This window comes from Hylobates moloch, unplaced genomic scaffold (genome assembly GCF_009828535.3).
Source record: "Hylobates moloch isolate HMO894 unplaced genomic scaffold, HMol_V3 SCAFFOLD_15, whole genome shotgun sequence".
Classification (NCBI taxonomy): Eukaryota; Metazoa; Chordata; class Mammalia; order Primates; family Hylobatidae; genus Hylobates; species Hylobates moloch.
The window spans coordinates 56,445,370-56,589,548 of NW_026652290.1; the positions used below are offsets into that span (position 1 = coordinate 56,445,370).

The following is a 144,179-nucleotide window of genomic DNA, read 5'->3' on the forward strand; positions in this document are numbered from 1 at the left end:
GCTCAGAGCACAGAAGTTTTCTGCTGTCTTTGGAATCTCGTCTGCAAACGGCTCGATGGAGATGCGGCCCAAGGGCTCACTGTCGATGGCGATTTTTAAGAACACGGTGGAGTTGACCACGCTGGTAGTACAGGGCTTCCGGTGGCGTCGGCATCTGCTAGCTATGTTTTTTAAAAGGCGGGTTGGTTACGCTTACCCAGGAAACCTCTATCTCTGAATGTCTGGCCACTCTCACTGTGTTGTGGAGCCCCACCTCCCTGCTTTGGATGAGACTAGGCTGCCAGGCGCCATTCTCAGGGCCATACCCAGCAGTCCCAATAAAACGGGGCTTAATGCTGCTCTGAGAGCTTGGGGGCACTGGGCCCATGCTGCACTCAGACTTATCAGGACCTGCTGACAGAAGTTCTGTCCCTTGTCCAACCAGCTGAGGACTCAGGGCTGCTAGGACAATGTCCTCTATTATTCCACCCTAAGTACCTGCATATTGCCTGGAGTGGTGAGAAATTCTTTACTCATCCATTTTCCCTACTGGGTCTAGGATGAACGAATGGCAGTATGAAAACTTTGTGAATCCTTGTCACTGTGTAGGGATCTAGAGGCTAAACCCTTGTCCTTAACCCCAGAACCAGGAAAATGGTTATTAATCAGAACAGCACAGTGAAAGCAGATGCAGATTATCCTCACAGTGCCATGGCCATTAATGCAGTTGTCCATAGGTTTTGTATATTTTACATCAAACATCAAGCTTGAATGAAGGAACAGGATTTTAACTTTGTGTTTTTAACTTAAAGCATAAGAGGCGATTCTAGGTAAAAGGGCTGTGACCAAATACAGCTGCATTTATATAGTCATGGGGGAGCAATTTTATGAAGGATTCTTTAACAACTGAACTTTGCTTATGGTGTTCTGATCCAACTCTATCCCTAAGCCAATTTAAAACCAGATCACTCCTTTATACAACACTTTTTTATTTTAATTGAGACTGAGTCTTGCTCTGTCACCCAGGAAGAGTGCAGTGGTGTGATCTTGGCTCACCGCAACCTCTGCCTCCTGGCTTCAAGCACTTCTCCCACCTCAGCCTCCCAAGTAGCTGGGATTACAGGCGTGTGCCACCATGCGCAGCTAATTTTTTTATTTTTAGTAGGGATGGGGTTTTGCCATGTTGGCCAGGCTGGTCTTGAACTCCTCACCTCAAGTGATCTACCTGCCTCGGCCTCCCAAAGTGCTGGGATTATAGGCATGAGCCACTGCCCCTGGTCCCTTAATACAACATTTAATAAATGTTGGGCCAGGTACAGTGGCTTACGACCCTGTCTCAAAAATAAATAAATAAATAAATAAATAAATAAATAAATAAATAAATAAAAGCAAATGTTGGTTGGTGATTAAAATGATAAAATAATGATAAAACAAGTAATCAGAAAAAAACGTCCATCTTACCTCTGGCCTATTTTTTGAAGGCATTGTTGTTGATTAGGGTTAGGTTCAGCTGCAGGTAACTGAAAACCCAAAATAAAGATTACGCATCATCCAGTGTGCCTGTTCCGGTTGAACCATCACATCCACATTCCAGACATCAGAAAAGTAGGAAAAGTAAGAAAAACAACATCTTGCCACTTTGAAGAGCACTTTTGCTTGTATCCATTGGTCATGATTTGGTCCTGTGTTCACACCTATCACAGTGAGACCAAGAAGGATAAACCTGATTGTGTGCAGTGTTATACCCGGCTACCATTTGGGAGTTCTGGTCCTGAGGAAGCAGGGAAATGGATGTTGGGAGGTGTAACTGGATTCTGCCGCCCTGACAGAGCCATCAAGCACGGCCTCCCTGGCTGCATCCTCCCATGAGGTGAAAACTAGGGCGCGACCAATGCATCCTTCCTTAGGCCAGATCTGGGTCTTGGCACCCAGTACTCCCTTTTGGCAATTGTATCTTCTCCATCAGCTGTTGTAAACCAGACACCATGGAAAACTTGGTTTTTTAAGTTACTTTTATTATCCTTTATGTGCACCAATGCAAGCCCAGCCCAGTACAAAAATAGGAAAGGAAAACTCCCCCTACACACTCAAATTGATCTTCATACTACATTTCTTTTATTGGGAATTTATTTTTGCTTAACAATAACTTCTTTAGAATCCCAAATACCTTTTCCACTCAGGGGCAGTACAAAGTCACGCGCAGTAGAACACGAACGGCACAGCTTACCTCATACGTGTCCATAAACTCACCAAAGGAGATTGAAGTCTCCGAGAACAGTGTCTTTATGATCCGGCGTGTCTTGGTACCTGCTTAAAATCACTTTTGCTTGTGATTTAGCTGGATACACTTTGTATATATACGTGAAAAATAATTTTTTTTTCTGGGAATGTCTAAGGACTATCCAACACACAAAATGATTTCATCCTTTTCTGAATGAGAACAGCCCGAAAGTTTCTGGCAAATACGCAGGGTTCGTGAGATATGAAATTCAATTATGTCGTGGTGCATAAGGTTTGCCTCTTCACGACTTTCAGTGGATTTTCTTCCCCTGGAAAGGAGGCCCCTCAGCCGCGCGTTGCGAATCCCAGGCCGTGCTTGTTAACTGAAGACCCAGTGGTGCGCTGCCCTCTTGTGGGAGATGTGGGCATTGCAGACCTTCAACACAAGGAAACGGAATTTGTCTTTCAAATGCAGCTGGAAAAAAATCTAGCCTGTTTAATTCCCAGGAGGCACGCAAGCCAAATTGGACCTTGAGAAAGACATTATCTTACAGAAATGTCTTCCAAAAATGTGATTGTGTTTATGAAAAAAACCCACTTCGTATTTAACAACACTGCATAGCATGCCTGTGCTTGTTTTTACAGAATGGGTTTTTTAACCAAAAGTTGGATCGTTAGCTTTACTATAGATTCAGTCTTACTGGTAGCATCACAAGGCTGACTTCCAAGAGAAAATATTTGGCTTTTTATAAAGTGAGAAATTATTTTGTAAAGTAAACAGTACATGCCTACATCTCCTACCAACCGTTTATTCTGTAAGTTCTGATTTTAATGAAGTATTTCTCAGAGTAAGGACTTCTTTATACCATCACTTAACTTCCTGCAGGAATTCTAGAATTTCTCTCCATCTTTTTTTGCGCTAGATCCACTGTTGTGTTTTGTTTTGTTTTGTTTTGTTATGTTTTGTTTTGTTTTGTTTTGTTGAGACGGACTTTTGCGCTTGTTGCCCAGCTGGAGTGCAATGGCAAGATCTCAGCTCACTGCAACCTCCGCCTCCTGGGTTCAAGCGATTCTCCTGACTCAGCCTACCAAGTAGCTGAGATTACAGGCACCCGCCACCATGCCTGGCTAATTTTTGTATTTTTAGTAGAAATGGGGTTTCTCCATGTTGGTCAGGCTGGTCTCGAACTCCCGACATCAGGTGATCCGCCCGCCTTGGCCTCCCAAAGTGCTAGGATTACAGGCATGAACCACCGTGCCCAGCCATATAGCCACTGTTTTTAAAAGTCATTTCTGCACTACCAAGTTAGTGAGTAGCAGCCCTTCACCTGCCCACCTTTGGCGTATGGACCATGCAGCTAAAAGAAGCAACACAAAATAAACTGTGGTCAAAAGAGACTCACAATTCTCCCTCACAGAGGAGGCTGAAGACACTCACACTTCCTCCTTTTAAGTCTTCAAATTTTCTTCTTTATGACACCCAAGTTTCATAGCCAGTCAGAACGTCAGTGCCCGAAGAGGCCTTCAAGAACTCTGCACTCAATTTCTGCATTTGAAGACAGACCCAGGCCCTCCTCTCCTGCCCCTTCATTCAGTGCTGTTCTCCTGCACCTCCCTGAGGGTTGCGCAACACTCTAATCCCTCCAAGAAGCCGGGGTACCTCTAAATTTAACATGCCAGAAACTGAGAACTGTATGCAAACAACACCACTGCTCAGAGGTGATAAGGGTAAGCAAATAAACCACCAGGGAGAAACAGAATTAGAGTTCTGGCTCTCACCACCCTGTAGATAAACAAGTGTTTGATCTGGACTGGGCACATCCCTTATCTGGTAAGAGATAACATTCACACTCAGAGGGAGTCTGTGCTTGCAGCCAACAGGTTTGGAACCCTATTGAGCGCTGACCTGGCCGCACATGGACCGAACTAGGGCTCAGGAACGATGGACCAGGGTAAATTTTGTTACCACCCAGGGGGAAAGAGAGGGTCTTCCTGCACTCCTAAGAACTCACAGGCTAAAGGGCCCTATGAAAACAGACACAGAAGCCTCAGCTAGGGGGAGTCCTGATGGCCACAGTCCCCACTAATCCACTATGGGCCACTTAGGGCTTTTTATGAATTTTCCAATCTGCTCCATAAAGCTTCCTAGGAAGAATGTCAGTAGCCGTATTCTCTTGTTCACCGTTGAGGCTATGGAAGCTAAAGAAAGCAGTATATGCCAGGCATGGTGGCTCACACCTGTAATCCCATCACTTTGGGAGGCCGAGGCAGGTGGATCACTTGAGGCCAGGAGTTTGAGACCAGCCTAGCCAACACGGTGAAACCCCATCTCTATTAAAATACAAAAAATTAGCTGCATGTGATGGCATGCACCTGTAGTCCCAGCTACTCAGGAGGCTGAGGCAGGAGAATCGCTTGAACCTGGGAGGCAGAGGTTGCAGTGAGCGGAGATCACGCCACTGCATTCCAGCCTGGGTGACAGAGTGAGACTCCATCTCCAAAAAAAAAAAAAAGAAAAAAACACAGTGAAGAGTAAACTCGGAGGGAAACCAGTGGCGTGTCTCTAGAGTCTTGATCAGGATCACGTTTGTAAAGATGATAATGTGGACAGTAATAATAATAATAGCTGCTAGTATTTGTGGAGCGCTTACTATATTGTTTCTCACATGTTGTATTTTTAAGTCCCCACCACAAAACTCTGGGGTAAATACTATTGTTTGTTGTTGTTGTTGTTGTTTTGAGATGGAGTCACTCTGTCGCCCAGGCTGGAGTGCAGTGGCGCGATCTCAGCTCACTGCAACCTCCACCACCCAGGTTCAAGCGATTCTCCTGCCTCAGCCTCCCGAGTAGCTGGGATTACAGGCGTGAGCCGCCATGTCCGGCTAATTTTTGTATTTTTAGTAGAGATGGGGTTTCACCATGTTGGCCAGGCTGGTCTTTAACTCCTGACCTCAGGTGATCCACCCGCTTTGGCCTCCCAAAGTGCTGGGATTACAGGCGTGATAATAAACTCTTAACCTCACCATTTTTGTATATAAGTGGAGGTTGTCAGAGCACTTTTTTCATCCATTTGCTACTTGGACTTAAGGATGAAAGTCCTATTACAAACTGTTGTCACAGTGAATGTTGGCGTTGGGAAGGGTGCTGGGGAGAACAGGGAGAGAGCACAGGAGCCTGAAAGGGGAGGAGGGGGGAGGGATTTCCACACACTCTCACCACAGCTTGTTACCATCTCCGTGGCAGCAGAGCAGCAGGTTGCCTCCCCATGCCCACTCTCCCATCCCGCCTCAACAACAGGAGCCCATTTTAATCACAGCACATAATAAAGACTATAGTTCCCAGTCTCCCTCTAAGCAAGGTGTGGACACTGTGGAGCATGAGGATGTGCCTGTCGTCCAGAGGGGGTAAAAACAAAAGCATAAGGAGTCTGGCCCTGGTGATTTGGGAGCCACCATACCTGCCCTAGGCTGTTTACCTTGATGACTTTGACAATGGACAAAAATACTTGTTTCTTGTTTAAGCCAATGAGAGGTTAGGGCTTTCCCTTGTATGCATGAATGAATGTCTTGGTACATTTTGTGATGCTATAAAAGAATACCTGAGGCTGGGTAATTTATAAAAGAAAGATGTTTATTTAGCTCACAGTGCTGCAGGCTGAGAAGTTTGAGGGCACAGCCCGGGCTTCTGGTGAGGGCCCTCACTCATGCTGCCTCACAGGATGGTGGAGAAGGTCAAATGGGAAGCAGACATGTGAGAAGAGAGGGAAAGCCGAAGGGCTGCTGACTTTATAACAACCCACTCTCAGGGGAATGAATCCATCCCCACGAGAACTAATTCAGTCTCACAAGAGACAGAGCTCACTACTGGGAGAACAGCACCAAGCCATTTATGAGGGATCCACCACTATCACCAAACACTTCCCACTAGACCCCATGCCCCAACAGCACCGCATCAGGGCTCAAATTGCAACATGAGCTTTTGTGGTGACAAACCAACCATATCTAAACCATAGCAGAGATCTAATCCTAACTACTAGCTACTAACTTGTAAAAATTTTTACAGAGGGGAAACAGGCTCAGTAAAAGTAAGTAACTTTGTCCAAAGACATACAAATATTACCTGGCAGAATTTGGTTTTGAATCTGTCTGTCTGATTCAAGACTTCATCTTTCCAGCATAGTCTATACTAACAAATGCAATTGGACATGGGTGTATGTGGTGCTTTATAATTTGGAAATATTTTCTTATATATTATGCAATGTGTACAGTTTGGAATTTTTTGGCTGCCAGCAACAGAAATAGACTCTGAATAACTTACATGAAAGAGGACTCTTAGGAAGATTTAGGGTAGTAAATTAGACAGAGATCAATTAGAGAAGCAAAACACTAGGGATTTCTTTCTTTCGTTTTTCTTTTTTTTTTTTTTCTTTTGGACAGAGTCTCCCTTCTTCCCCCAGGCTGGAATGCAATGGCGCCATCTTGGCTCACTGCAACCTCTGCCTCCCAGGTTCAAGCAATTTTCCTGCCTCAGCCTCCCAAGTAGCTGTGATTACAGGCATGTGCCAGCACCCCTGGCTAATTTTTGTATTTTTAGTAGAGACAGGGTTTGACCATGTTGGCCAGGCTGGTCTCAAACTCCTGACCTCAAGTGATCTGCTCACCTCGGCCTCCCAAAGTGCTGGGATTACAGATGTCAGCCGCTGCATCTGGCCTCTTTCTTTCTTTATTTTTTTTGGAAAAATAATGGGTTTATATTTACTATAGTACTTCTCATCAGGAGGATGTCACTCAGTTAATATAAAGTTGTTTTCTTAACATTAAATCTCTTTTCTATGTCAATGTCTGTATTGTTTTTTCTTTTTTTTTTAATTTATTTTTATTTATTTATTTATTTATTTTGAGATGGAGTCTTGCTCTGTAGCCCAGGCTGGAGTGGTGCAGTGGCACAATCTCAGCTCACTGCAACCTCCTCCTCCCGGGTCTGGGTCCCAGTTCAAGCAATTCTCCTGCCTCAGCCTCCTGAGTAGCTGGGATTACAGCCGCGTGCCACCATGCCCAGCTAATTTTTGTATTTTTAGTAGAGACGGGGTTTCACCATGTTGGCCAGGCTGGTCTTGAACTCCTGACCTCAGGTGATGTGCCCTCTTCGGCCTCCCAAAGTGCTGGGATTACAGGCATGAGCCACCGGTGCCCAGCCTATAGTGTTTTTTTAATATTAAATCTTTTCTGCATTTCATTTCAATATTAGATACACTGAATACATTTTTCTAAACGTTTTTCCCCCAGAGATAAAAGTTTCCCTTTTTGGCTGACTATCTGATATCTAAATGCAATATTACTTTGAAAGGCAACAAAACAAAAATCTAATGAAAATATGGAGAAAAGACTCCTCAATGATTCAGGAGGCAGCGATTATAACTGAACAGTGATGGTTTCCTAAGATTCTAGGCAAGAACTTCCTTCTTCCTATTTCACATGCTTTGAGAATTCTAAAACTATGAAATATTACTTGTGTCAATTTCAGCCATCTTACCTCTTTGACTTCCTTTCTAAACAGCAAATACAAATTATAGGCTGCATTTTTCAGTGCATTATTTGTTGTAAAGAAAACTTAAAAAAAATTTTTATATATGTATCTGTTTGTTCCCATTTCATGGAAACAATGAAGAATGTTAAACTCCCTTATTTACTGATTCTTGGAAACTGTCAGATACCAAAGCTCAGGTTTAGCCTCAATAGCACAAAGGTTTTCAGGGTGAGGTTTGATTCAATAAGCCCTTCAAAGTCACATCTGTCCCTATCTCTTTCTGCATATACCTTCAAGCAAGCACAAATGCCTGTGATGCTGAGAACCACACCTAACAAGAGAATGATTGCATCACCGGCTTCCACTGCTTCAACAACAGGCAGCATCAAAGGCGTGACATGAAGACTAAGGACAATTGTGTTGAAACTGAAGTCATGATGTTGGAATCTTGAGGGCTGAAGGTTCCAAAGACATGGTATATAGAATTCTTTTTGACTTGAAATTTTCCCTTCCTGGAGCTCTGAATGCTGCAATTTAGAGGTTCCACGTGACACTGCCTTCCAGGAAGCAGCCATAACAGGAATCAGCACTAGGGATTTCTTACCAGGATTTGATCTTACCCATCCGTGGGAGCTGCTGACGCAGTCTCTGTAAGGCTGGTGCCCTCAGATCTGATGCTGAAGCTTGCAGTCCGCAGGGCAGGCAGCTGGGCCAGGGAGATGGGTGTAAGGTGGGGGTGAACAAGAAAAGCTGGAAACCACCCGCTGGAGACCATGAGGAGGGATGGAAACCGTGCCTCTGATTTGGGTGGTATGGGTCTCCTGCAGAAGTCAGGATCCTTCATCACAGAGCTAAGCAGACCTGTCTGGCTCAGAGGTCGGGAAAGCTGAAGGAGGATCCTGGGAAGGGTAGAGCAGCTACAGGCCCAGTCGCTGCCTCCTGCTGACGGGGTGAGCCAGCGGAAAGTGACAATGTGTGCAAGCTACAAAAACTGCTGCTGCTTCACTTCCACCCTGCAAATCTCACACCAGGAACTTCTACATGGCCCGCCCTAACTGGAAACATACAGCAAAGTGAACTCTGGGAAATGTAATTCAGCCTCGCCAGGTTGGCATTTATAAAGCCACCTCAGGTAGCATGTGGAACTGAGGGGAAAGCTCAAGAATCAGGTTTTGGACAGGAAAGAAAGCAAAGGAGCTCAGGGGTTTGGTGTGGCAGATGGGCACTCATGCTCTAAGTCTTTGAATTGCCTCCAACTGAATTTCCTCCTTGTATTGCTCAAATTCCCAGGGCAGAGTCCAGCTGGCTCTTGTGGGTCATGTATTTACTCCTTGGCCAGAGGAGGATGGACAGTTGGTTGACTGTCCAATATCATTGCATGCAATGGGGGAGTGGTGGTCCCCCAAAGGGAAATCAAAGTGCTGTCATGAGAGTGAGGGAAGTGGATGCTGGGCAGGCAGACATGGTGAATGCTCGTTGCCCCGTGAATGCTACAGAATAAGGAGGCAGGAGGCATTGAAAACAAATTTCTTTGCTGCTCATGTCAACTTCTAGCCTTACTCTGAGGTCAAACTTCTGGAGAGTGGAGACAACATCTTTCTCATACTCTTCCCAATACCTAATCGTAACAAAGGACTGAAGTTTAGGGTGAAGATAGCAAAGCAGCCCCAGAATCAGGGCTTCTGGTTACCACTCTTCTTTCTGTCAGGGGTGCGTGTGGTGTGTGTGTGTGTGTGTGTGTGTGTATGCACATGCATTTTCTAGAAGGGTACAAAACCTTTCAGATGATCAGAGTGACTCCCTAGAGGTTACCACCTACTGCTTTAGGTTTGGTGTAACTCTGCAATTCTTTATGTTGAATCAATTGATATTTGTCAAAGATGCATTAAGAAGCTGTGTAGTGTAGTAATTAAGTCTGGGCTCTGGAGCCCAGAATGCCTGAGTTAAAATCCTAATTCTACCACTTCCTAGCCAATTGAGGAAGTTCCTTAACCTTTTTATGCCTTGCTTTCCTCATCTATAAAATAGGGGTAATGATCATAGTTACCTCACAGGTTTGTTGTGAGGATTTAATGATTAGTGCATGTAATGATCTTAGGGCTGTGTCTGGCGTACAGTATGTGCTCAACACAAATTTAGTTACTATTTCCCAACAGTGCTTCAGGATCTGTGGAAGGGTGGGACACAATCTCTGATTTTAAAGAACTTAAAATTTAATCGAAGAGACAAGAGCAACATATGGAAACAAGAGCCAACAACTGTGGCATTAAGTGTTAAATTCTGTGGTACCAACATGTACAGAAATCGAGAAGGGGGCAGAGCAGTGAAGGACGCGGAAGCTAAGGAAGGCTGGAGAGAGGGGAAGAAGCCATGGCCTGGGGTGGAGGGATGGTGGGACACACCTGGGGAGATCACTTGGAGTGAAGATGTTGATGATGGGAATGCATGTGGCATGTTGGGAGAAAGAGAGACACTGATCACAGAGAAAGAGGCTGTGGTTGTGTTAGTAATGACTTTTTGGCTTCAAGACGCAGGAACCCAACTCACACGGAGTTAATACAAAAAGAGGAGGTGTGAAACCATGAAGTGCAGGGATAAATTACCTTCTGGCATGGCTGAGTGAAATGTGCAAAGCTCAAATCATGCTGCCGGGGCAGTGTCTATTAGAGTTTTGGATCTCTTTCCTCTGGGTTGACTGTATTCTCAGGCAGGCTTTCCCTCCGTGGTGGCAAAAGTGACTGGGTGTATATCATCCCGGCTGAGCAACCCCAGTGGGCAGAGAACAATTTCCCCTCTACCAGTTCCTGCAAAAGCCTTGGGATTGAGGCTTATTGGCCTGGCTGCGTTACCGGCCCATCCTTGAGCTAATTGTGACAGTCAGGGAGAATGGGTGCTTTCATTATTCAGGCCCAATCATGAGCCCACAAATTTCAAACAACAGAGAGGGTATTGGGGTAGTTCCCACAGCAGTCAGGCTGCCAGCGTGAGAAGGGGAACTGACACTGGGCAGGCAACAACAGCAGATGCCTTTAGAGGGCTCAGTTCCAGCCTGGCTCTTCATGAGCTCTAGATCTTTGGCCAAGTCATTCAACCTTTGCAGGCCTCTACCTGTAACCCGAAAAACGGGTGGTAGAGAGTCTGCCAGTGAAACAGGATAAGGTCTGCATAGGCTCTCTGAAGAGATAGAGCCGCCTGCAAATCTTAAGAGCCATTGCTAAGAGGAAACCAGCCTTATCAGGCAAGAAAGAACACTTAGAGCAAGTATATGTGTGTGTGTTTATTTTGTTTTGCTTTTTGAGATGGAGTCTTGCTCTGTCACCCAGGCTGGAGTGCAGTGACTCAATCTCCACTCGCTGCAACCTCCGCCTCCCGGCTTCAAGCAATTCTCCTGCCTCAGCCTCCTGAGTAGCTGGGACTACAGGCGCATGCCACCACGTGCAGCTATTTTTTTTTTTATTTGTATTTTTAGTAGAGATGGGGTTTCACTATGTTGGCCAGCCTGGTCTTGAACTCCTGACCTCAAGTGATCCGCCTGCCTCAGCCTCCCAAAGTGTTGGGATTACAGGCGTGAGCCGCTGCACCTGGCCTTGTTTTGTTTTTAGAGACAGGGTCTCACTCTGTCACCCAGGCTGGAGTGCAGTGATGCAATCATGGCTCACTGCAGCTCCTCTTAGGCTCAAGCAATCCTTCCAACTCAGCCTCCTGAGTAGCTGGGTCTACAGACATGTGCCACCATGCACAGCTAATTTTTTATTTTTTGTATAGACAGGGTATCCCTATGTTGCCCAGGCTGCTGTTGAACTCCTGGACTCAAGCAGTCCTCCTGCCTTGGCCTCCCAAAGTGTTGGGGTTACAGTCCTGAGCCATGGCACCCAGCCAGAGCAAGTATGTGAGAAATAAAGTGCCTAGGATGGGTGTCACAGAACCCTGAAGAGGACATAGGAACAAAGACAAGGGACTCCTCAAGGGCAGGGGAATATGCCCCATGGTGCCATGCTGGGCAGCTAGTGTGGGTGCTGAGTAACTATTTGATGTTAAATATGAGGGTATAGGCCAGGTGCGGTGGCTCATACTTATAATCCCAGCACTGTGGGAGGCCGAGGCGGGCGGATCATGAGGTCAGGCGATCAAGACCAGTCTGGCTAACATGGTGAAATCCTGTCTCTACTAAAAATACAAAAAGTTAGCTGGGTGAGGTGACACGTGCCTGTAGTCCCAGCTACTTGGGAGGCTGAGGCAGGAAAATTGCTAGAACCTGAGAGGTGGATGTTGTAGTGAGCTGAGATCACGCCACTGCACTCCAGCCTGGGAGACAGAGTGAGACTACACCTTAAAAAAAAAAATTGTGTGTGTGTGTGTGTGTGTGTGTGTGTGTATATGAGGGCATATGTTACCAAAGGATAAATAGCTCACAAAAGAGTCAACACAGTAACAAATGCAGGCCTCAGCCCTTGGAGACTCTCATTAGTTACCAGCAGGGGAGACCAGGCTTCAGTTTGGGGCCCCAGGACCTCCCTCTCCATATGGTTCTGTTACGAGCAACCTGGGAAAGTGAGGGGAAAATGGGGGTTGTTAAGTGGTGCAGTTCACGTCTAACAGCCAATCTGCCATGAGGAAAGGGCACACTGAGAAGGGCTGCTCCCTCAGGCTGGGTTTTTATTTACAAGGCCTAGCGAGACCAGAGGCGGTGACCCTGGTGCTAGTCCTTAGGGAGGAGTCTCTGAAGTCAAGATGGAAGCCAGCAGAAACCCAGAGGGTCAGGCACTGACTCACGAGGCCTGCTCCACACCCAATAGGCAAAGACCCCCAAAAGAAGCCGTTCAGATCCACATGCCCATGGTGCCCCCCACCTTAGGTGACCATCTGTCTTGGGATGCTGCTGGCCTTTTAGTGTGAAAAGCAGAAATTCCCAGGAAAAGCAAGATGAGTTGGTTGCCCTACCCCACCTTTATGAGCTGAATTGAATTGTCCTCTGTGGAGTCTCCCAGGAGAGGCCCAGAAGTGTGTCGGGGAGAGTGGGTAGGGAGGGCAAACAGAGACAACTCAGACCTTGCCTGCCCGTGCTTTGGGGGCATAAAACAAGGAAAGAAGCCAAGTTGTCTGCCTTCTGGTGCTTTGTCATTCACTTAAATGCAGGTGACCCTGTTTTGGCATTGAACATGGAAGACTGGGAAGCTAAGAGCCTACAGCAAAGTCAGGGAAGAAGCAAAAATGCTGCCCACTGATATTCATGGGCCCCAAAGCAGGTACTTGTAATAAGGATGAGGAGGAAAGCAATAACACAATGTTGCCATGGAGAAGTGGAGGTTCTTGCCCCTTCCTCGAGGAATAGGGCTTGCTGTATCCATATGTTTGATAGATTCAAAGTCAACTAGCCTTTTCTGAGTATCTGCTATGTGTCAGAGGAATGTACACACACTTATAATGTATTATTACAACTCTAGAAAGTAGAGATTATTATCCTCATTCTGCTGATAAGGAAACCAGGCTCTGGGTTTTTTTGGTTTGTTTTGTTTTTCTTTTTGAGACAGAGCCTCACTCTGTCACCCAGGCTGTACCAGGAGTACAATGGCGCCATCTTGGTTCACTGCGACCTCTGCCTCCCAGGTTCAAGCGATTCTCCTGCCTCAGCCTCCCAAGTAGCTGGGACTACAGACACACATCACCACACCTGGCTAATTTTTGTATTTTTAGTAGAGACAGGGTTTTGCCATGTTAGCCAGGCTAGTCTTGAACCCCTGACCTCAGGTGATCCACCCGCCTCGGCCTCCCAAAGTGCTGGGATTACAGACGTGAGCCACTGCGCCCGGCCCAGGCTCTGTTACTCCTGGCCTCAAACGATCCTCCTGCCTTGACCTCCCAAAGTGCTGGGAAAAAGAGCCAATGTGCCTCACCTCATGTGCTGTTTTTATTTACCAGGAAAAGTGGGATTTGGTGTGGAACTTGGAACTTAATTGTCAGGCACTATCTAGAATACCCATCACCAGCAGGGTAGGTGTTCCTGGTGGAGAGGGCACTGTGAAGGGAGGCGACGTGCCATTACAATGGTCAGCCAGAAGGATCCCATGAAGGAATATGATGAGAGTCATTGCTGCCCAGTCCTCGCCAGGGACAGGTGCAGCTGCCAATAGAGGCCCATTCATCTTTAGGGGGATATAGTCGTCACATTTATTCAGTAGCAAATATGGATTGTTAGGCTAAACAGACCATAATTTAGAACGGCAGTCTCTCAATTGTGCCATTGGTATTCATCACTGTAATAAAATTGTCTAATTGAAAAAGCTATATTGACAAACCAACAAGCAGTACATTGATTTAGTAGCAGTTTTGAATTGTTAAGTCTGCAATGTTTTATTCCATAGAACGGTTACATTTTTCATTAGATAGGCCTTCTCTTAAAAGGGGCTGAAGGGTTATTTTGGAAAACTCTTCAGACTGAAGTAAGGATTGCTTCAAGTATGGGAAGATTCGTGGATTCTGAAAAGCCATTTGGTTTTCTGTATGTACTGGATGTGCGTGTGTGTGTGTGTGTGTGTGTGCGCGTGCGTGTGTGTGTATTTGGGAAGACTAATTTCCCTAGATGATCTGAGCCAAAAATGAAAATTTAAAATTTGTTCTACTAGTCTTGTGGACTGAGGTCACCAATTGGGAAAGAAAGGATGAGGAGTCAATGTACAAGCCCACCTACCTGGTTGCACTGACCCATGCAGAAAGGACAGCCACTGTAGTAGTGAGCAAGGGCTCTGCGGTGACAGTCTACAGCATGTTATGGGGACCACAGCAAGTACTCAATGGGACTGGTGTATTGTTTACATGATTGAAAGGGGCGCTGTGTTATTTAGAAATAGCATTTACCTGCACGTAGCAAAGACCTGGAAAATAATGGGTTAATTCTCCCATATAATGAAAGTCAAGCTGTAGGTAGTCTAAAGTTGCATAGTGGCTCTCCATGATTCAGGCTCCATTCTTTCTTCTCCACTACCCCTATCCTCAAGATGATTTCATGGTTCATGATGATTGCAAGGACCTTGCCATCGAACCACTGAGAAGGGTTGAAGAAGGAATAAAGGCAGAGGGGCCGAAAGTGGCACATCTTCCAGTAAGTGGCACTCCAGCACGCCCCACACATACTTTCATTCATAGTTCAGTGGACAGAAGTTAGTCCTGTGACCACACTTAGCTCAGAGTGAGACTATGAAACGTTGCCTTTGGCTAGGCATACCACCACTCTGAAATAAAATAGGGATTCTTTCAGTACAGGATTCGGGAAAAGTAATATTAAGTTGGCATTAGTAGTCTCTGCCACAAACACATTACATTAGCATGGCTTTTGGGGAAGACAACTTGGCAACATCCATTAAAATGTTAAATATTCATACCCCTTAAACCAGTAAGTTTATCTTTACAGAGGCTTTCTATAAATTTACTCACAAATATGTACACATATACAAGTATATATATGCTTATTATAGCACAGCAGTATTCTTTCTTTTTTTTTTTTTTTTTTTTTTTGAGACGGAGTCTCGCTCTGTCGCCCAGGCTGTAGTGCAGTGTGGCGCAATCTCGGCTCACTGAAAGCTCCGCCTCCCGGGTTCACCCCAGTCTCCTGCCTCAGCCTCTCCGAGTAGCTGGGACTACAGGCACCCGCCACCGCGCCCGGCTAATTTTTTGTATTTTTAGTAGAGACGGGGTTTCACCGTGGTCTCGATCTCCTGACCTCGTGATCCGCCCGCCTTGGCCTCCCAAAGTGCTGGGATTACAAGCGTGAACCACCGCGCCCGGCCCACAGCAGTATTAATAATATTAAAATAATGGAAACAAACTAAAGGTCTATCAATGGTAAAATTGTTTAATAAACTGTGGTACGTACCACGGAATATTATTCAGCTATGAAGGAAGAATGAGGTGACTATAAGTACTGAAAGGCAAAATGACATATTATTAATTAAAAAAGCAAGTTGCAGAGTAATAGTGTATTTCCCTTAGTAGAATTTTATTATACACATCCCTGGGGATGGGTCAGAATCTATTCAGGCAGAGGAATGAACTCGTGTAATTTGAAAGAGGTCCTAGAAACTCTAAAAGAAAATAATAGTAATGAGTGCAAACCGAATCCCCAATACAAATAAATGAGTGAACTGTTACCACATAGAAAGTGGTAACAATCTTGTTTTCAGAAGAGCTCTGCTTGTACCAAGCTTGCATCAAAGTATTGGATGGGTCAATCTGACATAAAGCCTTCGTAGCACATCTAATGGTGAAACTGGCATGGGAAGGGTGTCAGTGCCGCCTCTGGGTGAATGGTGAACAGGCCTCTGAAGTAATATTCCACTACAATGGCAACACAATCAGATTATGACATTTTTTTAATACATTGAGCTCTTACAAGAAACAAAGGGAACTTTCCAATGTCAACAAAACAAAATAAACAACATGCAAACATGCATAGTAAGCTAAAGCTAGCATTGAGTGGTAAGCAAACTGCAAAACTTGGAGGAGAAGTGCCAATGTCAGTCACAAATGAGGGATTGAAAGCTAAGCTCTGAGGCTGCTGCCAGGCCCTGTGCCCTAATTAAGGAGGCTAAAGCTGTCCCCTGTTGTTAGCATATGTAATTCCAGAAATATATAAATTCAAATCCCTTTTGGAAGAAGGTGTCATTAATTCAGGATTTCAGGATTCCTGTAGACTATGTGAAACCAAATGGATAATTACAATGAGAAAATCCCCAAATATACAAAGAAACAAAAGACATAATGATGATATGAGTTAGGACTAAGTTTAGCCTCACACAGCAGAACAAACAAACAATAGTGCCTTAGACACACACAGTTTTATTTGTTTTCATCTAAAAGACGTCACGAGGTAGCTGTCCAGGACAGATTCATCAGGGACCTGTTTCTTTACAGTTCATGAATCATCCCAGATCTATGTTATGCTCCTTGTTCTTTTTTTTTTTTTTTTGAGACGGAGTCTCGCTCTGTCGCCCAGGCTGGAGTGCAGTGGCGCAATCTCGGCTCACTGCAAGCTCCGCCTCCGGGGTTCACGTCATTCTCCTGCCTCAGCCTCTCCGAGTAGCTGGGACTACAGGCGCCCGCCACCACGCCCGGCTAATTTTTTGTATTTTTAGTAGGTACGGGGTTTCACTGTGGTCTCGATCTCCTGACCTCGTGATCCGCCCGCCTCGGCCTCCCAAAGTGCTGGGATTACAAGCGTGAGCCACCGCGCCCGGCAATGCTCCTTGTTCTTGTGACCCAAGATGGCAGCTAGAGCTCCAGATGCTCACATTCCAGGCCAATTGTGGAAGGAAAGGGATGAAGGTCAGTCTATTTAAAAAAAAAATACATTCTGAAGTTTGCACACAGTACTGCCACTTAAAATTTATTGTCAAAAATTTAACCGCAACGATCACATCTTGATGTGAACAAAAACTAGGGAGTTTTAACTGGCCAACAATAAGCTTGACTAAAAATTAGTATTTTCATTACTAGCAAGGGAGTCGGGGAATGGATGCTTGTTGTCAACTGAGTCTCTGACACAGTAAGTGTGTAATGAGCTACATAATGGCACCCCTGAATATCTTGGTCCTAAGCCCTAGATCCTGGGTGTTACAAGAAAAACTTGAGACTGTAACATCCCCTTCCCTCCCAAGTTGGGAAGGTGCCAGAAGACCAAAGAATGATTTAGATAAGTCCCGCTTGGCAAGTAGATGAGTTTATTGAGACATACAGGGCAGGGCACTCCTGAGTGGCAGCAGCACAGCTGGAGAGATCTGTGCCACCTCCCTTCTCTAAGCTGCTTTTAAGCTAATTTTTGGGCTCTTTGCCTACTGTATTTGTGTGATGATACTGTTTTCTTTGGTAGGTTCTCACATACTCCCTGGGATGTTTAGGCTCTCAGGGACACCTGCTCCTCAGCTGGGTACCATGGCTGTGGCTTACTATCTGGCCTTCAGGTTTCAGGCAGTGGGCGTATACTTTTAAGTAACCTGGTAGGGCAACCTGTCACACTGCACTGTTAGTTAGTATCACCTTACATGGCAAAAAGGACTTTGCAGATGTGATTAAGTTAAGGATCTTGAATGAAGAGATTATTCTGTATTATCCAAATGGGTCCTAGATGTAATCACAAGTGTTCTTATAAGAGGGAGGCAGAGGAAAGTGTGACTACAGAAGTAGAGGATGTTGGCTAAGCACGGTGGCTCATGCATGTAGTCCCAGCACTTTGGGAGGCTGAGGTGGGAGGATTGCATGAGCTCAGGAGTTCAAGACCAGCCTAGGCAACATAGCAAGACCTCATCTCATTTTACAAAAATAAATAAATAAATAAATAAAGTAGAAGATGCAAGAGGTTGGAGTATGGAATGATGCAAGGAAGGGGTCATGGGCCATGGAATGATGGAAGCCCCTAGAAGCTAGAAAAGGCAAGGGAACATCATTCCTACAGCCTCCAGAAGAATCAGCCTTGACTTTAGCTTAGTGCTTTTGGACTTCTGACCCCAAACTGTATGAGAAAAAGTTTGTGTTGTCTTAAGTCACCAATTTGGTTGTAATTTGTTATAGAACTCACTAGGAAATGAATACTATTGAGTGTCAACTGAAACTAAAAACAGATATAGACCCACGCCCCACAGATTTCAGACATTGTAATTGTTAGACACCTAGCATTTTAAAGAAAATTTAAAGATAAAAAAAATTTACTTAGAAAATGTGCATGGAAGAGACTATCAAGTGACCTGGAAAATCAGAAATGGCATTCATTTTCTTATTTGAAATAAAATGAAGAAATGAAAAATTATAACCTCTCTCTCCCTCTCTCTCTCTATATATATATATAGCATTGAGTGGTAAGTAGATATATATATAAGTAGATATATATATAAATTAGATATATATATATAATTTTTATAATTAAAAAAATAGAGACGAGGTCTCACTTGGTCACCCAGGCTGGAGTGCAGTGGTGTGATCACAGCTCTCTGCTGCCTTGAACTCTTGGGCTCAAGGGATCCTCCCATCCTAGCCTTCCTAGTTGGGACTACAGGCACACACTACCACACCTGGCTAATTTTTAATTTTTTGTAGAGATGAGGTTTTGCCATCTTTCCCATGCTAGGTTCAAACTCCTGGGCTCAAGTGATCCTCCTGCCTTGGCCTCCCAAAGTGCTGGGATTACAGGTATGAGCCACCACACCCAGCCATAACCTAGATATTAATAACACAACGACTGGTTAAAATTGGTGAGCTATCAAAAAAAGTAGAGGAAATTATTGTTAGTGCTAGATAAGGGCATAGGGAGATAAAAAGTATGACAGAGAAGTTAAGCAATACAAAAGATAGAATGAACAAATAGAGGAGAGACAACATTTGACATATCATGGATTATAATTTTCCAAATATGATGACAACCATGAATCCACAGCTATAGGAAGACCAACATATACTAAGCAGACTAAAATTCCACACCTAGACACATTTTTGTATAATAGAACAAAATACTAAAGGCCAAAAGATCTTAAAAAAAAGCCAGAGAAAAGGATCACCTACAAAATAAAAACAAGTTGGCTGACAGGAGACTCCTTGACAAGGGAAACTAGACAACAATAGAATAATATCTTCAAACTGATTAACTTACTGTGTTCCAGGAAAGGTACTTTCCTAGGAAAAGGGGCTAAATAAAGACATCTTCAGAGTAACAAAGAATGAGATAATTTACAACCAATGGTTCTTAATTAAATGAAGTTCTAAAGGATGTAATTCAGGAAGAAGAAAAATTATTCCAGTAGGGAGTTCAGAAATATAAGCAAAAATGAGGAACAGAAATGTTACTGAAATGCTAGGGGTTCAATCTGGGTCCTGTTGCTCGCTGCACGGAAAGCCAATCACTAAGACAACAAGCACTGCCAGGGAAGAAAGTTTCATCAAGGTGCTGCAGCCAAGGAGAAGTGGAGGTAAGTCTTAAATCTGTCTTCTCAACTGACTAAAATTAGGGATTTATATAGCAGGGAAGAAATGTAACAATGTTTGGGAAAACAGGAATTAGGGAGCAGTAAGGAAGCAATCATGACAGATGAGGGGTCTGGTGTCTTATTGTCTGGATGTGGTGATCTGGTAAGTTTCATTTCCTTGATACTATCCAGGAGGCCTGAGGATCAGTTTCCTGAGAAAGGAACTCAGATAAGACAAATGTAAATTTCAAGCTTTAAGACTAAGAGGGTCAATTTCTATGTCTATCCAAAGACCATAAGCATCAGTTATATGGGGATATTGGGCCAGTTTCAGAAATACCCAGTAAACATGAGGGTTAAACTGAGGTAAATGCAAACAAATACTGTCTGGATATGACTATAGTAACAATAATAACAACAATAATAATGTACAAATACAAACTGAAACCAAATGAGATATCATTTTACTCCCACTAACTTAGCAAACACTAGGAAGTCTGACAATATCTGTTTTTGGTGAGTATGTGGAGCAACAAGGACTCTTAGAACATGAATGAGGAGTGTAAATGGGTATAAAAACTTTGGAAAATAATTTGACATTATCTCATAAAATTAAGCATGCTTTACCACCATGCAATACCCCTGGGAAATTCTTGCACATGTGCACCCATTAGCAAGTTCAAGAATGTTTATACCATCGTTGCTTGTAACAGCAAAAACTGGAAATAACCCAAATGCTCCTCAATGGAGAGTGTATAAATAAATTGTGGTCTATTTATACAAATGGACTCTGTGAAAATGATTAAAGTACAGCTAATTGATACAACATTGACAAATTTAAGGTAAATAACATTGAGTTAAAAAAAAAAGGTAAGTGACAGAAATTGTGTATAGAAGATTGACCCCATTTTATGGAATCTCAAAAAACAAACTAAAACTAAAATTTTAAGGATATTTACCCATGTGGTAAAGCTATTTTATAAAACCAAGGGAATAATAAACACAAAATTCAAAATGATGGATCCTGCTAGGGGTAGAGAGGAGAGGGGATGAGTAGAGGCACATAGGTGACTTCAAAGGTATCAGACAAAGAGGGACAGTTCTTAAGTTGCATGATAGGTTCACAGGTGTTTATGTTATTACTATGCTTTATAACTGCTATGGTTTAGATGTGGTTTGTTTGTTCCCACCAAACCTCATGCCCAGTGTGGTACTGTTGAGAGGTGGGGCCTAATAAGAAGTGTTTGGGTCATAGGAGTGGATCTCTCGTGAAAAGGTTAATGCCCTCCCTTGAGAGTGAGTGAGCTCTCGCTCCATTAGTTTCCAAGAGAGCCTATTGTTAAAAAGAGCCTGGCACCTCTCCTCCCTGCCACTCCCTTCGGCCTGCCACTGCTTCCTCCTGTTTTTCTGTGTGATCTCTGCACATGCTGGATCCCTTTCACCTTTGGCCATAAGTGGAAGCAGTCCAAGGCTTTCACCAGAAGCCAAGAAGGTGCCAGTGCCATGCTTCTTGTAGTCAGCCTTAGGTATTCTTTTATAGCAACACAAAATAGACTAAGATAATAACATATGTGTCTTATGTATACATTGTATATATCAAGTATTACATAAAAAATAATAAATAGTGGGAGTTGTGAGGCTGGCTTCCAAGTCGGAGTGTCTGGTTTTCAGTCTGGGCACTACTACTTTTAAGTGGTTGTGCAACCTTGGGTAAATCACTTAATCTTTTTAAATCTCAGTATTCTCATCCTTAAAATGGAAGCAATAATAGTTCCCACTTCATAGTTATTATGAGGCTTATATAAAATAATACTCAGAGCACTTAGTAAATGTTCACTAAATGTAAGGAGAAATTATTAATATTATTTTTACTTCTGAATTTACCCTCACAGTGGTCATTGTGTGTAATCAAGGCCCTTGATTACCATCTGTCAGGGTGTCAATCCACTCATCTCCACCTTCACCTCCCCAGTGCGTGCATCTCACCTTTTTTGCCTTCATCTTTACCTTCTTCCTTCCACTCCCACCTCACAAGTAATCTCACAAAATAAACATGAACAGCATCAAGGGCTTGTCTGACAGACCATTTAAAGATGCTCTGTCTTTAAAGATGGTTGCCAAGAAGAGAATCCTAAGCATGAAAGGCCAGAATTTTCCTTGCTTTAGGGCTCAGCAGATCTGGCTATTGCTTCAGAATGTGTTTGGATGGCTTTCTTTGGTCCTTAATGAAACTCTGAGTGAGTAATATCTAAGCAATGCATACTTAAGGGCTCCAACCAGGATACTCAATTGGATGAAATAAAATCAACAAATATCCCTCTAGGAAGATTTGGATGCGGATGGGATCTGAATGGGTTGTGAAGATGCCTCCTTTGGAACTTGGATTTCCAATAAATAATGAATGTATAGTTGGCTAGGGCATTGTGACAAATCCGGCTGGAATCCTGGCAGCAAAATCTTGAGCTGAAAGTGTCTGTTTTCATTACACCCTTGGGACTGGAGAAAAATAAGTATAAAGTTGCATTTTCCCCTACTTTTTCTTTTCATTTTAGTTTCAGTATAGCACAGGCCAACTGCATTGGCCTTAGGGAATAGGTATTTTGCAGCATGTTTTGGGTGCTTCCCTTTGTGTTCTTCAGAATTGCAGTTGTTTTCCTTGGCTAGAAACAAAGATGAAAGGAGATGCCCATATCTAGCTGCCTCCATTCCCCGCCAAACCCTAACTCTCTAATGAAATGCAATCTACAGCATGATGACTAATGTAGTTCTTCTGTCTGTGGCTGCTGGCTCCCAACCCTTTCTCAGGTTTTTGTCTTCCCTGGATGCTGTCATTGGATCATGTAATAGATTGATTTGTGTCCCCCTAAATAGATGTTGAAGTTCAAACCCACAGTTACCTCACAATGTGGTAACTGCTTGGAAATAGGGTCGTGCAACTTAATAGGAAAAGGGCAGTCCATTTAAAATGAGGGCATTAGGCTAGGCCCTATTCAACATGACTGATGTCCTTATAAAAAAGGGAAATTCAGACCTAGAGATAGACATGCACAGAAGGAAGATAACGTGAAGACACACAGGGAGAAAATACCCACGTAAAGATGGAAGATTGGAGCGATGAATGTACAAATCAAGTAATGCCTGAGGTTACAAGAAGCTAGCCTTAACCACAGAACCACTTATTGAACACTTGTTAATACCACTGTGTGATGGGCTTTTGTATGAACTACCTATATTAGTCAGGGTTCCCTAGAAAAATAGAATCAATAGCTAAATGTGTGTGTATGTGTATACATTTATTATAAGAATTTATAAGAAATTGTAAGAAATTGGCTCAGAACTGGATAAAATATGTTATAAAAACACATTCTTTTCCTCATGCACATAAAGATATCCATTGTTCTGGATTTAGCTTTTTTCAGCTTACAAAATATCTTGGGGATCTTTCAACCTTAGTCTGGAATTGCCTCACTCATTTAAAAAAAAACAAACTGTCTTTGGGTGAACATTTAATTAATTTTTAGTATTTTACTATAGTAAAAAGCACAGCAATAAATATCCTTGTGCCTTGTGTGTACGTTTGTTAGTTTTTTTTGTTTTTTGTTATTTGTTTTTTTTTTTTTTTTTTTTTTTGAGACGGAGTCTCACTCTGTAACTCAGGCTGGAGTGCAGTGGCACCATCTCGGCTCACTGCAGCCTCCGCCTCCTGGATTCAATCGATTCTCCTGCCTCAGCCTCCCGAGTCACTGGGATTACAGGCACCTGCCACCATGCCTAGCTAATTTTTGTATTTTTAGCAGAGACGGGGTTTTATCATGTTGGCCAGGCTGGTCTCGAACTCCTGACCGCAGATGTTCTGCCCGCCTTGGCCTCCCAAAGTGCTGGGATTACAGGTGTGAGCCACCACGCCCAGCCTATATGTTTGTATTTACTTAGTGGATATATTATTACATTTCACACACATGTAGGTAAAGCTCATCACTTTTAAACTAAATAAAAAATGGTTTAAAAATTGATTTAATTATCCTTAAGCCATGAACCAAAATATTCTCTTTTCCTTGGCCTGTCTCATTCCTTAATTTGCAGATGGACCACATCATCTGAAAATGGGCCAATTTTTACACAGGCCCAAACACATACAAAAGTATTTCAAATCTTGGTTGATTGGCAGGAGGCATGACTAAAAATCAGACTGGTTAGATATGCTGGAGGAGATTTTAGAATGAGAAATCCCAGAGCCTCAGAATTTTATAGCTTAAAGGGATCTTAAGGTTCAGGTAGTTTTAGATGAGGCCCTGAAAGACAAACATATCTGTGCTTGATCACTGAAAATAATCACACTGGTCTACTGACTGATGCGTAGTTTTTTTTTTTTTTTTTTGAGATGGAGTTTCAGTTTTGTTGCCCAGGCTGGAGTGCAATGGCGTGACCTCAGCTCACTGCAACCTCTGCCTCCTGGGTTCAAGTGATTTTCCTGCCTCAGCCTCTCAAGTAGCTGGGATTATAGGTGCCCAGCACCATGCCTAGCTAAATTTTTTTTGTATTTGTAGTAGAGATAGGGTTTCACCATGTTGGCCAGACTGGTCTCGAACTCCTGACCTCAGGTGATCCACCCACCTTGGTCTCCCAAAGTGCTGGGATTACAGGCATGAACCACTGCACTTGGCAGAGTGATGGATAGATTTTAAGTTTAAGGTAGTAGTTGGAACTGCTCTGTCCAATACAGCAACCACAAGCACTTGAAATGTAGTTTAAGTTGAGATCTATTATTAGTGTAAACTATAAACAGGATTTTGAAGACTTAATACTAAAAAAAGTAATTTCTTAATAATTTTTTATATTGGTTGCATGTTGAATTGTTAATATTTTGGATCTATTCGGTTAAATAAAATATACTCTTAAAGTTAATTTCACAGCTTTATTTTGATTTTTTAAAATGTGACTTTCAGAAAATTTAAAATTACATATATGGCTTGCATTTTATTTCTATTGGACAGTTCCAGGTTGGACTATTTGGGAAGAGGAAACCTACTTATTTGAAGACTCAAAAGGAAGACTTAGGTCAGAACAGGGAATAAATTGATTTTCTCTATTTAACATCTATTTCCTGTTTAGGATGAGAAAGTTTATTTTGAGGCTATTACATTTCATAATCTTCCCAGTATGTGTTCCTGTTTGAGGATGAATGTGGCATGCCCTTATTTTCACACTAGCTTTTACATTCCTTGCATGAATCTCTTAGTGATCGATTCATCAGACAATACATCTGATTTAGTATTTATCTGACCAGTTACCTCAGAAGAGAGAGATAAAATAGAACATGTTCAAGAAATTGAGAGGTTATCGTGCCTTTGCCAGTCATTCAGCCTTAGTCACAGGCTCATCTGAAAAAGTACAGGAGGGGTCCCCAGGTATAAATTTAAAGATAAACAAATATTGCAATGTAAATGATTTTGTTACACAGCTACAGTGCAAAAAACTCACATTGTTGTATGTGTCTGTGTGTGTTTCTAACAGCTTTATTGAGATGTAATTCATATCCCATACAATTCACCCATTTAAAGTGTTTTTTTTAGTATTTTCAGAGTTGTGCAACCATCACTACAATCACATTTAGAACATTGTCATCACCCCAAAAAGAAACTTTGTAACTCATTATCTGTCACTCCACACTTCCTCCAAACCTCCCCAGTCCCTGGCAACCACTAATCTATTTTATGTCTCCATAGATTTATCTATTCTTGACATTTCAAGATCCATTCATGTTGTGTCCTTTCAAGGTTCATTGACGTTATAGCACATGTCAATACTCCATTCTTTTTTGTCATTGCATAATATTGTGTGGTTATACCACATTTAATTTATCCATTCACCAGTTGATGGACTTTTGGGTTGTTTCTATTACGTGGCTATTATGAACAATGCTGCTATGAACATTCACCTACACACTTTTTTTGTTGTTGTCATTTCATATGTTTCATTTCTTTTGGGTACATGCCTAAGAGTGGAATCGCTGGGTCGTATGGTAACTCTATGTGTAGTTTGTTGGGGAACTGCTGGACAGTTTTTCAAAGTGATTGCACCATTTTACATTCCTACATGCAATGCTTGAGGGTTCCAGTTTCTCCACATGCTCGCCAACATTTGTTTTTTTCCTCTTGAGCATAGCCATCCTCATGGGTGTAAAGTGAAATCCCCTTGTGGTTTTGATTTACATTTCCCTGATGGCTACACTTGTGTGTTTATAACACATTTTATCCAGTTCTGAAAGTTCACTCACCAGGCTGGTTATTCAGTATTAGTATTGGGGCTCCCTTCCCTCTGTCATTAGAGCATACCTTACTTCTAGATACAAATGTGGTGGGGGCCTACCGCTTAGTCCTTGTTGGCCACATCATTACCACTGCCCCTTTCCTCTGCTTGGTTCTACCGTCAACAGCTTGTCTCCCACCGCGGACCATGTATTCTGCTTTCACACCCGTGGCTCTTACTGTGGACTCTCCCAGCACGCCTCAGCTAGTGCCCCCATCTGGCCATTGCGTGCAAGTGGAACACAGGACCCGGCCTCTTTCAGAGACTTGCACCCCTCAGTCACTTCCTCTCAGGTGTGGAAATGAAACTTTCCATTATGTTCTCAGAACCCCTTTCCTTTTATGAAATTTAGGCCCACTGATGCTTCGAGGCCGTACTTCAGAAAGCATGACTACACGTTATCTCTAGAGAAAGGAAATCCAAGGCTTCCATGCATAAACGCTTACTCCTTGGTTTACGATAAGCTGAAAGCAATAGAGATGGTGTCTTGGATAGAATTCCGTAGAAGCAGAGTCCAAAACAGGGATTCAAATGCAGAACATTTATTGAGGGAGTGTTCTTCAGAAACAGAATTAAAAAAACTTAAAGGGGCGGCATGAAAGCAGGATAGGGAGAGGGAAAGCTGAGCAAGGACGTTGCCTCAGGGGAAGCCTCACATTGATCTGATCCATAGGGGTAGACTCTAAAGCAGTGTTGGCCAGTAGAACTTACCATGATAATGGAAATGTTCTATAGAATCTGCACTGTCCAGTAGAGTTGTCACTGGCTACCTATGGCCATTGAGCACTTGCAATGTGGCTAGTATAACTGAGGAACTAAATGTTTAATTAAATTAAATGTAAATTTAAATAGTTAATATGGCTAATGGCTACCACATCAAACAATGTAGTTATGGAGTGTAAACCTCGAGACAAAATTGAGGCAAGGGGATTGTCCTCTTGTGCTCTTATTGGCTGTGGGCTGCCTTGGCTTTGGTGGGAGGGTGGGGTAGGGCATAATTTCCGTGGTAAGTGTGTTGGCACCAGACATTCACACAGCTGGGGAGGGTGCACTGGGCCAAGCAAAGGGGGTAGGGGTGCACCACAGCGCCTGCTACAGGTTAGGTCTCAACAGGGTCATCCTGACATCCTATTTTAATCCCAGTTCACGGTTTCTCCAAGAACTAATTATAGCCATAGAGTAACCTGAGGCCAACAACTAGCCATGCACTTCATGCAGCAGAACAGCCTTCCCAACCCCCAAAGCTCAAAACTCTGGCAATTTTTCTACTGGTTTGCTGGTCCCAAGAGGAGGGTCATGATGTTTTGCATACAAAGGAATGCAGAGATAATTTTTCTGTGGGCTTCTTAGTATTAGCTTTTTCAGCCATAGAGAGGAATTTATTTGAATCAACAATATTTACTACAATCTCTGAGATGACTAGCCTCAGAGCTCTAAAAAAGAAGAAAAAAGAAAACGTTGCCCTTCCTATGCTAAAGTATCATGGATTTGAAGTTACAAGTGAGGAAACTCAAATTCATGTTTTATTTATAGATATTAAACTTGATTCATGGTGTTGAAAAAACACATTCAGCTTAATTTATGCAGGAATTAACTTTGGTGGAGATTAATTTTGAATCTATAGCTCCTTCCTAATGTATATCATCTCTATTTGGCTTGCAGACAGAGAAAATAGTGAGTAAAAACAGAAACAAAAGCAAAAACTTCCAAAGAGAAATCCTTTGAATCCTTAAAATGAAAATAACAAGATGTTTTAAAAATCAGAATACTTTTGGAGTTAGAATTTGGAATTAATTTAATGGTCCTTTCCATTGAATTTGGACATTTGGTACAGAGTTTTATATGGAAATACCTAAAATGGGTTGGGTGCAGTGGCTCACGCCTGTAATCCCAGCACTTTGGGAGGCCGAGGCAAGTGGATCATTTGAGGTCAGGAGTTTGAACCAGCCTGGCCAACATGGTGAAACCCCATCTCTACTAAAAATACAAAAATAGCCGGGTGTGGTGGCAGGCGCCTATAATCCCAGCTATTCGGGAGGCTGAGGCAGGAGAATTGCTTGAACCCAGGAGGCAGAGGTTTCAGTAAGATGAGATCATGCCACTGTACTCCAGCCTAGGTGAAAGTGAGACTCCATCTCCAAAATAAAAACAAAAACAAAAACAAAAGCCTAAAACAGAAGAAAATAAAAAATAAGACATTGGCATTTATTTATATATATCTCTCTCTATATATATATGCATGTGTGTGTATTTTAGAGACAATGTTTTTCTCTGTTGCCTAGGCTGGAGTGCAGTGGCATGATCACAGCTCACTACAGCCTTAAACTCCTGGGCTCAAGCGATCCTCCTTCCTCAGCCTCCCAAGTAGTGAGGACTACAGGCATGCATCACCATGCCTGGCTAATTAATTTTTTTTTTTTTTTTTGTAGAAATGGTGGTCTTGCTATGTTGCCTAGGCTGATCTCCAACTCCTGGGCTCAAATTATCCTCCTGCCTCAGTCTCCCAAAGTGCTGGGATTACAAGCGTGAGCCACCATGCCTGGCCAATTTGGCGCATATTAATACAGGACTTGATAGTAAGGAATTAAGAATTCTGGAATGTTTAAACTAGTATTATACTTCCGTTATCTATGCCACATCTGTGTAGACTACCAGATGTGTGTGTGTGTGAGAGAGAGAGAGAGAAAGAGAGTGAGAGAGTGAGAGAGTGGGAGGAATAGGAGAGGGTGCTTCAAGGTGGTTAAAAAATAGGGCTTCGGATTCTGCTATTTTGGTCCTTTTTCACCCAAAAGTGGGCAGAACTCTGTAGGTCTTGTCCTCTGTACCACTCTAGGAACCAAGGGTGGAATCTGATCTGTGTTCCTAGGTTGTCTGGATTCCTTGCCACCTAATGGTGTGGTAGAGGCGCTCCTCACTTCCCAGACGATGGGTGGCCGGGCAGAGGCGCTCCTCACTTCCCAGACGATGGGTGGCCGGGCAGAGGCGCTCCTCACTTCCCAGACGATGGGTGGCCGGGCAGAGGCGCTCCTCACTTCCCAGACGATGGGTGGCCGGGCAGAGGCGCTCCTCACTTCCCAGACGATGGGTGCCCGGGCAGAGGCGCTCCTCACTTCCCAGACGATGGGTGGCCGGGCAGAGGCGCTCCTCACTTCCCCAGACGATGGGTGGCCGGGCAGGACGCGCTCCTCACTCTCCCAGACGTTGCGGTGGCCGGGCAGAGGCGCTCCTCACTTCCCAGACGATGGGTGGCCGGGCAGAGGCGCTCCTCACTTCCCCAAGGCGATGGGTGAGCCGGGCAGAGGGGTCCTCTCACTTCCCAGACGATGGGTGGCCGGGCAGAGGCGCCCTCACTTCCCAGAGGATGGGTGGCAGGGCAGGGCGGCCCTCACTTCCCAGACGATGGGTGGCCGCGGGCAGAGGCGCTACTCACTCTCCCAGACGGCGGGTGGCGGGCAGAGGCGCTCCTCACTTCTTCCCGGACGGGGCGGCCAGGCAGAGGCGCTCCTCACTTCCCAGACGATGGGTGGCCGGGCAGAGGCGCTCCTCACCTCCCAGACGATGGGTGGCCGGGCAGAGGCGCTCCTCACTTCCCAGATGGGGAGGCCGGGCAGAGGAGCGGCCGAGCAGAGACGCTCCCCACCTCCCAGACGGGGCGACGGCCCGGCAGGGGCTGCAATCCCAGCACCCTGGTAGGCCAAGGCAGGCGGCTTGGAGGCGGAGGCTGCCGCGAGCCAAGACCACGCCACCACACTCCAGCCCGGGCAACACCGAGCACCGAGTGAGCGAGACTCCGTCTGCAGTCCCAGCACGTCGGGAGGCCGAGGCGGGCAGAGCACTCAGGGTCAGGAGCTGGAGAGCAGCGTGGCCAACATGGTGAAACCAGCCTGCAGCCGAAGGAGAAAAAGCAGGCAGAGGTGGTGGCGCGCGCCGGCAGTCCCAGGCAGTCTGGGGTGCGGGGCAGCAGCGAGCTGAGTAGATTGCAGCCAGGGGGAGAAGGAGGAGGAAGAAGGATTTTTAATTTTTTTTTTTTTTAATTAAGTCTCGTCTGTTTCCAGGTGAGTGCAGTGGTCACTGCCTCCTGGGTTCAAGCAATTCTCCTGCTTCAGCCTCCCGAGTAGCTGGGATTACAGGTGCCCACCACCATGCCCAGCTAATTTTTGCATTTTTAGTAGAGATGGGGTTTCACCATATTGCTCAGGCTGGTCTCAAACTTCTGACCTCAAGTGATCCACCTGCCTTGGCCATCTTAATTTTTTTTAAAAAGAAATAAAACTGTCTTTATTAAAAAACAAAAACAAATAACATAGTAGATAATGTCTTCCTTCCTTTTCTTTTCTTAGACCTCATCCATTTTACTTGCTGATGTTACCTGCCAGACCCTGGCTGACACTTGCATTTATGGCCCCTGATGCAGGGAATGCTGTTCAGAGCTCTTCACGCCTGCCTCTTCCTGTGCAAACCCTCAGGCCAGTCCAAGGGCCAGTAGGCAGGTAGAGAAAGAGACGGTGAGGTGGCCTCCACCCTTCCTATGGCAGATGACGCCCTCTCTCTGCAGTTTATTAAGATTTCCATGACTCTTCTTTCCTCAGCCCCCTGCACCACTGTCACCGCAGCAGCCAGCGCCCAAGACTCCAGGTCATCTCTGGTGATGGGGCAAGGGAGGGTGCCTAGCAAGAAGGCAGCAAAAAAGTCTCCCCTGTAGTTGTGGTCTTGTCTGCTAGTTTTTAATTTAAAAAATTGCAGGGGCATTCTACCAGGCCGTGTGTTTTACTGGACAAAAGCAGAGAGTCTAATATTAAGTTGTTGTCCTGCGGATTATGTGTCCAAGTGAGTGATTCGGTTTGCTTCTAGCCTGTGTCCTTGGCAGTTGCATTAGTTCTGAAAGGGAAAACAAATCTCTCTCCTTCACCAGGGCTCCACAAAAAGCAAGGCGGGAAGCTTAGCCAAGTGTGCAAATCTCTACCGTGAACTTTTCTGCCGCATGTGGGGAATTACTGGCCCTTGAAAGCCATCGCAGACAGATAAGAAGCAAGGTTATAACATGATTTGACACGGAGTTTTGAAGAGTCTCACTTAGAAATGTGGAAAGTGCAGCTTTAGAAGCACCATTTCAGGAGACTAAGATTTGAAATTGTGTTGCTTTATCTTGCCGTTTTCTTTTCACAGGCTTTTCCTTAGGTTTTGCCGTGGAGTCCTTTTTTTCCCTTCCTTTCTTTCCCCAGTGTACACTCAAAGGTTTGCAACGCTTCACGCTTGAAGATTTGAGAAAAACTGAGTCGATTCAATTTGACCAACTTCATAGTCACTGGCTTCATGTGCATTTGCTTGCTGTGAAAAGAAAAGCATGTGAAGAAAAATATATTGCCACTGAATGAATGGCTCTGTCTCAAATATAATTGCTCATTTTTACCTGTCCCTTGTGTACAAACTCCTTCCAGCCACAGCTCTTCCCAATGGGCCGCACCCTCCAGGCCACTTCAGTGCTACACGTGGCCACACCAACAACATCTTTGCCAATGCCAGTGTCCTGGGTCTCTTCTCGATTCCCTGAGATCCTGGAGCTGCTCACAAGGCTTGAGGCCCTGGGCTCTCGGCAGCTGAAACAAAACCTGAGAGAAACTCACTGGGCTTTGCAATCAATGTGCTGAAACATCTCCAGCAAGGAGCCGCATCATCCCATTTCCGGTCACGCAGATGCTGAGCTACAGGGCTCCTAGCCCTGGGGTGATGGTCTTAGAGAACTTGAGATCAGATTCTGGTCCAGAGGGAAGAGCAGATTCAGTTTCCTGAGAAGAAACCAGGAAGCAATGGCTAGCCTCAGATTTTCTGGAGCAATCCTGCTTTTGAACATTCTATTTTGTGACCTACAAGAATTATTTTGTCCATATTGGAGCATGTGTTCTGACTGTGGCAGGGTGGGCATGGGGAGGTGGAGAGGTTGGGGAAGATGTAGGCGTAGCAACTGACAGAAACTGAGGTTGGGGAACTGTTCTGGGCAGGCCACTGTCACTATCAGGATATTGTGTTGTTAAGAGGGCCACTGACAGGAACAGAAGTTAAGGCTGGTTTATCTGTTTAGCCCATTCTCAGTCTTGTCAGCTAAACAGAAATCAGGGCTCTGGTGTGTTGGTGGAGGAAGAAGAATGGGGCGATCTGGAGCTGGCAATACACACGAGGGCCTGAAGCTTTGGCAGCATTGCAATGGGTGTGATGCACAGCCAGAGGCTTTCAGATGGCATTGGGGAGCTGGGATGGAGGTTAAGGGAGAAAGGAAGACCCAACAAAAGGAAGGAGCAGGAGAAACTTTGCCTATTCCACTGTTTTGTTTAGGCCAACCTTAATCTCTGGGATTTAACTTCTGAATAATGAATTTAAAAAGAACAAATAATATATGAAGATATTGATGCCAATGATGTGGCACATTGCTAGGGCCTTGGGTCAGTTCCTAGCAGTTTTGCTAGCATGCATGTTAGCAGGTGACAGGATAACCACCGTGACCCCAGAGGGTTTTGACAATCTGGCCCTAATCTGTCTTTCTCAATTCATCTTTGTTTACTTTCCCATCAACCCTCGCTCTTGTCTTTCTGAATTCTTCCCCATTCCCAGACACCCTGCATTTATACTGCTGTGCTGGGAGTATTCTCACTGCTTGGTAGACAACCATTTCTCTCTATTCTCTGGAAAATTCTTATTATCTACTCTTCGCATTCCCTTTCGAGTTCCTTTTATATGATATTTTCTAGCTCTCTAGATAAAATTAATCTTATCCCTCTCTGAACTTTTGTTTTTATTATAACATATGTAGAATTATAATTATTCCATCTTTGGTGTCTCTCTGCTAGATCATGTATGCTTTAAGGGAGGAGACCAAAGTTAAATCGAGTTGCCTTGCCTAGCATTAAACTAAATGAACGTCTGAGATACGTGGTACTCTCTCAGTATTTGGTAGGTGTTTCTAAAAGGGAAAGAGAATGGGAGTGGAGAAGCTCTGTCTCTGCTATCAGTGTTGTGTGTTGGTATAAACATGTGTTCATTTAAACACACACACACACAGCAATATTGAAGTATTAATACTTACTATGTGCCATGTACTGTGCTAAGAAATTTTACATGGATGTTTGTATTTAATCCTCACAAGGGTCTCTAATGCAGATAATGATATTGTCTCTATTTTGGAAGTGAGGAAATAGAAACAAGTAAGGGTTTAAGTGATTTATCCGAGGTCACATAGGTCACATAGCATCGATTCAAATTCAGTCTAACTCCAGAGCCCAAGACTTCATCTGTTATTATTAATTACCTCCATTTATCACATGTCAGTGAAAACCATCTCCCTTTTTTTAGCTGCTTGACTCCCACTTTAGGAGCTGAAAACTCCAGACATTTTTTAGCCTCCCTTGCAGGTAGGATGCAGGTATGTGACCCAGGCTTGACTAAATGGATATATCTGCTATTGCCTTTGAACTGAGAGCTGGTGACACATAGAGACAGAGACAGCAGCAAATCCAGAGGCACGGAGGTGGAGCAGCACATTCAAAGTCCTGTGTCTGTGGCTGCCAGTCAACCTGTGGTATCTGTGTTTAGCGTGAGGGGAGTGATGGTGGTTTCCCCATTAGATGGGTTAAGTGCTGCCTAGCTTCCCTTGTCTGGCCTCCTTTTCTAAGCCTGGTTTCAACACTGTTGAAATGCCTTGAGCTATTGAACAACACAGCAACACATGCTTTTCTCTGCTTAAATCAGCTAATTTTTCTGTTGCTTGCAGTAAACAACTCTGACTGGTATAATATCCAAACTCATTATCTTGAATATAAGACTCTCACATACATCATTCTTACCTGGAAGAAAAAACACATAAGTAACCAGAATTTTGTGAATGTTCAACAGAGCAGAGGGTGAATGTGACAGATTGTGTATCATTAGGAACAATGTCTAGTTTATCCATCTGACTACTTACTTATGATTCATATGGCAATTTGCATGGATGATCATAGGACTTTTTCGTATATACTTACAAAACTCATGTCCAAAAATGGACTTTTACCTTCCAGTGTAATCTGACTCTGGGCTTTATAAATTTCATAATAAATTTTTCCTTTGAATGGTCAGAAAGAAAAATGCTAAATATCTTTCTGGCTCATTATAGGCAAAATGGCTTCCTGAAATTGTAGTAGTTAAAAAACTAAGATCACAGAGGAAGTTGAATTGCTGAATTATTTAAGATAAGCTGACTCATTAGAGCCTTAGCTTCTGAGATGGAAGAAAATATGATAGTTTATATAAAGGTTACTGATAAATTCCAAGATGAAATTCACTTTGAAGGGAGTAGAGTGTTGCTGGGAGTAACTAATCCCTGTGGCACAATGCGATGAGGGAGTTGAGTTTACAGTTTGACAGGGGGTTATGATTACAAGGCATTTCTGAATTGTGGGAGAGGCCACTGCTTCAGATGGTCAAGTGGTCTACTGAGATGTCAGATATTAGACAGGAATAAACTTTACAGAGGCCAAGGGTTTGACCTTAGTAAGTCTAGACATGCTAATATAATTATCATCACTCTAATCAGATTATAAAGTAAACACATGCTCTACAAAGCAAAGAATCTCATGGGGTTGTTATTTAGAAGATGAAGAAAAGCTGCTTCCCATCTCTCTTGGGAAAGCAATGGGAAGAAATGGGGTGGTTGCAGCATGGGGGATGTTGGTTTGATCAGTGGTTCTCAACTGGGGATGATTTGGCAATATGTGGAGACATTTTTGGTCTAACTATTACAACTGTGGGGGTGGGGAGGCATCTGGCATTGCTACTGGCATTGAGTGGGGAGATGCCAGGGTTGCTGCTGAACATCCTGCCATGCACAGGACACCCCTATAACTAAAGAATTATCTGGCCCCAAATGTCAAAAGTGCTGAGGCTGGGAAACTCTGGGCTAGAAGTAAGAAATAACTTTTTGAATCTGAAGTGATGTAAATATAAGAATAAGGTTATAGGCCCAGGACTACTATGGACCACGTGAAGCACCTGCTTCTGGGAACAAAATTTGAAAGAGTGCCCCACACCTCAGTAATAAAGAAAAATATTATTTAGAAACTCAAATTCAATGCAAAAAAATCCATGGTGGACAATCTATCAAAATTTTAAATAAAGACAGGATTCAACAGAGATAGGATTATGGTAGGGAAGTTAAAATGCTATTTATCTTGATTACTGAAGCTGTGGACACCCCCTACCTTAAATTTTGTGCTTGAGGTAAGTGCTTCAGCTGCTTCACACTAGCCCTGGCCTGTTGGATCATCAATGGTAGAACACCATTTTAGCTAAAAGGTAATTTGGCTTGATTATTACAAACGAGGGGTGTTCAAGCCTGGTGAAAGTAAATGAGAAGATTCAGCTGTAGAATTTTACACTTTAGTGAATATATTAAGTAAGGAAGCAACCCCCATGTTGAGCTGCATAGAAATTCCCTAATATGGGTTTTTAATCTCTGCGATTTATAGCCTGGCTTTGATTATCCAAGATTATCTTCATTATGAGTGGTAATGTATGGCTGGCATCCCAAAGAAACATGTGGCATTAACCGTGGTCTGTATCAATACATTTCTGCTACAATTCAGCCTTCCAGAAAAATAACCACTGTATGACTCTTCCATTTTACTTACCAAGTAAACCATTACTTCTCATCCTCTCCTCTCCACAATCCCACTTCACCTCAAAACCAATTTAGCATTCTTTTCTGGGTCCTATTGATATTGACATTATTTTATATTACTTGCACCCTCCCCCCCTAAAAATGCCTTATATGGATTTTAAGGGGAGGATTTTTCCTCCCCTTAAAATTTAACTTAAAATATTTTTCCTTCTAATAAATTGGGGAAATTATCTAAGTTCTAAGTTTATGTATGGGGGATATAGAGTACTTATAAAATAATGCTGACCCCCTCAGAAATGCCAGATAAAAGTTTCGAAGATAATTTACTATTCTGGGCAGGGCAGCATAGACAGTTATAAAAAATTACTGTGATATTACTATTTAGGAGAAATGTAGTCTTGGATCTATACCAGAACAAACAGTCTAACCATTATAGATTGCCTTCCATTAATTTCCATCTATGAGTATCTAGCCTATTAGAGTGCCTGCATTCAGCAAATGTGGTTGTACATAAAGTAACTAGATATGGGACCTACCACTTACCACATCTTATCACTGAATCTAACTGACATATGTATGATTGCTTTTGATCTATGCTATCTTTATCTCAATGCAAATCTCAGCCTCCTATCTGTTATTTTTAAAAATGCTTTCATCAAAGAATAGCAACAGGTTGGGCTGAATTATAGGGTTTGAGTTTAGTATTTTTTTTTTAATTCTGTTAGAAACAAAGCAACATCAAACATGGGCTGCTTCTTTCAAACCACATAGTCATTGCTATCTTGATGAGCTAATTTGTGCTTATTTCTTAAGAAAAAAGAGGAAGGGAAAAAGTGTTAGATGGGTAGATAAAGAATAATTCTAATTTAATTTATGTTACCAAAGCTAGACATATCCAAATGTTCTCTCTCTGTCTCTCTTTTTGTACAGAGGTGAATGGGAGTCTGCCTAATGATTAAGCAAAAAGTACACTTGATTGTTTCAGATTTAGGACTTTTTTGAGCTGCTTGGGTGTACAAGGCCTTAATTACCTTGCAGTGGAAAATTCAAATCCACCAGGACAGGCCAGTGTTGAGTATGAAGTGGAAAGAGTGTTGCCCTGGGGTAGAAGTCCTGCCCTTCCTTTGGGATTATGCATTTTGACCAAGGACAGGTCATAGAATATAAGTTCTATGTTCCTAGGTTTTCCTTTTCACAAAATGATGATAAAAATGCTTAGAAGTTCCTTTGCAATAAACTGTCCACATGAATATTAGATTTGTGAGCTACCTTTTGTTCTATGGCAGAAAAGAAATTATGTCCCCTGGAGAATTTTAGTTAGATCTTCAGAAAGAATGGATGGAAAATTGAAACTAAATGGGGTGTGTATTCTCTTTTCTATATTGATGTTCTCTAAACAAATGTTTTAACACCTATTTTATTTAATCTTACAAGTATATACTGAACAAATGAAGAAGTCAGTGAATAAATCAAGAGAGCACTGCAAATACTAAGAATCGTTTCATAAAACTTTGGTCTTAGTCATACATAAAGTCTAGGCCACGTGTGTATCTTACTGTGGTTTCTGCTAGTCACTGCTGATGAGACTGTCATATAACAATTTGAATACAAACATATAATTACTTAAATAAGCTATTCATCACGGAAGGCATAAACATAGCATTTAAATATTTTCTTTTTATCATTCAACTCCTTGCATTGCAATATAACTTCAGCTATTTAAAAACAACCCCCTCCATTGTACTATTTTGTTTGCTCTTGTATTTGAATTTTTTATAACAAAAATGTTTTGAAAACCTCTTACCCCACTGTCCTATATTTTTGTTTATGTACAGAAATCAGGGAGAGTCTCATCTTTACCTCTAACTCTTTAAGACAAACCCTTTAAACAGAATCTGGACCATCTCAGGGCTCCCAGAGGTCTGCGCCTGAAGTTGCATCTTCTGTTCAGATCTCTGATTCAGATTATGTCTATAGGATGGAAAACAATTCATTAACATATGTAGTAAGCCAGCACCTTCTGAATAGACAATTTCACTTGCAGTGTTCTCATAGAATGCTTCCACGAGAAGCATTTTTTTCAGTTGGGGGGGCGCAGCTATTTCAAGCAGCTCACAAAAAAAAATTGGGCTCTGAAAAATGAGTTAGAGGTTGCTTGTTGTAATGAACTCACTTTTTTCTTTTTTTATAGGTATTGGTAGAAAATCAAAGTGGGGGGTGATACTCACATTTGCAAAACAGCTGTGGAGCCATGGACGGGTCATAGTTCTAGGTGCTTTCATTCATTACCTCGTTACTCTACATGGCATCCTGGGGTAGTTGGTATTATCAGCCCCACCTTACAAGAGAGAAGTGAGGCAGCTGAAGTTCTAACCCTATCAATTCTGGTGAAGAGCACCACAGAGAAACCAAAATATGGTTAAAAGCTTTGTGAGGAGATAGACAGCAGTATACTTATGACAGGCGACAGGATGACAGGAGTCACCTGCTCTGAGAGAATGCTTGTGACCCTGGAGTGCTCAGTTTGGCCCACCCAGGGGTAGAAGCTGCCTTTGTTATTCAAGGGCTCTGGGTTTCACACAAATGGCATGTCCTTTGGTAGGGGCTGAGAGCCCCATAGAAACGGATCATTACCATCAGAAGCGATGCCTTAGCACCCACATGTGATAGATTCATTAGAATAACCTGCATCCCCCCAGTCCCTGCAAACTGAGATGGCTGGGTTCAAACAAGGTTCTGTAAAAGTTAGATGTTTGGGTTTGACAAACCATACTGATGCGAGTTTCATTAAATAGATCAACTCACTGGATAGACATCAACTATGTAAAGGAAGTAAGGTGTTGTGTTTGCAATGACTCTTCTCCTAAAACGTAGATTAAGTTTCCATAAGTTTGCTTTGACAGTGGTAAAATCCAATTGCCAGAGGTTGAGCCGGCTAATCAATGTAATCTCTGTGCTCCTTTAAACACAAGGAATTGATCTTTTCATAGGTCAGCCCTGCTCCGATGACTTCACTATTCCCCTTCGAATGAATGTGTAGGCTAAACACATGCAACTTAACTTTGTGTGATACACACTATTAGATAAGCACAGAGGGTCAGGATCTCATTAAGATGGGGTGGGATGGAGAAGCCATTTCCACTTGACATCATAATAGCATTAGATTGGAAAAGTTATTCAGATCCATGCAGAGGACACATGGACTTCATTCAAACCCAGTAAGTCTGGCTGTTTGAAACAGATTCCTTTAAGGAGTCTATCCTGTTTGTTTATTTGGTATGTAGTACTACATATCAAACCCTAGAAAAGGAAAAATAAACATTGGAAGTATTTAGTAAAGTGGAGCCAAAAGAGAAAGAGCAGAAAACAAAAGGTGCACCATGATAAGAAAGGTAAAGACAAGGACAAAAAGTAGGACAAAAAGTAGGAGAAAATAAAAAAATTTCTGTTTAAATTTGTTAATTTATATTTTTAACCTACTTCAGGCCTGAAGTTCTGCTATAGCCCAGAATATTTATTCCAAAGATAAATGAGTAAGATTGACTTATTGATATAGTCTCTCCCTGTATTTTTTTTTTTTTTTTGAGACAGGGTCTGGCTCTGTTGCCCAGGCTGGAGTGCAGTGGCAGATCTCAGCTCATTGCAACCTCTGGACCTCCTGGGCTCAAGTGATCCTCCCACCTCAGCCTCCCCAGTAGCTGGGACTACAGGACTACAGGCATGAGCTGCCATGCCTGGCTAAATTTTTTTTTTTTTGTAGAGACAAAGTTTTACCATGTTGCCCAGGCTGGTCTTGAACTGAGTTCAAGCAATTTGCCTGCCTCAGCCTCCTAAAGTGCTGAGATTACAGGTGTAAGCCACTGCACTCGGCCTATAGTCTCATTTTAAAGACATATAGTAGCTTATTCAACACTAGCTCAATGTGTCATTTTCATTACAATTGTTTATACTATGTGAAACCCAAATAGTAAGTTGATCTTCAAGTCTTAATAACCAATTTCAAATAATTTTCCAGATAGGCAATGATTTTTCTTACTGAAAACATTTCCTCCATTATTTTCAGTAGTGATCAATATCAGGGAGAGAACTTATCTACATCCTGAAACCAAAAAGAACTTAGGTCTGTTAAATTCTGATGATCAGCATAGATGGCCATGGTTTATTTAAATACCATAGATCTTTGGGTCTCAAAGTGTTGTCCTGAACCAGCAGCATCACTGTCACCTGGGAACTTGTCAGACGTGAAAATTCTCAGCAACCTGCCCCACACCTGATGAATCAGAAACTCTGGGGTGTCAGGGCAGCAAGCTGTGTTGCAACAAGCCCTCCGGGTGCTCTGGTGCGTGCTTGAGTTTGAGAACCACTGCATTTGTGTATTCTCAGTGGTGGTTTTATTTTCTAATCACATTGTTTCACTGCATGGATAAGGTGTACAAACCAGGTCAGCTGTATTCTAAGAAGTTCATCTATTCTGCAAAGGCTGAATACACCTTGCCCAATGCTGCCTCTGATGGGCAGTGGAAACCTGAAACCTGTGGAATATTTCTAGCATACAGGTCATATTTTCCATCATTATTCAATACTTGCTTACTAAGGATGAATTTTTTTAACATAAATTTGAACAAATTTATTTCTTGAGATGGTAGATCCACTTAAAAGGGTGTAAATGACAGTGCCAACAACAATTAAAAGTACTTGCTTCACCTAACTAAAACATATGTGGTTTCCTGAAGCTGAAGCAGTCATTTTTAATGAGTTGAGTCTCCTCTTGGAATCACAGTATTATATAGAATAAAAATGTAAAACAGTCTTTATTATGTCCTCACTCTTGTATGAAAGAGTGTAATGAAGACACTTTCAAATAAAGGCTTTGAGAGTGTGCCATTCATAAACCCTCTCTGAAAGAGCTTCTGAAGGATGTACCTCATGAAGGACACTGAATCCAGAAGGAAGAAAAGGGATAAAAGAAAGCATAACAACAACAGTAACAACAACAACAAATGTGTACTACCACAGCTACAGCATTTTTGGAGAGACAACTGTCTTTCCTTTCTTAAATTTCTCTCCACAATCCCAATGGTGGAAGTTTAAATTTCAGACACAGAACAATGTGCTACCATTGATTGAGCATCTACTCTGTACCAGGCTATAAAGGATTGTGATATCTATGTGAACATATTGTGTGAATCCCCAAATAGTAAATTGATCTTATCTCATTCACGCTTCATAATCAACCTATGGGGTAGGTATTGTTTTATATATTTGGAAGCTGTAGCTGAGAGAAGTTAAGGAACTGGCCCAAGATCACACAGCCAGGAGGCAGCAGGGTCAGGGTTTGACCCAGGCCTACCTGATGATATTGCTCAGGTGTTTAACTGTCAGTCTAGCAATGTCAAAGATAACTAAGGCTCCAAATGCTAAGTAGCTTTTTGAAATAAGCTGTAGAGCTCTTCTATTTTTACTTATTTATTTTTTTTGAGACAGGGTCTTGCTCTGTCTCCCAGACTACAGTGTAGTAGTTCAATCTCAGCTCACTGTAGCCTCAACCTCCCAAGCTTACGTGATCCTTCTGCCTTAGCCTCCCAAGTAGCTGGGACTACAGGTGCCCACCACCACGCTGGGCTAATTTTTATGTATTTTTTTTTTTTGTAGAGACTATGTTTTGCTATGTAGTCCACGCTGGTCTTGACCTCCTGAGCTCAAGCATTTGCCTGGCTCAGCCTCCCAAAGTGCTGCGATTACAGGCATGAGCCACTGTACCCAGCCATGTAGAGCTATTCTTGACCTCATATTGCTTTATGAAAAAGAAAAGAACCCTTAAAATCTGATGACCTACAAACGGCCAATAACACATGAAAATATTCTCAGCATCATTAGTTATCATGGAAATGCAAATTAAAGCCAAAATGAGATATCAGTATACACTCAATACAATGGCTAAAATCTACAAACTGACCATGCCAAGTGTTGGTGAGGGTGCTTTTGAAGGTTCTGATTTCTGTCAGATACCCACACTACCAAGGTCAGTGGCAACAAGAACTGACACAGGTGTCAGTCTCTCCTCATGGTCTTCAACTGATGTGTGAAGTCCAGTCTATTCCTAACCTCCCCCACTGTACATCCATCTTCCCTCCTGATGGCCTGCCCTGTGAATTTCAAACTCCAGGGCAAGATATAGAGACAACAGCCTTACAAAATAGCAAAACTTTTAACCAGCTTCCAACAATTATATACTGCCAAACTCTTGTAACAAATCCCTAATTCTAGATATATCTTCTGGTGATCCTGTTTTTCTGGTTGAACCCTGACTTGAATACAGAATTTTTATTGGAGCCAAGTCTAACCCATGGCCTGCTTTTGTATGGCACTTGAGTTAAGAATTATTTTTACAGTTTTAAAGGGTTGTAAAATAAAGAAGGATATGTAACTGACACCATACGTGTGGCCCACAAAGCCTAACATGTTTATTTACTCTTTGGCCTTTTACAGGAAAAGTTTGTTGACCCTTGATGTAGGAAAAGTAGTCGTATAAAATGGTATGGCTACTTTAGAAAACAGTTTGACAGTTTCTTATAAAAATAAACATACACTTACCATGTGGCCTAGCTATTCTACTCTCAGGTATTTACCAAAGAGAAAGGAAAATATATGTTCATACAAAGACTTGTACCTGAATGTTCATAGCTTTTTGCCTCATTTATTCACTCAAAAAAAAAATCATGCTGTTCACACTAAGAAATAGTCTTGGAAAAGAAAGAAAACAAACAAAAAACCCATCATTCTTTGTGAAAGAAGACAGACAAAATAGTGCCTATTGTGTAAATCTATTTACGTGAAGTTCTAGAACTGGCAGTATCAATCTACAGTAATAGAAGCCTAGTGGTTGGCAGCCATAGCTGTAGAGGGGATTGGCTGGAAAACACATAAGTGAACTTTCTGGGAAATGTTTTATAGCTTGATTGGGATGGTCTACATGTTTGTCAAAACTCATTGAATTGCACAGTTGAAATGTATGCAATTTATTGTGTGTAAATTAATCTTGAAAAAACTATTTTTAAAAAATCTGATGACCTAAAGCACTTTCCTCCTTGGTTCCTCATGATATATTCTCACCTTTCAATACATTTGGTGTGTATACACACCGTACTGGTTTTTAGCCTAAACTTCCTCTTTCAGTCACCTGTGTAGTCTACAACAGCAGTCCCCAACCTTTTTGGCACCAGGGACAGGTTACATGGAAGACAATTTTTCCATGGACTGGGTTGGTGGGGGGATGGTTTCGGGATGATTCAAGTGCATTACATTTATTGTGTACTTTATTTCTATCATTATTACATTGTAATATATAATGAAATAATTACAGAACTCACCATAATGTAGAATCAGTGAGAGCCCTAAGATTGTTTTCCTGTAACTAGATGGTCCCATCTGCAGGTGATGGGAGATATTGACAGATCATCAGGCATTAGATTCCCATAAGGAGCATGCAACCTAGATCCCTTGCATGCACACAGTTCACAATAGGGTCCGCGCTCCTATAAGAATCTAATGGTGCTGCTGATCTGACAGGAGGTGGAGTTCAGGTAGTAATGAAAGTGGTGAGGAGTGGCTGTAAATACAGAAGAAGCTTCACTTACTCACCTGCTGCTCACCTCCTGTAGTTTGGTTCCTAACAGGCCATGGACCAGTTTCAGGAGTTGGGGACCCCTGGCTTAAGCAACAGAAATTTGTGGTCTCACAGTTCTGGAGGCCCAAAATCGAATATTAAGATGTCAGCAGGGTTGGTTCTTTCTGAGGGCTGAGAGAGAGTCTGTTCATGGCTTTCTCATAACTTGTGGTTTGCTGGCAATCTTTGGTGTTCTTTCACTTGTAGAATCATCACCCCAATCTCTGCCTTCATGTTCAATGGCATTCTCTCCATGTTCATGTAGTCTCTGTGTCCAGATTTGCTCTTTTAATAAGAATACCAGTCATATTGGGTTAGAGTCTACCCTAATGACCTTATTTGACTTGATTACCTCTGTGAAGACCCTATTTCCAAATAAGGTCACATGCACAAGTACTGGATGTTAGGACTTCAACATCTTTTGTGGGGACACAATTCTAGGAGTTGTTTACAAATTAATGTAGGGATGTGGGGTTTGGACTTATCAATGTGGTGATCTCAACAAGTCCCACTGTCTTTCAAGCCACAAGTCTTTGGAATTCTCTCCTGCTTTTCCTGCCTACTATGTTATTTTGATCTAGGCCAAGGTTTATTATGCAAGCATAATTAATAAATTCATTAGGGTTTAAGGCAAATGTTTAGATAAAGACAAATGTTATGTACTCAATGTTCAGCTATACTGTTCATTCATTGATTGGTTTACAATTAAGGACATAAAGTAAATACCACCTATTTAGAAAGGATCCTTTATCTGAAATACTATGGTGGCTGTAGTTGCTTTAGCAAAGTCTATTTTTAAGATCTCCGAAGCTATAGTAGCCATAGCTCTACCAATAAACTGATGACAATTTTTAAGATCAATATAATTTTACTTCCTCTTTCACAATGGAAAGTTTCTCAAGGCTAACTTTTTTTGTGTACCTTTTTTATTTTAATTTTTTTAAAATTTTTGAGATGGAGTCTCACTCTGTTACCCAGGCGGGAGAGCAGTGGTGCGATCTTGGCTCCATGCAACCTCCGCCTCAAGTGATTCTCCTGCCTCAGCCTCCCGAGTAGCTGGGATTACAGGCACATGCCACCACACCCAGCTAATTTTTGTATTTTTAGTAGCAATGGAGTTTCACTATGTTGGCCAGGCTGGTTGTGGTCTCCTGACCTCAGGCAATCTGTCCGCCTTGGCCTCCCAAAGTGCTGGGATTACAGGCGTGAGCCACCATATCCAGACTCTGCGTACCTATTTTTAAATGAAATATTTATTCATTCTAAAATTTTCTAATGAAAGAGCAGAAACATTTTTAATCAACAAAATTGTGTCTGCCATGCTTCTTCCTTTGTATTTCTTACATTTAACATAATATAAATTTTTCATAGAATATTTGAAAAATAGAATTTAAAAACATCACTCAAATATAATTACCTTATATAACTATATATTTTTTTCTGAGTTTCTCTACATGTTACATTTAGTTGTACTGATTGAACAGAACATATTCTTTTTCCATCAAAATACAGATGTATTTCTTCTGGCCAACAATTATGTTATAATAACATTTCTACTATATTTTTGTTCATGCTGAGAAAATGATGTCAGAATTCTTTATACTAACTAGTTTATATACATTTTATAGACTTTTTTTGTATAATAGCCAAAAAGATGAATTTGATCAATCAACTAACCAGTCAAAAACTAGATAGAATTACAGAAACATACCAGGCACAGAAAAAGACATGAGAGAGGCAGAAAAGAGGTCATCATCCTTAAGAACTCCAAAATCTAGTTGAGTAATTTACAAAGGAAGTGCCAGATCTGGACACAAATTGGATTCCCTGCTGCATTTATCTGCACATTATATTTTTATGCCACCTCCTTTGAATTGCTATTAGATAACTGCAGCTATGGCCAAGGACACTGATAAAAGTGAGAGTGAAAAGTGAGTAATAGAGAAATCACCCTGGGGAGGGTTCCCCAGGGCAGTTGTATGTTGGCCACCACGGGAGAGATTCAGTGTGACTTGATCCTTTCAAGATTTTTGCCCCTAGGGCTAATAGGTACTTGGGGAATGAAGTGAACATAACACTAATAAGGTAGTGAGTTATCATTTATTACCTGATATGAAGGGAATAAAATATGTTATTGACATAAGACATAAAAACAGAGGTTTCTCCCTCATTTGGAATTCAAGAAACACTCATCAATAATGGTTGCTAATAAAAATAAGTTTCCACTACCAACCTTATAAAACAAAGCAAAATAAGCAAATAATACTATAGAACACTCTACTTTTCCTTTACATAAAATACTTTGTTTCTGACTGCAGAGAATTAACTATGTTATCAATGAGATTAAGCCAATTTTTGGTAATTAAGATTTTCAAACCCATTATCTCTTATATACAGATGCAAGTATTTTACTCTAGGGATAGGGGCTTTACAGAAAATCTACCAAAGGATGGGGCCATCTTCATTAATAGCTATTTATTTTCCAGTTAATAAAGATCACAGCATACACTGCACCACAGCACAGTACATTGTATAAATTACTACAAATGTCTCCACTTAAAGATTGCCAGGGCCAAGCATAATGGCTCACGCCTGTAATCCCAGCACTTTAGCCTGGATTTCTGTGTTCTTCCCTTTTGGATAGCCTGAAAAAACAAACATAAAAGGTATCAGGATGATCACATTATAACTGGGTAAGGGCCTGTGTTGAACTTCCCTTAGGCCTGAGTGTAGGTTTATGTACATCCCTACCTTCTAGGGAACCGTAACTATGGGAAGATTGAAAGTTGGCCATTTTTGTCATCTGTTTCTGGGAGTCTTTCTTATGACACAGTGCTCCACGGAAGGAAGAAAATCTCTGTACATAGTTTATGCCTCTTGTTTGCATCTTTCTTGAGTCTTTTTTCTTTTTTAATTGGCTGTGTATTCTCATTAGCTGCTTTATTTCTTCAATTCTTTATATATTTACATTACAGGAAAAGTAGAAACATAAGGTTCTTTGCCTTCCAAATATTACCAGTATTCCTATTGTTATAAGGTTATGTAGGCCATTTTGTTAAAAAAAAAAACTGACTACTTAGAAAATTAGTCTCCCCTCCAACTTCTCTCCCCTCTTCACTCTAGAGTCTATCATCTTTCAACAGGCATTTTTCTTTCAAGTGCTATGAGAAGGGGTGGGGAGCACATATTGACTACAAAGTGCAATCACAAATATTGCAAAGGATGTTAGACTTCATTTAATTGAGCAAAGTGATGGATAAAATGGAAAGTCATAGACAATGAGGATATGGCAGACTCAAGAGCGGTTACTGTTAAAGAAGAGAAAATCTACAAGGATTATGACAAGGATTGTGTGCTTTCAAGAAAGGAAGATTTGTGTTTCAAGGGATTAAGAGAGGCTCTTGGGAAAATTGGTACAGCCTTCACATATTTCTGCAAAGATGAATCTCTTTATGGTTGTGCGCTAAACTGAATGAAGAATATCATATCAGGTCATCTAATAATTTTTAATAAATTTTATTTTAGAATAATTTTAGATTTATAGTGCAAAGATAACACAGAGTTCCTGTCTATCCCTTACCTAGTTTTCTCCAATGTTAACATCTTAAATTACCATGGTATACTTGTCAAAACTAAGAAACTGACATTGGTATATTACTATTAACTACACTCCCGATTTTATTCAGATTTCACTGATTTTTCTCCATGAATGTCCTTTTTCTCTTCTAGGATCAAATCCAGGATACAGCATTGCATTTAGCACCTAACAATTTTGTCATAAAAATTTTATATAACAAAAATCCCAATCAACATTTGATTCAGTCTTTATTTTAATAATTAAAGAGTTGCAGTTATAACCAGAATTTTGTTAAACAATGATAAATTTTTAGTCATATTTTAAATTTCAATTTTCAAATTGGAGTACAAATCAAATCATTTCTTATACAAGCTACTATGAAATTTTGCTTCCCATTTGTAAAAAAAATAACTTTAATTGATTTTCATCATACTAACTTGTCTCGGACAACTACAAAAATTGTTAGAAGGGCTTTATTAAAATATTTAAAACAACATGTTATGAGGATCTATGGATGAAAAGAATAAGTGAGTTTGATTTCTGCATAGTCAGTGGAACTCTGTAATATGCAGTCTTTGAGATATACAAAATAATTTAATAAAGCAAAATAGTTTTGATGCATTATAGAAGCCTCAGATAAATACCCTGATAGTACTGCATTATCAGATGTTCATTACTCTCTTGTTGCCCAAATGTATACCTTCAAACAGGTATGCAGCATTACAGAAAAAAAAGAGTCTTTCATTAATTTCAGGAGTATTCAGAAATGGCTCTGGTTTCCTAATTAAAAGATAAATTGAATCTAACAGAAATGAGCTTCAAATGACTACTAGCAAGCTTGACAGTTAAATTTATAAAAAGCCTGTGACTTTTAATGTATTAAAAAGTGAAAGGAAGACTTGCTCTTGACTTCACTAAAAACAGCATGTCCTTCAAGATTGTAAGTACTGATAGGATTTTTCCACTAATAAGCAGAAGGCTCTTTTGACATTTTAATAAGATTATATTCTTATGTTCTTTTGGACCAAGATTAATATTATATTTTTCTTTGAGTAGGATATTTTTTCTTTATAAATGTTTGTGTCTTCTAAATGCAGTCATTTTCAGAATTTAAAAAATTCATTTTATACAGGATCTATAATATTATTTAAAGATAAATTCCACAGTAGGACTTACATCCACCCAAAAAAGGAAAACAAACTTATCCTATAGAAATAATTCCTTGTACTTCAACAATGTCACTTTTAGACCATTCTGAAATGTGCTCCAGTGGATAGGTAGCTTATATATTGGAAGTAAAGCAAATCTAAATTTTTTACTTTGATAAAATATTCTCATTATGTCTTAGAGAATTAACATTTTCCAAGAAGCCAAACTCACTTCTCCATTATGTATTTTTACTGAATGTGGCAGTTAGTACCACCAAATTTTTGTGTGGTATACAATTGTTACGGATTCAATTGAATGCCCCCAAAATTCCTATGTTGAGGCCGTAACCCTCAATGTGACTGCATTTGGAGATAGGGCCTTTAGGATGTAATCGAGGTTATATGGGATATAAAGCTGGGGTCCTCATCCAGTAGGACTGGCATCCTTATGAGACGAGGAAGAGAAACACCGAGATCTCACTTCCTCTGTGCATGTGCAGAGGAGAGGCCATGTGAGGAGAACATGGTGGGAAAGTGGCCGTCTGCAAGCCAGGAAGAGAGGCTTCATCAGAAACCAACATGATCAAGATGATCTTGAACTTCTATCCTAAAGAACTCTGAGAAAACAAATTTCTGTCGTTTAAACTACCCAGCCTGTGGTATTCTGTTATGGCAGCCTAAGCAGGTGAATACAGCAATATATGTTTATTTCTCTGGAGCCTGAAGGGTTCAGCTAAGTTGTACTACCTGCTAATCTTGGCTGGGTTCACTAATGTACCTAGGGAATGGGCCATGAGTCAGCTGTGAGTTGAGGCTCGTCTTGGCTGGACAACTCAAGTTTGTTCCATGGGTCCCTCATCCTCCTGCTGGGACACTGCACTAGCTGGGCTTATCCTTCTTACTGGGATGGCAGAAGCACAACACAGCAAGTCCACATTTTTAATCCTCTTCTTGTATCACATCTACTGTTACCCCACTGGCCAAAACAAGTGAAATGATCAAACTTGGAATCAAGGGGTGGGAAAATATACTCTTCCCGCTGATGGGAGAAACAACGAAGTCATATGTCAAAAGACATAGTCACAGAGAGGGCTGAAAGCTCATCAGTCAATGAGCTGTTTTTTTAAACTATTTAAGTTTTTCGTAACAGTGGCCTAGCTTACCTACAATGCTGAAAATTCAGTAGAGCCTGGCCTTATAAGAAATCATATAAAAACATTTTCAAATCCTTAAATTTATAAAATATAACACCTAATTATTGGCATAAAATTTAGGAAAAACATTACTGAGAAATGTAATCCCTCCACCCTGACTTCAGCCTTTTAATTGTTTTATAACTCCTACACTGGTGGGAGTTTTAAAAAAAAGGTTAATATGTGGTATGAAACTTTGCATAGGAAACACACGACGTTTTAGAAAGGATTCAACAGCAATTCAGACTTGTACAAACTTTTTTTGTGAAATTATTCATGTGATAAACAATTTTGGCACTAGCTAGAATCATCAGTAGATAATTCTTCTGTATATGTGAACTCATTTATGTCTTAGATTTAGCTAATATGGAATTCTACATTACATTTTCTGATTTATCTACAAATCATATTTTCATACTAAGATTTATCCTTTAATTACATTTTCCATTTGATCTCTTCACTTTTACTACTTGCACCAGCAGCTAGATTTCTTTTTGGGGTCATTGTTCACACACACGCACACAAAACAATATTTATATTTTTCTAGAGATACAACATATGAGATGCATAGAGAAGAACAGAAACCTGATAAAAAGGAGATGCTAGTTGGCAATCTAGGTACACTTTCTGTCTAAGTAGCTCTGAAAAATAGTTTTCCATTCATGTTTTAGAAATAGTACATATTTGGCTCATACCTGTACTCACAGCACTCTGAGAGGCCAAGGTGGGCGAATCACTTGAGGTCAACAGTTCGAGACCAGGCTGGCCAACATAGTGAAACCCTATCTCTACTAAAAATACAAGAATTAGCTGGGTATGGTAGCACATACCTGTAATCCCAACTACTTGGGAGACTGAGGCAGGAGAATCGCTTGAACCCAGGAGACAGGCTGCAGGGAGCCGAGATTGCACCATTGCACTCCAGCATGGGCGACAGTGCAAGACTCTGCTAAATAATAATAATAATTTACAAGATTCAAGCATTTGAAAATTAAATTCAAATATGCCGAGAACTTCCGGAACATTTCCAAGTTGAATAGTTTAAAAGTAAGAGTTATTGTCCATATGATCTTTAGCAACATGCAGTAGCTAAGGATCAACTGAGAGTGTTAAAACACCTTACATTTTTATACTTTTCAGTGTACTCCCACATTCCTTTTCTTTTTTCCTCCAACAGTTCTCCCAACTGCTAGGCGAGGTGTCAGAGGCCTGGCATCAGATAGTGGTTGACTCATGGGTTGGTAAAAAGGATTTATCGACAACAGTGTAGGTTTGAAAAGGAGTTTTATTAAATAGAAAGAATACTGCAGAAGGGTGGAGTAGGCTGTCTCAGCAAGAGAGGACTGAGAGTGCCATGGTGGATTTGTCCTTAGGGGTACCTATGGACCTTAAAGCGGGAGCATAAGGGTAGTCTGGACCACGTTAGCCATGTCGGTCATGATAAATGATTACATTTGTAGATATTTTGGTGCCTTAATGTCAGCAAGGGTTGTACAATGAGTTTCTACATGCATGCATTCTGGAGATGTATAGAAATTCTCGTTACTTATAAAATTTTTGGGAAAGAAGCCTGGAACCAGATGCCTGCTTTGGATAATGGGGAAGTCTAATTACTTCTAAATTCCTCAGATAAGGTCACGGTCTTTGCATGGTCGGCTTGATGGCCACCAGGTGCTCTCTTCACTAACAAGAAACAAAAGTCTCACTTTTCCTTATAATTAGTAGGTCAGAAATCAACCATTTTATAGATTGATACAGGTTCAGTGCACTTCATTGAATCACACACACCCATATTTTTGGTAAGATCCAGTCTCTGGACCCTGGATCAACTGGATCAAAGCTCTTTCCCCGAGTACTCTTTAGAGTCAGTCCAGAAAACTCGGGTGGTTTTTTTGTTTGTTTTTGTTTTTTGAGACAGGGTCTCACTTTGTCACCCAGGGCTTGGAATGCAGTGGCATGAACACGGTTCACTGCAGCTTTGACCTCCCAAGCTCAAGAGATCCTTCTGCTTCAGGCACATCCCCACACCCCGCCCAAGTAGCTGGGACTACAGGTGTGTGCCACCATGCCCTGCTAATTTTTCTACTTTTTGTAGAGATGGGGTTTTGCCATGTTGCTCAGGCTGGTCTTGATGTCCTGAGCTCAGGTGATCTGCCTGCCTTGGCCTCCCAAAGTGCTGGAATTATAAGTGTGAAGCACCATGCCAGGAGTTCAGGTTAGTCTTGATGTGGGGAAGGTAGGAGGCAGTTTTGGAATTACAGCACATGTAGTTTACAGGAAGAGTTTACTCAGAGTAATAAATAAATATATTTATTTTCATTATGCCTATAAACATTGATTTTTTTTAAAGGATGTTATTATGTGGCAAGGCTTCAAGGGGTTTTTAAAGGAGTATGGCAAATGAATTTCTTAAATAAGCATTGCCTCTTCACAATTATCTTTTGAAATGGCTAATTCTAGAAAGATTTTGAAATCTTGTCTTTAGTCCACTTTTTGATGTAAACCATTTGGGAAAATAAAGCACAGAGAGGTGAAGATGAGTGAACAAATACAACTTTGCAGAGTTTTTAGAATAATTTTTGAGATGACAACCTATCTTAAATTTTCCTACTCCACCAGAATGTTTCAAATGAATCAAATAGCCATGAATACCCAGACTAACAAACAAACAAACAAAAAGTAGGAAAAAGAGGAAGAAGCCCTTGTATTAGTCTGTTTTCATGTTGCTGATAAAGACATACCTGAGAGTGGGTTATTTATAAAGAAAAAGAGGTTTCATCGACTCACAGTTCCACGTGGCTGGGGAGGCCCCACAATCATGGCAGAAGGCAAAAGGCATGTCTTACATGGATGGCCATAGGCAAAGAGAGAGCTTGTGCAGGGAGACTCAACTTTATAAAACCATCAGATCTCATGAAACTTATTCACTATCATGAGAACAGCATGGGAAAGACCCATCCCATGATTCAATTACCTTCCACAACATGTGGGAATTGTGGGAGCTACAGTTCAAGATGAGATTTGGGTGGGGACACAGCCAAACCATATCGCCCATTCATTCTCTTTATTGAGATTGTTTAGACAAACCAAAGAGATGGTAAGAGCATCAATTGCTCCTCTCATTCTTGGTTTCAAGATAGACAATTCTCATTATTGGGCTATCTTCCTAAGGATGTCATGGAACTTTAATCACTTCCGTTGAACTTATTTGCTGCTAACTGTTGTTCTCTGGAAATTTGCTAATTCTTAGAGGAAAAAAATCAGAGTGGATTGACAATTGTCTTCTGAATAAGCAGGTCATGACACTCAGTGGGGCTAAGCCTTCATACAGGGATTTCCATCCCTCAGCTCCTGACTGTGTGAGGAAAGCCTGCTCTCCTGCAAGGATAGAAGATGGAAGGGGATGAGGTGAGGCTGAGTGTTAAACCAGCTTTCACTTGCCTATTTGCTCTTAATACCCAACCAGAGAAGGGTGGGGGAGAGTGATTCAGCCACATTTGGCTCAACAATTAATAAATGAAATTAATTAATGAGTGCATGCTTCCAACAGGGTCAAGTGGACCAATTCAGAGTTATCTTTGAATTCATGTTATATAGAAACAAAGCTTGATATTAGAATTCTTAACATTAGTATGGCCTGTGCTTTTCTGTTTAAAATTGGGGAGGATTATAGAGAGTGACCATGGAAAACATTCTGCAAAGTAATATTTTGAATACACAGGCTGTAACCTGTGGCACTTTTTTCACCCCAGGTCCTCAAGGTCAAAAAACAAGACCAGAAGAAGTCTTGTACGCAAACTATCCATAAAGCTAAACAACTGCCTGTCAGCCGAGGCTTGCTCTGCCTCTCATCTCCTGACTCCTCATGCTTTTTTCTTTTATTTTGTATTTCAAATTTATAGACAAGTTGCAAGAATAATAGGTTGGCACAAAAGTAATTGCGATTTTGGTCATTTTAATGGCAATCTAATATAATGAATTCTGATATACTCTTCACCTGGATTTGCCAATTATGAACCAGACATTTTGCCACATTTGGTATCTCTCTCCACATATTATTACTATTATTAATATTACTATTAAAAATTTTCCTGAACTATTTGGGAGTAAATTGTAGACAATACCTCTCTATCACCAATCTAAATACTTCAGTTTGCATCTCCTAGGAGCAAGATTATTCTCTAACATAACCACAGTACAATGATGAAATTCAGAAAATACTGATTTGAAACTATTATTCAATATGCAGTCTACTTACAATTTTCTTTAATTGCTCCAATAATATTCTTTATAACTTTTTTTTTATTGATTTGGGAACCAATCCAGGTTCACACATTGTCTTTAGCTGTCATGTCTCTTACTTTTTAAATCTAGTTCTTCAGCCTTTTCTTTTTCTTTCATGACATTAACATTCTGAGATACATTCCAGTTTTTTTTGTTGTTGTTTAAAGAATATTCAGCTGGTCATGATGGCACACGCCTGCAATTCTAGCACTTTGAGAGGCTGAGGCAGGAGGATCACTCATAGTACCAGGAGTTCAAGACTAGCCTGGGCAACATAGTGAGACTCCGGCCCTCCAAAAACAAACAAACAAAAAACAAAAAATAAAAAAACAACAAAAAAAGCTGGGCATGGTGGCACACCCCTGTGGTCCCAGCTCCTCAGGAGGCTGAAACTGAAGGAGCACTTTAGTCAAGGAGTTGGAGGCTGTAATGAGCTATGATCACGCCACTGCCCTCCAGCCTGGGTGACACAGTGAGATTCATCTCTAAAAAAAAAAAACAACAAAATATTATTCCTTAATTTGAGTGTGTTTGACATTTCCTGAGGATCAGATTCAGGTAATACCTTTTTGGCAGGAATAATACATAAGCAATGTTGCAGTCTTTTCTGGCATATGACAAAAGGAGGCACATGACATCAGTTTGCCCCATTATGAGTGATGTTAACATAGAACTTGGTTCTATGTCTAGTTGGTTCTATGTCTATGTTAACTTGGTTCTATGTCTAGCAGATTTATCTACTATAAAGTTAATTCAAAAATAATCTGCGATGATTTAAGGTGGTATAAATATCCTGTTCCCCATCAAACTTTCACACAATTTCAGAATCTATTAATGAGTCTCACCTAAGTCAATTATTGTTATGACATCTGTAAGATGTGATTTTCTTATGCTATCACTTAGAAAATAAAAAGAATTCTAATATTTTATTCTGATATTGTTTGGGAGCCAATTTTATTACTCATAATTTGAACACTAAGATTTAACAAACTTCCTAAATTCAACATCAGAAGTTTCTAATTTCCTCCTTTATAGTGATAACATAGTACCCCTACTACTGTTACTAATAATGTTTATTAACGTTTATTAAGTGTTTACTCTGTGCCTTGCACTAGGATTAATATTGAAACACATTGTCTCATTTGGTCCTCATAATACCTAAGAAATAGATACCATTATTGTTTCTATTTTCCAGAAGAGGATACTGAGGATCAGAGAAGTAACATTTTATTTTTCAGAGCAGTGCCCCCTGCCCCCAACCTTTTGTACTCCTAACACCATTTCAGTGTTTGCTTCCTGAAGGACTCAGATGACACAAGGTGTGACAATTTGCATTAAAGCCTCATTATCATGACACTCTGTCAGGTTCTGAGTTATTCTGAGTGATATTTAAGTCTTCCCAGGTCTTTAGTCTTTGTGGTGAAGTTTGTACCTAACTCCTTAGGACAACAGCACTACTCAAAGTATGGTCTATGGATAAGTGTCAGTCCGTGAGCTATTTGTTATTACCTCTCCACAAGATGAGGGCAGAAATTGAGAAGAATCACTTAGAGAATTTTATAGCAATTGTATATTGCTGAAACATTGGTGATCAGTGAACTGGTTATCTTGAATACGACACAAATTAGTTTGGATGTTGCTGAACTCATATGGTGAGTCCCATGTCATATGAACTGTGTACCAGTCATGTGCAGTAGGACTACATTAAAATTTGTGGTATTTTCAGCTTAGTTTAGTAATCGTGATCCTAACAATGTATAAAATCTGGAATTGATTTATTTTATCAAAATACAATTTAAACATAATGACAACTTTAAAGGATAAATTGTTGGAAATAGCAACTGATGAAGGACTAAATATGAATTCTGAAAATATGACATGATTTGTTTCATTTTAGTTGAAAAAGAACATCCTTGGCTTGCTAAAACAGGTTTAAAATGTTCCCTTTTATTCCTATCAATGTAGTGATGGGAGACTTGTGCCTACTACAGTGTTAAAATGGAGGAGACATTTAAAATATATGCTATCCTCTGCAAGCTCTGCAAGAAGCGCTGTCTTTAATCCAACTATACAATAATCAGGAACGAGCTCATCTGCCACTTAAAAACTTTTTTTTTTTGCCTTTTAGAAATTTTATTGTGACGTTTATATTTCATTTTATTATCTGATTTTAAGAATTGAAAAGTAAATAGCCCAAATAACAGTGTTGATTTTAATATATAATAAATAGTTTAGTTACTATACAATTGAAAGGCATTATTCAACATAATCATGGAATATATTTTCTCTTTCATGGTGACATGAATGTGAAAACTTAATTATGTTCCCCAACAAATTAGTAATTTAAAGCTCTTTGCCTTTCTTTTTTTTTTTTCCAAGTGTAGTACATTTTTTTATTTTCCAGTAAATCCTTATTTTCTGTGAACACTTGATATAATTATAGTTTTGTCACTCATTAGAGTACCAGGAATTTAACTAGCATATTGATAAGGATTAAATATAAATAACTTTTTACATTGATATATTTATGCTTAAAAAAACAAAATGAAATCATTGTATTTTATAACTTGCTTTTTCTTTAGCAATATACTATAGGATTTTTCTTTTATGCTGTTCTATTTTCTTTTAATAATTATGAATGGCTGCATAGATTCTCATCAATGAAACCATAGCTTATTAAGGTATCCACTCTATAGATCATTAAACTGCATTTAACTCTATTTTTCTTCCTAATCAATAAAACCACAATTAATAACTCTGAGTTTAAATCTTGGGCACATTTTTAATTTTTGTTTTTAATATATATTTCTCTAAGGCCAATCAGAAGATCTACAGATATGATCATATTTTTCTTTCTTTCTTTCTTTCTTTTTATTTATTTATTTTTATTATTATGCTTTAAGTTCTAGGGTACATGTGCACAACATGCAGGTTTGTTACATAGGTATACTTGTGCCATGTTGGTGTGCTGCATTCGTTAACTCGTCATTTACATTAGGTATATCTCCTAATGCTTTCCCTTCCCACTCCCCCCACCCCACGACAGGCCCCGGTGTGTGATGTTCCCCACCTTGTGTCCAAGTGTTCTCATTGCTCAATTCCCACCTACGAGTGAGAACATGCGGTGTTTGGTTTTCTGTCCCTGTGACACATTGCTCAGAATGATGGTTTCCAGCTTCATCCATGTCCCTACAAAGGACATGAACCTATCCACTTTTATGGCTGCTTAGTATTCCATGGTGTATATGTGCCACATTTTCTTAATCCAGACTATCATTGACAGACATTTGGGTTGGTTCCAACTCTTTGCTATTGTGAATAGTGCTGCAGTAAACATACGTGTGCATGTGTCTTTATAGCAGCATGATTTATAATCCTTTGGGTATATACCCAGTAATGGGATGGCTGGATCAAATGGTATTTCTAGTTCCAGATCCTTGAGGAATTGCCACACTGTCTTCCACAATGGTTGAACTAGTTTACAGTCCCACCAACAGTGTAAAAGTGTTCCTATTTCTCCACATCCTCTCCAGCACCTGTTGTTTCCTGACTTTTTAATGATCACCATTCTAACTGGTGTGAGATAGTATCTCATTGTGGTTTTGATTTGCATTTCTCTGATGGTCAGTGATGATGAGCATTTTTTCATGTGTCTGTTGGCTGCATAAATGTCTTCTTTTGAGAAGTGTCTGTTCATATCCTTTGCCCACTTTTTGATGGGGTTGTTTGATTTTTTCTTGTAAATTTGTTTAAGTTCCTTGTAGATTCTGGATAGTAGCCCTTTGTCGGATGGGTAGATTGTAAAATTTTTCTCCCATTCTGTAGGTTGCCTGTTCACTCTGATGATAATTTCTTTTGTTGTGCAGAAGCTCTTTAGTTTAATTAGATCCCATTTGTCAATTGTGGCTTTTGTTGCCATTGCTTTTGGTGTTTTAGTCATGAAGTCTTTGCCCATGCCTATGTTCTGAATGGTATTGCCTAGGTTTTCTTCTAGGGGTTTTATGGTTTTAGGTCTAACATTTAAGTCTTTAATCAATCTTGAATTAATTTTTATATAAGGTGTAAGGAAGGGATCCAGTTTCAGCTTTCTACATATGGCTAGCCAGTTTTCCCAGCACCATTTATTAAATAGGGAATCCTTTCCCCATTGCTTGTTTTTCTAAGGTTTGTCAAAGATCAGATGGTTGTAGATGTGTGGTATTATTTTCAGGGGCTCTATTCTGTTCCATTAGTCTATATGTCTGTTTTGGTAACAGTACCATGCTGTTTTGGTTACTGTAGCCTTGTAGTATAGTTTGAAGTCAGGTAGCATGATGCCTCCAGCTTTGTTCTTTTGGCTTAGGATTGTCTTGGCAATGTGGGCTCTTTTTTGGTTCCATATGAACTTTAGAGTAGTTTTTTCCAATTCTGTGAAGAAAGTCATTGGTAGCTTGATGGGGATGGCATTGAATCTATAAATTACCTTGGGCAGTATGGCCATTTTCACATTATTGATTCTTCCTATCCATGAGCATGGAATGTTCTTCCATTTGTTTGTGTCCTCTTTTAATTCATTGAGCAGTGGTTTATAGTTCTCCTTGAAGAGGTCCTTCACATCCCTTGTAAGTTGGATTCCTAGGTATTTTATTCTCTTTGAAGCAGTTGTGAAAGGGAGTTCACTCATGATTTGGCTCTCTGTCTGTCATTGGTGTATGGGAATGCTTGTGATTTTTGCATATTGATTTTGTATCCAGAGACTTTGCTGAAGTTGCTTATCAGCTTAAGGAGATTTTGAGCCGAGACTATGGGGTTTTCTAAATATCCAATCATGTAATCTGCAAACAGAGACCATTTGACTTCCTATTTTCCTAATTGAATACCCTTTATTTCTATCTCTTGCCTGATTGCCCTGGCCAGAACTTCCAACACTATGTTGAATAGGAGTGGTGAGAGAGGGCATCCTTGTCTTGTGCCAGTTTTCAAAGAGAATGCTTCGAGTTTTTGCCCATTCAGTATGATATTGGCTGTGGGTTTGTCATAAATAGCTCTTACTATTTTGAGATACATCCCATCAATACCTAGTTTATTGAGAGTTTTTAGCTTGAAGTGTTGTTTAATTTTGTCAAAGGCCTTTTCTGCATCTTTTGAGATAATCATGTGGTTTTTGTCTTTGGTTCTGTTTATATGATGGATTACATTTACTGATTTGTGTATGTTGAACCAGCCTTGCATCCCAGGGATGAAGCCAACTTGATCCTGGTGGATAAGCTTTTTGATGTGCTGCTGGATCTGGTTTGCCAGTATTTTATTGAGGATTTTTGCATCAGTGTTCATTAGGGATATTGGTCTAAAATTCTCTTTTTTGGTTGTGTCTCTGCCCAGCTTTGCTATCAGGATGATGCTGGCCTCATAAAATGAATTAAGGAGGATTCCCTCTTTTTCTATTGATGGGAATAGTTTAAGAAGGAATGGTACCAGCTCCTCTTTGTACCTCTGGTAGAATTCGGCTGTGAATCTGTCTGGTCCTGGACTTTTTTTGGTTGGCTATTAATTATTGCCTCAATTTCAGAACCTGTTATTGGTCTATTCAGAGATTCAACTTCTTCCTGGTTTAGTCTTGGGAGGGTGTATTTGTCCAGGAATTTATCCATTTCTTCTAGATTTTCTAGTTTATTTGCGTAGAGGTGTTTATATTATTCTCTGATGGTAGTTTGTATTTCGGTGGGATCGGTGGTGATATCCCCTTTATCATTTTTTATTGTGTCTATTTGATTCTTCTCTCTTTTCTTCTTTATTAGTCTTGCTATCAGTCTATCGATTTTGTTGAGCTTTTCAAAAAACCAGCTCCTGGATTCACTGATTTTTTGAAGGGTTTTTTGTGTCTCTATCTCCTTCAGTTCTGCTCTGATCTTAGTTATTTCTTGCCTTCTGCTAGCTTTTGAATGTGTTTGCTCTCGCTTCTCTAGTTCTTTTAATTGTGATGTTAGGGTGTCAATTTTAGATCTTTCCTGCTTTCTCTTGTGGGCATTTAGTGCTATAAATTTCCCTGTACACACTGCTTTAAATGTGTCCCAGAGATTGCGGTATGTTGTGTCTTGTTCTCATTGGTTTCAAAGAACATCTTTATTTCTGCCTTCATTTCATTATTTACCCAGTAGTCATTCAGGAGCAGGTTGTTCAGTTTCCATGTAGTTGAGCAGTTTTGAGTGAGTTTCGAGGCGGAGTCTTTCTCTGTCCCCCAGGCTGGAGTGCAGTGGCGCGATCTCGGCTCACTGCAAGCTCCACCTCCTGGATTCACGCCATTCTCCTGCCTTAGCCTCTCGAGTAGCTGGGATTACAGGCACCCGCCACCACGCCTGGCTAATTTTTTTGTATTTTTAGTAGAGACGGGGTTTCACCATGTTAGCCAGGATGGTCTCGATCTCCTGACCTCGTGATCCGCCCGCCTCGGCCTCCCAAAGTGCTGGGATTACAGGCTTGAGCCACCGCGCCCGGCCTTGAGTGAGTTTCTTAATCCTGAGTCCTAGTTTGATTGCACTGTGGCCTGAGAGACAGTTTGTTATAATTTCTGTTCTTTTACATTTGCTGAGGAGTACTTTACTTCTAACTACACGGTCAATTTTGGAATAAGTGTGATGTGGTGCTGAGAAGAATGTACATTCTGTTAATTTGGTTTGGAGAGTTCTGTAGATGTCTATGAGGTCCACTTGGTGCAGAGCTGAGTTCAATTCCTGGATATCCTTGTTAACTTTCTGTCTCATTGATGTGTCTAATATTGACAGTGGGGTGTTAAAGTCTCCCATTATTATTGTGTGGGAGTCTAAGTCTCTTTATAGGTCTCTAAGGACTTGCTTTATGAATTGGGGTGCTCCTGTATTAGGTGCATATATAGTTAGTATAGTTAGCTCTTCTTGTTGAATTGATCCATTTATCATTATGTAATGGCCTTGTCTCTTTTGATCTTTATTGGTTTAAAGTCCGTTTTATCAGAGATTAGGATTGCAACTCCTGCTTTTTTTTGTTTTCCATTTGCTTGGTAGATCTTCCTCCATCCCTTTATTTTGAGCCTATGTGTGTCTCTGCATGTGAGATGGGTCTCCTGAATACAGCACACTGATGGGTCTTGACTCTTTATCCAATCTGCCAGTCTATGTCTTTTAATTGGAGCATTTAGCCCATTTACATTTCAGGTTAATATTGTTATGTGTGAATTTGATCCTGTCATTATGATGTTAGCTGTTTATTTTGCACGTTAGTTGATGCAGTTTCTTCCTAGCATTGATGGTCTTTACAATTGGCATGTTTTTGCAGGGGCTGGTACCGGTTGTTCCTTTCCATGTTTAGTGCTTCCTTCAGGAGCTCTTGTAAGGCAGGCCTGGTGGTGACAAAATCTCTCAGCGTTTGTCTGTCTGTAAAGGATTTTATTTCTCCTTCACTTATGAAGCTTAGTTTGGCTGGATATGATATTCTGGGTTGAAAATTCTTTTCTTTAAGAATGTTGAATATTGGCCCCCACTCTCTTCTGGCTTGTAGAGTTTCTGCTGAGAGATCCACTGTTACTCTGATGGGCTTCCCTTTGTGGGTAACCCAACCTTTCTCTCTGGCTGCTCTTAACATTTTTTCCTTCATTTCAACTTTGGCGAATCTGACAATTATGTGTCTTGGAGTTGCTCTTCTCGAGGAATATCTTTGTGGCATTCTCTGTATTTCCTGAATTTGCATGTTGGCCAGCTTCACTACGTTGGGGAAGTTCTCCTGGATAATATCCTGAAGAGTGTTTTCCAACTTGGTTCCATTATCCCAGTCACTTTCAGGTACACAAATCAGATGTAGATTTGGTCTTTTCACATAGTCTCATATTTCTTGGAGGCTTTGTTCATTTATTTTTACTCTTTTTTCTCTAAACTTCTCTTGTCACTTCATTTCATTCATTTGATCTTCAATCACTGATACTCTTTCTTCCACTTGATCAAATCAGCTACTGAAGCTTGTGCATGCGTCACGTTCTTCTTGTGCCATGATTTTCAGTTCCATCAGGTCATTTAAGGACTTCTCTACACAGTTTATTCTAGTTAGCCATTCGTCTAATCTTTTTTCAAGGTTTTTAGCTTCTTTGCGATGGGTTCAAACATCCTCCTTTAGCTTGGAGAAGTTTGTTATTACCAATCGTCTGAAGCCTTCTTCTCTCAATTTGTCAAAGTCATTCTCCATCCAGCTTTGTTCCATTGCTGGTGAGGAGCTGCATTCCTTTGGAGGAGAAGAGGCACTCTGATTTTTAGAATTTTCAGCTTTTCTGCTCTGATTTCTCCCCATCTTTGTGGTTTTATCTACCTTTGGTCTTTGATGAAGGTGACGTACAGATGGGTTTTTGGTGTGGATGTCCTTTCTGTTTGTTAGTTTTCCTTCTAACAGTCAGGACCTTCAGCTGCAGGTCTGTTGGAGTTTGCTGGAGGTCCACTCCAGACCCTGTTTGCCTGGGTATCACCAGCGGAGGCTGCAGAACAGCAAATATTGCAGAATGGCAAATGTTGCTGCCTGATCCTTTCTCTGGAAGCTTCATCTCAGAAGGGCACTCAGCTCTATGAGGTGTCAGTTGGCCCCTACTGGGAAGTGTCTCCCAATTAGGCTACTCAGGGGTCGGGGACCCACTTGAGGAGGCAATCTGTCCATTCTCAGATCTCAAACTCCATGCTGGGAGAAGCACTACTCTCTTCAAAGCTGTCAGACAGGGATGTTTAAGTCTGCAGAAGTTTCTGCTGCCTTTTGTTCAGCTATGCCTTGCCCCCAGAGGTGGAGTCTACAGAGGCAGGCAGATCTCCTTGAGCTGCGATGGGCTCCACTCAGTTCAAGCTTCCTGGCCACTTTGTTTATGTACTCAAGCCTCAGCAATGGCAGACGCCCCTCCCCCAGCCTTGCTGCTGCCTTGCAGTGGGATCTCAGACTGCTGTGCTAGCAGTGAGTGAGGCTCCATGGGCGTGGGACCCTCTGAGCCAGTCACGGGATATAATCTCCTGGTGTGCCGTTTGCTAAGACCATTGGAAAAGCACAGTATTAGGGTGGGAGTGTCCCAATTTTCCAGGTACCGTCTATCATGGCTTCCCTTTGCCAGGAAAGGGAATTCCCTGATCCCTTGTGCTACCCAGTGTCTGAGAAGCCCCAGTGAGATGAACTTGGTACCTCAGTTGGAAATGCAGAAATCACCCGTCTTCTGGGTCGCTTATGCTGGGAGCTGTAGACTGGAGCTGTTCCTATTCAGCCATCTTGGAACCTCCCCCAGAACTTTAAATATTACATATATGGTGCTTGTTCAAAATGCTTTTACATGCATTTAATATATGGACAACTGTTTCATGCATAACTTTTTATCAAATTACGACTGTGGAATGACAAGTTACAAATGTTAAGACAATGCTCAATCGCTTATACTACACTTTCAATGAACAATATGTACAGTTTCTGTTAATGACTTTATTTTCTATTATGTTTGTTCTGATTGCATACATTGAAATGCAATTTTACATTTACTTCAAACTAATAAAAAATTTGGGCTCGTATTTTGCACATATTTTCACCATTTTTCTACTAATTCATTTTTACTGTATTTTATAGGAGTACCTTTTACTGACAGATTGGAAAAATAAAGAACCCATTCTTCCCCACGGATAATCTAATAAAGAACCTGTTCTTCCCCATGGATAATCTGGGAAGCTGCTCTAAGAGGCTCATCTAGAGGCAGACAATAAAAGGGTAGTAAGAATGAGGGCCCCGGAAAAAGCTTCTGGGAAAGTAAAAACCCGAACAAAGTTTCGGTAACTAAGATCTTTTTCCTGGTTAAATACACTCAGCCTGTATTTGGGGTGAGTGTTGGTCGGGTACAAACGTAGACAGACGTTCCCAGAGTGCCGCTGCAATCCTCTCCCACAACATGGGTCTCAGCTGCTCAAGATGAGATTTGCCTTCAGAGAAGACAAGGGGGAAGGGGGCGTGGCGAGCAGCGTGAGATCATCGGAAAGCGCCGCTCGTGGCGCGGGCAGAGCCGGCGCGTCATTGTCGTCATCGTGGCCCGACCGCTTTCCGGAGACTGAAGTTGAAGGCCCTGAGGTATTTTTCAAAGGTGTAGTTTCAGTTTTTCTCCTGCTCCTGTTTAACTCCGCTTTTCCTCTCCTGGGATTCCTCTGTCATCCTCTGGGCAGACAGAGAATCGGAGTTTGGCTGCGTACCCTTCCAGGAATGCAGTCTCTCACAGCTCTTCGTTGGGGCAGCATTGTTGCACGTCCCCCCACTTCCGCTTGTTTTGGGGCTGCTTGCAGGCTTTGGCTTACCCTGGCCCCTCATTTCTCTCTCTTGCTCCGGTCTCTCTTTCTTCGTTTGTTAACCACCCCCTTCTCAAATCTTGGAAGACGAAGACATTAAAAACAAAAATCAAAAAACATTGAAGTCTTCACAATTTTCAGCTGTCTTCAATCTTGCTTAAGGAGAGAGGCTAAAGTGAACGTCTAGGGGAGTAACTTTACTGTGTTAGCTCCGTTTATCATTCACATTCACAGACTGCCTGCTGCTGCAGTGTTAGCCCGTCTGAGATAGTGGGCTAATTTCGACCTTTAGCTAAAATCTGTAGTGGGTAATCCAAGAGAGTAGTTTTTCTTGATGACCCGGACAAGTTCAGTGTGACTCAAACTTGTTTCAAAATAGCTTTAATGTCTTCATGTTTGCTGACTACAATTCAGTTTTGGCTTGATAAAGATGTATTTGTCACCATGAGATGTTTGCTATCCACTTATTAACCTATTAGGACTGTCTGATGGTAGACTGAACCAAGACTTAACCGTGATTTTTTTAAAAATTAAATTTAAAAATTTTGTGGGTACATAGGTGTATATATTTATGGGGTACACGAGATGTTTTGATACAGGCATGCAGTGTGTAAGAATCTCATGGAAAATGGGGTGTCCATCCTTTCAGGCACTTATCCTTTGTGTTACAAACAATCCAGTTATACTTTTAGTTATTTAACCCTGTATTTTTGATTCAAAAACAACAGATTAGCCCTATTGAAGTACAGAGAAATGTTTGTGTTTGGTGGAAGTGATAGAACTCGTTGTTTTGTGGAAAGATAATGACAAGTGTGAATAACGTTTTTCAAAATAAAATTCTCAGTCAAAAGATATTACAGCTGCCTTCAGTTAGCTGTGTTGTATGTATCACAGTTCAGAAGTAATGTAATTTTTTTCTTAACTGCTTTTACCTTTTCAAATGGCTCTTCATATGTATTATCTCAGCTACTGTTTCCAAAGAGTTGACTCTAAATAGCTCAAGCATGGCTCTGAATAGTTCACATTGGATCAGAGTATTTGATAATTTTCACTTTTAGTAAAATACTATGTAATGTATTGAGTGCTAACTGAGCCAGGCCCCGTTCTAATGGCTTTTATCTAATTTATTTAATCTATGCAACAACCCTATATACTGTTATTTCAGAAATGAGATAATTGTAATAAGCAACTTAATAAGCAGCTTCCATATGTTTTGGAAGGTAATTTTGCTGCTTGATTGCTGTAATTTTGGAAATGCTTTGAATTAAACATTGAATAGAAGTAAATTTAATGTAATTGTTCATCTCGATCTTGAGCAATATCCTCGTAATTTATGTACTCTCCTATTAGACTTTGGGATAAATTTATTTTTAGATGTTATTATATTTTTTAGAAAAGGAAGAAGTATATTTACTCAGGGATTGTACTGTGGGACTGAAGGAGAGTTACAGACAACACTAACATGGAGTCACTGTTTGTCCAAGACAGCAATATTTATTGAGAACTTGTGTGTACATTTCATTGTTATTTTCTCCTAAGATAATGCAGTGCAAAAAAGTCATTACAGTAATTCATTACAGTAATAGAATTGTGGTGCAACAACAGCAGATGGCTCCCAAGTTCCAAAAAACAATCATGTTGGATTTGTTCTCTGGCTTAGTTCATAACTGTATAATTATTTGGTGTAGAGATGGGAAGAGCCCTGGAATGTACGTTATCATATGTTTGTTTAGATCCATGTGGTGACTTTCTAGTATCTGTAAGCTCAAACTGTAATCTGATATTAAGAGTTTCCAAATTTAGGTCTTAGGTTACTTTGATTGGTTTTAGTTAGTAAACAAATAGTTGCTAACTACCTAATACATGACAAGACATTATGTTAGTGATGTGGAGTTCAAAATGTGCCTCGACATGAATCTTGCCTTGAGCAATAGCCCAGTGAGTAAATAACCAATGGAAAGGTAAGAGCAGAGGAGTGACATGATCTGACTTAGGTTTGTTTTATTTTATTTTATTTTACCTTACTTTATTGTCTTTTGTTTTCTTTTGTTTCCTTCCCTGCCCTGCCCTTCCCTGGCCCACCCTGCCCCACTCCACCTTGCCCCTCTTTTCTTTTGGAGTCTCACTCTGTTGCCCAGGCTGGAGTGCAGTGGCATAAACTCACTGCAACCTCCGCCTCCTGGGTTCCAACGATTCTCCTGCCTCAAGCCTCCGGAGTAGCTGGGATTACAGGCACCCGTCGCCATGCCCAGCTAATTTTTTAGTAGAGTTAGGGTTTTTTTTTTTTAGTAGAGTTAGGGTATTTTTAGTAGAGTTAGGGTTTCACCATGTTGGCCAGGCTGGTCTCGAACTCCAGACCTCAGGTGATCCGCCTGTCTCGGCTTCCTAAAGTGCTGGGATTACAGGCGTCAGCCATTGCCTGACTTACGTTTTAATAGAATTTTCTCTGGCTGCTGTGTTTAAGAATAGTTTGTTGTGGGGTGGGGTAGGTGAAAACCAGGAGACTAATCACGGAGGTGTGGTTCAGATGAGATGATAACATCTTAACTGGCTGGAAAGAAGTGAAGGTGGAGAAGCAGTTTAATTTTAGATGTATTTTCTAGGAAAAGCAAACAGAATTGCTTACAGATTGAAAGTGAATTGTAAGAATAAGGTTATTGTCAAAGTTTGGGGCTTGAGCAACTAGAAGAATGGAATTGCCATTAACTGAGAAGTAGAGAACTGTGGGAGGGGCAGGTTTGTGGGAAGATTCCGAGTTCAGTTAAGGACATGATAAGTTTGTGATGTCTGTTAGTCATCTAAGTGGAGATGTTGAGTAGGCAGTTGAATATGTTCATTCTGGACTTCAGAGTGGTCATTGCTGGAAACAGACATTTGGGAGTTGTCAGTGAACAGATGGTATTTAAAGTTGTGAGACCGGAGACAGTCGTTAAAGGAGTAAATGTAGACAGAAAAGAGAAGGGGCACAAGGCCTGAGTCCTTAGGCATTTTAACATTAACAAGTTGGGAAAATGAGGAATAACCACCAAATGAGACAGACTGAGCAGCCAGTGAGAGACAAGGACAATTTTGAGTCTGGTGTTGTAGAATTTAGAGTAGAGTAGAATGTTCAGTTTTGTCAGGTGCAGCTGATGGATCAGGTGAAATGAGGATTGACACCTTTGGATTTATCAAGAACTTCAGGAGTGTTATTGATAGATATGTGATAACGTTAAGTCAAGCAGATAGTTACACACCAGTGTGATAACTGTATTACAGTTATGTTCAGAGAACCTTGGGAGCAAAGAGGAAGAAGAGACTACCTTTGTTTGGGAGGTATGGACACCTTTATAGAGGAGGGAGCATTTGATGTAGGTTTTAAAGGATTGATAAGTTTCACTAGGCCAAGAAAATGGAGACTGTTACGAAGAGGAGGTTGATAAGATTTGGGTGTGTGTCCCTTCCAAATCTCTTGTTGAAATGTCACTTCCAGTGTTGGAGGTAGGCCTAGTGGGAGATATTTGGGTCATGGAGGCAGATTGAATACCTTGGTTTGTCCTTGAGGTAATGAGTTGAGTTCTTATTGGTTCACTCCCAGAGTCGGTTGTTTAAAAGAGCATGGAAGTTCCTCTTTCTCTTGCCACTTCTCCTGCAATGTCACATGTCTGCTCCCCCTTTATCTCACCAAAAGCAGATGCTGGCACTATGCTTCTTGTGTAGCCTGCAGAACTGGGAGCCAAATCTAACCTCTTTATAAATTACCCAGCCTCAGGTGTTCCTGCATAGCAGTGCAAAACAGAGGAACACGGGTATTCCAAGTAGAGGGAAAGAACTATGACAGGACCTCAATTCCCTTCCTTCATGGTCACATCTCCCAGTTAGCTGTTTTAAAGATGCATTTGCCAGTCCTCTTTCCTCTGTGGCCACTTGCTAATGCCCCATGTTTGGTAGCCAGGCCTACTGAACGTTGCTAAGGAAATTGGAGATTCTAGTCATGTGGAGTAGTGACAGGAACAGAAGTTGAGTGTGATGTTGGGGAATAGAGTAAAGATGGGAGTTAAGGCTGGAAGGGTTAGAGGAATAGACTTTCAGGGAGGAACAAACCTTATATGTTGTATTAAAGATTTTGTCCAGAGAGCATCCCACACAAATCCACTGTTGGGATTTGTGAGGGATGTTCCTCCTCCATTCGATTTGAGTTCCATTCTGCCGAGCTTTACCACTTATCAGCCCTGTGACCTGTTTCTGTTGTGCCATCTGTAAAGTGAAGCTAGTATTAGTGCCCAGTCGTAGAGTTGTGAGAACTCTCTCCATCCGCACTACAGTTTTTGTCTGCTTAACTCATCTCTGTCATCGAGTGCTTTCTTCAGGAAGCATTCTGTCTTCCCTCAGATTAAGTCATGTCCACTAGTTTATAGTCTCATAGCACGATTTATTTATTCATACTACTGTTGTAATTTTATATTTCTGTGATTCTTTGATTAATGTCTATCATCCACACTAAACAGTAAGTGCACAGCAGGCAAGTTTTTGCTCACTATTATCTTCCAAGTATCAGGGCTGCCTATCATAGAGGCTAATTAAATATCTATTGAATAAGAGAGTCCTTAGTGTCTGGCATGTGGTAAATGCTCAGTAAATATTATTCATTTACATGACATTGTGCAATAAGTGCTGAGGAGGTATCAGGGATAAATAAAGGAACTGTCAGGCAACTGACAGAGGACCTGTTGAGGTTGGGTAGCATTAATTTATGTCTTTTGTGAATTTCATTAGGAATGAATGTTCAGTAGGCCTAGAGCTAGAATGGTTGGCTAGGGGGCAGAAAGAGAAGATGAGAACTTGCAAAAGCATCTTTAAACCAGTTGACTGGGAGGTATGGCCATGTAGCAAGCAGGCCAGAGGAGGCTTTTGTACCATGAGAATAGAGGAAAATAGCCACCTGGTGGCTAGACAGTTTAGGTTTAGAAAACATTTATATGGTTCTTTGAATGTAACAGTGGTAAAGAATGTAGGTTTAATTGTTGCTGCTAAGTAGGGGGAAATGACATTTTTATCTGGTATGTTTGAGAATAAAGTAAATTTCAAAATTTGAGATGATTGAAGTTTTTATTTATAAACTTAAGTATTATTATAATGTTACATATTTTATTCTTTAAAAATTATAATTCAGAGAATGTAACAAAATGTACTTCCTCACTTTCTTGCTTTTTGTTTCCCAGAGGTGACCACAGTAAACAGCTTCTTTTGGATCCTTTAAGAAAACTTACATGCATATACCATAGAAATATGCCTCCACACTCATATATCTCTTTTTCTTCAAAATAAATGGGATGGGCTGGGCATGGTGGCTCACACCTCTAATCCCAGCACTGTGGGAGGCTGAGGCGGGCAGATCACCTGAGATCAGGAGTTTGAGACCAGCCTGGCCAACATGGTGAAACCTCATCTCTACTAAAAATACAAAAAAAAAATATTGAGGCGTGGTGGTGGACGCCTGTAATCCCAGCTACTTGGGAGGCTGAGGCAGGAGAATCACTTGAACCCAGTAGGGGAGGTTGCAGTGAGTTGAGATTGTACCACTGCACTCCAGCCTGGGCAACAAGAATGAAACTTTGTCTCAAATAAATAAATAGGATGTATTATACATGCTGTTCTTCTACTTTTGTTTACTTAATATATCTTAGCAATCTTGCTAAGCTGTACCTCATACCTTTTCACTACCGCAGAGTATTTTAATAGGAGGGCATATCATAATTTATTTAACCAGGTTCTAATAATGAATGTGTGGGTTGTTCTGTTTTAAAGTTTACTGTTTTAAAGATCATTGCAGTGGAAGTCCTTAAACATTATCTTGTGTTAAAATATACTTTGAGAAGTAAAATTGCAAGGTCAAAGCACGGGTACATATGTGATTTCGAAGCATAGTGCAGATTACCTCACAAAAATGCTAAACTAATTTATACCCTAATAGTGAATAGGAGGCTGTTCTTAGCTCACCTTTGTCCATTTTAGTGCTATTAATCTCTTTAATTTTTGCCTGTTTGACAGATGAAAATGGCATCATATTTTAGCGATTTATGTTTCCTTAATTATCAGTAAGGCTGAATAGCTTTCTTTATGCTTATTGGTCATCTGGATTATTTGTGAACTGTTGATTTTCTTTGCCCATTTTTCTTTTGGGTTGTGTGTACTTTTTTTGTTATTGTTAAATTGATTCATAGAGGTTTTAAAAAAATCTTTGTGTTGCGTATGTCTTTTTGTAGTTTTTTATTTGACATTAGTCTTGGGTATTTGTTTATTTGTTTATTTTGCCTACATTTTTAAGGGCCAGGTAAAAATACAAGAAATTAGGATTTTTTTTAAAAGAAGAAATTTGCTGGGCTGGATGGCTCACACCTGTAATTCCAGCACTTTGGGAGGCTTAGGTGGGCAGATCACAAGGTCAGGATTTCAAGACAGCCTGGCCAACATGATGAAACCCCGTCTCTCCTAAAAAAATACAAAAATTAGCTGGGCATGGTGGCATGCGCCTGTAAAAGGCAGGAGAATTGCTTGAACTTGGGAGGCAGAGGTCGCATTGAGCTGAGATTGAGCCACTGCACTCCAGCTTGGGCGAGAGAGCAAGACTCTGTCTCAAAAAAAAAAAAAAAAAAGGAATTTGTGATACTCTTGAAATAAATAGACACTCTAGAATGTGAGCCTTTTGTTGGAAATGTTAGTAATACAAACTTCATTTGAGACTATATGTTCAGCAACTATCACAGATGTAGTGAGCATCCAGTAACCTTCCTCTCCCTCATCCCAGTTATATTTGGAATTGAAATGAGATGTAATGGAGCTGCTTAAATATTCTAGACGACACCTTCTCTTTAGTTATTCTCCTATATATGAACTGAGTTGTATTCTAAAAGCTAGTTTGTGAGTTAGCCATCTAATTTCACTATAGAAATAATGTACATAGGTTCTTATCTTTGCTCTCAAAGTTGTAATAATTTGTGGAGGCTACTTTTTTTAAGCAAATTCAAAATGTTACATAATTTTACCCCTCTATACTTCAGTGTGCATCCTCAAAAGACAGGGAAATTTTCTTATATAACTGTATTGCTATTATCATAGATGACAGAATTATCAATAATTTGTTGGTGTCATCTAATACTTTGTCCATGTTCAGATTTCTTTCTCACAGAACTATCTTTTTACACTTGGTATATTTGAATCAAGATCCAAACAAGGTCTATGTATTTCATTTGGTTGTTACATCTCTTAAATCTCTTCTTCCTCTTTCTTCCCCCACTTTTTTTTTTTTTTTTTTTTGCTTCATGCCATTGACTTGTTATAGAAACCTGGTCAGTTGTCCTGTAGGGTACTGTATTTCTCACTCCATATTTGTTTACTTTCCTGTGGTGTTAATTTGTTCCGCTATCCTTTGTATTTCCTATAAAATGGAAGTTAGCTCTGTAGGCTTAATTGTTCAGATTCAGCCTTTTTGGGAGTTGGGAATGCTTTGCAGATGGTGCTGTGTATGTTATATTGCCTCACATCAGGAGGTTCATAATATGTGCATTTCACCTACTTTTAGTGATCTGTTGGTGGTCATTGCCTAAACCTGTAATTTCATTAGGTGTTGCAAAGTCATGATTCTTTTTTAAGTTGTCATTTCTTCCACATTTGTTAGCTAGAATTTGAAGTCTAGTTCTGTTACTTGGGAACCTGATAATGAAAATAACAAGCTTGTTGTAGGAAAGTATTGTCAGAGCAACAATATTTGTGATGCCAGGAATGCATCTTAGTGTAATAGACTTTAAAAAAAAAAAAAAAAAAGGATGTGGGCCTTGCTCTGTTGCCCAGGCTAGAGTGCAGTAGTGTAATCATAACTTACTGCAGCCTCGAACTCCTAGACTCAAGTGATTCTTCACCTCAGCCTCCTGAGTAGCTAGGACTACAGGTGCATGCCATCATGCCCAGCTAATTAAAAATATTTTCTTTTTTAGAGATGAGTCTGTCTGTGTTTCCCAGGTTGATCTTGAACTCCTGGGCTCAAGTGATCCTCCTGTCAGTCTCCCAAAGTGTTGGAATTACAGGTGTGAGCCATGGTGCCTCGCTGTGATTGTCTTTTTAATGTTTCACCTTGGTTTGGCTGTAGCCCCTAGATATTCAGTCAAACATGAATGTAGGTGTTGCTGTGAAAGTATTTTGAAGCTATGATTAAAATCTATAATCAATTAAGTAAGGGAGATTATTCTAGATCATCTGGGTGGGCCTGATTCAATCAGCTGAAAGGCTTTAGAAGCAGAGCTGAGGTTTCCCTGACAAAAAAGAAGAAATTCCACTTGTAGACAGCAGTTTCAGCTAGTAGCCAAGAGTTCCAGCATGAGTTCCTTCCTTGATAGTCTGCCCTATGTAAACCAGTTTCTTGCCATAACTCTCTTAATATGTATCTCCTACTGGTTCTGCTTCTCTAGTTGAAACCTGACTGGTGCAAAGGGTAACTCCTCTGATGCTCCTGTTCTCCAGCTAAATAGGGTGGGAAGCGGTAATAAGGGTCAGAGAACTTACATTGTTTAGGGTAGCCATATAATTTTTTGTTCAAACTGGGACTTCTGAGAAAGAAAGGAACTGAGTTGATGGCAAGCTGAAACAACAGGCATAAGGTGGAACTGTCTTGGGCAAATTGAGAGATACAGTCACCTTGTGTGTCAGCCACTGGGGATACAACATGAACATGACATAGCCCCTCAAGGAGCTTGTAGTCAAAGGAGAAGTCAAGTAAATAAAAATACATTAAGAGATAGTGTTTTAAATGACATGACAGCTTATAGCTGTTATATTTGTCCAGACAGAGAGCATAGAAGGAGAGCATGCAGAGAAGTCTTCATTGGCCGAACTGAAACCTAATTTTTACCTCCAAAGATAAGCAGCATTTGAAAAAAGTGGAGTTGGAAGGGCATTTCAGGCTTAGAGGATCACACAGGTGAAAGTTGAGAGTGAAAGAGCATGGCATATTGGGAAAACTGCCATCATGGCCACAGCTCTAGGATTGGAAGAGGGGAGCCATGAAAGATGAGGTTAGGCAGACAAGCAAGGGCCACATCATAATGGGCTTTGCATCTGTGCTGAGGGGTTTGGAGCTATCTTCCATGTGGTAGGGAACTGTTGCAGAATTTTAAACAGAGGAGTACCATGACCAGACTATTTAAAGCATATTTTGTAGTATTCTAAAACTGGGAGTGGAGAAAAATTGATAATAGGGACACTACTCAAAGGCTGTTGAAATAATCTAGTCAGTGAGAATAGAGGAAAGCTTGTGGTGTAAGGAGATTAAGGAAGCCATATTGACAGGACTGATTGGATTTGGGGTGCCTCCCAGGTTTCTGCCTGGATTGGCCACCCTGAAGTGGAGAATTAAAGGAAAGAGGTAGCTGATGACTTCAGTTCTGTATGTGATGCTGTGCACTCTTCTTTTCTCCTATTGGTACTTTAGCTTCTGTATAACCAGTGGGAGGAAGGACTGAGTGGCAGTAACATCTGTTAGGGTTACTGGGCAGCATCCCCTCAACCCAGGTCTTTAGTCTCAGCCACACCTTACTGAGTGGTGAAGAGAAGCAAGTTTTCTCACGCCCTCTCCGTCTGTCTCTACCTCTGCAGCCAGTGTTTTAGAAGGAGTATGTGGAAGGGCAAGGAGTACCTATAGAACCCGGGAGGAGGGTGAGGAGCAGAGCTGGGTGAGTTCTTTTCTTCTTTGGAAATTTTAACATGTACAACTTTAGGCATGTTCTTTAACTTCATTGTGGCTCAATTTCTTCATCTGTGAGGTTTAGATGAACAAGTGTATGTGGAATGCTTAGAGTAGTGCCTGACACATAATCAGTGCTATTCAAGTGTTTGCTGCTGATACCGTAGAGTCACTGCTTGATCCTGGGGTCAGAGTAGCTAAGGGGACAGAGGGAAATTTCTGCACTTTTTCTGTGGAAGGAATAAATACTCAGCAACTGCCTATATAAAATGTTAGTAGAAATCACTTGAATTAGGAGGAATTTCTCATAATAGAAGAGGCTTTATTTTTTAGTCCCCCTTGCCTTTATTTTTTTAGTTAGGGAAAAGGCAAGTGGCTCAGTTCAGATTTAATGAGGGCAGTTATTCTTACTTACTACCTTGCTTTCAGTGTTCACCCTAACCTGTTCTAACAATAAATAACTGCTTGTTTATTGGGGCTTAGGGACAGGGAATAATTGCAGGAAAAATCTCTACTATGTTCTTCTGAAGAAAGGAAATATTTTCTAATAGGAAAATTTGATGAAAAAATTCACATTTAAATAAAGACCTTTTTGTGTTTTTTAAAAATACGTACAGTATTTGTTAAGAGCTAAAATACTTTAAGTGCCTTATTTAAGTGTTTTTATTAAAAATTTAATATGTGCTTTTTGAAATAAAATGTAAACAATGAAGAATGAAGAGTTAAAAAAATGAGTCTGCTTTGAACCTGTTCCCTAATCCTTGTCTCTTTTCAGAGAAAATGTATATTTTTTGTATGTTCTTTCCAGACCTTTTTCTACATGTATGTATATACAGTTTAAAAAAAAAAAAACCAAATGGCATATATTAGGCACATTATGTGTTATATACAATGTTCTCTGTTCTCTGACTTTTTCCTTCTCATTGTGTGTCACTATATATAGATTTACTTCTTTATTTTTAAAAGACATGTAATTTTCTCAAGGATGAATATGGTGTAATTCATTTAACTGTTTCCCAGTCGATGACTATCTAGATTATTTCCAATATTTTGTTATAGTTTATTTCAACAAACGTTTATTGACTGTCAGGCAGTGATTGTGAACAGATCACAAAAATTCCTGCTCCCATGTAGTTGCCTTTTGGCGGTAGACTGTCAACAAATAAATATATGTTAGTTGATATTGAGGAATGTAAGGTCGGGGAGGAGATAGGGAGTGAGGGGGAGGGGTGTGCATTTTAAAATGGGGTGGTTAAGAGTGATCTACCAATAGATGACATTTGAGTAGAGATCTGGTGAAGGTAACATAATGAGTTCTGAAGGTGTTGGTAAGGGAGGAAGAGAGGAATAGAGTATTCTAGGAAGGAGAGAAGCCCAAAGGGAGGTAGGTATGTGCCTGATGTCATGGGGGAAGAACAATGTGGCTGGGAGTGAAATAAGCAAGGGAGAGTGGGAGGTGAAGTCACAGAAGGTGATGGGGAGTCAGGGCAAATTGTGTTGAGCTTTTTGAACCCACTGTAAGGATTTTTAAAAGATAAATATATATATTTTTTAATTTTAAAAATAGAGTTGGGGCCGGGCGCGGTGGCTCACGCTTGTAATCCCAGCACTCTGGGAGGCCGAGGCGGGCGGATCACGAGGTCAGGAGATCGAGACCACGGTGAAACTCCGTCTCTACTAAAAATACAAAAAAATTAGCCGGGCGTAGTGGCGGGCGCTACAAAAAAATTAGCCGGGCGTGGTGGCGGGCGCCTGTAGTCCCAGCTACTCGGAGAGGCTGAGGCAGGAGAATGGCGTGAACCCGGGAGGCAGAGCTTGCAGTGAGCCGAGATTGCGCCACTGCACTCCAGCCTGGGCGACAGAGCAAGACTCCGTCTCAAAAAAAAAAAAAAAAAATAGAGTTGGGGTCTCGCTGTGTTGCCCAAGCTGGTCTTGAACTCCTAGGCTCAAACAGTCCTTCCACCTTGACCTCCCAAAGTGCTGGGATTACAGGCATAAGCCACCGCACCCAGCCTTTAAATATGTATTTTAATTATAGATATGGGGTCTTGCCATGTTGCCCAGGTTGGTCTCGAACTCCTAGGCTCAAGCTGTCCTCCTGCCTTGGCTGCCCAAAATGCTGGGTTTACAGGCATGAGCCACCATGCCGGGCCCACTGTAAGGATTTTTGTCTTATTTTGAAGGAGGTGGCAAGCCTTTGGAAGTTTCTGAGCAGAAGCATGGCATAATCTGATTTACATTTTGAATGGTCTCTCTGTATTCTTGATAATAGACTTTGGCCAGAAGCAAGAAGGCTATTTAGGAAGGCATTCGGGCATGGTTTGATGGTGGTTTGGACCAGGATAGTAGCAGTAGAGGTGGTAGGACATGGCTAGATTCTGGGTGTGTATTAAAGATGAAGTGAGAGAGAGTAGTCAAGGATCACTCTGAAATTTTGGGACTGAACAATTGGAAAGTTGAAGTTGCTGTGAAATGAAATGATGAAAACTGCAGTAGGCAAGGTTAGGAGTTTGGCTTTGGGCAGGTTCCGTTTGAGAATTTATTAGACATCCAACCAGAGATATTGAATATGCAGCTGGAAATGTAACTATGAAGTTCAATGGAGAGGTCAGGGTTGGAGAAACAAATGTTGGAGTCTTCAGTTTACTAAAGCAATTTAAAACCCTCAGTTCACCTAGGAGTAAATTAGAGAAGAGAGTCAGGACTAGCCTCTGGGCACTTCAAGCTTGGTTAAGGGGCTGAGGATGTGAGAAGGATGCATCGAAGAGACCAAGAAAGGAGCCAGTGAGATAGAAAGGAAACCAAGAAAACCAAGAGAAGGGAGTCAACAGTGTCACTGAAGGAGAACTGAGAATTGACCATTGAATTTAACCATGTGGCAGTGTGGGTGACCTTGCCAAGTGCAATTTTGAGAGAAAAGTAAGATCGTATGTTTGTAGGAGATTTGAGAAAGGATAGAAGGAGAGGAATTAGAGACTTAGTATAAGGACCTCTTTTGAGGAGTTTGTTGTAAAAGAGAAAATGGGGCCTTAGCTGGGGGGTGATATGAAGTCAAGATTTTTTTTTTTTTTCTTTTGGTTTCTTTCTTAGATGGAGAAATAAAACATTTAAACTTACGGGTAATAATCCAGCAGAGGGACAATTTGATACACGACAAACTGGAGGAAGTTCAGAGACAAGTTTGAGGAGGACATTTTAATTTATATGCATATGTGCAAGGATTTTTATAGGCTAGATTCTTGTAAGGATTTCCTGAGTCAAAGGGTATGTGCATTTTAAAAACCTGTACCAATTTATATTCCACTTTCAGTGTATACCCTTTCTAACACTGAACATTCTTAATCTTTAAAATTATTGCCAATCTGATAGGTGATGATATCTTCATTATTTTAATTAGTTTTATTGCTTTCTAGGAGCTATTTATTTAGTCTATCTAATTCTTTGTGATATTTTGTCAGATACTTTCTCCTGGCTGTCTCTTGCCTTTTAACTTTGCTTATGGTATCCTTTTACCATGTACGACTTTTCAAAAAGTTTTTATGTAGTTAAGTTTGTCAGCCATTTCCTTTTATAGCATTTAGGTTTCATTTAGATGATATAAATATTTGATATAATCTAATATGTTTATACATTTACATTTTTAATTCATTTGGAGTTTATTTTTGTGTATGTTATGAAAAAGGTTTTCCATCTTTCTCTGTGTTCTTAAACAGCTAAATACCATAGGAGTTAACTGTTTCTTGAAGGTTTGAAAGAAATTACCTATAAAATCTAGGACTAGAGCCTCTTTGTAGGGTAGGTCTTTGACTACTGTGTAATTCTTTTTCTGTGGTTAATGATCTGTATGGTTTATGTACTTCTTTTTAGTTTCGGTAATTGATATCTTCCCAAGAACATCATTCTTTTCATTTACATTTTCAAATTTATTGGTTCAAAATTCTACATAAAGTGAGGAAATACCAAGTCTTCTTTGCAGTATATCCCTATACTTATACCTTTATCTAGGCAATAAATGCTGGAGCTATCCTTTCACAGATCTGGAGATTAGGTTAGCTATTTTCAGCGCTTATGGCTCTGTTCTTGGGGTTCTTTCTAAATTCTTACTCTTTTGTTTGTAAGGTTTCTTGGCTTTGTTTCCTGTTTGCAGTCTGATCCCATTTGCTCTTTTTTTTTTTTTTTTTTTTTTTTTTGAGAGGCAGTCTAACTCTGTTGCCCAGGCTGGAGTGTAGTGGCATAATCTTGGCTCACTGCAACCTCCGCCTCCCAGGTTCAAGCAGTTCTCCTGCCTCAGACTCCCAGGTAGCTGGGATTACAGGCGTGCGCCACCACGCCTGGCTAATTTTTGTATTTTTAGTAGAGGCAGGGTTTCACCATGTTGGCTGGGCTGGTCTCGAACTCCTGACCTCAGGTGATCCGCCTGCCTCAGCCTCCCAAAAGTGCTGGGATTATAGCGTGAGCCACCGTGTCCAGCCCAATTTGCTCTTTAGCTTACACAGTTTCTACTGTTGAAGTCTGCTGGTAGAACTGTGCTTTTCTTGGTTTCCAGCATTTTTATTTTCATGTTTTTCTATTTCTTCTGTCATATTGTAGGGATTTGGGGAAGGATGAGAGGCAAATGCATATTTTCAGTTAACCTTTTGAAATTGGAAATCAGTTCTTTTCTGTGTAGTTTTGTTTTCTTATTGCCTTAATTGCTGGTTGCACAGTAGTTGGATAGTAACTTCACAACTCAAGTAGTAATAGATAGACTTCACTTTATTTTTTTAATGAAATCAAATGTCTCAGTGGAATATACTCATTCAGAAAAAATGTTGATATGTTGTCACTAAATATTCAAATAGTACTTTTCAAACTTAAAAGTAATCATAACATTTAGAACTATGAGGGACTTTACAGATCATTAGACCTTATTTTATGGATGAGGACTTCGAGGCCGAGAGAGATTCAGTGATTTATCTCAGGTGACAAAGTCAGTGATCAAGACAGAAAGCTCAAGTCTCTTTACTTCCATTCTGCTATGCTATTTGCTGTCATACACATTCATGCTGTTCTCCTTACCTATGTGATAAAGGAGGTATTTCTGTTAATACAAATTTTTTTTTTATTCTAGAGATGTTACCTATGACTTGGAATTGCTTCTAAAATTTGGACTTAGATACTTTAATAATACATTGATATAGGTGAATTTTTAAAGCATGGGCTGTCAGAGTATGCACTAGCACAAATGAAAACCATATTGTTTATTTCCCCCAAGTTTCCTCTTTTCTGCTTATGGGCTTTATATGATTTATGGACTCTTTGGATTTCTTATTAATATTTTAAAGAAGCTTAAGGAATATAAATATATATAGGCTTGAAAAATGATTTCTGTGATACGTATTTTAGAACTAAGATTTTTACTTTTTTAGTTTAATATAACATGCTCCTAGATCAACACCTATATTTAGAAGGACTAAAATATATGTTTTTCTAAAAAAAGTGCTTTGCTTACCATTTCTTCTGCAATCATTAGGTGATCTATTTATCAAACTTTAATTGCTTTGCTAATTCAACAGAGTTTTTAAAATGTAGGATTTTGATTATTGCTATCTCATGTTTGGTAATCATGTCTTTGGTTCTTTAAAAGTTCTTTAAAAATACAAAAAAATTAGCTGGGCATGGTGGCAATGGGCCTGTAGTCCCAGCTACCCAGGAGGCTGAGGTGGGAGGATCCCTTGGGCCCAGCAGGCGGAAGTTGCAGTGAGTGGTAATTGCACTATCCTGCGCGACAGAGGGAGACCCCATCTCAAAGCAAGACAAAAGAAAAATGTTGAGGGTTTGGTGTGTATAGCATTAGTGGGCTTCGGTTGGTTCTTCCACAGCCCCCTAAGAAACTTAAGAAGGGGACAAATGGAAATGTAGTTAATCTAGAATTAAATTCTAAAAAGATTTGTCTTCAGGTTTTAACTCTAGTGCCTTTGAAATACATGGTATGACCTATTGATTTTTTTTTTTTTGTAAACTAAAGAACAAGCTCTGTCTCTAATACGAATTCAAAGAATTTAATTTTTTCCAGTCAGCCGTAATGGCAGGTGAAGAAATTAATGAAGACTATCCGGTAGAAATTCACGAGTATTTGTCAGCGTTTGAGAATTCCATTGGTGCTGTGGATGAGATGCTGAAGACCATGATGTCTGTTTCTAGAAATGAGTTGTTGCAGAAGGTATTTTAAAAATGTAATTTCCTAAAAATGAATTTCATAAAACAGAATGCTATTTTATCAAACATGTGGAAGAAGAAACAGATTAATGACCTATGCCCCTTTTCCCCTTTATTTCAATTTTATTAGTGTTTGGGTATTTTTAGGGGGGAAACAAAACAAAACAAAACTCCAGCCTTAGGAAATACCTCCTAACTATGTTTTTAACTTGGTTTTGGAAAAAAAAGGAGCACTCACAGTATTCTTTTTGACAGACTCTATCTTTGACCTTTTAAGTATTACAATGATGTTATCAGGGTTTCTGGAAACTCTATAGGACAAAAACAGTAAATTGACTTTGACAGTCTAAAACAAATCTCATTATGTTTCTTCTATCTTTGGTATTGCCTAAGCCTGCTTCTTATACATAAATGCATCATGTACAATGTTTATATTGATAAATTACGTTTGACTTACAAAGCCCAGACCGTAACTCCCGAAATTAAAATAATTCAAAAGAATTTTTCTTGGGTTGTACACTTTCCTTGTCTAACTAAAGATGATACCCTAAGGTGAAAATTTGTGGACAAAAGTCACTCATTAAGAAAACTTCTTTTTACAAATTATTTTCAGATCATTTGGTTATTGGATTATATGAAGTGAAAAAAATTCTTTGATACATTGTACTTGATAAAAGTTTAAAATGTTATCAGATGGTATTCAAAGTTTGTGTATTTTTTTTCTGTCTCACTTTCTCTCTTTCCCTCTCTTTTTTAACAGTTGGATCCACTTGAACAAGCAAAAGTGGATTTGGTTTCTGCATACACATTAAATTCAATGTTTTGGGGTATGTGTGTTACTTTGGAATTAATTAGAAAGCAAATTACTTATTGTGTGAAAGATGATTTATTTTTAAAATGCTAACAATTTATATACAATTATACTTCATAACACTTTTAATAGATATTTATTTTTAAATCTGGATGCCAGTGAGCCACACATAGATTTAGTATTACATGGAAATTGAATAATTTAAAGTTTGTTTGTAGGACTTTCCTTTTTTGTGAATAACTAGTTTCTTTAATTTGAATGTTTTAAATTAATACACTCACCATTTTATTCCATGAAATTTTTCTCTTGTAGTTTATTTGGCAACCCAAGGAGTTAATCCTAAGGAACATCCAGTAAAACAGGAATTGGTAAGATTTTAATTTATTTTATGTGTTTGTTGTATTCCTGAAGTTTGTCACACTACCTGTGTCACACAAATTAGGGAGAACAGAATTCGAGATGAAATTATGAAAGTGAGCCAGACCTTATTATCTTTGGGTTTTTTTTTCTCTTACCTTTTTCAGATAATTGGTATTCCATATATTATATAAATCTCAGAATGGGAAAATGTTACGATTCTAGTAATTACTTATAACTTACATATTATTTTTCTTATAAATTCTTGAAATCCTGTTTATCTCTAGAACTACTTTTTTTTTTTTAAACTTCTATACAGTTCTTAAAAGTATATTCTAGTTGATTTACTAGCAAAGACGGGAAAGTTTCTCCCTCCCACCTTTTCAATTCCTCCATTAATTCATTTTCTCAGCAGTAAAGAATCCAGTTCAGCAACAAAGCTAAAAGCTTTTTTGGCACCAGCTGTATGTGTACTGTCCAGTAATTCTGCATTAGACATATTTACAACCTGTAATAAATCTTCTAGGTTTGTCTTTGTATTCCATTTAGATGTATAAGTACAGTATATAAGGTCTGGTATCTTGGAGTTTTTGCTGACTTCAAAAATTAAATCATTCAATTTGAAGAGAAAAATTAGAAATCAAACTTATGGTTACCTTCTTGACTTGGTTTTATGAATAAGAATATTAATAAATTGATTATTTGTGTTTATAAAATATAAGGCAAAGATAGATATGAAATACACTTGACATTGTATTCTTGTTCTCAAGTCTTAGGGTAGTTGATATGTATGTTATTTACAACTTAGTAAAGCACTTGGTCCTTTATTTTTTAAAAATGAGTAAGCCAGATCTGTTGTCTTCAGTTTTTCAACATGTAGTCTAAGACATTTCCTTCTTTTAAAGTTCTTGGGGGGGAAAATAATTTTTAAATAAAAAAATTGTGAAAAATATTTAAAGCAAAATATAAAGCAATATGATATGCAGATCTTGGTTTGACCAATGATGCAGCTTTAAACCTTTAAAATGATGGCTTGTATCATCTGTTTTCAACTTCCTAATATAGACTTTACATACAATTTCTCTTTTTTCCATTAACATGAAGTTATTTGGAGTACTTGATACTGTCTTTGTGAAAGGACAAGGTCATTTATTTTCTTTCTTCCTCAGAATCTACTTTTGAAGTAGTACATTAATATTCTAGATGAGGGTTGATGAATAAAAAGCATGCATGAACCTGTTACCCTTTTCTTTTTTTTTTTTTTTTATTGAGACGGAGTCTTGGTCTGTCGCCCAGGCTGGAGTGCAGTGGCACAATCTTGGCTCACTGCAAGCTCCACCTCCCGGGTCCACGCCATTCTCCTGCCTCAGCCTCTCCGAGTAGCTGGGACTACAGGCGCCTGCCACCACGCCCGGCTAATTTTTTGTATTTTTAGTAGAGACTGGGTTTCACCATGTTAGCCAGGATGGTCTCAATCTCTTGACCTCGTGATCTGCCCGCCTCGGCCTCCCGAAGTGCTGGGATTACAGAACTTGTTCCCCTTTTCTGACCTTGTGTAGATGTTACTAATTGATCACAGACTTAGTGTATGATAGGAAACTTATTTGTCATATGTATCACAAATTGGAAAAGTCAGTTTACTCATTCAACAAATATTTGAGTGCTTACTGGGAGCTAGGCATTATTTCCAAGTGAGATGATTCCTCTGTGAATAATGCTGATCCCTGCCCTTGTGGCAGACACCAGACTGTATCTAATGGAGGGAGACAAATAATAAAGTAAACAAATAAGAAATATATATGAATATGTAGTATGTTGGAAAGTTATGGGAACAAAGAAAAAGAGTAGGGTAAGGGGGACTGCAGTGCTTGGATAGGACTGCAGTTTTAAATGCGGAAGTCAGGGCCTCAATGACAAGGTTAACATTTGAGTAGACTGGAAGGAAGAGAGGAAGTGGCCGTATGGGTAATTGAGGAAATATCCTTCTAGGCAGAGAAATAAGCAGGACAAAGACCCCAAGGCAGGATTGGTGTGTGTGTGCTGCAGCTAGTATCCACCATCATAAGCACTGTGCTTTTTTATTCGGACAGAAATGGGGCGTCACTAGAGAGAGTGGAGCAGAGTTGCCAGTCTTTCACAATGAAAACATTTTAAGATGTTTAACTGTGTTGATTATTTTGCATTAACTATGTTGATTATTTTAATAAAGCTTGTTTTGAAGCAGTTATCAGTCTTTTACTCTGCTATTTTATGGCTGTCATCAACTTTATTTCTCCATTTGAAGCGTAAGATAGCCATTTATGCTGATTGTCTCAGAAAATTCACAGTGGTACAGCAACATATTATGTTTCTCACCTTGTAAAGTCTGATTAGAACTGTATATTTTATTAGAAAATTTCATGTACTTACCAAAATTATAAAATTGAATAATTTGTATTTTCATTCTGCTTAATTGTTACACTAGATGGTAATGTGAAAAGATAGTTAAGTACTACCTCATGTATTTCCTGTTTAGAAAAATTTCAGGAGAATTTAATTTGTATTTTGCAAGTATATGAAAGCTCCGGTTTTTTACTTTAGATACAAAACAGTTAATATGTGGATTTATGTTAATGGTGTTTTTAAAAAATGTATAACTACCTATAAACTTTTAATTCGATGTTTATTTTTGGAGTAATGTCTTAGTGTGATTCTAACTCTTTGGAAACAGAAGACTTCTGAAATGACTTTTTGTCTGTCTTTCCCCACCCTCCGACTATGAACTCCAGGCAAGCAGGGAGCATATTTATCCTATTCATTTGCATTTCCTAGCACCATGTACTTTAATAGGCAACAAATACATGTATGTTGAATTTAACCGAGGTGTACAGTATAATAAAATTTAGTGGTGGCGAGTAGCTTAGTAAATCTATTGCCTTTCTTTTTTATCTTTAAGGAAAGAATCAGAGTATATATGAACAGAGTCAAGGAAATAACAGACAAGAAAAAGGCTGGCAAGCTGGACAGAGGTGCAGCTTCAAGATTTGTAAAAAATGCCCTCTGGGAACCAAAACCGAAAAATGCATCAAAAGTTGCCAATAAAGGAAAAAATAAAAGTTAACTTTTTGGTGTTGATGTACACATATTCAAAAAGTACATCTTTTTTTCCCCCCCACAAAATAATTCTGTGGCAGGGCAAGGTTTAAATGTGTTTCTTATTAATATGTAAATTTACAGTAAATATGTAAAACTAAATACTTGCCTCTCCAAAGATCATTATCTTTATTGATTTGCACTGAGGATTTTAACATTGTGATATATTATATATTTATAATTTACCATCTCTTTTGATGAGACTCTTATTTCTTTATATAGGTCTTGCAAGTACCATTTTATAAGCAGCTGTGAAATTTAAGTGAAATGTTCTTTGTAAACATTTGTACTATTTTAAATGAATAATGACCTTATGAAGTATGCTGTCTATAGGCTGAAATTATAGGTACATCTGTTTTCACTACATGACATTAAGAAAGCATGAAATGACTTAAATGTTCATTTTTTTCTGTATAGATACTTTATCATGTTTTCATGATTTTAGGAATTACTGCTTTGTTGATATTCAAAGTGTGAAACTAAAACTTTATGGTTGTACTTTAATTCTTGGCATGTTGCCTCTATGTCTCATTTAAAATAAAATACATTCTCATTAACTTTAGATGGGAAATAAGGTTGTATGTTGATGGATGAATTTTGGCATGATGACTGTACTCTCAATAAAGGCTGAAAATGTTGTATAACTGACCTGTGTATTTTTATCTTTTGAGTAAATTTGCCTTCCAAATTAGGAAGATAGGTTTTAGAAGTCATCACAAATAGAGAAATTCATGAGTTTTTGTTCCTGATGCATGGTGTCCACAGTTCTTTTCATCTCATTTTTTTCAGATTTTTTTATTTCATGTTTTTGAGCTGTATCAAGTACATACAAGTGTTTTGGAACAACTTCTTACATTACATAATGCCACTTAAGCAGATGAGAAGTCCAAAGGAGATTACATTGTTTTTATATTGTGGTTTATTTTTCTGGAATATTAGTTACAGAGAGTACTACATAGTAAACCTTTTCTTAAATGTCTAAGCCCATGAATTTTAATTACATGCCCTTAATGCTTTCAGTGTTTGAATCCATATCATTATGTGTAGGAATGCCAAGTATAGTGAAGTACTTTAATTTTTGAAAAAGGAGTTGTTAAAATTTTCTGTGTGATTAATTCTCCATAAGTAACCTTGAATAAATGGATTTCTTGATTTATGATAGCAGATATTGGAAATGGTCTTAAAATGTAATGGATTTTGTAAAGCATGTTGAACTCTTTCTATGACACATGAAGAGGAAGTCACTGATAGACGCAGAAAGTCTTCTGGCTCTGATGTCAGACAGTTTTTGAAGTGGAAGAACATTAATGAACATTTATAGTTATTTTACTCCTTTTTTTTGCCTTTGTCTCCAAATTTCTAGCTATTTTTAAAAATAACTTCTTTGTGAGAGTAATGTGTTACTGTTAAGATCAAGTGTAGTGTACATGTCTTTGTGTTAATTTATTGCAAAGAAATGTATTTGGATTTCTGTATATTTTCTAATTTCATAAAAGTAAAACAGCTTAAATGAAAAATGTTATACAGTTGCAGAAAATCATTATTGGTTTTAGCTAAGTTATTGGTTTATGAAAGTCCAACTCTACATTCTGTTAACTTGTGTATTCTTAAGTGAGTAATTCTTTCATTGTTTGTCAGTAGAAATAAAAGTTTGAGTATATTCCATTTTATTATGTATAATTTTAAATACTTAGCATAAAATAAGGAGCTGAATGGTTGTAGTGCATTGGGCTGCTTATTTGCTTGTTGTTTGTTTATTCTTTTGACAAATATACTTAATGACATTTATATTGCCAGATACAGTGCTAAGTGCAAGGTTCCAAAGACAATAACTACAGCCTTTATCCTATTTTTATAAGGTGTTAAGAAAAAAATAGTCTTTTTATTCAGTTCAGTTTCTCAGAGTTATGGGAAAATTTATGACAAATTGTGCTCATTAACCTTATTCAGAACCATAAAGGGTGATGTGTGTGGTTGATCTATTTGACTATGGTGCAGTTATTGTTAACATAGTTTGTTCCATGATAGTCTGCTCTAAGTTTAGATGTTAATTACATCTTTTATTAATCTCTTTGGGAATTAACAAGTTGGAGAAGTTGCATCTATAGATATTTTTAAGATTAGAATTATAGCCTATTAATCTTATACTAAATGAGATCTTGCATTTTAATATTATTTTAAGTACAAATTTTTTCTTGTTCATAGTTGTAAGGTGGGAAATCCTTTTAGTAAAACAATACGTTAAGTGAAAAATTGAAGCTTGAATTATGTTACATTCCTGGAATTAGGAAGTTATGTCAGGTTGATTAGTTTTTAAGATATCCTGTAGATTAAAAAATCCTTCTACTTAGCGATTAGAAATGGATTGGCATTATTTCTAAATAAGGTATTTAAAATTGACCAGAAGTGTAGGAAAGACTTCAAAAATGGACAGTGTATTGAATGTAAATGCTTTTTTCTGAAGTAGGTCACTGGAGAAAAAGATCACTCAGTTTATCATACAGTTAAATTATAATTTTATTCAATAAATTACCAGAAATTCTGGCTTTGCAAAGTGACATTAACTGAGAAAGATGTGAACAGTGACTCAGCCTCATGTAATAGCTAAGTTTGGTATCTAAAGGGAAGAAAAAGCACTGACATCTCATTTTCTCCCTTCATAGCATAGTTAGAAAACCTGCTCAGATAAATTCAGTGGCTCTTTTCCTGAATGATCTTGGTAGCAACGTATTTTATATCAATGTGACGTAAACATAATTTACAAATGTAAACATTTTTCTTTCCCTATATTCTGATCTAAAACTCCAGTTTTGGAAATACAAGCCATATTTTGTTTATTTTATATATTGGCATTTTATAGTTGTCATTAACAATTACGTTGGCAGAAAGTATACAGGATTTTATAATGGAATTCTGTAGATTTGTTTCATTTGAATAATTTGCTTAGCGGGATTTCAAGAAAATGATTTGAATGTTTTTTGGTTTGCATATTCATTTTCCTATCAAAGTGGGTGTACAGCCATAGACTACTCTTTAGAATAGCCACCCTCTGACTTGATGTGCCTTTTTAAAGTGCTTATTTATGGCCTAACTTTTTATTATTCCCTGAAGAAGTCTGAGATTATGGCATAATTTTTAACACAGCCAGAAAGATTAGTAAAGTGTTCAGAAAAGAGAGAGCTATAGTGATAGCTATTGGCAATTGAGGTTTAATTTTTAACTTTATATTTCCCTACTCCCTGCCCAGTTAGAAACCTAAAGCCACCAGCTCTGTGTTAGTCATCTGTTCTTAAAAGGTTGAAACGAGATGCTAGTTTTTACTCCCTCTCCCCACAATAAGCCTTGAAGTTTAGCAAATCTATCATAGCAGAATAACTGCATGCAAGATGTCAATTTTATAAAGTGATATATTTCAGACAGTATACAAAATTTGATGGGGGAAAAATAAGCTTTTATAAATGAAACATTTAAGAGACTCTTTTTTTATTATTTGCTTTTCAGTTTAGTGTTGCCTTTAAGGTGTACCATTTCAGTTTGGCAGCTGCAATAAATGACTGAAGAAAATTGAAGATGATAATTCAGCATTTCAAGATGCTTCTGCTGAAATGAAGGTAGACCTATCCAGAGCTTGAATTTCAAGCTTATAGTAATACAATATTTTAAAGCCAAGTACCCAGGCAATTCATAGTGATATGATTTGAATGAGATTATTAGGAGGAATAGGAAAGAATACCTTCAATTTCTTGTTATGTAGGTATTATCTATTGAGATGCTATGTTGAAAAATGTTATTGTAAAAAGAACAGAAGCTTGTTATACCCAATTTGTTACAGAGTACAATTTGTCTTGGACCTTATACAAAAAACTTTAGTTATTAAAATAGCAAAATTATAACAATCACCTCTGATTTAGTGCTAGAGCAGTGGATTGCCTATAGACCATGTTCTAATGTGTGTCTGGTATTTTTTTCATTTGGTGGCCTTTAATCTCACCTTTAATGCATTCCTTAACTTATTTAACAAATAATTTTCTTCCCTAGTTTTGATACTTGATTATTTTTCCCTTAAGAAAGAGATAATTATTTAAAAGTTGCTGGATTTTGTGGGTTTTGACATTTGTGACTTTTAACACTTGTGATTTTTACTGTTTGTGAGTGACTTTTAGAGGTCCATGGAGTATAGAGTTATTTTGTAATTTTGCCAAGACACAATCTTAATTCCTGCTAAATTCCATGCAGGAAGGCATTATTCAGCTAATGATTTATCTTGGCTAACCTCTTAGCATCCACAGTTTTTTTTCCCTCACTTACAGTCTCATTCATTTATTCACTCATTCATTCAACAAATATTTATTGAACTCCTCCTGTGTACCATGTTCTGTTTTAGGCATAGGAGATCCAAACATGGTTGTAGTGGCTGGGAGCTCTCAAACTTTTTATCATGTGATAAATGGCTTCTATGGCGTGAATTGTGTTCCCCTAAAATTTATACATGGAAGTCCTAAGCCTCAATACCTCTTAATGTATCCTTATTTAGAAATAAGGCCATAGTAGATGTAATTCATTAGGGTGGATCCTAATCCAATATGCCTTTATAAAACTGGGAAATTGGGATACAAATAACATGCACACAGGGAGAACACCTGTGAAGATTAAGGCAGAGCTTGGGATTATGCTTCTGTAAGCCAAGGAATACCAAAGATTGCCAGCAACCAGAAGCTAGGTGAGAGGCCTGGAACAGATTCTCATAATCCTCGGAAGGAACCAACTTTGCTGATCGTGTGACTTTGGACTGCTAGCCTTCAGAACTGCCAGACAGCACATTTCTGTTGTGTAAGCCACCCAGTTATTGATACTTTGTTATGGCAGCCCTAGGAAACACACACAATGGCCATTATTGAGTGGACACTATTGAGAAGATTAATAACTTGGGTGTGAAAATATGTGTAAAAATCTTTGGCACAAGATGAAAGTATAATTCTGAAGAAAACCAGGAACTTGGGTAAAGTTATTCAAGAATGCTTTTGAATTTGGGCAAAGATCTTGGAACTTACACCTTGAAATGTCAAGGGTCTGTTATACTCTTTCTGAAGCCAAAATGTTCAGACCTTTCTAACATATTGTCAGTTACGATTGAATGTTGAGTATGCCATCTCTTAATCCTTATCTTGCTTGAAGAAATTTACTTAAAACCCTGTCAGGTTTCCATGGAGAGGAGATTTTCACCAAGCCTATTATCATCTGTCATGTGATCTTTCCCTAATGTAGTGCAGCAGTCAGGTTCAAATAATGAAAATCCTGAAAAAAATCTGCCAGAATTTGTGTATAATTTGTCCTCTTGGATAAGCACACACCACTTAAAAAATTGCATATTGGATTCATCCAGATAGACGTTTTTTAAAAATGTGTATGTGTATATAAATTCTTAACTGTATAGTGTGGTATTCGGTTTTCTTTATTTTTTTTATTTTTTGAGACGGAGTCTCACTCTGTCACCCAAGCTGGAGTGCAGCGGCGGGATCTCAGCTCACTGCAACCTCCACCTTCCGGGTTCAAGCAATTCTGCCTCAGCCTCCCGAGTAGCTGGGATTACAGGCGCCTGCCACCACGCCCAGCTAATTTTTGTATTTTTAGTAGAGACGGGGTTTCACCATGTTGGCCAGGCTGGTCTCAAACTCCTGACCTCAAGTGATCCACCCACCTTGGCCTCCCAAAGTGCTGGGATTAGAGGTGTGAGCCACAGCGCCTGGCCCAGTTTTCTTTCTTTAAAGTTAGGTATTAGACAAAATTAGTAGCCAGGCGTGGTGGCGCATGCCTGTAATCCCAGCTACTCGGGAGGCTGAGGCAGGAGAATCGCTTGAACCCAGAGGCGGCGGTTGCGGTGAGCTGAGATTGTGCCATTGCACTCCAGCTTGGGCAACAAGACTGAAACTCCGTCTCAAAAGAAAAAAAAAAGTTAGGTATTACAGAACTCAGAGGCTGGGCGCAGTGGCTAATGTCTGTAATCCCAGTGCTGTGGGTGGCCAAGGTGGGAGGATTGCTTGAGTTTAGGAGTTTGAGACCAGCCTGGGCAACATAGCCTCCATCTCTATTAAAACAAAACAAAACAAAAGAGCGCTAGCGAGAACTCAGAAGTGGGTTCTCACCCTTAATGATTTAGGGTCAAAGTGGGTTCATACTCTTGATAGTTTGGGCCCAGTTTAAGTTTTTTTTTCTTTTTTTTAAATATTGTAAATGTTGCTTTATTGGTTTTCAGAGTTTAGAATCAACTGATAGATAAAACAAGAAAGTAAATGAAATTGACCTTGCCAGTATAAAAGTAAAGGTAGAATAGGCAGAAGTGAGTTAGAAATAGGGAATAGATTAGAGGGGCATCCTTATATGGTGAGAAACAGATGCTGTACAAAACCAGTGGATGAATACGGTTTTACGTTTGTTTAAGTTTCAAAGGTAATGGTGATTTATTCTTTTTAATTCTTCTATCAAAAATTGGAAGGAGTTGGGAGAAAGTAGTATAAATTAAATCCTGTGTTTTCAGGCTGAGGAGCTAGTAGATGATATCCAGTGATACAGCAAATGTAGGTGAGTGTTAGGAAGGTTATCACCAGAACTAAAGACAGAAAAGGTTTACAAGTGAGAGTCCCTCACACCAGCAGGAATGAAGTAGATCGTTTTGTTTCTGTTTTTTTCTGTTTCTATTTTTTCCCATCAGATTCTCATGGTGAATATTTTTGTTTTTGTCATAAACATAATTTCTTTGGTAAAATGAAAGAGAAAAAAAGTTGTACTGACCAGCAACAAAATTCATTCAAAGAAGCAGCATGACAATGAGGTGCTCCTGTGAATACGAGTTATTAAGTTACTGAAATTTTAAGCAATAAAACATTTCAGTGATGGAGAAATAATATAAGAATACTAAAATGTGGTAGCAAATATTTCATTATCATATATATACATATATATAGTCTGTGGGCATTTAATATTTTTCCTAAATTTGGGCTCTGTTTACTTTTAGACAAGTTGCATTCCAGATAGAGAATAACAACTCTTATTTGGAAGTAGGTCTCTTTCAAATCTGCCTTCCACGGTATTTTGAAACTTCTAAATCTTATCAAGATAAGTTTAGACACCGCAACAGTAGGGTTATCATATGTAAATGATAGTGTGATTTTTGCTTGAATGTCTTAATAATGCTAAATTGAAAGGGATTTTTATTGTACCTAATTTTCATCAGGGGAGGTTAGTTTGTAGGAAATGTGTTTATAATCTGTTGTCTCACTGGAACCTAACTGGATTATAATGGAAATTGAATATTACTAAATATTATACACTGTCAAAGATGTTGCAAAATGTAACATCATTTTAGAATTTGTCCTAAGAACAATTGAAATTTGGGTTTATAGAATTGGAATTGCCAGATTTTATCTACTACCTTTTAAAATTTGTAGACAACACTAATAAAGGCTAACCTAATAATTTCTTAATTATTGATACCACTTAAAATTTTATTTTAGCAAAAGTTGTTATTTGAGGTTTCCCAGCTACGTGATGTTGCGTAAATACATAACGTTAGAAATACTTGTAATTAAATTTTATTCTTTCAGCTAGGCATTTACAGTAACTTAACATAATTAAAATATATACCTTTTTTTTTTCTTTTTGAGACGGAGTCTCACTCTGTTTCCCAGGCTAGAATGCAGTGGTGTGATCTTGGCTCACTGCAACCTCCACCTCCCGGTTCAAGTGATTCTCCTGCCTCAGCCTCCTGAGTAGCTGGGATTACAGGCGCCCACCACCATGCCCGGGTAAGTTTTGTATTTTTAGTACAGACAAGGTTTCACCATGTTGGCCAGGCTGGTCCCGAACTCCTGACCTCAGGTGATCCGCCTGCCTTGGCCTCCCAAAGTGCTGAGATTACAGGTGTGAGCCACTGCACCCAGCCTAAAATATGTAACATTGAAAAAAAGATGTGAAAAGCATCTTTTGGAAATAGTGGTAATGTATGTGTAAGTCCTTTTGTGGTAGGTACTATGTACAGCTTAATACATATCTTAAAGTTTGGTTTGCTAAGCTTAATTGTTATGTACTGCCTTGAAATTTACAGAAACCATTCTGTAATTGTGTGAGATTTTTTGTTTTTGCCTGTATTCCTCTTCCCCTTTGTATATAATTTAAAAAATTAATTAGTAAACTTTATTTTTAGGGCAATTTTAGGTTCACAGAAAGTTCCTATAGACCCCAGTCCCCATACAGCCACAACCTTCTCCGGTAACAACATCATATACCATAATGGCACATTTATTAGAACTGATGAACCTACATTGGCACATCATAATCACCCAAACTTTATCATTTATATTAGGGTTCACTCTCAGTGTTGTACGTTCCATGGTTTGGACAAATATATAATGACATGTACCCACCGTTGTAGTATCATATAATATTTTCACTGAGCTCCACCTATTCATCCGTCTCCCCACTCCCACCTCTGTCAACCACTGACCTTTTTACTGTCTTCATAATTTTTCCTTTTCTAGAATGTCATATGGAATCATGCAGTATGTAACTTTTTCAGATTGGCTTCCTTCAGTTAATAATTGCATTTCAGTTTCCTCCATGTCTTTTCATAACTTGATAGCTCATTTCTTTTTAGCACTAAAAAGTATTCCATTGTGCAGGTGTACCACCAGTTTATTTATCCTTCACTTACTGAAGGACACCTTGGTTCCTTCTAAGTTTTGGCAAATATGAATAAAGCTGCTGTAAATATCATGTGTAGGTTTTTGTGTGGACATAAGTTTTCAATTCATTTGGGCAAATACTAAGGAGTGCAACTGCTAGATTCTATGTTAAGAGTATATTCAGTTTTGTAACTGCCAAACTGTCCTTCAAAGTGGCTATACCATTTTGCATTCCCAACAGCAGTGAATCCAAGTTGCCATTGCACCTCCTCCTCACCAGCATTCAGTTGTGCTGTAATTTGTTTTTCAAGCTTTTGTTTATAGGTTCTGCCATACATTTTTGTAGAGATTAAAAAATATGATGTAAATGATCAAATGAGATGTAGAAAAATCTTAAATTTCTTAATGAGAAAATTGGAAAGGAGCTAGGGTCTGGCTCCTGAGATGCTGGGAAATAGAACGTTTCATTCGGAATAAACTTGGACTTTAACTTAAAATGCATCTTGAAATTCTTTGAATTCCCTGACTCATTGGAAGACATTTCCAATATATCCAACTTCCTAAAAGACAAAGAGTAAGAATCCTCTTCCACGGTTAGATATTTTTGTCAGAGATAAATAAGAAATGCTTCTTCTTTTTTTTTTTTTTTTTTTTGCGATGGAGTCTTGCTCTGTCGCCCAGGCTGGAGTGCAGTGGCGCAGTCTTGGCTCGCTGCAAGCTCCGCCTCCCGGGTTCACGCCATTCTCCTGCCTCAGCCCTCCAAGTAGCTGGGACTACAGGCGCTCGCCACCACGCCCGGCTAATTTTTTGTATTTTTTTAGTAGAGACGGGGTTTCACCCTGGTCTCGATCTCCTGACCTCGTGATCCACCCTCCTCGGCCTCCCAAAGTGCTGGGATTACAAGCGTGAGCCACTGCGCCCGGCCAGAAGTGCTTCTTAATATGTGAGTTGGGAAGTATAATTGAATTTACTGAGGTCTTGTTTTTGATGCCCTTCTTACTAATTGTTTTAAATATTTTTGCTTTTTATTATGATAAAGTGAATAAAGTAGAATAAGTGAGATCTTAAAATTCCCACTGGATTGTCATTTTCGCATCTGGAACCCAGGCACAATGTTTACTTTGTGCCAGTTTCGGTAACTAAAGTATAGGTTATTAAATTTAATAAATGATTTACAACTGAGTAGAAAGATTCTCCAGTCATTCCCTCTGCTCTGAATGGTGTTTGTTCTGTGTGTGTGTGTCTGTTAATGCCATGTACGTGTGCATGTGGTATATGTGCATTTATGGCAGCTAACACTGAGTCTTTGCCAGGCACTGTGTTCCTCATTTGTCATCTACACAAGAAGCCAATTGAGGTGGGTATTATTTTCTGTTTACAGGTAAAGTTATCAAGGCTCAGAGAGGTTAGGCCTTGCCCAAGATTATGCAGTTAGTGAGGCCAGTATGTGGGGCCATTCTGGAGGCTCCGCCTTAACCACCGTTGTCTTCCCTTTAAGCCTAATTACTGGCCGAGGAGCTACATGGAGGAGGTTTTACCGGAGGAGAGGACCTAGGTCAGTCATGAATTCTATTTGCTGATTGGCCAAACTTGCACTGAATTTTCAAACACTTATCTAGCTGGTTTCAGTTTGGGTTAGTGTGGTGTCAGTGTTACACTTGCATACCGACTTCATAATTTGGAGCCACGTCACATTTTTGATGGTATGCTCTATTGCTAGCGTCAGCAATCGAAAAATTCTGACTAGCTTTTTCTTGTTTTTTTTTTTTTTTTTTGTAAATTTTGAGACAGAGTTTCACTCTGTCGCCCAGGCTGGAGTGCAGTGAAGTGATCTCAGCTCACCGCAACCTCCGCCTCCTAGGCTCCAGTGATTCTCGTGCCTCAGTCTCATGAGTAGCTGGGATTACAGGCACGCACCACCATGGCTGGCTAAGTTTTGTGTTTTTAGTAGAGATTGGGTTTCACCATGTTGGCCAGCCTGGTCTTGAACTCCTGGCCCCGAGTAATCTGTCCACCTCTGTCTCCCAAAGTCCTGGGGTTACAGGCATGAGTCACGATGCCTGGCCCTGAATAGCCATTTTTGATAATGTTTGGCAGTTTGTCCTCCAGCTTAGACCATCTTAAAACTATTCAAGAAACATAGTATTGATATACCTGGTTATATTTCTCAAAAATAATTCTTTCCTTAAACTTACGAATTCTCCCTCCCCCCTCCAACTCCTGTTCACCACTATGTAAAACTGCTCTTTGTAGAAAGTAAGAAATCCCCACACCAGGAGACAATTGGCTAAATTACACTCAACTGCAAAAAAGTTTGCACTGTGCTTCCCCGCTCGTGATTATAATTAGCATTTTAATGAATCAGTTAATAAAAAAGCTGTGGTAAGCAAGCGTTTCTTGAGTGCCTACTAAGTGCGGATTCCCAGCTAGCCTGTGACAGTGGGAGAGTGAAGTTCAGTGTCCCCACTCTTGCTTGAACTTACAATCTAAGGGAGATTTTCCCTTAATCTTCATGCAACACAGAGGAACATTTTATATTGTAACTATCCCATTGAAAACTTATCACTTTTAACAATTTGGATTTTCATGCTTTGGGCTTTCTTGAAGGTGTGCGTGTGTCTCTTTCATACCCATATATGTTTCTGTCTCATGTTAGATTTATCATCATTGCATTTATCAATCAGAACCACTGGATGGCAGCAAAAGAACATAGGAGATTTTCTATCGTGCCTTTGTGTACACAAAATGAAGTGAAAGCTATTCTTTGTATTTCATGGATGGAGGAAAGAAAATGATACAGTGACTAAAACTTGACAGCTATGTACAGCAGATGAGACCCCAGAAGATCTCATGACTAAATATTAATATATGTTACCCTAAGTGTGAAAAGTTAAATTTATGCTTTATTATTACCAAAGCCATACTGTAAATTTCTCGTTTTTCAGTTTCTTTAGTCACAAAAATATCTTCTAAGATTTCTATGCAATAATGGTATTTATAATGGTAAAGAAAAAATCCAAGTCAGATACTAAGAATTTGTGAAGAGAGACTTTGAATGACAAGGGACAATGGAAAAGAGTCCCTTTCCTTGATAGCCTGTTTTAAAGAGCATTCTTAGAGAAAAATCAGAGTTTGGAGAGATCCTGTTCATAGACAAGAGTTTTTCATTTTTCTTTTAAAAAATCACTTAGCAAGCAGATTTTAAGTAATATGAGCCTCTTTGAAGATTTCATACCATTTCTATAAATGTACAATGGCTTAGTTCCAAACTGAGTACCATATATATCTCAATACATATAATAAATCTCTCAAACTAAAAAGGTGAAATAGTAATGAAGCAGCAATGAGGTAAAAAATACTTTTTAATTTGATTTCAGTACAGAAATTTGAAACCTGTTTAGTTGAAAATAGATCTTCCTATTTCTCCCAAGTATTTTTCAAGCTTATTTGCTTACTTTAAAAGAATCTTTTAAGTTTTGGAAAAAAATATATATTTAGCTTAACTTAAAACCTCTAAATGAGTTACAAAAAATAAGTGCGGAATGGAAAAGTTGCTTTTGTCCGGAGAGCTGAGTTTTGAACGTGGCGAAGGTATTATCATTCTGGGGCTTATTCTCAGAGGGTTATGGAAGAGCAGAGTTTGTGTTTCTTCCCCTGTTGAGCTTGGGGCCTTCTGGGTTACTTGGAGCCTGAACCCTTCTTGATTTATTTCTTGTTGGCAATATTATCATTGCTTTTTGATGTATGTATGATATGATCAGTGGGCTTTATGTAATCTGACTCTTAATGGAAATAAAGTTTGGGAAAAGAGGTAAGTCCTCCCCCAACGCCCTGGAACAAGGTATATGGCCACCAGAGCCTCGATGTTCACTTTCTTTTAATAGTACTCAAGATGCTTCAGCAGTATTTATAGGTACTGAGACCTGGACTCCCAATCTGAAACTATAGTTGAACATCATCCTGGGCTTGGACTCTGGCCATCAATATCTGCTAAAACCAAGAACAAGGAGAGATAAGTAATTCTTATCCTCACCATTCCTTCTCTTTGGAGATTTATTTTATTTTATTTTATTTTGGGGGGGGGCTAGGAGGAGGAACATTTTTGTTGTCTTAATACAAGATAGATTTGTGTGAAGCGTATTTAGTTTCTTCTTCAGAAACTATGTAGAGTCACTATGCTGAAAGAGTCTCATTTGCTATTTCTACTAGTTCAGAGTATTTGGGGACAGAGGTCTATAAATCCTCTTGGAAATTTTCTAGAAAAGAAATTTCTGTGCCCTTCTTCAGTAATGATCACATGTAATTCCCCGCACACCTATCATTTTGTCACATTATTTCATTTGTATTAGCTATCTATTAAGAGAAATTATAAATATAATGAGAAAAAATTCATTTTGAAAGTCAGTGATGGTAAAACTAAAGGGTAAAACCACCTATAATTTGTATGTGTCTTTACAGACCATAGAGACCTATCCATCAAGTTGCAGGATTTACTTTGTTCCAGATTTATTATTTTTATGGCTCTTTTAAATTTCACTGAATTTTGTGATCTAGCCTTAAATCATGATTCCTAAAATACATCTTCAGGTAAATATCTTGGTAGAATATTTTTTAATATGAATTGTAGAACATCAGAAAGAACATTACAACACAGCTTTGACTTTTTCGTTCTGTCGGTGACTGTTGACTTTGAAAAGATCACAGAAACTAGGCGTACATTTCTCCATCTATAAAGTGAGTACAACCATGCTAATTTTCCTCCATTGCCTATATAAACTCAAATAAAAAGAAGTCATGTTTTCAGAAGAAAATGGTATTTAAAATGTTAGGTTGGTGGTAGTAAAATTAAGATGACATTTTACATCAAAACTGGGCAAATTGAATGAAAGTTTCTCTTCTAGTTTTTTCTCTATTTTGTTTTATCCCAAATAAGATTTCTGAGTTAATAGATGAAGAGGTCATTTGGGGGAAGTTAGAGTTCTCAGATCTTGCATTTGTAAGGTTCTTTGGCTGAAACCTGACCGTAGAGTCTTACCAATTCTGCGTGGACAGCTAAGGTTTTGCTAGGTGGTTTGAGACCATGGCCCAATCCTTGAAGGAGTCAGGTAGTGAAAAATTTCTAACAAAAGAAAAGGACTTTATCTTATACGAGAGAGTGTCAGCCCTTCTGTAATTCATTTAGAGAAAGAAGCCCACACCATAAAGAACAGAGTCCCCGTTTTTGCTACTAACGGAAATTGTCTCTCTTGACCAGAGCAATGCAGAGAGCAGTGGCCATCAGCTCTAGCTCCACATCACTCTGGGAGCTTAAAAAATATCCCCATGACCAGGCCCCACTCCAGACCAACAAATTAGACTTCCTGGGGATGGCCCAGGCATCAGCATTCCTTGAAGCTCCTCAGCATATGGTATTGTGCTTCCGATGTTGAGAACCACTGATCTAGAGACTGCAGTAGAGAATAACTTGGCAAAAGGCTTACACAACAGAAACGTTTTTTAATGTCCATTACTTTGTCTTTATTTGTGTTATCTTACTTTTCCAAAAGGGGACCTGTAAGTTGAAGACAAACAAAAAATACACTAGGAAAGAAGTGCTGAAAATGTTGTCAGCTAGCCATGGTCTTCCCTGGGGCAATCCTAACTTTGCTGTGAAGGAAGGGATGCTTTCCTCTTTCCTTCCAGCCTGCTTATTATGCTATTAAAGAAACATAAAAATGAACATAAGTTTCATCTGAACCATCTCAGATACTGCTGAATTTCTTATAGACACAAAATAGTCTTTCTAACTTGAACATGAGCCTATTTGATGGTTATAGGTCTTCAGAAATTGGTGTTTTCTCTATTCTGTCTGAAATTATGAAAAGAAACCCCAGACCTCAAAACATTCAAAAAATTCAACAAAATTATTTGCATATACACACCAGTGAAAACACATTCAGAAGCTATCAGTTATAGAATCAAAGTGCCCAGTTTCATTGTGTGCTACAAAAAAGATTGACCTGGGAGATAGAAATGGATTCTGGACTTGAGTTGGCCTTAGCTAGCTGAGACCTTACACCTTTCCTTAACATTCACTCAACTTGCATTTCCTCACTTAAAAGGGCATCTATGACTCTGGCAAGCCAGATACCTAATCTGTTACTTCTACAATCCTTATCCACTTCTCAGATGAACCCTGCTGTAGAGACAAGTTCCAATTAGCCATAGACTTGCTTTAGAAATATTCCAACCACAGGTCATAATTTTTGCCAGGTGAGTAGAAAAGAATGTTGATGTCATTTACTATCTATTGCATTTGTCCCCTTTTATGAGGGAGATAATGCAGACATTGGATTAAATTTCAAGGCTGTCTTAAAAAGACACATTACACAGAGAACTGGGAAATACTGTTTTCACTGATTATGTTACAGACAGTAATGTTTAACATGGCACATAATCAGCAAAGTAAATGAGCAAGAGTCTGATATGTTTTTAAAAGGAACTTTGTATTATACTTGTATGTTTGACATATAGTTGGTGCTCAACAAATGTTTGTTGAATGGTGAATGAATTCGAAAGGTTAAAAAGCAATTTCTTAGTCTCAAATGCTAACTTGAAGAGGTTCTAAAGATCAAAGTTTTCTGATCATAAAATACATTTTTTATTTAAATCAGGTTTCTTAAATGGTTAAAATTTGAATACAGTAAAATTGGGAAAACTCATTATTGGACAGGAATGGCAATTTTGAATTAGTGCTTGAGCTACTATACTTATGTAATGATTTTGAAAAGTTTAAAATAGTTACACAAGCTTTGAAATATCTTTAATCTGTTTTATTAAAATCATAATTTCAATGAACAACTCAAAGGTAAATTTTTCCTATGGGGTGTATATCTAGTATTCTTATGGTTATATCAGCGATGATAAACTTTGTGGCTATGAAGCACAGTTTTGATTGAAGTGAAAGTCACATTAATATTCTGACATGACCATTTGTTTAAATTAATGCTTTCTAAAAGAAATTAATTTGGTCAAATGAGTATTTAGTTCCTCTAGATTAAGTAATTATAAATTGAGGAACCATTTGGGAATAGGAGGAATTAGGAAGCTTTTTGTTTTCCTAGCTCCTCTTATTTAAAATTAAAAATAAAGAAGATAATTATATTTAAGTGCATTCTGCCTTTAGTAATGGTAGAGAAAGTAGCTTTGATTGACCCTTCTGCTGAGTACAATTTGATAACAAGCCAACAAACAAATTAAGCACATCTTTCTGCTTAAAGATCCCAGAGAGCTAACAAGATAGTGAACGATCCCAAGGCCAGGATCTAGAGATGGGGCAAGGCTCAGAGAGATGATCCTGTAGCTGGGGATTCTTTTCCACTTTTCCTGGAAATAGAGTCTGAGAGGTCAAGTGGGCGTGTAATGCTTTTTTGGGGGGGGTGTACAGAGTCACTCTGTTGCTCAGGCTGGAGTGCAGTGGCATGATCTCAGTTCACTGCAACCTCCATGCCTCCCGGGTTCAGGTGATTCTCATGTCTCAGCCTCCCTAGTAGCTGGGATAATGGGATTACAGGTGTGCACCACCATGCCTGGCTAATTTTTCTATTTTTAGTAGTGATGGGGTTTCACTATGTTGGCCAGGCTGGTCTTGAACTCCTGAACTCAAATGATCCGCCTGCCTTGGCCTCCCAAAGTGTTGGGATTACAGGCAACCTGTAATGGTTTTGATGCCCCATGAAGCTAAAGCAACAGGGATTGGTGTCCAGGGCCCACCCAAGTTGGGAAAGAGTTCTAGTAGTTCTTTTCCCCACTTTGAGTTGGGACCACAAAGGGTTGCACTCTAGAAGCATGGAAAGGCAAATGAGAAGTTGACCCTTGCAGGTGATCCAGAGTGCTAGTATCCCCAGGCACCAGCTAAGGAAAATTAAATATCTCCAGGAGAAACATAATATCATCATTTAAGGCCTTAAATTACTTCTACAAGGAATTTTGCAAATGCAATATTCAGGGCATACTAAAAAAAAAAATCTAGATAGGAGGCATGAGTGAAAGCTGACAAAAAATAGCACAATGGAAATAGATTCACAAGGGCCCCAGACATTGACATTATCAGATACAGAATTTTAAATAAATGTACTTTGGTGAAGATGGCAAAGAATGAGATTGAGAATTTTGTCAAATGTGGAAACTATAAATAAAAAATAAAACAAAATCTGGTAGAGAAAATTTAATGACAGAAATAGGAAGATCTCAGTAGCTGGGTTTAAGAGCAGATAGACACAATTGATGAGGGAATTAGGAACAGCCTAATGGGTTAAAGAAAATATCCAGAAGGAAATATGGAGGTACAAAATGAAAATGAGAATAGGGGTGAAAACCATGAGGATGAAGTGAAAAGCTCTACCTTACAAATAATTATAGTTCCATAAAAAGAGGAGAAAGAGGATGGAGTAGAAGCAAAATCTGAATAAATTAGAGATAAGAATTTTCCATAACTAATGAAATTCATCAAGCCACAAGAAGCCCTACAAATCCAAAACAAGATAAATATAAATAAAATCATTTAAGTATATCATGACAATATTACCAAAAACCAAAGTTTAAAAACAAAATGCCAGATTAAAAAAAGATTGCCTTCGAAGAAGGAACAATTTAACTCACAATTGACAGAAATGATGGAAGCCAGAAGACAATGGGATCATATTTTGAAGTGCTGGAAAAGAAAATTGCCAACCTTAAATTCTAAGCCTACTGAAAATATTTTCCTTTAATGAGGGTAAAGACCTTTCAAGCAAGCACTAAATTTAGAAAATTTGTCATTAGCAGACTCACACAAATGAAAATTCTAAACGTTATTCTTCAGAAAGAAGGAAAATTATTCTAGATGGAAGATTTTAGTCCTGTCTAAAAAACACCCAAATGGCTATATTGCACAGAAAAAAACTAAGAGCCTTTCCTCTGAGATCTGGAACAAGAAAAGGATGCCCATTTTCACCATTGTTATTCAACACAGTACTGGAAGTCCTAGCTAGAGCAATCAGACAAGAGAAAAAAAATAAAAGGAATCCAGTCTTGAAGAAGTCAAATTATTCTTGTTTGCAGAGGATATGATCTTATATTTGAAAAAAACTAAAGAATCCACCCCAAAACTATTAGAACTAATAAATAAATTCAGTAAAGTTGCAGGATACAAAAATCAACATACAAAAAATCAGTAACATGATGCTGACAGCAAACAGTCTGAAAAAGAAATCAAGGAAGTAATACCATTTACAATAGCTACAAATAAAATAAAATACCTAGGAATAAACTTAATTGAAGAAGTAAAAGATCTCTACAACGAAACCTATGAAACATTGATGCAAGAAATTGAAGAGAACACAAAAAAAGGAAGTATATTGCATGTTCATGGATTGGAAGAAGAAGTATTTTTAAAATGTCCATGCTACAAAGCAATCTACAGATTCAATGCAATCCCTATCAAAATACCAATGACATTCTTCACACAAATAGAAAAAAAAAATCCTAAAATTTATATGAAACCACAAAAGTCCCAGAATAGCCAAAGCTATCCTGAGAAAAAGAACAAAACTGGAGGAATCACATTATCTGACTTCATATTATATTGACCTAATGTAACCCAAAGAGCACAGTAGTGGCATCAAAACAGACACAGCTCAAGATCTGGGACCAGATCCGCGTCTCCATGTGAAGCCCCGTCCCCACCTTGGGGGGACGGAGGGGGGTGGGGGCGGGGAAGACTGGACGCACCTGGTACCTGGAGATGAGGATCCCGGATCCCACCTGGGGCCGAGGTCGTCCTAACCGCAGATCCCTTTCCTCAGGGTTTGTCACCGCTAGAAGAGGCTGGTGGACGACGGTGGCTGTGGCGACACGTCGACCTGAAGCTCTACATGATGCGATTTAAAGTCATGTAGCACCTCCTTGGCGGGTACATGGCGTCCCAGCTCCATTCCCTGCGGATGGGCGGCTAGCTGTTCTCTGGCTCCAGGCCCCCCAGTTGTTTCCTGTCCTGATAGAGCCCTGGGCCAGAAGTGCCCCAACCTGAAGCATCTCTACCTGCACGTGGCCGACCTGAGCACGGTGCCCATCACCAGCCTGTCCAGCGCCCTGAGGATCCTGGAGCTGCAAAACTGTGAGATCTCCATGGCCTGGCTCCTCAGGCAGCTGGACCCCACCGTGCTGCCCCTGCTCGAATGTATCATGCGTCCCTGCCTTCAGCGACGAGCACCAGCAGGGCCTGTAACGCTTCCAGGCCTTGCGCTTTCTGGTGGGGCGGCACCTACCGCCTGACAGAGCTGCGGCTGGACACCGGCCTGCAGGAGTTCAGCTACCTGCAGGGGTTTGAGGTGCTGGGCTGCACCCTCTCTGCGACAGCACCCTGCTGGCCATCAGCCACTATCCGCGAGCCGTGTGCAAGATCAGGCTGACCTTAAGGGGCCTCTCTGTCCCTGGCCTAGTGGTCCTGGAGGGAATGCCAGCCCTGAAGAGTCTGTGCCAGCAGGGTCTTCTCATCACCCTGGAAATGCCCTCTTCCAAGGAAATCCTCTCCTCCTGCCTTATCATGTCCAAGTTCAGAGTCCCTGAGCTGCAGTGGCAGGGGTGGGAGAGTCAGGAGGCCAAGAGGACCATGTGTAAGGGGCTGTTTCACTGTATGGTCATTGTCAGGGTTTGCCCTAAAGAGTCCATGGACTGGTGGGTGTGACCGCTTCATCTATCCCTGGGACCCATCCTACCTTTTATTGTTGAGCCCCAGACCCTCTGAGCAGCACCTTGAAGAGGGCAGATAATTAGACTTGAGGGAACTGAAAGCCCCAGATAGGACAGAGGCCTAGGGACCCCTAGACCTTTGAAATCATTGTTTGCCAGCTGTATGGCACTGGTCATGAGTTAGCCTCTTGGAAGCCTAGTTCCTACATGTGGAAACAAGGAAGACTACAGCTACCTCCTAGCTACATTGCAAAGCCTTGCTCTAAAAGCTGCCAACCTCCAGAAGGCTGTCAATGAAGAGTCATCTTCACGGTTGTCCTCAGGAACAGGACAGATGCAGAAGGGTGAGATTAAGAGCTAGGGGCACCCGAGGAGCTGAGCCTCCCTAAGAGTACCCCAGAAAGACTGCCTATGCATGCACACCAACAAGCCCATAGACCATTTATATACTTACATGCATACAGGAGACAGGGAGAGACAGGGCAACTTCGACTTGCAGTTTGATGATCAAAATGCTCATAAAGGTTCTCAATCGTATTTTCTGTATTTTGTATTCTGCATTTTCCATGTTTTTCAAGACATATATGATTTTGCTATTAAGGAAAAAAATCATAAAAAAAGACACATACACAAATGGAACAGAATAGAGATCCCAGAAATAAGTCTATACATCTATAGTGAACTCATTTTCAACAAAGATGCCAAGAACATGTATTGGAGAAAGGACAGTCTCTTCAATAAAGGTTCTGGGAAAACTGTATATCCATATGCAGAAGAATGAAACCAGACCACTGTCTCTCACCATATACAAAAATCAAATCAAAATGTCTTAAAGACTTAAATCTAAGACCTAAAATCATGAAACTACTGAAAGAAAACATTGAGAAAAATCTCTAGGACATTGGTCTGGGCAAATATTTCCACAAGCACAGGCAACCGGAGAAAAAATGGACAAATGGGATAACATCAAGTTAAAAAGCTTCCACACAGCAAAGGAAACAATCAACAAAGCAAACAGACAACTAACAGAATGGGAGGAAATATTTAGAAAGTATCCATCTGACAAGGGATTAATAACCAGACTACATAAGGAGCTCAAACAACCAATAAGAAAAAATCTGATAACCTGATTTAAAAATGGGCAAAAGATCTGAATAGACATTTCTCAAAAGCAGACATACAAATGGCAAACAGGCATATGAAAAGTGCTCAACAGCACTGATCATCAGAGAAATGCACATCAAAACTGCAAAGAGATATCTCACCCCAGTTAAAATGGCTTTTAACCAAAAGACCGGGAGTAACAAATACGGCTGAGGATGTAGAGAAAAGGGAACTCTTGTACACTATTGGTGGGAATGTAAATTGGTACAGCCACTATGGAGAACAGTATGGAGGTTCCTCAAAAAACTAAGAATAGAACTACCATATGATCCAGCACTCCCAGTGTTAGGTATATACCCAAAAGAAAGGAAATCAGTATATCCGAGAGATATCTGTACTCCCATGTTGCAGCACTGTTCACAATAGCCAAGATTTGGAAGCAACTTAAGTGTCTATCAACAGATGAATGCATAAAGAAAATGCAATACCTATACACAATGGAGTACTGTTCAGCCATAAAAAAGAATGAGACCATGTCATTTGTAACATTGTGGATGGAACTGGAGGAGATTAAGTGAAATAAGCCAGGCACAGAAGGACAAACTTTGCATGTTCTTACTCATTTGTGGGAGCTAAAAATTAACACAATTGAACTCATGGAGATAGAGAGTGCAATGATTGTTAGCAGAGGCTGGGAGAAGTGTAGGGGGTGGGAAGAAGTGGGAGAGGGGTAATGGGTACAAAAATATAGTTATATAGAATGAATATGACCTAGTATTTGTTACCATGACAGAGTGACTGCAGTCAACAATAATTTATTGTACTTTTAAAAATAACTAAAAGAGTATAATTGGAATGTTTGTAACACAAAGAAATGATACCAGCTTGAAGTGATGAATACTTCATTTATCCTAATGTGATTATTACACATTGTATGTCTGTATCAAAATATCTCACATACCCCATAAATATATACACATAATATGTACCCATATAAATGAAAAATAAAGAATACTTAGAAGAAGGTTTGGAGATAAACAGAAGAATGAAGATGAAAAGAAAAAAAAAGAAAATATATGGGTAAATTTAAATAAATATTAATTGAATACAACAGTAATAATATGTTGTGGGGCTTTAATAAACAAAAATGTATAAAATATATAAAAAGGCATATAAGTTCTTAAGGGCAGATACATGGAGTTAAAGTATTCTAAAATCTTGTCTATCAGAGGGTAAAAGCAGAAATTAGTATTGAATTTTGATAAGTCAAAGGATGCATATTGCTATCAAAGGACAGCGCTACAAGGACACAAAACTTCTAAATGAATAGAAGAAAAGCTGAAATAATGAAATTTTTCAATTGAATCTGGAAGGTGGAAAAGAAGAGAAAAGGAACCATGGAACAGTTAGGTTGAGCGAAAATTATTGAGTAAGATTCCAGACTTAAAATTTAAAAGAATCAGTCATTCATTAAATCTAAAAGAATCAGTCATCACATCAAATATAAATGAACTAAAATTGTCAATTGTGTAACAATTTAAACCCAAATAGATGGTATTTTCAAGAAATACATCTGTCTTAATCCATTTAGTGTTGTATAACAGAATAGTTGCAGCTGGGCAATTTATAAAGAAAAGAGGTTTGTTTGGCTCATGATTCTGAGGGCTGGAAGGTTCAAGATTGAGCAGCTGCATCTGCTGAGGGGCTCAGGCTGCTTCAAGTCATGGCAGAAAGTGGAAAGGAAGCAGGCACATGCAAAGAGATCATACAGTGAGAGGGAAAGCAAGAGACAGAGAGAAACTGAGGAAGGCAAACTCTAGCAACCTGCTCTCTCAGGAACTTATTCATTACTAAGAGGGTGAGAACTCACCACCGTTGGAGGGTATTAATCTATTCATGAGGAATCTACCCCTGTAATCTGAACACCTCCCAGTAGGCCCCACCTACCAACACTGCCACATTTGAGTGGCATGAGTTTTGTTGGGGAAGTTTCAACATGAGTTTTGTTGGGGAAAAACCATATTCAAACCATAGCCACATCAAAAACATAAGGATACAGAAAAGTTGAAAGTAAAAGATGATAGTGTTTGATGCACCAGGAAGTAATTCTAATTTTGCATGTAATAACGTAGTCTCAAAATATACATAGTAAAAATTGACAGAAACTAAAAGTAATAGAATGACACGTGGTTGGAGATCTGTCAGTAATTGATAGAACAAGCAGAAAAACAATTGTCAAGTTATGGAAATTTTGAATAACACAATTAGTAAACTTGACTTACATGACATAAAGAATACTGCAGGGAATACCTGTATAATTCTTTTCAAACACACATGGAAAATTTTTTAAAAAATTGAATATGGGTCTTAAAGCAAATTTCAAATATTTGAAATTAAACAGAATACATTCTCTGATCACAATACAAACTTGAAAGGTACCTAGATAATTAACTAGAGAAAAGTTACTACAAAATCTGTTACTGTATTTGGAAATTAAGGATTATACTTCTGAAGAATCCATGAGACAAAGAAGAAATCACAGTGAAAAATTAGAAAATATTTTGAACTTAGTGAAGCTGTGACATATCGAAAATGATAGCATGCAACTAAAGTAATCCTAAGAAGGGAATTTATAGCCTAATATACTTATATTAGAAAAGAAGAAAATTTGAGTCAGTAATCTAACTTGTATCTCAAGAAGGTGGAAAAAATAGCAAATTATACCCAGAGAAGGACAAAAAAAAGAAAAAAGAAAAAAAAGAAAGAGCAGAGATCTGTGAAATAAAAATATGTATAATAGAAAAAAGTCAATAAATCAGAAATTAATAAAATTAATAAAATCTTTAGCAATGCAGACCAAGAAAATATGTAAGGTACAGATAACCAATGCCAAGAATGGAAAAGGAGACATTATCATAGATTATCTCAATAGATGTAGAGTAAGCACTTGATGAAAGTAAGCATTTATTCAGGATAAAATTTCTGGGTGAACTAGGAATACACAGACACTTCCTCAGTCTAATGAAGGGTAACTACAAAAAAGCCCACATCAAAAATCATACTTTCCCTTTGAGTTTAAGGACAAGACGGAAGTCTGTTATCACCACTTTCGTTCAAAATATTATTGGGAGTGGGGTCCTAGCCAAAAAAGTAAAACTTATAAGAACTGAAAAATAAGAAATAAGGCCGGGTGCGATGGCTCATGCCTGTAATCCTAGCACTCTAGGAGGCCGAGGAGGGCGGATCATGAGGTCAGGAGTTCGAGACCAGCCTGGCCATAATAGTGAAACCCCGTCTTTACTAAAAAAAAATACAAAAAATTAGCCGGGCATGGTGGCAGGTGCCTGTAACCCCAGCTACTTGGGAGACTAAGGCAGGAGAAATTGCTTGAACCCGGGAGGAGGAGGTTGCAATGAGTGGAGATTGTGCATTGCCTGGGCGACAGTGTGAGACTCGGTCTAAAAAAAAAAAAAAGAAATAAAACTGCCTTTTATTTGAAGATAATGTGATTGTGTAAATAGACAATTTAGAAGAATCTAAGGATTCTACAGTACCATGTGAGTACAAAGCAGCCTTCTGAAAGCCAGGAAGAGCGCCCCCACCAGGACAAATCCGCTGCCACTTTGATCATGAACTTCCAGCCTCCAGAACTGTGAGAAATTTCCTGTTTGTTTATGTCACACAGCCTGTGATATTTTCTCATGGCAGCCCAAGCTAATACAGCCTTTCTGCAGAAAACTATAAAAAATTATAGAGAGCCATTAGGGTAGATCTAAATAAATGGAATAGCACAGCCGTTTATGGATTGGAGGATAATATTTCTCTCCACAGTGATTTACAACAGTGCTTCTCAGCCTTTGCCGTGTATTCGAGTTACTGGGGGATCTTGTTAAATGCAAATTCTGATTCAGGAGTTCTGGGGTGTGGCCTGAGAGTGTGCATTTCTAACAAGCTCCCATGAACTGCTGACTCTTCAACCACACTTTGATTCCCAAAGATGTATAGGTTCAGTGGAATCTCATGCAGTGTCCTGGCAGTCCCTTGCACCCCTACATAGTCATCTCCATACGTTTATATATGTATACATATATCAAGCTGATTCTTAAAAAATTTTCTGTCATTATTGTACTTTTAGATTCTTCTTTTTTTTTTTTTTAGACAGAGCTTCACCCTTGTCATCCAGGCTGGAGTGCAATGGCACAATCTCAGCTCACTGCAACCTCTGCCTCCCAGGTTCAAGAGATTCTCCTGCCTCAGCCTCCCAAGTAGCTGGGATTACAGGTGCCTGCTGCCATACCTGGCTAATTTTTGTATTTTTAGTAGAGACGGGGTTTCACCATGTTGGCCAGGCTGGTCTCAAACTCCTGACTTCAGATGATCCACCTGCCTCAGCCTTCCAAAGTGCTGGGATTACAGGCGTGAGCCACCGTTCCCAGCTTCTAGATTATTCTTAGCATTAAATTACTTTAAGTATCTTTAGAATGGGTAAATAGGTTCATTTTTAAAGCTTTTTATTATGGAAATTTTCAAACAGCAAACAGGGAGAACATATAATGAATGTTCAGATATCTATCAACTATCAACCTATTTTCTACAGTTCTTTATATATATATACTTTAAGTACTAGGATACATGTGCACAACGTGCAGGTTTGTTACATAGGTATTCATGTGCCATGTTGTTTTGCTGCACCCATCAATGCTTCATTTACATTAGGCATTTATCTTAATGCTATCCCTTCCCCAGCCCCCCACCCCCTGACAGGCCCTGGTGTGTCATGTTGCCTGCCTGTGTCCATGTGTTGTCACTGGTCAACTCCCACCTATAAGTGAGAACATATGGTGTTTGGTTTACTGTACTTGTGATAGTTTGCTTTGAATGATGGTTTCCAGCTTCATCCATGTCCCTACAAAGCACATGAACTCATCCTTTTTTATGGCTGCATACTATTCCATGGTGTATATGTGCCACATTTTCTTAATCCAGTCTATCATTGATGGATATTTGGGTGGGTTCCAAGTTTTTGCTATTGTGAATAGTGTCACAATAAACGTACGTGTGTATGTGTCTTTATAGTAGAATGACTTATAATCCTTTGGGTATATGCCCAGTAATGGGATTGCTGGGTCAAACAGTATTTCTAGTTCTAGATCCTTGAGGAATCACCACACTGTCTTCCACAATGGTTGAACTAAGTTACACTCCCACCAACAGTGTAAAAGCATTCCTGTTTCTCCACATCCTCTCCAGCACCTGTTGTTTCCTGACTTTTTAATGATGGCCATTCTAACTGGTATGAGTGGTGTCTCATTGTGGTTTTGATTTGCATTTCTCTGATGACTAGTGATGATGAGCATTTTTGCATATGTCTGTTGGCTGCATAAATATCGTCTTTTGAGAACTGTCTGTTCATATCCTTTACCCACTTTTTGATGGGGTTGTTTGGTTTTTTTTCTTGTAAATTTGTTTAAGTTCTTTGTAGATTCTGGATAGTAGCGCTTTGTCAGATGGGTAGATTGCAAAAATTTTCTCCCATTCTGTAGGTTGCCTACTCACTCTGATGATAGTTTCTTTTGCTGTGCAGAAGCTCTTTAGTTTAATTAGATCCCATTTGTCAATTTTGGCTTTTGTTGCCACTGCTTTTGGTATTTTAGTCATGAAGTCCTTGCCCATGCCTATGGCCTGAATGGTATTGCCTAGGTTTTCTTCTAGGGTTTTTATGGTTTTAGGTCTTACATGTAAGTCTTTAATCTATCTTGAGTTAATTTTTGTAGACGGTGTAAGGAAGGGATCCAGTTTCAGCTTTCTACATATGGCTAGCCAGTTTTCTCAGCACCATTTATTAAATAGGGGATCCTTTCTTCGTTGCTTGTCTTTGTCAGGTTTGTTGAAGATCAGGTGGCTGTAGATGTGTGTTATTTCTGAGTCCTCTGTTCTGTTCCATTGGTCTATATATCTGTTTTGGTACCAGTACCATGCTGTTTTGGTTATGTAGGCTTACAGCATAGTTTGAAGTCAGGTAGTGTCATGCCTTCAGCTTTGTTCTTTTTGCTTAGGATTGTCTTGGCTATGAAGGCTCTTTTTGGTTCCATATGAACTTTAAAGTAGTTTTTTCCAGTTCTGTGAAGAAAGTCAGTGGTAGCTTGATGGGGATAGCATTGAATCTATAAATTACTTTGGGCAGTTTGGCCATTTTCACGATATTGATTCTTCCTATCCATGAGCATGGAATGTTCTTCCTTTTGTTTGTGTCCTCTTTTATTTCGTTGAGAAGTGGTTTGTAGTTCTTCTTGAAGAGGTCCTTCACATCCCTTGTAAGTTGGATTCCTAGGTATTTTATTCTCTTTGTAGTAATTGTGAATGGGAGTTCACTCATGATTTGGCTCTCTGTTTGTCTATTATTAGTGTATAGGAATGCTTGTGATTTTTGCACATTGATTTTGTATCCTGACACTTTGCTGAATTTGCTTATCAGCTTAAGGAGATTTTGGGCTGAGATGATGGGGTTTTCTAAATATCCAATCATGTCATCTGCAGAGACAATTTGACTTCCTCTTTTCCTAATTGAATACCGTTTCTTTCTCTTGCCTGATTGCTGTGGCCAGGACTTCCAACACTATGTTAAATAGGAGTGGTGAGAGAGGGCATCCTTGTCTTGTGCCGGTTTTCAAAGGGAATGCTTCCAGTTTTTGCCCATTCAGTATGATATTGGCTGTGGGTTTGTCATAAATAGCTCTTATTATTTTGAGATACATTCCATCCACACCTAGTTTATTGAGAGTTTTTAGCATGAAGGGCTGTTGAATTTTGTTGAAGGCCTTTTCTGCATCTATTGAGATAATTGTGTGGTTTTTGTCGTTGGTTCTGTTTATGTGATGGTTTACGTTTATTGATTTGTGTATGTTGAACCAGCCTTGCATCCCAGGGATGAAGCTGCCTTGATCATGATGGATAAGCTTTTTGATGTGCTGCTAGATTTGGTTTGCCAGTATTTTATTGAGAATTTTTGCGTTGATGTTCATCAGGGATATTGGCCTAAAATTCTCTTTTGTTTTTTGTTGCGTCTCTACCAGGCTTTGGTATCAGGATGATGCTAGCCTCTAAAATGAGTTAGGGAGGGTTCCCTCTTTTTCTATTGATTGGAATAGTTTCAGAAGGAATAGTACCAGCTCCTCTTTGTACCTCTGGTAGAATTTGGCTGTGAATCTGTCTGGTCCTGGAGTTGTTTTTGTTGGTGGGCTATTAATTATTGCCTCAGTTTCAGAACTTTTTATTGGTCTATTCAGAGATTCAACTTCTTCCTAGTTTAGTCTTGTGAGGGTGTATGTGTCCAGGAATTTATCCATTTCTTCTAGATTTTCTAGTTTATTTGCATAGAGGTGTGTATAGTATTCTCTGATGGTAGTTTGTATTTCTGTGGGATCGGTGGTGATATCCCCTTTATCATTTTTTATTGCATCTATTTGTTTCTTCTCTCTTTTCTTCTTTATTTAATAGACCATTTGCTAGTGGTCTATTTTGTTGATGTTTTCAAAAAACCAGCTCCTGGATTCATTGATTTTTTGAAGGGTTTTTTTTGTGTCTCCATCTCCTTCAGTCCTGCTCTGATCTTAGTTATTTCCTGCCTTCTCGGCATTCGAATTCTTAGCATTTGGCCAGTCTTATTTCCTTTCTTAACCCCTCCTGCCTCCCACAATAGATTATTTTGAAGTAAAATTAGATATTGTATTATTTTATCTGTAAAAACTTCGGTGGAAATCTTTTTTAAGCATAAGCACAATACAGTGATCACATTTAAAGAAATGGAGACTACTTCTCAAAATTATCAAAAATATAGACTGTTTTTGAATTTCTCCTCTTGTTTTATTTGTTAAGAAAACGGTTGTACAGTTTTGGTTTTCCTCATTGATGTGCTTTAATATGTTCCTCCACCCTCTCCATTACCTGTAAAATGGTCATAGATCTAGAAGAGACTTGGTGAGATATGACATTTATTTATTTATTTTGCAAGACTGCTTCATAGGTGGTGGTGTAGACATTCTATGGTATCCCAGAGAAGGCACAGAACTTGTAATTCTATTTTTCATGACATTAAGATTTATCAGGCAGTTCCTCATCAACTTTTCACCTGCTGGTTTTTAGCAGGCATTGATGGTAACTGCTCAGATCTATACTTTCATTAGAGGTTGCTAAATGGTGATATTCTAATTCTATCATCTTACTTATTTATTGAGTAGAATTCTCCTAAAGAAGATTTTTCCCTTATCAGCTACTGATCCCATGATGTGTAATTCCTGCAGAAAAGCCATGATAAATACTTGATACTTTTCCTTTATTTGTCAGACTTAGAATAATGAGTTGATTCTCTAGCATCCTCAAAAGACAACACATTTTTTTTTTTTTTAAGCATCATTATCAACTCTGGATTTTTCCCTTTTACCGTGCATTAGAGTTTTGGTAGATATTATTCTCTTCAGTGTCCCAGTTGTCCCATCTTTGGCTAGTGTGAGCCTTTTCAACTTGCCATGTCCTTTTGGTATACCCTCAATGAGCCCAGTTCACTGCCTTGCATTTATGTTCTTTTCTGGTCCACAGAGATTTTTACCTTGTTGTTGAGCTCAACTTTACATGTTTGTTTTTCTGTCTTTAGCTATCACTGCTTCCTTTATGGAACAGAGTGGCAAATCAAAGCAACAACTCAGTGCACCATTTTGATTGAAAAGTCTAAAAGAATTGTTGAAATGATCATCTGTGTGCAAGATACCTTAAACAAATAAATAAACATTTCGGTGCATGATGACCTTGGATACAAGTTTTGTGATCATGAGTCACACAGAAGACAAAGGGGTCTAGGTAGGACTACGCTGAAGCCATGGTCTTGAGCACAGCGGCAGAGCAGGAGCAGCCGTCAGAATTCCATGTTTGCTGTGTATGTTTCCCCCGGATCAGCCATAGAACATGTTTATATTCTCATTCTAGAGTTTGAGTTAGTCACTCTTAATAAGTCATTTTGTCTTTTTAAAGTTTTGGCTTATAGGACTCTTCTAGAGCATGTTTATCTGTAGATTCTTAGTTGGGGAGACTTACGTATCTGGTGTGGGTAACAAGCAAAGCAAAAGCCAGGAAAAAATATCTCCTCAGAACTCTGTCTAAAGAGGCATATTTTTGTTGGCTTGTGCTTTACTTGACAATTACATATCCGATATTTTAAGTTCTCAGGTGGTACTGCAGAAATAATCCACTCACAGTTTTTTTTTTAAAGAATCCTTTTATTTAGCTTACATTAACTATTGAATAGTTAATACTTCAAAAGGATGAGTGGTTTTAGTTAAAATGATATATTTTATGCTGAATGAAAGTGTCCAAAATATGTTTATGATCTAAAAAGACAAATATGTGTGTGTGTGTGTATGTGTGGTGTTTGTAGTATTGTTTTACCCCATCTCTACAAAAAATAAAAAAAGTTAGGCAGGCATAGTGGTGCACACCTGTAGTCCTAGCGGCCCAGGAGGCAGAGATGGGAGAATCGCCTGAGCCTAGGAGTTCAAGGTTACAGTGAACTGAAATCACACACCACTGCACCCCAGCCTGAGTGACAGAGGGAGACCCTGTCTCAAAAAATATATAATAAATAAAGTTTGTATATATATATATATACACACACATACATATTTTTTAGAGATAAGGTGTGTGTTACCCAGACTGGAATGCAGTGGCGTGAGCCTTCCAAGTAGCTGAGACTACGGGTGTGTGCCATCATGCCCAGCTAATTTTTAAATTTTTTTGTAGAGACAGGGTCTCCCTATGTTGCCCAGGCTGGTCTTGAACTTCTGGGCTCAAGCAATCCACAAGCCTTGGCCTCCCAAAGTTCTGGGATTACAGGCTTAAGCCACCACACCCAGCCATAAATAATGTATTATTTTGGTTTTTAGTATAATCATTCTTATTTAACATCACAAAATTCTTCACTCTCCTTCCCAAATGTTTATGACTGATCTTTTAAATTGGAGCTAAGTGGCTGTGGTGTTATGATATAGATAGATAGATAGATAGATAGATAGATAGATAGATAGATAGATAGAAGATAGATAGATAGATAGATAGATAGATAGATAGATAGATAGATAGAGGTTTTCATAGATGAGCCACAGTTCCTGGCTCATGATTCCTGTAGCCCTTGTTACAGTCTTTTGTTAGAATGTTGGGTGCATTAGGGCTCAGGAAACAGAATCTCTCTGACCTTCTCTTACACTCCTTTCACCTGCCCCATGGCAGGACTCTAGTCTTTACCCAACTTTCTGGCCGTGGGTCTTGAGAATCTCTTCAGAGAGGGTCCCATTAATACCCTGGAGGAAGGAATGCTGATGTCATGAAGCTTCCCTCAAACCCCAAAAGGACTGGGTTCAGGAAGCTCATGCATAGCTGAACATGTGGAAGTTCCTGGAGGGTGGCGCCCAGGGAGGTCATGAAAGCTCCACGCCCCTTCCCCCATACCTTGCCTGACCATCTCTTCATTGTTATCCTTTGTAACATTATTTATAACAAACCAGCAGATATTAAGTAAGTGTCTCCTTGAGTTCTGTGAGCAACGCTGGCAAATCAATCAAACGCAAATGGGATCTTGGAAACCCTGATTTGAAGTCAGTTGGTCTGAAGTTTCGATGGTCAGAAGCCTTGGACTGGTGTCTGGGGTGTATGGGGCAGTCTTGGGGACTGAGCCCCCAGCCTGTGGGATCTGATGCTATCTCCAGGTAGTTGGTGTCAGAACTGAATTGCAGGATACCCAGCTGGTGTCTGCTCGTTGGTGTGTGGGAAAAACTCCTACGCATTTGGTCACAGAAGCCTCCTGTGTTGCTGTTGTGGTGGTGTGAGAGCAGAGGAAAAACACGGGCTGAGAGAGTTTTTCCCTACATAGCAGCAAATAAAGAAATAGACACATTGATAAATATTATTTTCTGAGGTAGTTTTGAAATCTGAAAATTTTCTTTAAATTTACTTTAAATGTCTCCTGTGTATCACTCAGTTAAATTCTTTTTAAGTTTAGGATAGCTTAGAACTTTCTGTTGATAGGATAGATGCTAAAATTAATCCTAGACTGATTCTGAATTTTTCTGACTAGAATCATAATTTAAATCTATTCATCTTGTGTTAGTTATTACAATTAAATCTAGTTCAGTTGGTTTTTTAAAAATATCACTTTTACTTACGATTTCTATCTCCCTTTCCACCTATAAAATGAATGCACTTGTCCCCCTTTATTAAAAATAAAGCAAAAAGCTGGGCGTGGTGGTTCACGCCTGTAATCCTAGCACTTTGAGAGGCCGAGGCGGGCGGATCACCTGATGTCAGGAGTTTGAGACCAGCCTGGCCAACATGGCAAAATCCTGTCTCTACTAAAAACATAAAAATTAGCCAGGTGTGGTGGAAGGCGCCTGGAATCTCAGCTACTCCGGTGGCTGAGGCAGGAGAATCGCTTGAACCCAGGAAGCGGAGGTTGCAGTGAGCCAAGATTGTGCCATTGCACTCCAGCCTGGGTGACAAGAGCGAATCTCCGTCTCTAAATAAATAAATAAATAAAGCAAAAAAAAGAAAAAAGAAAAATATCTAAATGAGAAACAACCCAGACCACCGAAGTCAGCATTTCTCAAAAGGCAATTTGGGCACTTTGGGCACTTGTCAAAAAGGCTTGGACTTCACCATAGTCCCCACTGGATCAGAGTCTGGGGCCCAAGAATCTGCTTTTAAACAGTCTTCTCAGAGCATCCTTGTGCATACTAAAGTCTGAGAACCACTGATCAAGATGGAAGAAGGAAAGTAGATGCCACCAGGAACCTGAGATAAATCACTTGTTCCAAATAGTATGGCATGGGTTTGGGCTGACATTTCCTGGAAGCTAAGAAAAAAAAAACAAAAAATGCTGGGCTGGGAGCAGTGGCTCACGCCTGTAATCCCAGCTTTGGGAGACTGAGGCAGGCGGATCACGAGGCCTGGAGATCAAGACTATCCTGGCTAACACAGTGAAACCCTGTCTCTACTAAAAATACAAAAAATTAGTCGGGCGTGGTGGCATGCACCTATAGTCCCAGCTACTCAGGAGGCTGAGGCAGGAGAATTGCTTGAACCCGGGAGGTGGGGGTGGCAGTGAGCTGAGATCATGCCACTGCACTCCAGCCTGGGTGACAGATCGAGACTCTGTTTCAAAAAAAAAAAAAAAAAAAAAATCACTTTGGCTTACGTGGTTTTTAGCTTCTGTCCACAGAATTATACAAGTTCATCAGCAGAGTTCGTGCTTCTCAGGAATGAAAGTCATGGTCTTTGTACAGGAAACATGGGGAGACTTTGTGGGTAATATTCTAAGCTCTGATTTTGTAAGATTAACATTACAGTTCTTTAAGTGCACCATCCGTTCATGATCTAGAAAGGCTGATTGCATATATTAGGATGAAGTCATTTCTGTAGGTGGTGAACATTGCCCAGATACTTTGCTTTATGGCAGTCTAAATTGTGAAGGGATGGAACTTGGACAATTTGGAAGAATAGTTAGTTGGCACATTCATCAGATTATTTTAAAATATTAATCGAGTATTTCGAGGGAGCATTTGGCAGAATGGAAGTATGGTTTATTCATTACTAAGTTCCCCAATGAGTATCAAGTGAGAGCCATATGCTTTGCAATCAGATATGTGGGGGCAGAACCCCCCACATATTTGATTGTGAAAGCCTCATCTGGAAGAAGGTCCAAGTCCAGAGGGCAGGCCTGAAAAGCAGGGAGTCTATAGGTAGAGGCTGTAGAGCCAGCCTTCAGGTTTTAAAGAGTTTAGAGTCTTTGGACCAAAACTCTATTTAGCAAAGAGGAAATGACTTTTTCCCCAAAACTTGTAGGATATATGCCAACTACTCTGTGACAACCATAACATTTCTGGAAATGAAAGTCAGGGTGATTCCTGTGAAACATACATTCTTAAGAACTATATCTTTTTTATTTTTAAGTTCTGGGGTACATGTGCAGGATGTGGAGGTTTGTTACATAGGTAAACATGTGTCATGGTGGTTTGCTGCACCTACCAACCCATCACCTAGGTGTTAAGCCCAGCATGCCTCAGCTATTTTTCCTAACACTGTCCCTCTCCCCACTCCACTCCCCTAAGATATAGGCCCCAGGAGAACTATGTCTTAATAAGTTAACTCCAAATAACCAAATAAATTGATGTAGAAAGTGGAGTATTTCATGACCATTACCAAAAAACAAAACAAAACAAAATCCAAAAAATCCCAGAAAACCACACCTAGTTGTAATTGGTGCTGAATGACTCCTTCAGGCAGTAGTAAGCCACTGAGCCCAACTGCTGCTTATGACCTCTTGTAGGCTAAGTAACATCTCTGGGCCAGACTTTCCCTTAGTATATTTTGCAGGTAACAGAAACCCAGTTAAAGTTAAACAACATTAGTGGCATCACATCAACAAGTAGGAATTTGTTATAAAGATTCAGAGAAGGAAAAGAACATGAAAGAAGTTGCATGATGTTTGCAGTTGACAGACTGGTCTCTTTTTGGGCCTCCCCAGAATTGTTTAGAGGCTGTGTGTGTGTGTGTGTGTGTGTGTGTGTGTGTGTGTGCATGTATGTGCATATCTGTCTTGAGAAGTTTGTTTTATAGGAGTGGAGGTTTAGACTATTGGGCATTAAAAATTAATGTGAAAAAAGGTTAAAAATAAAATATTTGATGTCAGGTAAGGACTAAACTTCCTGGTTATGTTGTATATGAATTCACAAACATCAGACTTTGGAAAATGAGGTCTCACTAAATGGACTGGGTAGCTTTGATTGCACCAGTGTTGACTGAAATCAGTTAATTTCCCTGTTACAGTCTTGTCTCTGCTTGAATTACTTTGCTGGTGGTTGTTTTTTTTTTTTAATTGACACTTGCAGTAATGCTTTTTTAATTTAATTTAATTTTATTTTATTTTAGATGGAGTCTCACTCTGTCGCCCAGGCTGGAGTGCAGTGGTGCAATCTTGGCTCACTGCAACCTTCGCTTCCCAGGTTCAAGTGATTCTCCTGCCTCAGCCTCCTGAGTAGCTGGGACTACAGGTGTGCACCACTGCACCCAGCTAATTTTTGTGTTTTTTTAAAAAGACGGGGTTTTACCATGTTGGTCAGGCTGGTCTTGAACTCCTGACCTCGTGATCTGCCCACCTCAGCCTCCCAAAGTGTTGGGATTACAGGCGTGAGCCACCGTGCCTGGCATAGTGATACTTTTTAGTGAGTGTTCAAAATTTTCAAATTTTCTGGAGAGGTGATCTAAAGCCAAGCATGAAGGGCCCCTGCCTTTGTTTCCTGTTGCCAGGAGCATGCATGCAGCCACCAGGAATATGACTGACAAGACCCTCCCCCACTGCCCCCACACACCATTTGAAGCTTCATGGCAAGTGAGTGTCAGATCTACAGTGACTGTGCTTCCAACACCACGTGGTGGGTAACCTCTATTTCAAGTTGGGTGAAATATGATTCTGAACTTCTTTGTTCTTAGTTTTGTATTAGGCAGCTTAACTGATATTATGAGCAACATTTCATCCTATCTTTTCATTTTGCTTTTTAAATTTCCCTCTGGTATTTTTAGTCATGAATGTTTATTCTTGACATTAATGTAATAAATGAAATTGTAAATGTTCAAACATGAGAGAAATACAATTTATCAAATGAATGTGCCCCAAAATCCCATTGTAGCAGATGCTGTTGGTACCCCCATCTGTAGACACTCACACTTACCAGTTGCATTTACACCAGTCTGACTTTCAACCACCCACACCTGAGATGCTTTGCCTGCAGGCTTTCTTGGAGACCCCCCCCTCTACCTGTGTTTGGGCAAGCTGGAAGTGCTGGGGAATTAATATCCCTTGGGGTCAGCCTTCAATGAATGACTGATGGGATGTGTGAGTACATAGGTCAGCTTCCTTGAGTCTTGTTTGGGATAACTGAAGATAATGTTCTATATTCTTTCCTGGCATTCCCTAGTGGGATAAAGCTTCAGTTGCCTGCAGTATTAACTTCCTTGACAACATACCCTCTAATACCTTCCTTTCCCTCCTGGTCTCACTTTTCCACTCTCCCACTGAGGTTTCTTTTTTCTTTTTTTTTTTCGGGATATGTGTGCAGAATGTGCAGGTTTGTTACATAGGTGTACGTGTGCCATGGTGGTTTGCTGCCCCCTACTGACCGGTCCTCTAAGTTCCCTCCCCTCTCCCCAACCCCCAACAGGCCCTGGTGTGTGTTGTTCCCCTCCCCGTGTCCATGTGTTCTCAATGTTCAACTCCCACTTCTGAGTGAGAACATGCAGTGTTTGGTTTTCTGTTCCTGTGTTAGTTTGCTGAGGATGATTGCTTCCAGCTTTATGATCTCATTCCTTTTTATGGCTGGTAGTATTCTATGGTGTATATGTGCCACATTTTATTTATCCAGTCTATCATTGATGGGCATTTGGGTTGGTTCCATGACTTTGCTATTGTAAAGAGTGCTGCAATAAATATACGTGTGTATGTGTCTTCATAATAGAATGATTTATAATCCTTTGGGTATATACCCAGTAATGGGATTACTGGGTCAAATGTTATTTCTGGTTCTAGATCCTTGAGCAATTACCATGCTGTCTTCCAAAATGGTTGAACTAATTTACATTCCCGCCAACAGTGTAAAAGCATTCCTATTTCTCCACAGCCTTGCCAACATCTATTGTTTCTTGACTTTTTAATAGTTGCCATTCTGACTGGTGTGAGATGGTACATCATTGCGGTTTTGATTTGCATTTCTCTAATGATCAGTGATGTTGAGCTTGTTTTCATATGTTTGTTGGCCATGTAAATGTCTTCTTTTGAGAAGTGTCTGCACATGTCTTTTGCTCACTTTTTGATGGGGTTGTTTGTGTTTTTCTTGTAAATTTGTTTAAGTTCCTTGTAAATTCTGGATATTAGACCTTTGTTGGATGGGTAGATTGCAAAAATGTTCTCCTATTCTGTAGGTCGCCTGTTCACTCTGATGATAGTTTCTTTTTCTGTACAGAAGCTTTTTAGTTTAATTAGATCCCATTTGTCAAATTCTGGCTTTTGTAGCAATGGCTTTTGTCATTTTTGTCAAGAAGTCTTTGCCCATGCCTATGTCCTGAATGGTATTGCCTAGGTTTTCTTCTAGGGATTTAATGGTTTTGGGATTTACATTTAAGTCTTTAATCCATCTCGAGTTAATTTTTGTATAAAGTGTAAGGAAGGGTTCCAGTTTCAGCTTTCTGCATATGGCTAGCCCAGTTATCCCAGCACCATTTATTGAATAGGAGATCCTGTTGCCATTGCTTGTTTTTGTCAGGATTGTTGACGATCAGGTGGCTGTAGATGTGTGGTGTTATTTCTGAGGTCTCTGTTCTGTCCTATTGGTCTATATGTCTGTTTTGGTACCAGTACCATGCTGTTTTGGTTACTGTAGTCTTGTAGTATAGTTTGAAGTCAGGTAGCATGATACCTCCAGCTTTGTTCTTTTTGCTTAGGAGTATTTTGGCTCTACAGGGTCTTCTTTGATTTCATATAAAATTTAAAGTGTTTTTTTTCTAATTATGCAAAGAATGTCAATGGTAGTTTGATGGGAATAGTATTGAATCTATAAATTACCTTGATCAGCTTGGCCATTTTCACGATATTGATTCTTCCTATCCATGAGGATGGAAAGTTTATCCATTTGTTTGTGTCCTCTCTTATTTTCTTGAGCAGTGCTTGGTAGTTCTCCTTGAAGAGGTTCTTCAAATCCCTTGTTAGCTGTATTCCTAGGTATTTTATTCTTTTTGTAGCAATTGTGAATGGGAGTTCATTCATGATTTGGCTGTCTGCTTATCTATTGTTGGTATAAAGGAATGCTTGTGATTTTTGCACATTGATTTTGTATCCTGAGATTTTGCTGAAGTTACTTATCAGTTTAAGGAGTTTTTGGGCTGAGATGATGGTGTTTTTTTCAAAATATAAAATCATGTCATCTGCAAAGAGAGACAATTTGACCTCTTCTCTTCCTATTTGAATACCCTTTATTGCTTTCTCTTGACAGATTGCCCTGGCCAGAACTTCCAACACTATGTTGAATAGGAGTGGTGAAAGAGGGCATCCTTGTCTTGTACTGGTTTTCAAAGGGAATGCTTCCAGTTTTTGCCCATTCAATATGATATTGGCTGTGGGTTTGTCATAAATAGCTCTTGTTATTTTGAGATATGTTCCATCAATACCTAGTTTATTGAGAGTTTTTTTTTTTAACATGAAGTGCTGTTGAATTTTATCAAAGGCCTTTTCTGCATCTATTGAGATAATCATGTCTTTGGTTCTGTTTATGTGATGAATTACATGTATTGATTTGTGTATATTGAACCAGCCTTGCATCCCAGGAAAGAAGCCGACTTCATCGTGGTGGGTAAGTTTTTTGATGTGCTGCTGGGTTCAGTTTGCCAGTGTTTCATTGAGGATTTTAACATTGATGTTCATCAGGGATATTGGCCAGAAGTTTCCTTTTTTTGTTGTGTCTCTGCCCAGTTTTGGTATCAGGATGATGCTGGCTTCATAAAATGAGTTAGGGAGGAGTCCCTCCTTTTCAATTGTTTGGAATAGTTTTGGAAGGAATGGTACCAGCTCATCCTTGTACCTCTGGTAGAATTCGGCTGTGAATCTGTCTGGTCCCGGGCTTTTTTTGGTTGGTAGGCTATTAATTACTGCCTCAGTTTCAGAACTCATTATTGGTCTATTCAGGGATTTGAATTCTTCCTGGTTTAGTCTTGGGAGGGTGTGTGTGTCCAGGAATTTATCCATTTCTTCTAGATTTTCTAGTTTATTTACATAGAGGTGTTTATAGTATTCTCTGATGGTAGTTTGTATTTCTTTGGGTCAGTGGTGATATCCTTTTTATCATCTTTTATTGTGTCTATTTGATTCTTCTCTCTTTTCTTCTTTATTAATCTAGCTAGTGGTCCATCTATTTTGTTAATCTTTTCAAAAAACCAGCTTCTGGATTCATTGATTTTTTTGGAGGGTTTTTTTCTTGTCTTTATCTCTTTTGATTCTGCTCTGATCTTAGTTATTTATTGTCTTCTGCTAGCTTTTGGATTAGTTTGCTCTCGCCTTTCTAGCTCTTTTCATTGTGATGTTAGGGTGTTGACTTGAGATCTTTTTATCTTTCTGATGTGGGCATTTAGTGGTGTAAGGTTCCCTCTTACACCACTAAAGCAGTGCTTTAGCTGTGTCCCAGAGATTCTGATAGGTTGACTCTTTGTTTTTTTTTTTTTTTTTTTTTTTAGATGGAGTCTCATTCTATTGCCAGGCTGGAGTGCAGTGGCATGATCTTGGCTCACTGCAATCTCCGCCTCCCCGGTTCAAGTGATTCCTCTGCCTCAGCCTCCCAAGTAGCTGGGACTACAGGCATGCACCACCATGCCTGGCTAATTTTTTTTGTATTTTAGTAGAGATGGGGTTTCACCATGTTGACCAGGATGGTCTCGATTCCCTGACCCCGTGATCTGCCCGCCTTGGCCCCCCAAAGTGCTGGGATTACAGGCATGAGCCACTGCGCCCCGTGACTCTTTGTTCTTTTTGGTTTCAAAGAACTTGATTCTGCCTTAATTTCATTAATTCCCCAGGAGTCATTCAGGAGCAGGTTGTTCAATTTCCATGTAATTGTGTGGTTTTGAGTAAGTTTCTTAATCCTGAGTTCTAATTTGATTGCACTGTGGTCTGAGAGACTGTTTCTTATTATTTCATTTCTCTTTCATTTGCTGAGGAGTGTTTACTTCCAATTATGTGGTCAATTTTAGAATAAGTGCCATGTGGCACTGACAGGAATGTATATTCTGTTGATTTAGGGTGGAGAGTTCCATAGATGTCTATTAGGTCCACTTGATCCAGAGCTGAGTTCAAGTCCTGAATATCTTTGTTAATTTTCTGTCTTACTGATCTGTCAGTTGATTGACAGTGGCGTTTTAAAGTCTCCCACTATTATTGTTTGAGAGTCTAAGTCTCTTTGTAGGTCTCTAAGAACTTGTTTTATGAATCCGGATGCTCCTATATTGGGTGCATACATATTTAGAATAGTTAGCTCTTCTTGTTGAATTGTTCTCTTTACGATTATGTAATCCCTTTCTTTGTGGTTTTTTTTGGTCTTTGTTGGTTTAAAGTCTGTTTTGTCAGAGACTAGGATTGTAACCCCTGCTTTTTTTTTTGCTTTCCATTTGCTTGGTAAATTTTCCTCCCTTCCTTTATTTTGAGCCTATTGTGTCTTTGCACATGAGATGGGTCTCCTGAATACAGCATACCCATGGGTCTTGACTGTTTATCCAATTTGCCAGTCTGTGTCTTTTAAATGGGGGCATTTAGCCCATTTACATTTAAGGTTAGTATTGTTATGTGTAAATTTTGTCCTGTCATCATGATGCTAGTTGGTTATTTTGCACACTAGTTGATGCAGTTTCTTTATAGTGTCATTGGTCTTTACATTTTGGTGTGTTTTGCAGTGACTAGTGCTGGTTTTTCCTTTCCATATTTATTGCTTCTTTCAGGAGCTCTTGCAAGGCAAGCCTGGTGGTAACAAAATCCCTCAGCATTTGCTTGTCTGGAAAGGATTTTATTTCTCCTTTGCCTATGAATTGTAGTTTGGCTGGATATGAAATTATGAGTTGAAAATTCTTTTATTTAAGAATGTTGAATATTGGCACCCAATCTCTTCTGGCTAATAGAGTTTCTGCTGAGAGGTCTGCTGTTACTCTGATGGGCTTCCCTTTGTAGGTGACCTGGCCTTTCTCTCTGGCTGCCCTTAACTTTGTTTCCTTCATTTCAACCTTGGAGAATCTGACAATTATGCATTTTGGGGTTGATTTTCTCATGGAGTATCTTAGTGGTGTTCTGTGTATTTCCTGAATTTACATGTTGGTCTGTCTTGCTAGGTTGGGGAAGTTCTCCTGGATGGATAATATCCTGAAGTGTGTTTTCCAGCTTGTTTCCATTCTTCCTGTCTCCTTCAGGTACTCCAATCAATAGGCTTGGTTTTTTATGAAGTCCCATATTTCTTGGAGTCTTTATTCATTCCTTTCCATTCTTTTTTCTCTAGTCTTGTCTTCATGCCTTATTTCAGCAAGGTGGTCTTCAAACTCTGATATCCCTTCTTCAGGTTGGTTGATTCAGCTATTGATACTTGTGTATGCTTCATGAAGTTCTCTTGCTGTGTTTTTCAGCTCCATCAGGTCATTTATTTTCCTCTGTAAACTGGCTATTCTAGTTAGCAGCTCCTCTAACCTTTTATCAAGGTTCTTAGCTTGTTTGCACTCGGTTAGAACATGCTCCTTTAGCTCAGTGTAGCTTTTTTTTTTTACCCATCTTCTGAAGCCTACTCCCGTGAATTCATCCATCTCATCCTCCATCCAGTTCTGCGGCCTTGCTGGAGAGACACTGCAATCATTTGGAGGAGAAGAGGCACTCTGGTCTTTTGGGTTTTCAGCATTTTTTCGTTGATTCTTTCTCATCTTTGTGAGTTTGTCTAGTTTTGATATTTCAGGCTGCTGACCCTTGGATGGGGTTTTTGTGGGGGCTTTTGTTGTTGTTGTTGATGCTGTTGTTGTTGCTTTCTGTTTGTTTTTCTTTCAGTGGTTTGTTTCTTTCTTTCAAAGCCCTCTTCTGTAGGGCTGCTGTGGTTTGCTGGGGGTTTGCTTCAGACCCTATTCATCTGGTTCACTCCTGCACCTGGAGATATCATGCAAGGAGGCTGGAGAACAGCAATAATGGGTACTTGCTCCTTCTTCTGGGATTTCTGACCTCAAGGGGCACCATACTGATGCCAGTAGGATCGCTCCTGTGTAGGTTGTCTGACAACCCCTGTTGGAGGGCCCCACCCACTTGGGTGGGATGGGCAACAGGACCTATTTAACGAAGTACTTTGACTGTCCGTTGGTGAAGGGGGTGTGCCTTGCTCAGGGGAAACCCACTCATCTGGGCTGCTGGATTCCTCAGAACTACCAAGAGAAAGGCTAAGTCTGCTGGTCTACAGAGACTGCAGCCACCCTTCCCTCTAGGGACTCAAGCCCAGGGAGATCTGGGTTCTGTCCCTGAACCTCTGGCTGGAGTTATTGGAGTTCCTGCAGGGAAGCCCTATCCAGTGAGGAAGGATGAGTCAGGGTCAAGCCTGAAGAGGTGCTCTGGCCACAGTCTGCCACAGCTGGTGTGTTGGGCTGTGGGGGACATGTCTTTAGGACCAAGCTGTATAGCATCCCTGGCTCCAGCAAGGGAAAAGTGTGGCCTGGAGCTATAGAAATGGGTGCTGTCCTTCCCTTGCCCAGGGAGCTTAGCATGTTAGGCAGTTGTGAGTCCCAATACTGGCTGCTGCTCCTCCCGCAAGGAGCTCAAATGGCTTAGACAGCAGGCAGCCACAGCTGTAGTGCTGGTCGCCCCTCTCCCCAGGAGCTTGGTAGGCTTAAGCAGATTCCAGCTGAGAGGCTGTTGAGAATCTGTGCAGCTCTGGGGTTGGGACACTAGGTCCCAGTGGTGTCAGTTCACGAGTAGGATCTTCCAATCCGTGGGTTTTATGAAACTATTTGACTGTCATAGGAAGTGAGCTACTGCATCCTCTGCTTTACTGTCTATGTTAGTGGTTCTCAAAGTGTAGTTCCAAAACCAGTGGCAACACCATACCATGGAAACTTGTTAGAAACGCAAATTCTTGAGCCCCAGCCCAGATCTACTGAATCAGAAACTCTGGAGATAGGGCCCAGCAACCCAGGGCGTAACAAACCCTTCAGGTGATTCTGGTTTATGTTCAAGTTTGAGAACCACTGGTCCATGTTCTGGTGGAAAAGACAAAGTGAGAATACCTCCATCTCCAGTCACAGGCTCCTGGTTACCAAGGAGGCCCTGATACTAGTCCCTAAAGGAAGACTGCTCCTTTCTGTAACTCAGACCTCTTTGTAGCACCTGCTACTATCTATTCATAGTAGCACCTGGGACCAGAATACTCCCTGGGAGGGAGCGTTCTGGGGATCAGGGAGCAAGGACTGGCTACCTTCAAGTAAAAGGCAACAAACTCTTTTGTTGGAAATATCACTGAAATCACCTGCCCAAACATGGCTCCAACGGGGTGAAACAGTGATACTGACCTGTAGACATGCTTCCTCTGCCCACTCCCTAAAACAAATTAGAACAAGAAAAACAGCCACCTTCAATGTGTTCCAAGGATGGGCCAGGCACTGTGCTACATAAGCTCTAAGCCCCAATACAATGGCATTTGGAGGTGGGGTCTTTGGGAAGTGAATGGGTTTAGATGGGGCCATAAGGGTGGCACCCTGTGATGGGATCGATGATTTTATAAGAAGAGGCAGAGATGAGAGCTGTGTGCCATGTGAGGACACAGTGAGAGAAGGCAGCCATTCACAAGCCAGTAAGAGGGCCCTCACCAGAACCCACCTTGCTGGGAACTGACCTCAGACTTCTAGCCTCCAGAACTGTGAGAAATAAGTTTCTGTTGCCTAAGCCTCCTAGTCTATTGTATTTGTTACAGCAGCCTGAGCTGACTAATACAGTACAATTATTATCCCATTTTATCAGTGAGAAAATAGGTTCAAAAACACCAATGAGAAAATAGATTCAAAAAGACCAAGAACCAACTGTGTGAAGAGACCAAGGAACTTGTCCTGCTTCACCAAACTAGTGAGCATCAGAGTAGATTTGGTTATGGCCTGGGTGCCTTGTCAACCTGAAGGCCCTAGATTTCCTGGTTGGCTGAGGGTTTAAATTTCTCCCTTTATTTGGAACCTTAGTAGCGTGGACCTCTTACTCAAGGGACGTGGCCTTTGAGCCTTCCTCAATGATCCAGGCTTCAAATTTTCTGGATGTTACCTCCTGACTTCACGAAGTCCAATTTTAAAGGAGTCATATTATCCTGCTCAGTTCAGGGGTGCTCTGAAGCTCTTGCACAGCTCTCAGTTTCCTCCTTCTCTTGTTAGAGCTTGTGCCAGCCCCATGAACCCACCCTTTCTCCAGGAATTCCTCAGGCACCACATCACAGACACTATGCTCTAGGGAGGTAGCTCTCCCTCACCTTTCAAGACTGGTCTGTCTCATCTTGAGGCTGCTTTTATTCCTTCTAATCGGATGGAAGCCACCTGGTCTGTCCCTTAAACGCCGATTGCCATTGCTTTGCATGTGTGAATTTTGCTTACCCTGTGCTGTGGTGAACCCCTATTCACCCCAGTAGGGAAGGCGCCAAGTTCAAGAGGTCGAAGAAGAGACCCTGAGCCAACAAACAAGATGTGGACTTTTATTAGGGGCTTACAAACAGGGGAGAGAGTTTAGCGGCAGCAGGCTAGGCATGAGAACCACAACCACCTGCAAACAGCACGCAGTCTATATAGCATTTCCACTTAAAACCCTCCTCCTAACAACCTCCACTTGGCAACCTTCATTTAACCCAAAACTCAGGGCCTCAATCCCCTGAATGGTCCATCTTCCACGGGAGAGACCAGGGACTCAGATCTTTATCATAGATAAGGAACGAATCTCCCACTTGGCTACTCCTGGATCCTCTAGCTCAGAACACACATTCAGGTGCATCTGCCATACAGGGTCATTCTTAGGATATGCTTAAATTATTGCTCTCAGGTGTGTTTACCCTATGCCCTGCTTCTCTGGTGAGCTTAGCTCCTTTAAAAGCAAAAGAAACACTGGAACTTCTGTGTGTTGCTACTTGGTGAGTCTAAAGCAGAATCCTGAAGAGACAGGCCCAATTGGACAGCTTTGTCAACTGAGGAAAATTGGATGTGTGTATGTGTGTTGGGGGGCAGTTGGTGGTATTTGCTATAAAATAGCAGAGAGTGCTGCTATTTTGGATATATCTGTGTTTGCATTGACATTTCATGTTTGTAAAACCTCACAGCTTGATGTGTTAATCCAGTAAAATCATCAACGGAGTGAAATGAAAACACCCAGAAGACTGGCAGACAGGACCAACTGTGTGAAAGGTACCAGAAAATTCTGCTTTTCTCCCAGAGCATTGCTAGAAGGAAAAATATAGGCAACGACAGAAAGTCCTGCAGAATGGGGCTATGGTGGCCACTCTGAGTTTGCTCTGGGTCTCCAATGATAGGCTTTTATCTTATTATAGCTGATTGACACAGAACTTATTCACAAATTAAGAAGTGCTCATTCCTTGAAACATTTTGGATCTTACACCAACTTTTTCTAGTGGGTTTTTAAAAAGACTCTATTATGTCAGGTTGGCTTGGAACCCAGGAGATGAGCTGGCTCTCTTCAACATTAATACAACATTATTTGTCACAGGATTTGCAGGTGTGACTCAGTTCCTGAATTAAAATATACAACAAAAGCTCAGGGCTGAGGAGCCAGCCCTTCACCAAGCCTGATGAGTCTTCTGAAACTGGCATGCCCTGAGCAGTCTGGAGTCTCTGTGTGCTACTAGGTCTGAAATGTTTTGTTTGTTCGAGGATCTGACCTGTTAGCCTCACCCCCATGTAGGCTGCTCTCACCACTGGGCAGAAGCTTTCCTGGATCTAGTTGGAGGTTATCCTACAGATATACTTTGGCATCTCCTGACTTTTGTCGTCGAGAGGGGGAGATTTTTGTTGATTTCACTTATTTGTTCATTTGGATGAACTCACAGTAGCCACAGTAGTCAAAGCTTGATCCTTTTTGCAGATGAAGTGTATTCCAGAGGTGTCTGGGCATGTGAAGCTGGAGTCCTGAATATTTGGGATCTTACTTTGCCAAACCATCAGTTGGCTATGGAATTTGTCCCGTGGAGAGCCAGAGAAGGCTGATGCCCTTCAGATGAAGGGCTCCCACCCCAATATACCTCCCACGACCTTTCTATATGTCTGAATTCTTGTGTAAAGATGACAAAATGTTCAGACTTCAGGTAGAACAGGGTTTTTCAATCTTTTAAGTCATAGGACCTCTTTACACTTACAAATTGTTGAAGATCCCAAAATGCTTTTAAGTTGGCTATATTTATTGATACTTAGCATATAAGACAGGGGTCAGCAAACTATGACCCATGGGCCAAATCTGGCTCACCACCTGTTTTTGTAAATAAAGTTTTATTGGCACACAGCCAACCCCATTCATTTACATATTGTCTGTGGCTGCTTTCACAGTACAATGGCAGAGTTGAGTAGTTGTAATAGAGTCTGTGTGGCCTGTGAAGCCTAAAATATTACCTGTCCTTTGCAGAATAGTTTGCCAATTCCTGATATAAAAATTAAAAAATATATTTAAAATATGTATTAATTCATTAAAAATATCCATAACAAAATCATGACAAGATAACAGAATACTTTTTTCAGCTGGAAATATGTCTCTATTTGCTAAAATAAAACAAAAAACTTAGTAAGACTCAGAGTGACATTGGTTTACACTTTTATAAATTTCTTTGATGTGCACCTTAAAAGAAGCAGCTGAATTCTCGTATCTGTTTCTTCATCCAACCTGTTGTAGTATGCTGCCTTGGTTTAAGTAAATGAAGAAAATCTAACCCCTTACAGGTATATAGTCAGGAAAAGGAGGAGTATTTTAATAGTCTTTTCAGATATTTGTAGATATTCTGCTTTGACATTACCACAAGCTTGACATGTGGTGATTTCTAGGAGGATGCATGTAAAATCTGGAACTGAACCATAGCAATGGCAATTTATACTCTGTTACGTTAAAATGCACTGGTCTAATCTGCACTCTGAATGAATCTTATGCCCATGTAAGAATTTATAACATCACACATTATTTTGAAAATAATAGTTCACTGAGTTATGCAGATCTTCCAAATGTTGACACATTTCATTTTGTATTATATCAAAACATCACATTTGTTAATATCACCATAGATCTCATTGTCTTTAAGCTGTCAAACATTTGGTGGAGCATGTAAGTTTTCCAAAATTCTAATTTTTCCTTGAAACCTCAAATTTTATAATTGGCATCAAATTCTGTCAGTTGTTTTCCTTGTACAGATAGGCTCATTTCTTTTATTTTCTGTCAATATCTGCCAAATACCCAAGTTTGAATAACTATGGTCTGTCTGTCAGCCATGTAAAATGTTGTCCCATTAAAAAAGAGGCTCATTCAGCTTGCAGCTCAAACTATATTGTACCAGAGAATTTCCTGGAGACCACTAGCATGCTTCAGTATGCAGCAGAAGTGCTTATATGTACTTCTCATTTAGTCACCCAACATATTAAAAATATGTGTACTCAAAGATAGCTGCTTAATGAAATTCATACCTTTTACTGACTCCTTAATGCCATTCTTAAGTAAAACTGGCTTTTTCTTCTTGGAAGCATGTGGTGGTAAAGAACAGAATGATCACTAGCGCAGCTTGCCTCAGCCTTGATACTGCTAAGGCACCAGCAGTTTTACTCCCCGTACTTCTACAGCATCAGTGAATTTCAACATAGTAAAGAAGACAAATGATGTCTCACTATTATTATGAAAATAGTTAGAGCCTTGTGGATCCCTGAAAGTGGGTCTGTGGACCACACTTCGAGAACTGCTGAGGTAGAGAAAAGGAAGGGAACAAACTAAATCAAATGCCATTGGTTCAAGAAGAGGCTGCTGGGTAAGGACCCCCCATGTCTAAGTCATATTGGGGAATGCAGTATACGTATAGGTATTATATTGTTGGAACTTCCCAGCAATCATTAGGTTTGAAAGGCTCTGAGAAGTCCCCTAGAAAATAACTTCTTTAACTTTGGATTTCCCAAACCTATTTGAGCAAAACATCCCTTTGTCAATACATGCGAATACTCTCTGGGAAACCATGATCCTTAAGGTATCAGCATGACTCTTGGGATCTCCTGAAAGCAGGCTTGATGGGCTGGGAAGTGGTATGGCAAAGGGGCTGGAGAACATCTGGAAACTGGAACCCTCAGAGACTGACTCCTGGCCACTCAGAGTGATCCCTGAGGCCACTCCTGAGTTGTCTGCTCATTCCTTTCTGGGCAGTATCCCTGACAACAAGGCCAGTGACTGAGCCACAGGAGAGAATGCCCAGAGCACTAATCCTCCTGCCTCATTCCTGGGAGCTACTTCTTGTAGAGAATGAATGCCAGCAGATCTGTAAAACTGCATTTTTCACATAGCCCACTTCTTGCAGAGAATGCCAGCAGATGTGCAAATCTGCATTTTTCACATTGCCAAGTGGATTTTGAAGAACAGAACTAGGCAGAAAAGGTGCCAAAACCTGCCCTGGATGGGCTGTGCATGCTGCGTGCTGCACATGGCTTTTCTTCCAGACTCTGTTTATTGGTCTGGAACCATTCCTGGGACACATCCCTCCTTTAGATTGTGACAGACTGGCCGTGGGAACCCACAGCATTCTCATTGTCACTCTCTGAGATGGGGCAGGCCCTGGGGATCATTCTCATGAGGATTTAATTTATATTGCCCGTTCTTGGATAAGAAAACTCCCTTTCTGGAGGAAAAATATGGAGTGGGATGGTCTTGCCCTCAGTGAAGTTAAATTTTTGAAGCTTTTTTTTACCAGTCCCACTTCACCCCCATCCTGATTAATACCTCCCATCCCACACACTCTGAACTCCCAGAGGAATCTTCCTAAGGCACAGGAAGCAGGAAAAGAGTCAGGCTACTACTCAAGACCAGGTGTATTAGTCCTTTCTTGTGCTGCTAATAAAGACATGCCTGAGACTGGGTAATGTGAAAAAAAAAGAGGTTTAATGGACTTACAATTCCACATGGCTGGGGAGGCCTCACAATCATGGTGGACAGCAAAGGAGGAGCAAAAGCACATCTTACATGGCAGCAGGCAAGAGAGCATGTGCAGGGGAACTGTGCTTTCTAAAACCATAATTTTTCATGAGATTTATTCACTATCATGAGAACAGCATGGGAAAAACCCATCCCTATGATTCAATTACCTCCCACAGGGTCCCTTCCATGACACATGGGGATTATGGGAACTACAATTCAAGATGAGATTTGGGTGGGGATACAGCCAAACCATATCACCAGGTGAGAGGAAATAAGGGCCTCAGAGAGGCAATGGGTGAGCTGGTCATGGCACTGTAAATTCCGCCCCTGATCCAGCTGTAAATGAGTGGGGGCTTAGCCTAGATCAGTTGGTGGGGGAGATGGGAGGGGAGATGGTGCCCCAGGGCTCTGACCTTTTACCCTTTTCAGTTGGAGTGCCCCTGCTTCTACCTGTTCTATAATCTGAATTTTGGCGTAAGACTTCATTTGAACAAAAGATTCTACTGCTTAAAAAGATGCACTGAAAAATCACCAGACAACAGACATCTTCTAAGATTCCTTCCATCTCTAAATGTATTCCACACGCCTGAATAGTCTCAACTTCCTAATGCTTTCCGGGTATTTTCATGTGTTTCTTCTGCATTTGGCCTTTTGTCCATACTCAGTGACAAACTTTAGAAGGCAGGGAGTTTCTGTATACTTTGATGTTCATAAAAATATCCAGCATGGGTGCTGTGCACACAAGGCCTGTGATAACTAGTGATGAAGTGTTACTGCAGCTGTCTGAGAAGGGCGTCTGAGAAGGGCTTCTGAGGCTTGGCGGTTTAGTTATCTCTGAAAACTGGCCAGCAAGAGGATAAAGGGTGCAAGGAAAATGGCAGTGAACTAGGCAGGAGACCTGTGTGCTGCATCCTGCTCATCACTCACTCACCATATGCTCACATAGGCTTAGACACAGCCTGTCCTTGGTTTGATTTCCAGTGAAATGAAGGACTTGTTTGAAAGCCATGCTTCCAAAAGGTGGGTCATGGAGCATAGTGAGGTTATTGTAGTGTGGTCCAAGCTGTCTGTCCAGCTGGCTGCAGGCTGAGCACACAATGTCTTGCACATATGTAATTATTTTTCAAATGTATTTAGAAGTGACTGTGACTGATAAAATTCAGGTTCATTTTAAAGTGTTACTGGGGCTGGGTGTGGTGGCTTATGCCTGTAATCCCAGCACTTTGGGAGGCCGAGGCAGGCAGATCACTTGAGGCCAGGAGTTTGAGACGAGCCTGGCCACCATGGTGAAATGCTGTCTCTACTAAAAATACAAAGATTAGCTGGGCATGGTGGTGCACACCTGTAATCCCAGCTACTCAGGAGGCTGAGGCAGGAGAATCACTTGAATTTGGGAGGCAGAGGTTGCAGTGAGCTGAGATCACGCCTCTGCACTCCAGCCTGGGCAACAGAGCGAGACTCTATCTCAAAAAAATAAAAGCGTTTTTGGATTCATAGTGGCTACTAAAAACATACATAATGAAGACTAACATTTATTAAGTGCTTACCAGGTGTGAATTAAAGTGCCTGTCTCAGGGTGGATTTCCAGACACTGAGAGGAGGATTTGTATGCAAGGGATTTATGTAGGATTTTGCCCAGAGAATGGGAAGAGGAAGGACAGAGTGGAAGAAGTCAAACAAGGGTGAGTCCCAGTCTTAGCTCAGTCTAATGGGGTGCTCTGGAGTGTTAAGTACATCACAGGGTTGGTCCTCACTTATGGCAAAGGAACTGGGCCTTTCATATTTCTTCCCCAGTCAGTTGCTGGCTAAGGGCTGTCCAATGGGCTGATGGTGGTGTTGGGGGACATAAACTTTTACGTATTTCTGGCTTTTTGTGCCTCAACACAAAGCAGCTTCAGTAGCTATCAAACAGTTCTGTGATGAGAGTTACAGGATGTTAGAAGAAGATGAAAAACACCCCCCACCCCTTCTACTCCATACATAGTAGCCAGGGAATGGGTATATAGAAACCATAAAAATGCTCCAAGGGGGTCTGGTGGGGTGCTGACAGTACCTGTGACCGTGCCTTAGCTCATTCAATCCTGATAACAACCTTAGGAGGTATAAATTGTCTCCATTTTACAGAAGGGGAAACTGAGACACAGAGAGGTTCACAAACTTGCCCATGGTCACACCACTGGTAGATGGCAGACCCAAGATTCAAAGCAAGAAGCCCATGCTTTTACCTCTATACTGTGTATTGCCCACTGCTTCTCAAAATGCAATCATTATCATGTGTGCAATCAAGAATATTCTGGGAACAAGTGGGCAAGCCTGGAGGTCCTGTGTGGTGGTCTCACATTCAATGAAATTGTAATCACTTACCAGGGTTGTGCTCTGATTTCAAAGCAATTTCAAGGGCAATTTGGGTTTCAATTTTTTTTCTGTTTTTACAATTATTCTGACTTAGGCAATTTTAATCAAAATCAAAAGATCCAAAGAAAACAATGGCCAAAGGTGAAAGACATTTGAAGAACTACATGGCACTTCAGTTGGAAAAATAACTGAGAGATGGCTATTTGGGTGGGAAACAATGTAATTTGAATTTCTAATTCAGAAAAACTACTTAATTGGCAACACATGCTTCCCAACTGCAACAGGAAGACAAGAGGGTGGCTTTCAAGTGGGGAGCACATGGGTGTGGTGCAAAAGGGCAGATTCCTAAACACGGCAGAAGGCTTCCTTCTATTCAGTGTTAAATTCCTGTCATTAATTCTCTCATTCCCTCTGTAATCTTGTGTTCTGAGAACAGTGGCACAAAGCTCCCATCATGGATGGCTTTGAGAATTCCATGAACCGAGAGAGCCTTCTACAGCTATACCATGTTTAATACAGTAAATGCGTGGAGGTGGGGGGAGTCGTGGCCTCAACTCACAGTGCTTCTTAATCAAGGACAGTATTCTTCCCCTCTCCAAAGGTTTTTGAAAGTTCCAGGGGAATCTTGTGTTGTCACCACAAATAGGTTGTCATAAGGTAAGTGTCTAGGGCTAGTGGAGTTTGGTTCTCAGAGGACCAGTGATGCTAAATATCTTGTAATTCATGGGACACTTCTGGCTGAGGAAGAAGTCTTAGTACTGATAACACTGACACTGAGAAACTCTGGGAGGGGAAGTGATTGGAGAAAGGTAATCATCTTCAAATCTGAGACACAGTGGCCTCTGAAAGGACTTACACTTATTTCATGTACCTCCGGAAAACCACATGTGAAGTTAGAGGATGGGAGAACATCTCAACAGCTAAGGTTGCTCAGAATGTAGTTGCCCATGTCTTTGGTAGTGAGCTCCTTATTACTGGAGGTAATAAAGTAGAGGCCAGTTGACCATATGTAAGGGATATCGTTGAAGCAATATCCAGCCTGGAGGAGAGGATGGATTAGATGATCTCTGAGAGTCTATCACCAAGATTCCAAGGTTCTGCTTACAGTTTATTATCAAATTCTAGGTGAGATTTGTGATGAAAGGAATTAATTGGAAAATCATACAGTAAGGTCTGGTTTGAAAGATGCAGAGGTTGAACTGAAAAAATGTGAGTCTAGTGTTAAGAAAGAGAAAGTGTGTTGTATTGGAGAGAACTCTGGGTGAGGAGGTAACCAGCCTTGATTCCTGTCTCTAATATTCACTTGCTGGCTAGTGGGATCCTGGGCTCCTCACATTTTCTCTGCATCCATCAGATGATGCTATCAACTGTTTGATGCCCAGAATCTGTGATTCTGTAGTCTGAGACTAGACCATGTTCTTCCTTATGATTCTACTGTGGCCTTAGATAAGTAACTTATCATTCTTTCCCAATATGTGAAATAAAAAAATATATATATACAGTATTTGCTTTTTCTAATTTGCAAAGAAATCAGTAAGATCAGGTAAAAGCTTAAATGCTAAAACGCCTTAAAAGTAGAAAGTATAGTAAAGTAAGTGCTGCTCTGATATTTCTCAACTCAAACCTCACCCTATCAATTCTAGTGTTGGGGGTAAATATGTCTCAGTTGTTTAAAACCTTCATGGGCCCTACTCCTAGAAACTCTTATTTTTGGAGCTCCATGCCCCATCATATCAAACATGTTAAAATATTCTCATATCCCTCATTAACTAAAATATAGTCATATAACTTATTCATCCTGATAATCTATTTTATAAGCATACAACTAAATATTTAATAATATCAATTTTACATTTTAAAAACAATAGCTTTTTCCTTTTTTAGATGTCATACATTTTTGGTAAGCCCTTTAGAAGTTCATAGATACTAGTCACTGTAACTATTAATGATTGGTGAATGTCTAGAGAAAAGGCATCAGGTTCAAACTAAGATTAATAATTGGTAGAAAGAAAAAACTATTTTCTCGTTGCTTCTTTCTGTACTCCAACAGGATAGCCCTTTTAGATCAAGATGGAAATGGGAACAGGAAGAGGACATGGGAGGCCATGGGACGTGGCCAAATGACTGCAGCTCATTTGCAGGTGTCCGTGAAGAGCGGCAAGTGTGTGTATGTGCATGTCACATGCATGCGTGTGTGGTAGCGAGAGTGACAGATGAGAGTGCTGAGGGGTAAAGGGATATGAGAGAAAAGGACACCATAGGGTCAATGATAGGGTATGGTAGGCAGAGTTCTTAAAGAGCCCCCAAGATACCCACTCCTTTGTGTATGTGCCTGGTCTAATCCCCTGTACTGGAGCCTCTGAGGGCCTGATCTAATCAGGTCCCCCTTTATAAGGAAATCCAGAGGTCAGAAATGAAAGAAATTAGAGAAATTTTCCTTTTGGCTTTGTTATGGGCTGAATATGCTTGTCCCCAAAAACTCCCTCCAAAATTTATATGTTGAAACCCCAATTCCAAATGTGATGGTACTTGGAGATGGAGCCTTTGGAGAGTAATTAGGGTTAGATGAGGTTCTCCCTCATGATGAAATTAATGCCCTTATAAGAAGAGACACCTGACAGCTAGCACTTGTGCACTCTTGTGCTTTCTTTCTTTACACCCCCACCCACTCCCAAGTTTGCGTAAAGAAGAGGTCATGTGAACATACAGCAAGATGGTTGCCACCTACAACCCAAGGGGAGAGCCCTCATCAGACACCAACCATGCTGGTCCCCTGATATTGGACTTCCAGCCTCCGGACCTTTAAAAAAAATTCTGTTGTTTAAGCCACAGAGTCTATAGTATTTTGTTGTGGCAAACTGACCTGACTAATGCGGCCTTGAAGAAGCACATGGTTGTCACAGGACCATTTGGTGGGAATAGCAGGTGGTCTTTAGGAAATGGGGCCTCAGATCAGATCCTCAGTTTGAGGATCTGAATTCTGCCAATTACCAGTGATCTTGGAAGAGGACCCTAACATCTAGATGGAAATGAGGCCTGGTGAGACCCTGGGCAAAGAACTCAGCTAAGTGATACCCAGATTCCTGACACATGGAAATTGCGAGATAATAAATGAGTGCTTTTTAAGACACGAAGTTTGTGATCATTTTTTACATAGCACAGAAAACTAATACATAGGACTTGTTGGAGGTCTGCCTTTGCTCAGGTGCAAAACAAGATTTGAGAGTAGGGTAATCAGTTTTCCCTCACTTTCCTTCTTAGTGCCACTCAGCTGAATGTTTGCATCTATATCATTTACAGTATATTAATCTCAGGAAAAGAAAGGAGACTTTCTGCCTTGGCCAAATCATTATCCTAAGTGTGGCTAGCAGTGTACTGATGGCATTTCTATGGTGAAGCATTTTGCATGTTGCTATGGTCTGAATGTTTGCGTCTCCCCAAAATTCATATGTTGAAATCCTAATCCCCAAGGTGATGGTATTAGGAGGTTGGGTCCTTGGAAGGTGATTAGATTATGGGGTGGAGCCCTCAGAAATTGGATTAGTGTCCTTATTAAAGAGTCCCAAGAGAGACTCCTCACCCCTTCTACCTTGTGAGGACCCAGGGAGAAAGCACAGTCTATGAAGAGGAGTGGGTCCTCACCAGACACCAAATCTGCCAGAGCTTTGATCTTGGACTTCCCAGTCTCCAGAACTGTGAGAAATAAATTTATCTTGTATATTAATATAAGATACCTAGTCTAATATATTTTGTTATAGCACCTAAATGGGCTGAGATACATGTTTTCCCTAAGAAGGTAGCTCAGGATCGGCTTAATTAGGAATTGCAAGGTCAAGGGGGAAACTTTTATCAGCTATGGCTTAAAGTAAAGAAGCAATGCCATAGGGGACCAATAATTCCTTTCCAGAGAATATTTCCAATTCCTTTCTCCTGGTGCTGACAGTTACTCTATATTTGTTTTCAAATAAATTCTATCAGTCAGCCAGCAGATAGAAGTGTGTTTGGTCACCAGGAGGTTGTCTGTTCTCTTTCCCTCCTGGAGAGTTGAAAAAGCTGAGAACTCACCCTGTTACTGTCAAGTTTCAGCCTTTCTGGTCTCAGCATTAGGCTTAAAGAGAGCTGAGTTTTGACAGGAAAAAAAATATCTCTGAGTCCTCCTTTTGGGTTAGAGAAAAAAAATGTGTCCACAAACTGGGACCCTGGTGAGTGTGAATTGTGCAATTTTGAGGAAACTTGATCTAGTGTCTTCTGCACTGTGTTGCACTTGATTCAGGGTAGTTCCATCCTGAGAAGGAGTCTGTTCCTCATGACTTAGGCCCTCTTCATAATCCTTCTCTGAAAGACTCTTCTCCTTTTCATTATGTGGTCATAATTATTTCTCTGTCGAGTGCATAACCTAACACCTCTCCATGCACAGTGCCAAGATTTGAAACCATAATAAGCTGAATGCTCACCTTCGAAGCCATTATTTCAATCATTAGAACACAGTTTATTCCTTGAGAGGACATTAACATTTGAAAATGTGTCAACCAGAGTTAAGAAATTCATCATGATCATGGACCACCTGCCAAGTTATTAAAATGCAATGTTCTGATTTTCCTGGATATTTTAGATAAATCTAACATCTGACATCAGTTTACATTTTTAAGTTCAGCTCCTGGCAAATTGCTTGTGAAGGCCAGACAAGTTTGAATTTTAAACAACAAACTGAAAAAAAAAAAATGCAGCCAAAAGAGGGCTAAGGGATCTGTTGAGAACACCAGTGTGGACCAAAGACACAAGTACACCACAGCATCCCCTGCACACAATGCCATTTTCATCCTAGCAAGACCAAAAGCTGGCAACTATCTCTACATTTGGGCACCTATAATTTTAAGCAAAAATGAGTCTGATTACTGTGCAGAATTTTTTTTAGAAGACTTTAATGAGATCATCTCTGCAGTTCACTTGGTAAGGAGTAAGGCACAAATATTCCACATCTGTCTAGCGAAAAGCCACATTTCATCATTAATGCCGTTGAAACCATTAGCTGGAAAAATCTAGCACATGAACAAAAAGTGTGGCTTGGAAAAGTGAAATATAAATCCCCAGGAAGTTGGAATGTGAGGGTTGATATTATGTCAACCCAGAGATTTTTGGATGGTCTTTGTTGTCAAGGTAACACTACCTCTTTCTAAAGCTCAGATAGGGAACCAGCAAAATAAGATGGTGCAATTAGAGTGAACTTAGCCATTCACCTTTCAGCTTCTAGTATGTGAAATGGCTAATATTTTTGGTCAGGTATTTTATAGCTCCTTGCTGGTGGATCCAATGTCTTCCAGTTATCAAATGCTGCATAGCAAACCACCCAAACCATAATGGTTTAAAACAACATTTATTTTGCTTATGAATTTGCAAGTTGAGAAGGGCTCAGCAGGGATAGTGGGATGTCAGTTGGGTAGCTTAAAGACTGGTGTTAGAATAATCTAAAGGCTTATTCACTTACATTTCTTGAGATTAATGCTGAAAAGACTAAAACAGCTGACACTGGCATTTCTTGGGCGTCTTTCTGTTTGTTTTCTTTCTTTTAATTGGCATATAAAAATTTTATATATTTATTGTGTACATAATGTTTTGACATATGAATACATCATGAAATGACTAAATTGAGCTAATTAACATATGCATTGTCTCACGTACTTAATTTTTTTTGTGGTGAGAACACTTAAAATCTACTTAGTGATTTTCAAAACTACAACACATTGTTACTAACTACAGTCATCATGTTGTACAATAGACCTCTTGAACTAATTTCTCTTATCTACCTGAAACTCTGTAGCTCCATTAACCAACATCACCCCATGCCCTTTCCCACACCCAGGCCTTGGCAACCACTATTCTACTCTTTGCTCCTATGAATTCAACGTTTTCAAATTCCACATATAAGTGAGATTACCTAGTATTTGTCTTTCTGTGCCTGGCTTATTTCACTGAATGTATTGTCCTCTAGGTGCATCCACATTGTCACAAATGACAGGATTTCCTTCTTTTTTAAGGCTGAATAGTATTCCACTCTGTATATGTACCATGTTTTCTTTATTTATTTACCCATTGATGGACACTTAGGCTGATTCCATATTTTGGGTATTGTGAATAATGATGCAATGCATTCCAAGAGTACAGATATCTCTTCAACATACCAATTTTATTTCCTTTGGCTATATACCCAGTAGTGGGATTATTGGATTATGTGGCATTTCTATTTTTAACTTTTTGAGTAAACTGCATGCTGTTTTCTATAATGGCTGTACTAATTTACATTCCTACCAACAGTGTGCAAGGGTTCCTTTTTCTCTATATCCTCTCCAATATATGTTATTTTTCATCTTTTTGATATATAGCCATTCTGACAGGTGTGAGATGATATCTTATTGTGGTTTTTAATTTGCATTTCCCTGATGATTAGTGATATCAACCATTTTTTCATATACCTATTTTACTATTTGTGCATCTTTTGAAAAATATCTATTTAGATCCTTTGCCCATTTTTAAACTAGCTTATTTGTTTTCTTGCTATTGAGTTGAGTTCCTTATATATTTTGGATATTAACCTCTTACTAGATGTCTGGTTTGCAAATATTGTCTCCCATTCTGTAGGTTGTCTCTTCGTTCTATTAATTGTTTTCTTTGCTGCGCCAAAGCTTTTTAGTTTGATTTAATCCCATTTGTCTATTTTCACTTTTGTTGCCTGTGCTTTTGGAGTCATATAAAAAAATCATTGCCTAGATCAATGTCATGGAGATTTCCCCCTATGTTTTCTTCTTGGAGTTTCACAGTTTCAGGTCTTATGTTTTAGTTTCTATCCATTTTGAGTTGATTTTTGTATATGGTGTGAGATAAGGGTCTAATTTCATTCCTCTGCATATGGATACCCAGTTTTCCCCAAAACCATGTATTGAAGAGACTGTCCTTTTCCCATTGGGTGTTCTTGGTACCTTCGTTGGAAATCAGTTGAACATAAATGCACGGATTTATTTCTGGTTCTCTATTCTGTTGGGATCTTTCTGTTTATATAAGACTTCTCTCTGTGGTGGCTTCAGAGTAGCCAGACTTCTTCCATGTTAGCTCGGAGCTCCCAAGGTGCATGTTCCAAGAGAAAGCCAGGCAGGAGCTGTCACCTTTATGACCCAGCCTTGGAAGACACATTGCATCACTTCCCCTGCATTCTGTTTGTTAAATTCGAGTCATTCAGCTAGCATCACATTTGATGGTGTCAAATACCTTGCAGACATGCTTTAAAAGCACTACGAATCTCTCAAATTTTTTTTGAGGATCTATGTAAGGCACATGTCAGGCACTGTTAGAAATACAAAGACACATCAGCTATGGCCCTCCCCACTCTCATTTGGGAGCTTGCAGTCCAAATATTAGGTCATGAAAAGTAAAATGACATTAGAAGAGTGAAATAACAACAAAAGTGATTACTTACAGAACTAAAGCAAATAGAGAGCTGGGAAATTTGAGGATCTTGAAGCAACTCTTCACTATGGAACTAAGGAGTTCTAGGAAGATAGGAAGGTAGCTGTGAGCAAAAGCTTAGAAGGTACAAATAGTAATAAGTTTATAAAACTTTCATATGGCTTGTAGTCACATGATCAGTGTATTTAATTTACATGCGGGCTTAAAACTTAACCCCCCCAGGGGATGAGAACAGTGGCCCAGGGCATGAGAGGTAGCCTCGTTGCACCATGGAGGCCAGGATAGGACATGCCAGGTTGGAAAGACTGGAAGTAGGTGGACATGTTCTTCTCTACCGCTTTCCAAAAAGTGATGGGCCCATGAGTCTGACCAAGCCAGGTTTAGATTCAAAGACAACAAATACATATATTTGTGACTGAATTTTGCTCTTGTTGCCCAAGCTGGAGTGCAGTGGCACAATCTCAGCTCACTGCAACCTCTGCCTGCCCTGTTCAAGTGATTCTTCTGCCTCAGCCTCCTGAGTAGCTGGGATTACAGGCATGCGCCACTACGCCTAGCTAATTTTTTGTATTTTTAGCAGAAACCGGGTTTCACCGTGTTAGCCAGGCTGGTCTGGAACTCCTGACCTCAGGTGATCAGCCTGCCTTGGCCTCCCAAAGTGCTGAGATTACAGGCGTGAGCCACCGTGCCTGGCCAAAGACAGCAAATATTTATTATCAATGTGCTTTGCCACGTGCTAGATGTTTTTGCACGCATTGTATCATTTAATCTCAGAACAACAAACATATATATTGACATGTAATATGGTTTCAGAGACTTAAATATTAAAGAAGAAGGAGTAAATGTCACAGGCAAATAAGAAAGCTTTAGAAAACCTAGTTCTCACTTATTCTAGGGCTGTGGTTCACAATTATGATGATTTTGCTCCCCTACTTCAGACATTTTTGGTTGTCACAATGGTGAGGATGGAGGGATAAGGGGGGAGGTTTCTGTGGGCATCTAGTGGACAGAGGCCATGGATGCTGCTAAACATTCGACAGTGAGTAGGACAGTCCCCCAAAACAAAGAATTATTTGATACCACATGTCAATAGAAATGAGAGAGCCTGCCCTAAAGATTTGATAGTATCGGAAAAGCAGAATACAACAGATGCTCATGAAACTTACTACATCCACGTGTAGATTTTGCTTTTGTTTCTTTAAATGTAGCTGAGTGGTTTTCAATTTTTAGTGTTCAAGCCTATATAAATAAAATCATGTGTGATGTGCTTGATGCATGGTTTAAGAATTTTCTCAAGAGTAATTTTCCCCATGAGACTTTGACTTGTGTGTTGATCTTAGAACTTCACTTGATGTTCACAGCAGCCATGGAAGGAGCCAACTCCCATGATGAAACAACTAGGACTTGAAGAGAAAAAAATCTGACTTGATCAAGATCTTTATGGCTAGTAAATAGCTAAGCCTGATCTCCATCCCAGATCTTTTTATATTCCACTGTTCTTTCTGCCTATCCGTATACAAGATATTCAACAATTTAACTGACATTTGTTCAGACACTATACTAGGCACTGCATACACAAAAAATTAATAAGATAATGACCCTACCAGAGTGATAAAGATTAATCCAGAATGGCCATTCAACATTCTTTTGTTTGTTAGTTTGCTTTTTATTTTTTATTTTGAGACAGAGTCTTGCTCTGTCACCCAGGCTGGAGTGCAATGGTACGATCTCGGCTCACTGCAACCTCTGCCTCCTGGGTTCAAGCAATTCTCCTGCCTCAGCCTCCCTGGTAGCTGAGACTACAGGTGCGCACCACCACACCCAGCTAATTTTTGTATTTTTAGTAGAGATGTGGTTTCACCATTTTGCCCGGGCTGGTCTCAAACTCCTGACCTCAGGTGATCTGCTCGCCTTGGCCTCCCAAAGTGACAACATTCTTTTGCTTAGCCATAAAATAAGAATAGAGAACTATAAAAAGGAACATTCATAAAATAATAAAATGTTTTTAGAAATAAAATGGTGATAGAAATAATAATTTTACAAGAAAGGTAAAGCTGAGGAAATCTCCAGAAGGTAGATAAAAAGATAAAGAAAGAGAAAATAGGAG

At 39.9% G+C, this 144,179-nt stretch overlaps 1 protein-coding gene and 1 pseudogene across 5 annotated transcripts; both read left to right on the top strand.

Moving 5' to 3' along the window:
* Positions 1-63,490: 63,490 nt before the first annotated feature.
* C1D (C1D nuclear receptor corepressor) lies at positions 63,491-85,663 on the top strand. Of its 5 annotated transcripts, none has more exons than XM_032177321.2 (6): positions 63,527-63,586; positions 73,413-73,489; positions 79,556-79,702; positions 80,459-80,525; positions 80,822-80,877; positions 83,802-85,663. In XM_032177321.2, the coding sequence occupies exons 3-6, from the start codon at positions 79,565-79,567 to the stop codon at positions 83,964-83,966; spliced, it is 426 nt and encodes a 141-aa protein (XP_032033212.1). In that variant the 5' UTR covers positions 63,527-63,586; positions 73,413-73,489; positions 79,556-79,564; the 3' UTR covers positions 83,967-85,663. The 5 variants fall into 5 exon arrangements, with proteins under 5 accessions (XP_032033211.1, XP_032033210.1, XP_032033212.1 ...); XM_032177322.2 differs by having other exon boundaries at positions 63,527-63,573; XM_058428875.1 differs by lacking the exon at positions 63,527-63,586 and adding an exon at positions 72,950-73,182 and having other exon boundaries at positions 83,802-84,642.
* A 7,884-nt stretch (positions 85,664-93,547) lies between these two features.
* On the top strand, positions 93,548-103,381 carry LOC116483362 (F-box/LRR-repeat protein 12-like; annotated as a pseudogene).
* The last annotated feature ends 40,798 nt before the right edge of the window (positions 103,382-144,179 follow it).

Excerpts from the sequence above, each read along its gene's own strand:
- C1D (XM_032177320.2), top strand. The coding sequence starts at position 79,565 with ATGGCAGGTGAAGAAATTAATGAAGACTATCCGGTAGAAATTCACGAG. Across the intron at positions 80,526-80,821 it reads ATTAAATTCAATGTTTTGGG|TTTATTTGGCAACCCAAGGA; the intron begins GTATGTGTGTTA and ends TTTCTCTTGTAG. Across the intron at positions 80,878-83,801 it reads ATCCAGTAAAACAGGAATTG|GAAAGAATCAGAGTATATAT; the intron begins GTAAGATTTTAA and ends TTTATCTTTAAG.